Genomic DNA, 131,137 nt, shown 5'->3' with positions numbered 1-131,137 from the left:
CATTAGACAGCTTTGTGGGGGACAGCATTGTGAGCTTTGTGGGGGACAGCTTTGTGGGGGACAGCTTTGCGGGGGACAGCTTTGTGGGGGACAGCTTTGCGTGGGACAGCTTTGTGAGCTTTGTGGGGGACAGCTTTGTGGGGGACAGCTTTGCGGGGGACAGCTTTGTGGGGGACAGCTTTGTGGGGGACAGCTTTGTGGGGGACAGCTTTGCGGGGGACAGCTTTGTGGGGGACAGCTTTGTGGGGGACAGCTTTGTGGGGGACAGCTTTGTGGGGGACAGCTTTGTGGGGGACAGCTTTGTGGGGGACAGCTTTGCGGGGGACAGCTTTGTGAGCTTTGTGGGGGACAGCTTTGTTGGGGACAGCTTTGCGGGGGACAGCTTTGTGAGCTTTGTGGGGGACAGCTTTGTTGTGGACAGCTTTGTGCGGGACAGCTTTGTGGGGGATAGCTTTGTTGGGGACAGCTTTGTGGGGGACAGCTTTGTGGGGGACAGCTTTGTGGGGGACAGCTTTGTGGGGGACAGCTTTGTGGGGGACAGCTTTGTGGGGGACAGCTTTGTGGGGGACAGCTTTGCGGGGGAGGGACAGCTTTTTGAGCTTTGTGGGGGACAGCTTTGTTGGGGACAGCTTTGCGGGGGACAGCTTTGTGGGGGACAGCTTTGTGGTGGACAGCTTTGTGGGGGCAGCTTTGTGGGGGATAGCTTTGTGAGCTTTGTGGGGGACAGCTTTGTGAGTTTTGTGGGGGACAGCTTTGCGGGGGACAGCTTTGCGGGGACAGCTTTGTGGGGGACAGCTTTGTGGGGGACAGCTTTGTGGGGGACAGCTTTGTGGGGGACAGTTTTGTGGGGGCAGCTTTGTGGGGGACAGCTTTGTGAGGGGGGACAGCTTTGTGGGGGACAGCTTTGTGGGGGACAGCTTTGTGGGGGACAGCTTTGCGGGGGACAGCTTTGTGGGGGACAGCTTTGTGGGGGACAGCTTTGTGTGGTACAGCTTTGTGGGGGACAGCTTTGTGGGGGACAGCTTTGTGGGGGACAGCTTTGTGGTGGACAGCTTTGTGGGGGACAGCTTTGTGAGGGGGGACAGCTTTGTGGGGGACAGCATTGTGGGGGACAGCTTTGTGGGGGACAGCTTTGCGGGGGACAGCTTTGTGTGAGACAGCTTTGTGGGGGACAGCTTTTTGAGCTTTGTGGGGGACAGCTTTGTGGGGGACAGCTTTGTGGGGGACAGCTTTGTGGGGGCAGCTTTGTGGTGGACAGCTTTGTGGTGGACAGCTTTGTGGGGGACAGCTTTGTGAGCTTTGTGGGGGACAGCTTTGTGGGGGCAGCTTTGTGGTGGACAGCTTTGTGGTGGACAGCTTTGTGGGGGACAGCTTTGTGTGGGACAGCTTTGTGGGGGACAGCTTTGTGAGCTTTGTGGGGGACAGCTTTGTGGGGGACAGCTTTGTGGGGGACAGCTTTGTGGGGGACAGCTTTGTTGGGGACAGCTTTGTGGGGGACAGCTTTGTGGGGGACAGCTTTGCGGGGGACAGTTTTACGTGCTTAATTAGCACTACAAAATTATCACCGGTTGCTAATTACGCCGACTGTAAATTCTAACATTCATTAGACAGCTTTGTGGGGGACAGCTTTGTGAGCTTTGTGGGGGACAGCTTTGTGGGGGACAGCTTTGCGGGGGACAGCTTTGTGGGGGACAGCTTTGCGTGGGACAGCTTTGTGAGCTTTGTGGGGGACAGCTTTGTGGGGGACAGCTTTGCGGGGGACAGCTTTGTGGGGGACAGCTTTGTGGGGGACAGCTTTGTGGGGGACAGCTTTGCGGGGGACAGCTTTGTGGGGGACAGCTTTGCGGGGGACAGCTTTGTGGGGGACAGCTTTGTGGGGGACAACTTTGTGGGGGCAGCTTTGTGGGGGATAGCTTTGTGAGTGGGGACAGCTTTGTGGGGGACAGCTTTGTGGGGGACAGCTTTGTGGGGGACAGCTTTGTGGGGGCAGCTTTGTGGGGGACAGCTTTGTGAGGGGGGACAGCTTTGTGGGGGACAGCTTTGTGGGGGACAGCTTTGTGAGCTTTGTGGGGGACAGCTTTGTGGGGGACAGCTTTGCGGGGGACAGCTTTGTGGGGGACAGCTTTGTGGGGGACAGCTTTGTGGGGGCAGCTTTGCGGGGGACAGCTTTGTGGGGGACAGCTTTGTGGGGGACAGCTTTGTGGGGGCAGCTTTGTGGGGGATAGCTTTGTGAGCTTTGTGGGGGACAGCTTTGCGGGGGACAGCTTTGTGGGGGACAGCTTTGCGGGGGACAGCTTTGTTGGGGACAGCTTTGCGGGGGACAGCTTTGTGGGGGACAGCTTTGTGGGGGACAGCTTTGTGGGGGCAGCTTTGTGGGGGATAGCTTTGTGAGCTTTGTGGGGGACAGTTTTGTGAGTTTTGTGGGGGACAGCTTTGCGGGGGACAGCTTTGCGGGGGACAGCTTTGTGGGGGACAGCTTTGTGGGGGACAGCTTTGTGGGGGACAGCTTTGTGGGGGACAGTTTTGTGGGGGCAGCTTTGTGGGGGACAGCTTTGTGAGGGGGGACAGCTTTGTGGGGGACAGCTTTGTGGGGGACAGCTTTGTGGGGGACAGCTTTGCGGGGGACAGCTTTGTGGGGGACAGCTTTGTGGGGGACAGCTTTGTGTGGTACAGCTTTGTGGGGGACAGCTTTGTGGGGGACAGCTTTGTGGGGGACAGCTTTGTGGTGGACAGCTTTGTGGGGGACAGCTTTGTGAGGGGGGACAGCTTTGTGGGGGACAGCATTGTGGGGGACAGCTTTGTGGGGGACAGCTTTGCGGGGGACAGCTTTGTGTGAGACAGCTTTGTGGGGGACAGCTTTTTGAGCTTTGTGGGGGACAGCTTTGTGGGGGACAGCTTTGTGGGGGACAGCTTTGTGGGGGCAGATTTGTGGTGGACAGCTTTGTGGTGGACAGCTTTGTGGGGGACAGCTTTGTGAGCTTTGTGGGGGACAGCTTTGTGGGGGCAGCTTTGTGGTGGACAGCTTTGTGGTGGACAGCTTTGTGGGGGACAGCTTTGTGTGGGACAGCTTTGTGGGGGACAGCTTTGTGAGCTTTGTGGGGGACAGCTTTGTGGGGGACAGCTTTGTGGGGGACAGCTTTGTGGGGGACAGCTTTGTTGGGGACAGCTTTGTGGGGGACAGCTTTGTGGGGGACAGCTTTGCGGGGGACAGTTTTACGTGCTTAATTAGCACTACAAAATTATCACCGGTTGCTAATTACGCCGACTGTAAATTCTAACATTCATTAGACAGCTTTGTGGGGGACAGCTTTGTGAGCTTTGTGGGGGACAGCTTTGTGGGGGACAGCTTTGCGGGGGACAGCTTTGTGGGGGACAGCTTTGCGTGGGACAGCTTTGTGAGCTTTGTGGGGGACAGCTTTGTGGGGGACAGCTTTGCGGGGGACAGCTTTGTGGGGGACAGCTTTGTGGGGGACAGCTTTGTGGGGGACAGCTTTGCGGGGGACAGCTTTGTGGGGGACAGCTTTGCGGGGGACAGCTTTGTGGGGGACAGCTTTGTGGGGGACAACTTTGTGGGGGCAGCTTTGTGGGGGATAGCTTTGTGAGTGGGGACAGCTTTGTGGGGGATAGCTTTGTGAGTGGGGACAGCTTTGTGGGGGACAGCTTTGTGGGGGACAGCTTTGTGGGGGACAGCTTTGTGGGGGCAGCTTTGTGGGGGACAGCTTTGTGAGGGGGGACAGCTTTGTGGGGGACAGCTTTGTGGGGGACAGCTTTGTGAGCTTTGTGGGGGACAGCTTTGTGGGGGACAGCTTTGCGGGGGACAGCTTTGTGGGGGACAGCTTTGTGGGGGACAGCTTTGTGGGGGCAGCTTTGTGGTGGACAGCTTTGTGGTGGACAGCTTTGTGGGGGACAGCTTTGTGAGCTTTGTGGGGGACAGCTTTGTGTGGGACAGCTTTGTGGGGGACAGCTTTGTGAGCTTTGTGGGGGACAGCTTTGTGGGGGACAGCTTTGTGGGGGACAGCTTTGTGGGGGACAGCTTTGTTGGGGACAGCTTTGTGGGGGACAGCTTTGTGGGGGACAGCTTTGCGGGGGACAGTGTTACGTGCTTAATTAGCACAACAAAATTATCACCGGTTGCTAATTACGCCGACTGTAAATTCTAACATTCATTAGACAGCTTTGTGGGGGACAGCTTTGTGGGGGACAGCATTGTGAGCTTTGTGGGGGACAGCTTTGTGGGGGACAGCTTTGCGGGGGACAGCTTTGTGGGGGACAGCTTTGCGTGGGACAGCTTTGTGAGCTTTGTGGGGGACAGCTTTGTGGGGGACAGCTTTGCGGGGGACAGCTTTGTGGGGGACAGCTTTGTGGGGGACAGCTTTGTGGGGGACAGCTTTGCGGGGGACAGCTTTGTGGGGGACAGCTTTGTGGGGGACAGCTTTGTGGGGGCAGCTTTGCGGGGGACAGCTTTGTGAGCTTTGTGGGGGACAGCTTTGTTGTGGACAGCTTTGTGCGGGACAGCTTTGTGGGGGATAGCTTTGTTGGGGACAGCTTTGTGGGGGACAGCTTTGTGGGGGACAGCTTTGTGGGGGACAGCTTTGTTGTGGACAGCTTTGTGCGGGACAGCTTTGTGGGGGATAGCTTTGTTGGGGACAGCTTTGTGGGGGACAGCTTTGTGGGGGACAGCTTTGTGGGGGACAGCTTTGTGGGGGACAGCTTTGTGGGGGACAGCTTTGCGGGGGACAGCTTTGTGAGCTTTGTGGGGGACAGCTTTGTGGGGGACAGCTTTGTGGGGGCAGCTTTGTGGGGGATAGCTTTGTGAGCTTTGTGGGGGACAGCTTTGTGAGTTTTGTGGGGGACAGCTTTGCGGGGGACAGCTTTGCGGGGGACAGCTTTGTGGGGGACAGCTTTGTGGGGGACAGCTTTGTGGGGGACAGCTTTGTGGGGGACAGTTTTGTGGGGGCAGCTTTGTGGGGGACAGCTTTGTGAGGGGGGACAGCTTTGTGGGGGACAGCTTTGTGGGGGACAGCTTTGCGGGGGACAGCTTTGTGGGGGACAGCTTTGTGGGGGACAGCTTTGTGTGGTACAGCTTTGTGGGGGACAGCTTTGTGGGGGACAGCTTTGTGGGGGACAGCTTTGTGGTGGACAGCTTTGTGGGGGACAGCTTTGTGAGGGGGGACAGCTTTGTGGGGGACAGCATTGTGGGGGACAGCTTTGTGGGGGACAGCTTTGCGTGGGACAGCTTTGTGTGGGACAGCTTTGTGGGGGACAGCTTTTTGAGCTTTGTGGGGGACAGCTTTGTGGGGGACAGCTTTGTGGGGGACAGCTTTGTGGGGGCAGCTTTGTGGTGGACAGCTTTGTGGTGGACAGCTTTGTGGGGGACAGCTTTGTGAGCTTTTAGGGGGACAGCTTTGTGGGGGCAGCTTTGTGGTGGACAGCTTTGTGGTGGACAGCTTTGTGGGGGACAGCTTTGTGAGCTTTGTGGGGGACAGCTTTGTGTGGGACAGCTTTGTGGGGGACAGCTTTGTGAGCTTTGTGGGGGACAGCTTTGTGGGGGACAGCTTTGTGGGGGACAGCTTTGTGGGGGACAGCTTTGTTGGGGACAGCTTTGTGGGGGACAGCTTTGTGGGGGACAGCTTTGCGGGGGACAGTTTTACGTGCTTAATTAGCACTACAAAATTATCACCGGTTGCTAATTACGCCGACTGTAAATTCTAACATTCATTAGACAGCTTTGTGGGGGACAGCTTTGTGGGGGACAGCTTTGTGAGCTTTGTGGGGGACAGCTTTGTGGGGGACAGCTTTGCGGGGGACAGCTTTGTGGGGGACAGCTTTGCGTGGGACAGCTTTGTGAGCTTTGTGGGGGACAGCTTTGTGGGGGACAGCTTTGCGGGGGACAGCTTTGTGGGGGACAGCTTTGTGGGGGACAGCTTTGTGGGGGACAGCTTTGCGGGGGACAGCTTTGTGGGGGACAGCTTTGTGGGGGACAGCTTTGTGGGGGCAGCTTTGCGGGGGACAGCTTTGTGAGATTTGTGGGGGACAGCTTTGTTGTGGACAGCTTTGTGGGGGACAGCTTTGTGGGGGATAGCTTTGTTGGGGACAGCTTTGTGGGGGACAGCTTTGTGGGGGACAGCTTTGTGGGGGACAGCTTTGTGGGGGACAGCTTTGTGGGGGACAGCTTTGTTGGGGTCAGCTTTGTGAGGGACAGCTTTGTGGGGGACAGCTTTGCGGGGGACAGCTTTGTGAGCTTTGTGGGGACAGCTTTGTGGGGGACAGCTTTGCGGGGGACAGCTTTGTGGGGGACAGCTTTGTGGGGGACAGCTTTGAGGGGGCAGCTTTGTGGGGGACAGCTTTTTGAGCTTTGTGGGGGACAGCTTTGTGAGTTTTGTGGGGGACAGCTTTGCGGGGGACAGCTTTGCGGGGGACAGCTTTGTGGGGGACAGCTTTGTGGTGGAGAGCTTTGTGGGGGACAGCTTTGTGGTGGACAGCTTTGTTGTGGACAGCTTTGTGGGGGACAGCTTTGTGGGGGACAGCTTTGTGAGCTTTGTGGGGGACAGCTTTGCGGGGGACAGCTTTGTGAGCTTTGTGGGGGACAGCTTTGTGGGGGACAGCTTTGCGGGGGACAGCTTTGTGGTGGACAGCTTTGTGGGGGACAGGTTTGTGAGCTTTGTGGGGGACAGCTTTGTGGGGGACAGCTTTGCGGGGGACAGCTTTGTGGTGGACAGCTTTGTTGGGGACAGCTTTGTGGTGGACAGCTTACCCCGCCATGACGTCACCTTTAGGTTTTTGTTCGAGTTGCACTCGAGGGGCTTTCCCACCAGCGACACGTGGTTATTCAGCGAAAAAAATGTGACGTCATCAGTCGTGAACGTCCTGCAACGTCATCAATTACGTCTAGAAATTTGTGGCGTAATAACAATTGTTTGTTCGCATTTCAAATAACAATACTTTTTGTTTTCAGTTAAAACTCGTGTTTATGTAAACTGTTTTTTATGTAAACTTTCGAAATTCTGAGTGATAATTTGATTAGCATAACAAACAAAGCATAAGATTTTGAAAGGAAACTGTTTTACAAATAGAATCGGTAAAAATCAAACGCTATTTTAAAAAAAAATTCAAAGTCAAGTATGTTAAAAATAGTAGCCCAAGCCACTACAACACTAGTGTGGTTCGTGTTAAATATGTAAAAAGCTATATCTACCTGTTGAAATAAATCATGCGCGTCACCACCTTTTCTATCCGGTGGTCCGGTGGTTAATTTTAAAATTTGTAGAAACTCGTTGCGCGCTTTGTCGCCACCCGGCGGCACAGCGATGCCGGGATTTATCGGGAAGAGAGCCGTGAGATTTTCGATCACGTCCGGGTCGTTAGAAATGTCCTGGAAATAAGTAGAATAAAAATGTGATCACGTGACAGAATCCGCCGCTAAAGATGGAAAAATCATTTGGAACTTTAAATACGAATTTACCCGAAACGGCTTGTCAGTGGTTGCTTGCGTTTTTGCCGCACAACTTTCTTACAATTGTGGTATAAATATTGCTTAACACCCAACATTTTCTTAAATTAAGTTTTACTATTTCCTACTGTTTCAAGATGGTTCAACAATTAAAGCTTTTTAGTCGTTACAAATAAAGTTAACGTGAAAACACAATTCGCGTCATACGATGCTTTTTGACAATTCTAAAAAGTTTCAAAATTCACAATTTTTTTGGTCTTACAGAAACATTGCAACATATTGTATTGTCTGAGCTTACCTTAGCACACTTCCACCCTCACCTCCGGTTAGTCATAAAAACATTTTTTCCCCAAAAATACACTCTTGTCACTTTTCCACACTTTTCAACATATTTTTTATTTTACTTTCCCGCACAATTTCACTTTTTTCACACAGTTCACTCTTTTTAACCCAATGCACTATAGTGATTTACCTACGGAAAAATCTTGTAGGGGTGCCGCAATCTATTAATTATTCCTGAGGGATGCCGTTAGCCTTATAAGGTTGAAACACTGGTGAACAGTGTGATTATTAGCGGGTAACCAAGTAACAAAATGAGGCTCTTGGTATCTGATTGGTTGGCCACCCCTGCTATAGCACATGATTATAAAAATTGAATGTGGCAATCAACATACCCCCAGAAAAGTTACGGATTGCGTGAGATCTTCGTCCGAGCCATAAATGCTAAAAATATACTTATTTAAATGGCATTTTACTTTTGCTTAAACGTTTGCACAAGGCTACGTGTCACTAAATTGAAATTTCAAATCATTTAATGTGCTTTTGTGCTTCACGCGGTGATCGAAAGGCGTTAGGCCTGCACTGTAAAAGAAACTGCTCGTCCCTATTTCTGTCGTGAGATCTTCGTAAGAGGCATAATTAATGCAAACATATTTTTGTAAATATCGTATCAAATTTGCTTATGACTAAACGTTAGCACTGCGTGTCACTAAATTGAAATTTCAAATCATGTGATGTGTTTCAAATCATGTCATATCGTGTGTCCAAAAACTAATGACACCACCACAGCATGTGTGAAAGCGGGATGGCGTGTTTAATTTTGTGACTTATCTGCGTGGCTCTAAACATCTAATTCTTTGTCACCGTTAATTCCCAATATTTTAGCTTTTGGCAAGAATAGTTTGTTGCGATATTTTGAACTGCTGGTTTGTAATTGCAACGTTATTATCTTTTGACCGAAGGTTTCTTTTTTTCAATTTAGAAAATATAGGACATTCTTATAGTTAGAGTGAAAATTTTTTTCCTAAATATTTACGATAAATATGTTTAATTTGGCGTGACATTTGTGCGCTGACCCCTGTGTGTTGGCTAGCTTTTAGTGTCAAAGAGCGTTAGATTTAAAAACCAAACATTTTACTTGAAGCCTCTCATCGATGCGGAAATACTCAATCACGCAAATTTAATTGATCCTGAGGGTAAATACCTTAAGTGTGTTTTTGTCACACAAACCTGCTCAGATAGAGTAAAATTTCAGCAAACCACAGATTTAAAGCAACAGAAAAAATTGAGTTTTAATCGGTGGATTAAAAGTAACCGGTAGATGGTGCTAGAGAAATCACCTAACTTGATAAATCGCCACATTTAAGCAAATTATTCAAACAATTATGTTTGCAGGCGATCAGAATTTTCAATTTAATAAGTTTTTGATTCCAATCGAAGCTTAACAACAGTTTTAATTCGTTTGTTTTTCATTTGACGAGAATCGGAAAAAAAAGAACATTTTAAGCAAAAAACCCTGTCAGCGAGGATTTTAGAAGAAGGGAATATTTGAAAATACCTGATCTGTAGTTCTACGGTGATGAGTTATGAGTATAAAAAGTTATGTTCAGGTTTGCCCAAGCAGCTGCAACCGTTAAGCAAAGCTTAAAGCTGCTTTGTAACTTCTCAAGTAAACCGCTCATTAATCACGTCCCACTTCCTGTTATGACGTTACACAGCGTCTCTCGCGTAATAAACGTCTCAATAATCCTGCGTGACGTCACAGGGAACCGAACGCCAGTCTCACATTTGCTTTTATTCCGTCACAAGCGAGGTTATTTACAAAACAATGCAAGGATTTAAAAACACGCGAAAAATCTTGGGTAACTTTACGGACTCAGTAAAAGTTGTTTAAACCCAGTTTGTGCAAATTATTGATCAAAAAAAAAATAGTAAATTACGTCATTAGGGATGTCTGATAATATCGGAGCCGATGCACGATACCAAGTGGTAGTATCGGTACTCGTCCGATAATATCGGAGCCGATACACGATACCAAGTGGTAGTATCGGTACTCGTCCGATAATATCGGAGCCGATACACGATACCAAGTGGTAGTATCGGTACTAGTCCGATAATATCGGAGCCGATACACGATCCAAGTGGTAGTATCGGTACTCGTCCGATAGTATCGGTACTCGTCCGATAGTATCGGTACTCGTCCGATAGTATCGGTACTCGTCCGATAGTATCGGTACTCGTCCGATAGTATCGGTACTCGTCCGATAGTATCGGTGCTCGTCCGATAGTATCGGTACTCGTCCGATAGTATCGGTACTCGTCCGATACTAGGGTGGCATTGGTGCCGATACGATGCCAGTTGACATATTCCGCCGCAGGTATGAGATCAAACGTGGCGGTTTTAACTTTTTACTTCTGAGAAAATATATTTTATTAAAAATTAAATAACACAAAACCAAATATTGGCCTAGTAACCTTGAAATCATTTACATTGCGGTTGCGATTATAAACCATCGCAATGACGTCAGTTTAGAATCAGACCGCGATACTTTTTTTGCGGAATATCGGAATAAAATATCGAGTATCGGACATTGCTTTGTAACAAAAAAAATAAAAAATAACATTTCAGTTTTCGAAGAAATTCTGCAATTATTACAAAAAGGCAAAAGTTGTTTAATTTCAACCAGACCAAAGTAAAGGTACAAGAGAAATAAAGCAATATTTTGATACAGCGGTTTGAAATATCGAAAAAAGAACAAATATCAGTTTGTGTTAATGGCAGCATTTTTTCTATAAACAGCGAAAACACTTTTTTTCAGAACAGCGGTTAAAAGTTTAGGCTTTCTACTTACGCACTTCTTGCTTTATAATTTGTTGTATTTTATGTACTGAAGATGCTCATATAAGTGAAATATATTCAAAAAATAGCAAACTGATTTACGTTTTTCCCGGTTTGATCCTAATTAGCGATCAAAGCATAAAATGCTTTTACATTTCATTTTCAGGGCCCAAGAACTTTTTCACAAAAGTCCAAAATATCGTGGAACAATTCTTGTCCCGAGTTATTACCGTTAAAAGTGAGAAAAATAAAAACTTTTAACAAAACCTGCTGTGAGCCTAATGGAATTGGGGTGATTGTTTTTAATGATGACGTCCCAAGCTACGTCATAACGTAACGTCACGAATGTTCGTCTAAACGTGACGTGATAAAGATGAAATCTAAAAATAACTACAGTTAACTTTGGTAGGCATTTGGAAAAGCTATAAAAGCTAAATAACAAAGATTTTATCGATTAGTTTTTTTATCGAAAAATAAACTTCTATTTTTTGTTAAATTTACCAAAAATTTCTATTTTTTGCGATGAGACGAGAACTTTTGGGCGAGCGGTAAAATTAATTAAATGAATTTTCTTTAGTTGTAGTTACTTTGTGACGCCTTGCTTTCAAAGCACTTAAAAAATGAGTAAAAATTCCCATATAATACAAAAGTTGATGTTCGTTGTGACGTAATTTTGTTTTTGAATGACGTCACGATTGACAATGACGTCACTAGATGTGCGTCATCTGCTTGAGCTCGATGTTTTGCGCCCTCTGGTGGTCCTCGCTGTCGAAGTTGGCCAGGAGTCGACCTCGTGGCGTTTGAAGGTCACCGCGCTGCGCCTGAAGGTCATTGCTGGCGTGGAAGAGCTTCACGCTTGAGTGAACAGTGTGGTGGCCGCTTGAGGCGTCAGAGAACTAAACAAATTAAAAAAAATGTATTAAGGGAAAAAAAATGGAGGTGAGAGAAAAGTAACCTCCCAATTACTTGAAATTATTGCATTTTCAGTGTTTTTTTGTTTTTGTGTTTTTTTTGTTAACAATTTCATATCTTTGGGGCCTAAGTCTTTCAAACTGGCACCAGATATTGCAATTTTTTCCGGTCATTTAAGTATGACGTCATAAATACGTCACAGCGTGACGTCAAGCCAAAATCTCGCGCGAATGTGCAATTTAAAACCTTGCTAAATGTATTTCAGTTGACGAATTAAGAAGCAGGATTTTGGTAGCGACGTATGTGACGTCATATAAAGCGAATGTAATTTTTTTTCCCAAGAACTTCATATTATATTAACGTGAGGGTAAATAAATTATCGTTCGACAAAAAAACATAATTTCACCAAAAGTGGAAACAAAGTGGATCATGACGTCACACACCTTTGTTCCATTCGCGGTGTAGCTCTTTCCGCTAGTGGGCGCTCTGGTGCGCGTGTTTCCGGTGTAGTTGAAACCATTGAAGCGTGACCTCCTGTTACGCCTGAACGAGCTCGCCGCTGTGCTTAGACGTCGGTAGAAACGCGATCCTGAAGGTCAAATGTGGAAGGTCAAGGTCAAACGTGGACGGTGAAAATCAAATATGGAAGGTGAAGGTCAAATATGGCAGGTCAAGGTCAAACGTGGACGGTGAAGGTCAAATATGGACGGTGAAGGTTAAATATGGCAGGTCAAGGTCAAATGTGGACGGTGAAGGTCAAATATGGACGGTGAAGGTCAAATATGGCAGGTAAAGGTCAAACGTGGACGGTGAAGGTCAAATATGGATGATTAAGGACAAATATTATTGTTAATGGTCATTTATAATTGTTGTTTGTTTGCCATTGTTGAAATATAAACAAATGATTTGTGTCGTCAGAAACCCAAAAGTGCACGGGTTGTTGTTACTATTACGTCACACTCACCAAGAAAGGTGTAGAATATCGGGTTGAGCATGGAGTTGGAGTAAGCGAGCAGCGAAGTGACGTCAGTGATGACGTTGCACGTGTGCATCCCGTAGGGGATTCCCCGAAGTTTTGCGAGCAGAGTTGCGTGAAACGGAAGCCAGCAAGTGATGAACATCACCACCAGCGAGATCTGCAGCAATTACGTCATCAACGCGCGGAAATAGCAGTGATCGTGCTGCTTCCGCGAATATCAAAGTAGATTAAGTTTTGATTTTGAAACTTTCAAATGAAAGTTATTTGATATTGGTGCAAAAAGCCGCCGAATTTACCTTGTTTAAGCAATATTTTAAATAAGACTTTGAGTGATAATGATTAAATTGCGATCAAACACGATATCAACGTTAAAAGCCACATTTATCAAAACACTAGTTTAACAACTGGAGGTGGCTGAACCTCTTCATAACTTGAAATTACCAGCAGTTTTGTTGGTTTTTGGTCAAATCGCGATAGTTTTTTTCTAAAATATCGAAAACCGGTCTCGGAATGAAGCGTCCACTAGTAGAATAAATATCGAGATGAAAATATCGGTATCGGAATATTAATCGGGTATCGTACAGAAGTATCGCTTATCTAAATAAAATATCGTTTTTTTGGAATAAATATCGTTTATCGGAACCAAAGTATCGTTTATCGTGAACCTCACCACGATACTTGTGACTCTCTGCTTCTGACTGAGAGCTTTTGGCGGCTTCCCTGTGGACCCGGATGAACTGGTGGAAGAGAGTCTCAGGCTGCTCAGGATCGAGCTTCTACCGCGTGGTGGCGCGTCCGAGCTCTTACGTCGGCCGGCGTTACGGTTCGATGATTTTATGGCGGGATGCAAAACCCTCCAGAGAATAAAACTAAAAAAAATATCGACGGTGAATGTTAAATGTGGATGTTGAAGGTCAAATGTGATGTTGAAGGTCAAATATCACCATCAAAGGTCAAAGAACGACATTCGAATATTATGGCTAGACGTTATTTAGCGAAAAAACGTCATTCACAATAAGGTGATTGCTGCAGCGAGCATGACAATGGAATCGCGCGAAGTATTTAGGCGGTAAAATCCTCCAGAGAATAAAGCTGGAATTTTTTTTTACAAATTGCTGTTCTTTGATTTCCGATACTTTTATTCCGATAACAGATCGTTTTACCAAAAATATCGCAGAACCGATACCGAGTGACGTCATTACTACGCTCAACAAACAAATTTATAATTTTTTCCCAATTATTTGGCCGAAACTTGCTGAAGCGTTGAAAGTTGAGTTACCTTCAGCTGTTAATTTAATATTTTTAAGTCAAATTTATTTCTTAAGGTAAAATCATTGCGGTGGATCAAAAATGCACAAATTAACTCGGTATCGGGTATCGGTCCTGATCCGATATTTATCGGACATCCCAGATATGGAAATGTTAACACAACATTTTAAAATCCAGCAATCATCAAATGTCTAAATCATTTTTTTAGGATATTTGCCAACAATCAATTGTTTTTGAAGATATACTTGTGCTTGTGTGAAGAAGTTTTGTTAACTTCAGTTGTTATCGTAATATTTTAAAATAAACCAACATTTCAAAATAGAAATCACTGCGTTATCGTGGCTGAAATTATTCTTTTACCTTATTATCGGATCGGAGTATCGATACCATTACTTTACAGCGGATATCGGCTCCGTGCGTTTATTCTGTATACTTTGGAAAGTTTCCGCTTTGAAATTATAAGTGGCGCATTACAAACATGAACGAAATTATCATATAATAAGAATATCAAAACCTTTATAGAAGTAGGTATCATCTTGAACGTTTCGAATAACTCTTTATTCATATTTAACATCATTGATAATATTATTGATGTTGAAAATGAATAAAGAGTTATTCGAAACGTTCAAAATGCTACCTACTTCTGTATGGGCTTTGATATTCTTATTACGTCTTACTACAACCTCCAACCATTATGCTCCGAAATTATCATACTTCATGAAATATCGTCATTTAAATGTTTTTTTTATTCATATTTATATTATTTTATTTATTATTATTATTTTTTTTTCTCCACAAAAAATAAACATAAGCGGAAATCTAATACTTCTTGAAATATCGTCATTTCCAATTTAACAGGAAAGAGGTTTGGCGCGCCCAAGTATGTACGGCATTTCGAGCGAAATAGATTTTCTTAAACGAACATTTTCTTTGAAAATTCGCGCAAAATATAAAAAACATGTATTTACATCAACGACAATCACTTATCCCCTGGCGTGCTGCCCCCCACTCACCTGTAACACACAGACATGATTGCCACAGGGATTATAAAGCCGATGGTAAAGTTGCTGTAGACCCAGATCACGTACGACTGGTAGTTGTGGCTGTGACATGAAGCCTAAAAAAATTTGTTTACCAAATAAGGTTAGGGATGTGTTATTAGGAAGCAAGCCATGTCCGATAATGATAGTATCGATACACGTCCGATACTTTGGTGGTATCGGCGCCGATCCCATACTAAATTGATTTAAGCTTCTGTTGTAGTCTATAGCATTTAAAAATTAAATTTATCAATCATCTTGGCTCAAAAACTAAACAAACTAAATTTCTAAAACAAAGCAAATTTTTGGGCAAAAAACTGAAAAAAAAATACTTAAGGGCTTTTTAATTTCGTTTATTTGGGCTAATTAATCATAGTAATGACCTACATCCTTATCAGAGGATTATCTTGAAAAAATATTTAAAGTCTTTTGACTTATTTGGATTTTTTGAATGGCTCTTTCTTATCCTTATATAGCCCGGTAAAATGCAATAATAAGGATACCAAGGACCTCATTTGTTACTTGGTTGACCGCAAAAAGCCACACCTTACACAAATGGAACGAAATGATTGGCTCCACTTCTTACTTACTCCCACAAAGCGATGGCACGAAGCGAGGAAAAAGTGCCGCTGTTTCGTTAAATAGACAAAAATTTAAATTAAAAGAAGACGCGACACATTTTGGCCAACAACTTGTGGGGTCATTGATCCATAGCTTTATGGCTGCACATAAATCCAATAAATGCTTTAGCGAAGTGCAAAAAGTTTTGCGTTTATCTGGCTTCGAAAGTGTTACAACAATACAATGACCTTAAGGCAAACAGTCTGAGTTGGAACCGGCAATAATTCAAAACTTAACCAAACGAAATCGAAACATTCTAAAAAATCACAAGTGCAACATAAGCGTAAGATCCGCTATAACTGGGCAAAGAGCCGCGTGTCGCCTCCCCTGGATATTTCCACATAAATGGAGATTAATATTAATTAATCTGCTCTTTCTATGATGCTTAATAATAATGGACTATGACGTAACAATCTTACCATGTCTTCTGGAGTATTTCCATCTGAAAACAAACGAACAAATAATCTTCAGTATTTAGCGCGGATTTTACAACAAAAATTTGGCCCTTTAGGTAGCTAAGCTAATCGGCCAAACTTTAACTGAGGGTTCCTCAACCCAAAGGACCGGACTCAAAATTTCATTTTTTACCATTTGCTCAAGAATACAGTGGTACGTGGGTCACGACTCACAACTTAGTCAATGTTTAATTTGGTTTGGGTGACCGAAGTACTTCAAAGAGAGACATGGCTTACATCGATTAGATTTGCACTGTAATGATATCAAAGCTAATTCCCTATGTTTTGCTGTTCGTTTACAACAGTGGTTCTCAAACATGGGTCGCGACCCAAAAATGGGTCGATGGTCATTCAATCCTGCGCAAACGAACTTTTTTTATTACATTTTTTAAATATTTTCAATTCAATCATAACTGAATTATTGCATGATAAGCTTTTAAAGCGACTTTAAATCTTGCATCATAAGTGGTTTTATGAATATTTTGATGGCAGTCAGCTACAGTAGCTGCTAAGACTGGTGTAAGCTTTTAGTCACCAAACAAGCCACGCTGATATTATAAAGGGAAAAATTCAGTTTCACCAATCACACTAAAAGAAATCAATCATTGTTTCATAGAACTGTGTACTACATCTGGTTTTCTGTGTCTTTTTCTATTTCATGCATATCAGAAAAAGTACATTTTTTTGGTGTTTAAGGCTTGGGTCGTGAGATGCTCATAAAACTCAGATTCGGATCGCGCTCAAAAAAGTTTGAGAACCACTGTTTTACAACATTTTAGTGGAAAGAAACTGGTTTTCGATGATATGCTTACACTTGGTGTTTGGGTCACGAAAAAAAATGATTTTTTTTTGCGGAAAAAGGTCAAGACACCTACAACACTGCGTTAACTAACAAACATAAGATGAAACAAGCTAAAGTCCGAATGATATTTACCCGAATAATCACAATTTCTTATTTACCTGCATAAATGTAGGTCCCCTGTAAAAAAAAGAAGTTGATAAAATTGTGATATTGTCAAAAAAAGCGTTAAAAATTTAGTTTAACACAACTTAAATAGACGTAACAATAATAGAATTATTTACAGATGTAATTGTAGTTGATAAACGTGGTATGTTTTGAGAAAATACCTTGAAATTTCGTGTTATTATCAGCAAAACTGCTCGTACACGTTTATAATTTGATAATTATCCGAATAGTTTTATGTTGGTTGTTTTTTGTCAAGTTTTTCTTAATTTTTATATATTTGTATAACGTTTAGGTCTGGTTAATTTCATTTTTTTATTAAATTATATTTTAATTGGTAAATAAAGTTAATTGAAAACTGCTCCCGAGAGTTTTTTTTTTTAATTCAATTTAATTTTTAAATTTATCAACAGAAACAAGAATTAACTGATCAGTGTCTCTTTATTGAACTCTGACCCAATTGTGAATATCATTCAATGGTATTGATATTATTGTTTCTTTTTTGTTATTCTTATATGTTGAATAGAACGTTTAGATGTCGTTAAATTCAATCTTTTTACTAAATTTTATTTTAATTGCAAAATCAAATTAATTAAAAACTGCTCCCTATGGTTTTTTTTGGTTTTTTTTTTTAATTTATCAACAAAAATAAGAAAAAACTAAAAAGAAGCTTTTGCGGCAGCTTCTTATATATTTAATAAAATAACTCAAATTATTGCCTGTTGTGTAAATAATGCTATGAAACACCGCCCCGATAGTGAATATTATCGTTTAGAAGCAATAACAGTGACGTCATAATCAAGGCGATTGTCTTACGTTCTCGTCCAAGTAGTTGTCTTCATCGCCGACCCAAAACTCCTCCTGGTATTCTGAAAAAATAAAACATCACTTTCAAGAATTTGAGTTTATACAGACGCAAGTTCCGAGGGTTATTAGTTCGAGCCCCGGCTTCGCATCACACTCGTCCGATAATATCGGATCGGAGCCGATACCCGATACCAAGTGGTAGTATCGGTACTCGTCCGATAATATCGCCTAGTCATAACAGTTTAATATTGAAAATCCTGATATTGAGCATTTTTGAAACTAAATATCAAGCATTGTGGAAGTTAAAACGTCCAAATTGTCTGACCGGTGTTGTAACAAATCAAGTCCAAGTCATCAGTTTCCCAAGTCAAGTCTAATTAGAACAAGTCCACTTCAAGTCAAGTCATAAGAGATGAAACGTTAATTTAAAAAAAATTATAAACTCGTCCGGCGACAAATCAAGTAAAAAATACCAAACAAACAACATTTAGCATTCTGATTTTTTCACAAAAAGTTGAGATAATTTTTCCAAATTGTATTAAAAAACGGCATTCTAATCGACTTAAATTTAGTACCAATCATTTTAAAACAGAGACTTAAATGCACTTATGCTTCAATTAACGTCAAATTATTAAAATTGATAAACCGTCCGCTTATGAGCAATAACTCATGTAAAACAAAACAGGTTTAGCATTCTGAATTTTCCACAAAATAGTTTAGATAATTTCCCTAATTTTATTAAAAAACTTGTTAATGAAACCACTTAATTTTATTTTAAGTTATATGACAAAATAGTCAATTTAATCAATTTTAAAACAGACTTAAATCCACTTATGCTTTAATTATCTTTAAAAAATGCACATTAAACGAAAATTGTTATCTCCGTCTTTACGCAAACTGCAAATTTATATTACCTAAAAAATAACTCAAGGAGGAGGAAAAAGTCTATACAACTTAACGACTGACTGACGTAACAATCTGATTACTCGATCATGTGATGACGTCATGACGTTTGTGCCCGTTTTTAAAAAAATGGTCACATCTTTACAAAGTGCATTGCAAGAAGCACTAATTTCTTGAAAATAAAGTCTGATTTAATAAAAAATAGGTAATTTGAATTAGTAATAGCTAAAATAAATGGCCGCCAATTTGTAGGTTAAACATTTGGATTAACTTTAAAGTTAAAAACACTGATTGGCTTTTTTGTATATAAGTGAAAATATAATTGAAACTCCAAGTGAAAATTTGAGTAATTCTAGACACAAGGTTTTCACTGTGATTACTTTTCAACCAAACCCTAATAAAGGTCACAAATCAATGAATCCTCACCGTTTTCGTTTTTCAGTTGGTTCATGACAGAAGCGTTCATCCCGTGATGTTGCTGGAATTCCTCGTCGGTGAAAGGGAACTTGTAATTACAGACGCACTCCACTTGCGCGAATATCCACAACGGGGATGAAATAAGGATCGAAAGAACCCACACCTAAGCGTACAACACATGTCACTAGGGGATGATGACGTAGCAGTGACGTCACACTCACCACTATCGTGATGATCACAGCGTTGCCATGGGTGCGGAAGCGTCTCCACTGAGCCGAGACTGGATGAACAATCGCAGCGTAACGATCAAAGCTCATCACCTACAATAACAATAACAATAACAATAACAATAACAATAACAATAACAATAACAATAACAATAACAATAACAATAACAATAACAATAACAATAACAATAACAATAACAATAACAATAACAATAACAATAACATTAACAATGACAATGACAATAACAATAACAATAACAATAACAATCGAAGCTCATCGCCTATAACAACAATAACAACAACAATAACAACAACGATAATAACAATAATAACAACAACAACAACAATAACAAACACAATAATAACGAAGGTCAAATGTGATGTTGAAGGTCAAATATCACCGTCAAAGGTCAAAGAACGACATTCGAATATTATGGCCAGACGTTATTTAGCCAAAAAACGTCATTCACAATAAGGTGATTGTTGCAGCGAGCATGACAATGGAATCGCGCGAAGTATTTAGGCGGTAAAATCCTCCAGAGAATAAAGCTGGAATTTTTTTTTACAAATTGCTGTTTGTTGATTTCCGATACTTTTATTCCGATAACAGATCGTTTTACCAAAAATATCGCAGAACCGATACCGAGTGACGTCATTACTACGCTCAACAAACAAATTTATAATTTTTTCCCGATTATTTGGCCGAAACTTGCTGAAGCGTTGAAAGTTGAGTTACCTTCAGCTGTTAATTTAATAATTTTAAGTCAAATTTATTTCTTGAGGTAAAATCATTGCGGTGGATCAAAAATGCACAAATTAACTCGGTATCGGGTATCGGTCCAGATCCGATATTTATCGGACATCCCAGATATGGAAATGTTAACACAACATTTTAAAATCCAGCAATCATCAAATGTCTAAATCATTTTTTTTTTTTTTTTTAAATCAGTCACAAAAACAACAAAAACAAAATAAACAAGAAGAAAATCAGTCACAGAAACAACAAGAACAAAATAAACAAGAAAAAATCAGTCACAAAACAACAAGAACAAAATAAACAAGAAAAAAATCAGTCACAAAAACAGCAAGAACAAAATAAACAAGAAGAAAATCAGTCACAAAACAACAAGAACAAAATAAACAAGAAGAAAATGAGTCACAGAAACAACAAGAACAAAATAAACAAGAAGAAAATCAGTCACAAAAACAACAAGAACAAAATAAACAAGAAAAAATCAGTCACAAAAACAACAAGAACAAAATCAGTCACAGAAGCAACAAGAACAAAATAAACAAGAAGAAAATCAGTCACAAAAACAACAAGAACAAAATAAACAAGAAGAAAATCAGTCACAAAAACAAAAAGAACAAAATAAACAAGAAGAAAATCAGTCACAAAAACAACAAGAACAAAATAAACAAGAAGAAATTGAGTCACAAAAACAACAAGAACAAAATAAACAAGAAGAAAATCAGTCACAAAAACAACAAGAACAAAATAAACAAGAAGAAAATCAGTCACAAAAACAACAAGAACAAAATAAACAAGAAGAAAATCTGTCCCAGAAACAACAAGAACAAAATAAACATGAAGAAAATCAGTCGCAAAAACAACAAGAACAAAATAAACAAGAATAAAATGAGTAACAGAAACAACAAGAACAAAATAAACAAGAAGAAAATCAGTCACAGAAACAACAAGAATAAAATAAACAAGAATAAAATGAGTAACAGAAACAAAAGGACAACGACTCACTGTTAGGAAGAATATTCCTGAGTAGTAATTGATCATGAATACGCCCTGGTAAGCTTTGCACAAACCCTCGCCCATCACCCACCGACCACTGATCCGCTGCGCCATCTTAAGCGGGAGTAAGGCAAGGAACAGAGAGTCCGCTATGGCCAGCTGCAGTACATACCTACACACAGAACACATGTTAGTACAAACACACAGTACATACCTGTAAATACATTAAACTGTCCCAGTAAAAAGATTTTAACCAACCTAGGCTAACAAAGGTTAACTTGTCGGCAAATTTTTCTAGTGGCGGGCACCAACCGAACTCAGAAAGGTCTCTGCGGGTCGCACAAAATGTTAACTAAGAATTGTGTTATTAAAATGTTAGAACAGCTTTTAATCAGACGGACCTCGTATATTTTTTGCACTTAACGTGTTTAATTACATTTAAAGGCGAAGTAAAGTGTTGGCGCAAATCGCGAAAAAAACTGGTTTGTTTGGTGTAAAATTCGAGTCCAAACGTCGTCCCCCATACTACTAATGAAAAGTGTAATAAAACTACTTTGAGGCGGCGAGCTTATGTGGGTTGCGGCAAATTACTTAAACCCATTCGCCGTCGGCCAACAGTTGCACCACTTTGTTACGTCGCAAATAAGAACAATGCCTGTGGAATGCCGCTTGGGAGTCGCTCGATGCAGATGCTTCGTTCGTATATAGCCAATAGATACGTATATAGACACGAAGTGGTATCGTTGCTAAAATGCTGGCATATTTCGCTCGCGTCGAATCTTGCAATAATCCCGAAAAAAAACACCCGTATTAATGCTGGGCAATATGCCGACGCGTCTACATCGAGCGGCTCCAAAGCGGCATTCCACGGGCATTGTTCTATTTGTGACGTCACAAAGGACCATAGTCTTCCCACGTGTTATCGCCGGGGTTTACCCTACAACGAAACCGCAGCGAAACGGGGAATAACCTGAAACAAAGTGTGCGTCTTGTGGGTTTTCCCTGAATAGAAATTCTTCCAGAATTCTAGAAGGACATAGCAGGAAAGAATCGTAAAATAATATGAAAAATAAATGCATTTTACAAACTAGTCGATTGGTGATGAGGCGCGGAGGAGCCTGGGAAGCAAGAGGTGGAGGTTTTTAATAGGGCTCATGTGGGTTACGTCATGAGGCAAGTTACGTCATAGGATGTGTTACGTTACAAGTTTTGTTACGTCACCATGTGTTACTTCACGATGTGTTACGTCACACTGACCAGTGCGAGATGCTTTTGTTGAAGTCCTTGAGGACGATTATGACGAAGATCGCGATCGAGTTGAAGATAAGTCCGATGACCGAGATGAACAATCCAATGACAGGAACCCAAAGGTCCGAAGAATCCGGAACCATTTCGTCACACATGATTTGAGACACTACGTCACAATAAACAAGGGTTAGGGGGTCATTTTATTCCAATACCCGATACCGAGTGACGTCATAACTATGCACAACAATTAAAAATCAAATTTAAACGTTTAAAGATATTTTTAGGTTGTTTGGCCGGAATTATTCCTATTTTTTAGCGGATCGGCAGCGATACTACCACTTGGTATCGTGTATCGGCTCCTATATTATCGGACGAGTACCGATACTACCACTTGGTATCGGGTATCGGCACCTATATTATCGGACGAGTACCGATACTACCACTTGGTATCGGGTATCGGCACCTATATTATCGGACGAGTACCGATACTACCACTTGGTATCGTGTATCGGCTCCTATATTATCGGACGAGTACCGATACTACCACTTGGTATCGGGTATCGGCACCTATATTATCGGACGAGTACCGATACTACCACTTGGTATCGGGTATCGGCACCTATATTATCGGACGAGTACCGATACTACCACTTGGTATCGTGTATCGGCTCCGATATTATCGGACGAGTACCGATACTACCACTTGGTATCGTGTATCGGCTCCGATATTATCGGACGAGTACCGATACTACCACTTGGTATCGTGTATCGGCTCCGATATTATCGGACGAGTACCGATACTACCACTTGGTATCGGGTATCGGCACCTATATTATCGGACGAGTACCGATACTACCACTTGGTATCGGGTATCGGCACCTATATTATCGGACGAGTACCGATACTACCACTTGGTATCGTGTATCGGCTCCGATATTATCGGACGAGTACCGATACTACCACTTGGTATCGTGTATCGGCTCCGATATTATCGGACGAGTACCGATACTACCACTTGGTATCGTGTATCGGCTCCGATATTATCGGACGAGCACCGATACTACCACTTGGTATCGTGTATCGGCTCCTATATTATCGGACGAGTACCGATACTACCACTTGGTATCGTGTATCGGCTCCTATATTATCGGACGAGTACCGATACTACCACTTGGTATCGGGTATCGGCACCTATATTATCGGACGAGTACCGATACTACCACTTGGTATCGGGTATCGGCACCTATATTATCGGACGAGTACCGATACTACCACTTGGTATCGTGTATCGGCTCCGATATTATCGGACGAGTACCGATACTACCACTTGGTATCGTGTATCGGCTCCGATATTATCGGACGAGTACCGATACTACCACTTGGTATCGTGTATCGGCTCCGATATTATCGGACGAGTACCGATACTACCACTTGGTATCGTGTATCGGCTCCGATATTATCGGACGAGTACCGATACTACCACTTGGTATCGTGTATCGGCTCTGATATTATCGGACGAGTACCGATACTACCACTTGGTATCGTGTATCGGCTCCGATATTATCGGACGAGTACCGATACTACCACTTGGTATCGTGTATCGGCTCCGATATTATCGGACGAGTACCGATACTACCACTTGGTATCGTGTATCGGCTCCGATATTATCGGACGAGTACCGATACTACCACTTGGTATCGTGTATCGACTCCGATATTATCGGACGAGTACCGATACTACCACTTGGTATCGTGTATCGGCTCCGATATTATCGGACGAGTACCGATACTACCACTTGGTATCGTGTATCGACTCCGATATTATCGGACGAGTACCGATACTACCACTTGGTATCGTGTATCGACTCCTATATTATCGGACGAGTACCGATACTACCACTTGGTATCGTGTATCGACTCCTATATTATCGGACGAGTACCGATACGGCCACTTAGTATCGTGTATCGGCATCGATATTATCGGACGAGTACCGATACTACCACTTGGTATCGTGTATCGACTCCGATATTATCGGACGAGTACCGATACTACAACTTGGTATCGTGTATCGACTCCGATATTATCGGACGAGTACCGATACGGCCACTTAGTATCGTGTATCGGCATCGATATTATCGGACGACTACCGATACTACCACTTGGTATCGTGTATCGACTCCGATATTATCGGACGAGTACCGATATTACCACTTGGTATCGTGTATCGACTCCTATATTATCGGACGAGTACCGATACTACCACTTGGTATCGTGTATCGACTCCTATATTATCGGACGAGTACCGATACTACCACTTGGTATCGTGTATCGACTCCGATATGATATTATCGTACATTTCCACAAATGTTATTCAAGTCGCGAGCGTTTTTTTTGATAATTGGATAATTTCGTGAGTATGTGTTTAAACTTCGAACAATAGAATTACCAGAGGGCTATTTTAAACAAATCGTCCAACATTAAACCTGTGTTGAAGCTTAGCACTTTAACGCAGCATTAAAAAGTATTTTTTAGAAAATGTTTCTTTTGACTTAGGCATTAATTAGCAAGTTGAAAACCTTCTCACTACTTTCCGCCAAATATTTATATTTTCAAGGCGGTGATTATGTACCAAGGCGACAGCACTTAGGCGAGGTGCGCAACTCATGCTCAATAAACACAGTAATCAGGTCCCAGTAATATGTGAAAAGGTTTGTTGGTGTAAAAAAGTCATTTTGAAAAGGCTTGAGACTAAATAAAGTCTTTTAAAAAATAACAAAAAAAATGTCAAGTCAATACTGATGTTAAAATAAAACGTTAAATCAGTAAATTTGATCAACTTGTTGTATTTAGAATGGTAAGTCAACTAAAATCTAAAAGCAAGGCAGCAATTTGACCGTTTTATGCGCATATTTATTCAGGAAGTGCTGTGAGCGTCTAACATTTTTCACACTCGAGAATAACAAAAAACATCGCGATCTGACGCCTAATGACGTCATTGATGGGTTGAAATCAGCGAAAATTTTATTGAAAGGTGGTGAAAATAGCCTAGCTCTGGCGCAAGTGGAGATTATTAGCAGTTAGTACCTAGATGGAATATTTGCGACATTTTTAACTTTAGCCGAAACTTTATCAAATGCTCATGTTATTTACTGAAGCAGTGGTCGGCAAATGTGGGCCGCAGATTCTTTTTAGTGGGCCGCGAGTTGCTTTTGAATAGGTTAGTGTTATCATGTAGTTGTTGGCCGCGTGATAGCCGGACATTCATTGCACTTTGTTTTAAAAGTCGGTGTGGTTGGGAAGTTTTATATTGTCAGCATGGTTCAGGCATACATGGTAAATGTGGCCCTGAAAGTGCCTTTCAAACCATATTTAAACGCAAGACTTTTCGCGCTTCGCTCGCATATTATTCGTTTTTTGGTATGGTTTACAACATTATGAGACGTTAGTGTTTTCGGCATAAGGGCGCGGTGGAATATTACACTTTTTCTTGGTGTCAACGCTGTGTGAGCTTGGACTCCCTGCAAAATGCAATTTCTACCAAAATATTTCTAGTTAACGCAATGTTAATATGTCTAGTTATAGTAGTTAATTTAATTCTATGTAACTTTATAATGTGACTATTGTAATATGAGTAACATTTATCCAAATTTTAAAACAAGATTAACGTAACGTATTCCTTCTATGCGCCATTCAGCTGTGGAGATGATATAATGTTAATCTTTTATGCATTAAGAACACGCCTGAGATAAACTATTCGCCATTAAAACCAAATAAACGCGCGTTTTTTGCGTTTTACGCGATAAACTTGCTTTCGTTGCATGATACCACACCGATTTGTTCGAGAACGACATGATTCTTGAATTACTTGAACTTTACCACGTTGCTTGTGAAGTCTAATAGGACGATTTTTATGTAGCGTACCGGTGGCCCGGTACTTGAGTTTTATACCTAAATATCTATTTTACGATTTTTTGTGACTCTTAACTGTACCGCCCAATTTCTGCTAAAATCTACTATAAATGTCGTTATTTTGAGCAATATTGGAATCCTTTGATGAGCCAAATGCTCCACGTATCATTTTAACTGAAGCCTTTAAAACCAATCAACCCATTTTCTTCATTTATTTATATTTTTTTTATACGCGCAATTAAACTGTTATTTTAGCTTCATATTTGCGCGCGGGTTCCTTTGAGAACAACAAGGTTTTCACAGAACAATTGTTCAATGACGTAACTTTGTGACGTCATTCGAATGCCTTCGACTCAAAAGAAATATCCTAAATTCGCCACTGTTTTTGTATTGGTTTTAGGAAGTGGGCCTTCGATAAGTCTAAAAAGCGAACTTTGGGCCGCAACAAAAAAGTTTGCCGACCACTGTACCACGGTCAGTTAATTGTTAACTGGGATTTTTGGTGTCTAAAGCAAACAAATTGTAATTTTCACGTTTTTTGAATTATTTTTCCTGTAAATTTAAATGCATGAGCCCCTTTTAGCGAGTGGGGTTTACTACAGTTTTTACCCTAGAATAACCAACATAATTACCCAGAAAACAAGTCAGCATAAAAAACAAAGAAATATTGCAATCTGTTACAAATTAGTATCACGCGATTTTATGTGTGTTTTTATGTGGAAATGAAAACCAAGCAGAAAGCCAACTGAAAGTTAACACTTCTGGATATTTAAGCTGGAAAGCGTCAAAGTTTTTCCCATTCATCGGGCACATTATTGTGTTCGTGACAAAAATCCAACTTTGTTTCGTGGCGGGAACGTGTGGGAACAATGTTTCCATAACATATTATTTCATATACCCCTTGATGACCTCCCAATAATTCTACATTGTTACGTCACTTCCAACTGACGACTTGCACTCGTCACCCCCAGTTTTTCTTTTAGTTAAAGAATGTAAAACAACATAGGTACACTATGCACGGATCTGAAATGTAGGTTGCCAAACACAAAAGGAAAACCGATAACACCCGAATTGCTTTTCCACCTTTTTTAAGTGAGATTGAATAGATTTTAGTTTTCTGTTGGGTTGGTGCGAATTTGAATATAAAGCACCTTTATAAAGAAGTATCGATACGCACTTGTATCGTGTATGTCACTCAAACTTTTTTCTACCTTACTTATGAAAGATAAGGCGCAGTTCCTATCTTTCTGTGTTTCTTCGATATTAAACAGGTACAGCGGTGCTGCCAATGATCAATTTAGGAGTATGGTTTCGAACCACGGTTTAACTTATATAAGGGTACAAGCGCGTAACGAAACGTATTATTAAAAATGATGTCAATTTACGCAGTAATATCCATTACAAAGTAATATATAAATCGAGGCCTAAACCGGTCGTAATATGTCAAATTTATTGGAAGAAGGCCTCAATAACTGCTGAAACTGTAAGGAGAGGTTATGGACGGGGGCCATCGGTCTGGCATCGGCTGCTTTGGTGCCAAGGTTTGGGCGCCCTAGTCTGACCGGCGCCGTCAGGGTGCCGTTGTTTTGGAACCGGATTTTTGGTCCTGCTTGGGGTTATTGGTGGGTAATGGGTGGGGTTAGAAAATGGGTTAGTGTTGAAATTATTAGGGGAGTTAGTGATGCACTTAGTGGTGGGGTTTGGGGTTAGATAAATGTTGTACACGCCTGATTGTGACAATTTAGATCTTATTCCGATGGATTAAGGACTTGATTTTAGACGTTATTACACTATTAGGAATTATTGTTATTTTGTTCTTATTCCGTGCCGTGTTTTATTCCGACGTTGAGGTTGTTCTAATTTCGATCTTATGGCCGGAGTCCGAGGTCCAGTTAGCATTGTTTCAATTTAGTCCAGGTTGGAAAGTTTGTAATTTCGAGAAATTGCCGTGAGTTCACTCAGTCGCGCAATTAAAGGCTAAGTTTGCTCTTTTGGTAAAAAAATTGTTTAGCTTGAAAAATCACGTCATGACGTCACTTTGAGGTGTTACTCTGAAAAAAGTTGTTTACAGGAGTTGTTCTTGTGCGCAGGTAACCGCGTAGTTTAAAATTTGTTAATCGTAAAATTGTAATCTTTGACAAAGCCGTGTTTGTCTAAAACTCTAAATCTGCAATCAGAAATGCACCAAATCGAATCTAAATACAAGAAGCCGCTAAACCTTTTTCAATAAAGCTCCTTTCTTTCAATTGATTTTTTTAAATTAAACACCAAGATTTTAATTAAGCTGCATTGTCCCCCTTAAAATTAGTTCACGGACCCCTCAAAGGGATCCAGGACCGCTGTTTAAGTACCCCTGCTGCAGGAAATAAAATGACGTTTTTCAAGGTTTTTGTTTCAGAACCATCGCTTCTTAGCTTTCATACAACCGATGTAGAAATATATAAGTAACTTACAAATAACAAACTGTAACTGAGCAACGATATTACAACCGCGCAATATCTGGAGTTTCCAATCTAGTATAAGTAACACAAGGTTTACAGCAATTATACTTAAAAAACAGTTGGGATATTATTTTGACAACAATAACGTAGGTAATGTGAGACATAACCCGACTTAAATATCACTTTCCAGTGTATTCTATGTAAAAGTACATCACAAAAAACTTAAGGTATTCCAATCACTGAACATATGCAGAAACTATTAAGTACAGCGCAAATTTTATTTACGTAACGTGATTACAGCAATTTTAAGCTGCATAAACAATTCCAAGCGCAATATCCAAAGTTTCCGATTTTACAGTGAGCAGAGCGATTCATAGAAAAGTTGTAAGTATTTCCTTTAAGGCAGTGCTTCCCAACCTTTTGTTATCGCCACCCGCTTTTAATTTTTTACCAGCCCCCAATTTTTTTTGGCTAAATTACACATTAATGTTCACATTTCCAGAAAAACTTTATCAAATTTGGCAAGAAGTCGTAGAAAGAATTATTCCACCTTAAGGAAGTGCTTCCCAACCTTTTTGCCGACCCCTTTCAATGTTCATCCCTTTGTCGCTTTTTTTAGTAGATTACACATCAATGTCTACATTTCCAGAAAAACTTACTCAAAATTCGGAAATAATGTTCAGATTAAACCCAGAACATGCAACAATAACTAAAGTTACGCTTTGAGGTTTAAATCTTATTTGCGTCATTGCGAATTTCATCCCCAAAATTTACAGGGAAAATTTACGTAAGGTGATTACAGCAATTTTTAAACTGCTTAAACAGTTTCAGCGAATATCCAAGTTTTCACTGCGGCCTTTATCCCCCAAAATTATCACGGCCTGCTAACTGAAGTAAAAGTTATTTAAACAAGGGGTGCTTATTCCTTCTACACTGCTAATGTTTCTTTTGCAACTTAACGCCCTTTAAGAAAATATGCGAAATCTCTGCACCTGGCATTACACGTTAGGTCTCGCCCAACAGCATTGGATGGACACTTAATAATCAGGCGACTGAAAAATTATTGCTCGCCTGAAAAAAACACTAACGTCACGGTATTAGGCTGCACAAAGCGGATTGTTTCGCCGCAGCGATAGGTGGCTTGAATCTTGCCAATCGCAGATTTACGACTAGGCACAACTTGATGAAACGAACAAATCTCATCGGTTTCACTTACCCGATATAAAACGGCAGAATTGGATTCAAAATAAAAAAGATAAAAATTTAAGTTAACTGACAAATTTTAAAAATAATGACCCCGCTAGAGAGTTATACCGGTGGCCCCCCAATCTCCACGGCAAACAACAACAAAGGCATTCCGATGTATTGGGAAACAAAATATTTTCTACCAGCTTTGTTTTAATATTTTTCACTGTACACCAACCAGCTGATATACGGAAAAGCGCGCGTAGACCATTGTGACGTAACCAAGCAAAGCTCTTAATTATGCGATAAGAAAGAAAAAGTGCGAATGCTGCAAGAAAAAGTTCCGAGCAATTTAATTGCAGTTCTGATAAAAGCAGCCACAAACCGCCTATGCTTTAAACGCTATCAAGCATATTTCGCACAGCCGACACGAACATGCTTTTAATCTGCATGCCAATGCCCATCGCTTGGTAATTGTTCAATACACAATAGAAAAATAGCATTTAACTTGGAACACACAATAAGACCTACAAAGCAACAATATCTAAAGCAGGAAAAGCTAACCGTAGTATTGAGATCAACGACATATTAAACTCAAACACGCAGTAGTATCCACGACAGAATAAGATCAAAATCATTTAAATAAGTCCTTAATTCAATCAGAATAGGGCTTAAATGGCCAAAATAACGCCCGAGCCTGTGGAAAGAGTGTATGGGACGATCGGGGCCCATGGGTCTGGCATCGGCCGTTATGGTGTCAATGTTTGGACGCCCTAGTCTGACCGGCGCCATCAGGACGCCGCTGTTTCGGCACTGGATTTTTGGTCAAATGGCCAAAATAACTGATTCACTTCAACATTCTGAAAGGGTTAGTGAAGTTAGGCTCAAATGGCCAAAATAACGTCTGAAACTGTTGGTAGAGGGTATGGGACGATCGGGGGCCGTTTTGGTGTCGACGTTGGACGCCCTAGTTTGAATGGCGCCGTCAGGACGCTCTTGTTTCGGCACCGGATTTTTGGTCCTGTTTAGGGTTATTGGTTCTAATTGATAAGGTTAAAACTAGGTTAGGGTGGAAATAATTAGGGGAGTTTGTATAATTAGTGAAAGTTTGGGGTTAGGTATACTGTTGTATATGTTGAATCTGGCCATATACGTCTTAATTCGATTTTGGTATTACCACTATTAAGCATTGGCCGTATTTAGATCTTACTCAACGGGTTTGAACGTTGTTACGACTAATAGGTATTCGTGTTATTTTGGTCTTATTCCGAAGTGTGTTTTATTGCGACGTTGTGTTGTTCTAATTCCGTTGTCGTGGCTTGAGTTCATTTAAAGCAACAACGAGGTTTTCTGTGTGAAAATATTAGTTAAAAAGTTGTACAGGCCTGATTTTGATCATTAAGATCTTATTTAACATGTTTAGGCCTTGTCCCGATTTAGACCCTATTGCGACTAATGTATACTAGTGCTATTTTGCTCTTATTCCGACGTTGATGTAATTCTAATAGGTCAAAATTTTGTCAGAATAATATATTTTTAGGTCGAAATTTCTCATTTTTTAGCTAAAAAAAAATCGCCCTAATTATTTGGCATAAGGTCTGTTTTCGTTTTACTTCGGAATGTGTTGGATGCCGACGTTGATGTTGTTCTTATCTCAGTCTTATTGCTGGATTCCATTTAAAAACAAAAGGGAACCTTAAAGTGATTTCTGCTTAAAATATTTGATTATTCTCACCAGATCTGCCTTCATATTGCCATTCCGATTCCATATTTCCTCGTTTCGGGTTTCAAACAATTGAACAATGGGCTTCTCGCCTCGTGGGAAGAACTCGCTATTATGACTAAACAATGGCTGCGCGGGAAGTCTTAATGTTTGATTGACTTGCGAAATAAAAACTTGAAGCTTGCGGTAATTAATAAGCGCCAATAGATCAATCTTGTCTGGCTGGAGCTAATTAAAGCTTAACTGCTTCAACTTTAAGATCAAACCTTCAAGGCTTACTCAAGAAATATTTTTAAACTGGAAAAACCTTCGTTTTGTAGAGAATGCATAATTTAAGGCTAAATTCGCATGATGAATTTAAAATTTCGAAAACTTTTGTTGTCTCTTAAAATTTTCTCACTGAGCAAATGTCAGTGGAAGTGATGATTATTATTTTACGGCTGAATTCGTAGCGTTTGTAATTACAAATTTAAAATTTTGTAAATTTCTTATAATTTTTTCCCAAATTATGAACAAATACACATTTAATTCACATAAGTTTCCCTTTTTTGTGTGTTTTTTCCAATATTTATTCACTTTAACCTGTTTTTTTTTGCTGAAACTTATAATAAATTTTACCCTGCAAGTTCGCGACACGCAATTTCACTTTCAGTGATTAATTTTCAGAGTGAAACGTGTAAAATTATTTTCCAGCTCGTAAACTCCTACTTTCACTGCGTTAAAATCTCTCGCGCATATATCAGTCTAATCCACATTGAATGGAACCGCGACTGGTTCTAACGCCCGGTTCCATTGTACCGAAACAAACACGATTGTTGCGTCGTGTTTTCACTGAAGCCTTCCAACCCGCTTCGTAATTTCTCGGCAAAATTTGTCAAATGGGAAGCAAAACGTTGTTGCTTCCGCTGGCCGAGCTGTCAATCAAACTGCTTGTACCGCACATGCGTTACATGCATTACATGCATTACATGCATTGCACGCTTGTGCATTAACCCGCGTGTGCAATATGCGAGGGGTTCTGGAGGGGGTCCAGGTCTTTTAAATACTAAGTTGTCTTAATTTACTCAATACCACATCAAAGATGACGTCACAAAGTTTAAAAGCGCCCTTATTCTATTTAGGTCGAAAAGTTTCTTTTTCGAGGCTGCGATCAGAATGTGTGCATTACATGCATTAGATGCATTACAATTAGACGCGTGTGCATTAACCCGCGTGTGCATTATGCGAGGGGTATTGGAGGGGGTCCAGGTCTTTCAAATTCCAAGTTGTCTTAGCGCTAATTGTGTTTAATATAATGTACTTGTTTTTGTATTTTCTGTTAGGCTTGTATTTACGAATAGTTCTTTTCGTTATGTATCATAATAAGGATACCAAAGCCCGTACAAAAGTATAGGGATCATGTTCTTACTACAACCTCCAATGCTCCAAAGTAATGTATCTCGTTTCGTATATTTTTCCTTTTATATGAAATATAACGAACTTGAATTGAATCACAGCCAGGGAGCAGCTGATGAGATGACTTAACAGTCTTTCGCCGCCCCCTGGAAACTACGGACGCTTTCTTTTTGATTCCTTATTTTGCATGCATATACCAGTACCGTTGTTCCGAAATAAATTTAAATCTATTTATCTCTCTTAATTTACTTAAGAACACATCAGAGATGACGTCACCTTAATATTTTGGAGAATAATGATTCGAGGTTGTAGTAAGACGTAGTAAGAATATCAAAGTCCATACAAAAGTAGGAATCATTTTGGACGTTTCGAATAAATCTTAATTTCTAATATCTTAAAAGAATTTTAAAATATCGAGCCAATACATTAATAAAAGCAAAACTTGAATTCTCGCGGAAAACTTATTTTTGTCGCATTTACGGTTAAAGAAGGCGATAAAGTTTTGGGGGGGTATAGCCTCCCTCTCTAAATCTATCCCTGGTATGTTGGGGTTAAGTTAGGCGCGACAACATCCAAAACAAACAAGTTTCGCGCGGTTAATAACTTAAAAGGAAGTGCATTGTTTACCTATTATGCGTCACAATGCAAGGTTTGTTGTGTAACACAGACTACGCAGACATGTTGTTAAAAATATTTATCATTTATCTGATGGAAGTTGGCCTCATGCTAATTTAAAAAAAGCGTCTGTTTTCTTAATATTGTGCTTACACTAAAAGTAAAAATTCGTGCGAAGCCGAGAAAAATGCAGATTTTTCCAAAATCTATTAAAACATACAAATAAGTCAAAATAAGATTCAAACAAAATGTTTATTTTATGTTGCTAAATTAGGTAAAGATATAGTTAGGGGCGCGGCCATTCCTTAACCCACGCCCTGGTTTATTCCAACAGCGCTATACAACAACATTTTTTTATCAGTGTTTTATCTGCGGGTTCAAAGTGATGTTTAAATTTCGATATTTGGCGGAAACTCAAGTCGTTTTGGCAAAATCTACCTCTGCTTTCAAATTCGGAAGAAAATTTGTTTTTATCCTCCTAAAATATATTGCTGTGCATCAAAAAAGCGGCAAAAAAACAGGAAATGAGCATTTGTGCTTTTAAATCCGCAAAAATCCATTCTTACTGCAAACCGCAAAAATGTTTCGTTGTGGGCTTAAATCCGGAAAAACAAATTTTTTACAAATTCCCAAACAAGTGCAACAACAGCGAGACTTTAAGTTGCTTCAGTAAAGACAAAATAATCATATAATCCCAACATTAGAACGGGCCTGTGTAAATATCCTAACATTTCAAACAGGGCGCCGCGCATTTGTATAAACCAGGGTTTCTCAACCGTGGCTCTCGGCCCCCTGGGGGGGGCCACGGAGCGGTAATTGGGGGCCACGGGCATATACGTAGCCAGGGGAGCACAGAGCCATGTCTCAAAAAGAGGCATAATAAATTTTAGTCTTAATAAATTTTTGTATTTATGAGCTGTACACAACTGTCGATCACAGGCATGCCACGCCTTTTTTTTGTCATACACTGTTACGTCACAAACGATGTTTGTTGTATAGCTTTTAGTCATTTTTTTTCTCTTTGAAAGGATTTTAAGCATTGCTCGACCAGTTGCTGCGCGAAACAGTTTGCTAGCATATTTATTTGCGTTTGATACGGCAGTTTGTAACGAGCCTCGCTGGTGGGAAGCGACTAATGGACTTTTGGGGCCACGAAGCATAAGAGGTTGAGAACCACTGGTATAAACAAACACCTATGGACAGATCTGGAATCCCGGTATTATGGTTGAAACAATATGGAAGTGACTATTTGCCCGGCTCGCTCGGGTTCACATACACACATTAGTGAATATATATCGATGTAACTTTGCTAGCCGGGTAAATAGCGTCAGAAAGTCCTTATTGGTTATTTGCCCGGCTCGCTCGGGTACACATACACACATTAGTGAATATATATCGATGTAACTTTGCTAGCCGGGTAAATAGCGTCAGAAAGTCCTTATTGGTTATTTGCCCGGCTCGCTCGGGTACACATACGCCCGTTAGTGATTGTGCATCAATTGGGTTTGGGTTGGATTTGGGTGGCGGTCTTATTCTCCAAGTTTTGCTTATTTTCTATGTTTTTTTTGTAAATCAATTACATTACTTTGTTGATAGCCTCATGAAGCGTCATAAATTGGCTATCCACCCGGCTCGGGTACACATACACACATTAGTGACTTTATATCGATTTATCTACTTTGTTAGCCGGGTAAATAGCCCCTTCCAAAAATGCCAGGATTTAACAAAAACAATATGAACACGTGCTTAGGTTACCAAATAAAGTTTATTGTAAGATTTACAGGATTTATTATATCCTTATAGTTTTAAGACATTTACAACTGTTGTATAGTAACTATTACAGAGTGTATTCTCTAACATGCCTAAAGTTCATCAAACCAATTCTTAATGAAGCTACATTCCCAGGGGTGATTAACCATTAAGTAATATACTTAAATAATTCAGAAGCGAATTGTAATGAAGCGACATTACCAGAACCTAATTACTAAGTAATTTAATCACATGCTTGACGCATCAAGGAATTAGGAAACTTCATATTGTAAGAAATACGTTCGATTTTTAGCCCCGATTAATGTGCAAATTCGACTAGAGGGATCTAAACTTTGCAGTTTATTTATGTTTAAATAATATATACAAATATACACACACAAGGCACTTAAACCTTACAAGTGCTTAGGGAACTTAAAAATTGAATTCTAGCGAAAAAGAAAATTGAAATGTTTAAAAAAAAGGTTTATGTTTAAAATCCAAAGCGCCAATATAATTTCAACTTCGGCAATTTGCTGCACAGAATACTTTGTTATTCCTGCAAGCGATTGTTTTACAACAATGACAACTAGTTCCGCATTATGACGTCACTTCCTGTATCGCGCTGTTTGCACAATCGTGATTTGTTCCTTTGTTGCGTAACAAACAGACTCGTTTCACTTTGTTTACTATTTATTATTACAAGGTTCATTTAGAGTTTACCATTGATATGTTTGTGGCGTAACATTGGAGTAAAGTTATCTACTGTATGACGTAACAGAGATTATGTTGAAGTGTGATGAAATATTATTTCGTGCGCCAAAAATTTAATTTTTTTAGGAAATTATTTGGTCTATATGTAGAGCAGTGGCAAAAGTTTTTGTTGTGGCTTAAAATGTCCTTTTAAGTGCAATTTAAGGCCCATTTTATAAAACGAATGACGTTATAAAGTTACGTCATAAAACACTTAAATCTACAAAAATGCGTTTATAGTCTCATTTGATAAAACAATACCTTTATAGCATTTAAAAGTCACACGGCGCAACATTCTATAGTATGCATAGCGTGTTTGGACTTTAAAATACAGCACAGTGAACGTACGTTTATAACACGGCCAACAACTACATGATATAAATGATATATTAAAAATAGCTCGTGGCTCAATAAAAATGACTGAAAGGCCACAGTTTGCCGACCACTGGTGTAGTGGCGGGTAAAAAGTTAACTACAAAGTTTGATTCCCCCAAATTTGCACATTATTTGTGGCTAAAAAAATAACCTGCAATTTGACCATTCCTTAATATTCTAAACAAGCGATTGTATATTCCCTAATACAGTGAACTCAAACAGCGCCTTGTTAGATTGCTATGTATGACCTAAAGCTTGTAATTTTGCAAAATATGTTATTTGTGCATTGCAAATAAGCATACACTAGCATTTCAGACTTTATACGCACTTTTTCATAATAAAATGCTAATATTAAATGGTTTGTTGTGTGTTGCGATTGTAAACTACATGACATAAATAATATATTAAAAAACAGCTAACGGCCAACTAAAAATGACTGAAAGGCCACATTTGAACCGCGACACACAGTTTGCCGACCACTGGTGCGCTATGTATAATGTCGGATTAAAGCTTTACATACGCAAAAAAAATATTTGACAACCTACTATAGACAATTATAAGTGATTTAAAATATAAGCTGCAAAGTTTGGTACCCAATAATTGGCACATTATTTGCGGGTAAAAATACAGCGTATGTCCTGCAATATACATCGCCTAATTTCCCATGCACGTCATTATATTACCTAATGCACTTAATTGTTAGTTGGTGCTTTAGTGGTGAAAATAGCGGGCCAGATAGACGTAAAAAGCGACATGCTTTATTGTTCAAACGTTTCGGCAAATGCTCATTTCATCATCAGTGCATTGTTCCGTTATTTTCACCATTAAACTTATGAACAGATCCGTATATAGTGTTCCAAAGTTAGTGCTTTGTTACGTGGTTTTGGTAAGTTTGAGATCCACTGGTTTATTGATAAGCTTTATTATAAATCGCTTCTGAAATGTTATTTGTGATCTAAACATAGAAGGGCGGAAAAAATTACAAACAAAGCATGTTGCATTTATTTGTTTAAATTCATCCGCCTTCGATTGACATGACGTCATAAAGCAATAGTGACATAATCATATAATCATATGTTGCCCTGTTGAGGTTGTGACGTCACAATGCATTAATATTAGCAAAAGACTCACCTTTTCGTGACTTTCGTTTCAAATAATCCTTTTGTGACGTCAAAATTGTGTAAAATACGTCACGATGTGTGATGTCACACTCAGGAAATAATAATTTATCGAATTTATTTAAAAACCTAAACAAACAGTTTTAATCACAAGGTTAACGAGGATATTTTACAACTTTTATCGTTATATTAAATATTGCTTTAAAAAGTTTTTTAAAATCACATTTTTACAAACACGATTAAAAGTTAATCTTGTCAAATGAAAGCAGATTTCCTAATTTAGACAAGCAATCACCTATTAAACTATAATTTATTTTTTACCATAATTCTTGTGTCTTTTCAATGAAAATTTCACTCCGTGTTGCAATAATTTCACTTTTATTAACTTTTCTTACCTTTAATTTTATTCAAACTAACAAGAAACCACAAGTTTACTCAAATACTCATTTTAAAGATATAATCGATAATTACATTATATCAGATAACGATAATAATGGAAAACCCGAGATTTAAACCAATAAAACAAAATATTCAATTTTTTAAATATTTCTCGGATCAAAAAATTTGGTTTCAGTTTCATTATTAAATCGTAAATTAATGACGTCATGATGACGACATAACCTTCTGAGTGACGTAATGCTCTTTACATCTGACACCGATATCGTGGCGATAAGCGATATTATCGGACAAAGCAGCTGTGCTGAGTCCAGCTAACTACGGACTGACGATCACTTCGAGGTTTTGAGTAAAAATAGAAGATTGATCGACATCTCGCGTCCCATTGTTACGTAGGAGGGGAAACAGTGGGAGCACTTTCCTTCCTTTGTGGGAGGTTTCCTTCGTCGAATAAAAAGTTTCCAATTTATCCGAGCAGCCCACTCTGTATAGCGCTAGTGTTTATGGGGCCGGCGATGTTTCGCTGGTTCGTTTGAAGTGCGTAAGACATAATATACTGAGGAGAATGACGGCTGGAACCTACAATCAATATTTACGCCCGTCGCCCATACATATTGCTCGAAATGATAAAGAGTTATTCGAATTTCTACGTCTAACTACATTCTACGTCTAACTACAACCTCCATCCATTATCTTAAGAGTAATTAGAAACGTTTTGAGTGGGCTTTTATATTCTTACTACGTATGAGCAAAACAAGTTGCCTTTTTTAGCGTTTTTAGCGACCAATGCCGTTAATAGTTCTTTATTGGCAAACTGATTTAGCTCTATCGCTACTCGATCTTGTGCCACAAGCAATAAGGTTCTTAATGGGTGAAATTACAATTACTTCCGGCAAAAATTCAAATATTAACCCTTTGTCAGAACTTATATTACATACACAAGTTACAAATATCCACCAAAGTGTTTGAGGCTTGAAAGAATCGCCTTTTATCAGGTGAACATGTCAAAAAGGCGTACAGTGACTGACCAGCCGATAAATTATAAGTTTAAGCCCTGCAACTGCACCTCGTACCTCATACATTAACAGTTATAGCAGAACAAATCTCGCAACGGGACAGAAAACGATTTTTAGAGCTGACGTCACAAAATTACGTCATAAGTGAAACAAAATTACGTCATAACTGAACGCATAAAGCAAGGAACCTTAGGTTACCTAAGGCCATTCGGTTTATAAAAATGTGCAGCTGTCTTACATATACGCAGGGTTGCCATTGACATGGACCCCAAAATAAGGACAACCGAAAAATTTGATTAGCATCTAAAAAACGTTTTTGAACATGCATTGTATTTGTACGAGCTGTGCCATATCACATTCCATACTTTTTGCCAGAAACTATCGGCTCCAGCAATTTATTTAAGGGTCATGGTTTGTTTTTCGGTTTATATTCCTGTTAATGTTGCTTGAAGAACGCTATATTAAAAATTCGACACGCGATCCACCAGGTGAAATGTGGTCGATCACGATCGAAGTGTTGCAACCATTTCCCCATTACCAACCACTACGCAAAAAATGCTGCCTTCGCCGCACCCTATTCTGCTGTAGGGATGACTTGGTAAAAAGTATTTAGATCTTTTTTAGCCGAATAGCAAACCTTTAAAACTTCATGTTCACCTTTTTTAATCCCGGCTCACTTTAACCCTTGCTTTATATTCCTGACCATTCAACTCGCCTCTGTGCAACAAACCTTTCATATTTGCCTCACACATGCGTTTACCTTCCATATGCTTTACTTAACATATTTATGTACTTTACCTGCTTCTATCTTCGCTTGTCTCAATATTTTCACAACACCTTCTGCCCTCCCGCCCACTTCCCGTAACGTGGGGTCGCCGCCAGTGCAGCGGTACAACGCATCGAAAACAACACAATAAAGGCGACCGATAATATCGGATCAAAGCCGATACACGATACCAAATTAATATAAATATTTCAGGTTTGATTTGCAACTTAAAGCAGTAAATTTTTCAAGAAATAACAGGTTTGCAACTAAAAGTAAACCCATTTCTTAAAGCTGAAACAAACTTTGGCCTAACAATATTTTGGTCAAACAATATTTTGGTCAAATAATAAAACCTTTGATGTAACAATTTCATTTACTTTGCTGCTTTAAGCGCAATAATAATGACGTCAATTTGATTACTTTTGGCCAAAATTTCAAATCTATCGTAATAAAATGTCCAGTGCACCCCTGTGCACACAGACACACAGATCCACCTCAGCTGGAGGCTTGTGGGACGAACTGACTGACCCCAGACCTGCTCAGGTTATTATTTCCTCTCCTGATTATTTTGTTTGTGGGCGTACTTTGTGAAAAGCTTTCTTGGCGCAACTCTGCAGCTGTTTGCTTCCAATGCAGATGCGTATTAAGGCTGCAAAATTACTGTACGATACTTTTGTTACGATGCACGATATTTTTGACAAAAATATCGCGATCCACCCGATATCAAAAAAAAAAAAACATTACGGTGCTGAAATAAAAACTTAAAGTACCAAGACGAAATAAATTCACCAAAGCGAGATATTCCACCTCAGCACCCTGTAGGTCCGGAAATAATATTCTCTTGCAATTCGATCTCACAAACTCGCGACAATCGATTCGAAACTCAAGCGCTTTCAGACAATCCCATTGTTCGCAGATCGCGCGGCGCATTATGACGTGTGAAACGTGAAACTTTGGTGAATGAAGCGATTGACAGGAGAATAACAGATTCGTGAAATGACATTTTTTATTTGGTTTTAATCGCCTAAACATTAGTTTGTTGCTCTCAAGAGAAAAAACAAATTAGAACAATTTAAGAGTTCCGATAATATCGGATCGGGGCCGATACCCGTTGCCCAGTGTTCATCGGTACTTGTCCGATACTAGGGCGTATCGGCGCCAATTCCAAATAAATTTGTACACTACAGATGCATAAAATACATTCAATCTCAACTTTACTAGTCTAGGAAATTGGCGAATAACAAAATTATATTTTTTTATTTTTTACCTAATTTTTTCAGCTTTCGTATGGTTTTGACTTTTTATTAATTGTATTATTATTTTGCTCTGTAAATGTATTTTACTTTACTTATAGGAACTGACGATGACAGTATCAGATTGTTGCTCAAATGGTAATTGTCCTTCATGTGTGGAGTTGGTTTGATCTTCAGTTTGGTTCGAAGTAATTGTATGTTTGGCATCAAACAATCATTGAAAGCTTTGTCAGTTAAAAACAAAGGTTCAACCAAATCACGTGCGATTACGTAATCCCAGTGATGCGTGACTTGCTACAATTGGTTCAAAACATGAACGAAATTGAAGCAAACGCACGAGTTGAGGAACGTTACAGTAGAATACTTAGTAGGGCAGCCGCAATCTATTCATAAATATTGAGGAACCAAAAATAGGCATGATCATTTCTTTAGTCGGCCCTTAACACTTAAGACTTTGATTTCCTAAATGTGTCATTCAAAGCATAAACCCAGCACACCACAAGATATTATCCATCGAAGCATAGAGAGGTTTAAGAATATGCTTTAAAAGGAAACTGAGCAAAACAGAATCCCAACCGGGCCGTGAAAGTTTATGTGTTGTCCCCTTCCCTTGGTGCCTTAAGCATGTGTGTTAATGTTGTTTGATCGTTAATTAGTCCTGTTCTTAGAGCCATGTTTCGTGCAACGCTGAAAATGAAACAAAATAAAACCTTAACTATGTTATTTGAAGTTAAACTGATTCATCCAGAACCTGATCATAGTTCAGCGGAAACAATCATTTCCGCCGTAAATTATGGTTTATTTTGCGTCAGTAATTCAGTGCTTTATATAAGTCTGTTGAGCAACATATGTATTGTTTGTTGTAGGAACTTATGTTCGTTACAAAATGTACGTGTTTGATCGTTTCTCAAAGATCGAAAAAGTTTGTTTCTTTTGTGTTTTTAAGATGTTTTTAGATTCTTTAAATCTATGTGCTAACATTTTTATTATTTTTATTTACCTCGGTCGGTTAAAATGCTTTAAAAACAGCTTGTTTTGTAAAATCCAATAAGTGAAATGGATAAAAAGTGTAGAGAAGATCCAAGTGATTTTTCCAAAACGACTGACTTGCCGTCAACTGTGAACACACATTGCAGCTCACATGTGAGTTGTATTACTTGAAAGGTTTTAGTTCTCATTTTTAGCAATATTTATAAAAACCTTAACATTGTAATTATTTAGACCAGCGCTTTTTAACCGGTGCGCCGTGGAAGGCTACCAGGTGCGCCGCGAGCAAAAAGAAGAAAAATTAACATGTTTAACATATATATATATATTTTTTACTTTCCCATTAAGCTTAGCTCATTGATTTCACTGTACTTCCAAGTAGAAACGTAATAAAACCTACAAAGTAGCAATATCTTAATTAGATAATCTATAACACCATAGTGTTAAGACCACCGACATCATAACGCCAAATTCGCAGTAATCACGACAGAACAAGATCTAAAATAGTCTAGATAAGGCCTAAACATGTCGAAATAAGTCCAAAATTAATCTGAATAAGATTTAAATAGACAGAATAATGCTAAGACTGTAGGGAAAGGGTATGGGATGATTGGGGACACTTGTCTGGCATTGGCCGTTTGTTGTCGCCATTTGGGCGCCGCTATTTTGCCCTTGTTTTGGCTTGGGCGGGTAGTTGGTGTTGCTAGGAATTGGGTTAGGGTTGAAAATATCAGGGGAGTTAGTGATAATTATGGATGGGGCTTGGGGTTAGATAAAAGGTTATATAGGCCTTATTTTGGCCATTTTGATCTGATTTTGATTTCGTCATTATTACGACTATTAGTAGGTATTAGTCCTATTTACGCCTTATTCCTAACTGTATTTTGTTCCGAAGTTGATGTTGTTCCAATTTTGGTCTCAAGGCTGGAGATATGCAACTATAAAACTTATATAATGAAAATTGACACCAATTAAAAACAAATACCGGTACACCTCAAAAATTTCGCACTCGCTTCGCTCGCGAGCTGCGCCGCCAGGTTTTCATATATCTCTAGGCGCGGCCCAAGTGAAAAAGGTTGAGAAACACTGATTTAGTAAATAACATATTTTCGAAAATAAGTCTTTTAATAAGGCGGGAACTTTTTTTGCAAATTTTATAAAAAATAAATCTAGATTGAAATTAAATCTAAACTAGACCGAAAAAGTGAAAATAGCCTAAAACAGTAAAAAAAAACGCGTGTGCGTATATTCCACAAAACTAAATAAAAGCTGTGTTTACTATATTAAAGTAGATTGCAGAACTTTACAAAAGAAGCCGCATTTCTTTATTAACGAAGAAATAGCTGCGGCCCTGTTGTTTTATCAACAGCGAAAAAATATTGAACAAAATATAAAGTTCAGCTACTTTAAGTTGTTGATTTTTGCATGAATTTGACTTTTAACTTGAAATCTACATTTGATCGCAAACGTGGCTGAATTTTTAGTAGCAACAAATATTAATCTAATATCGGATCGGCACCGATACGAACCTAGTATCGGTCTAGTACCGATACTACCACTTGGTATCGTGTGTCGGCTCCGATATTATCGGACGAGTACCGATACTACCACTTGGTATCGGGTATCGGCTCCGATCCGATATTATCGGACATTTCTAGTGTTTTTTTTGTCGTTGCAACGAAACATGTTTTCTAGGACTTCGTGATAAAAGAAGATTCGAGCATCAAGTTCAAAGTCAAGGTCGTCCTGGTTTTCTTCCTCGTGGTGGCTCTGATCGGTCTGAACGTTTTCTTTGGTTTGGCGACAGTGAAGTGCAAAGAAAGTAAAGAAGCGATGACACGCGGTTGCAAGGAACAATATGTGAGTGCTTAGTGAACTTATCGTTACAGACCAATATATATAAATGTACTTACACTTAAGGGAAATTGCAAGTCTACTTAAAGTTAGTCTATTGGTTAACTTAAGTGCAACATGTGAGTGCCCTTGTACTTAAGTACAACATGTGAGTGCCCTTGTACCTAAGTACAACATGTGAGTGCCCTTGTACCTAAGTACAACATGTGAGTGCCCTTGTACCTAAGTACAACATGTGAGTGCCCTTGTACCTAAGTACAACATGTGAGTGCCCTTGTACCTAAGTACAACATGTGAGTGCCCTTGTACCTAAGTACAACATGTGAGTGCCCTTGTACTTAAGTGCAACATGTGAGTGCCCTTGTACCTAAGTACAACATGTGAGTGCCCTTGTACCTAAGTACAACATGTGAGTGCCCTTGTACCTAAGTACAACATATGAGTGCCCTTGTACTTAAGTGCAATATGTGAGTGCCCTTGTACCTAAGTACAACATGTGAGTGCCCTTGTACCTAAGTACAACATGTGAGTGCCCTTGTACCTAAGTACAACATGTGAGTGCCCTTGTACTTAAGTGCAATATTTGAGTGCCCTTGTACCTAAGTACAACATGTGAGTGCCCTTGTACTTAAGTGCAATATGTGAGTGCCCTTGTACCTAAGTACAACATGTGAGTGCCCTTGTACCTAAGTACAACATGTGAGTGCCCTTGTACCTAAGTACAACATGTGAGTGCCCTTGTACTTAAGTGCAATATGTGAGTGCCCTTGTACCTAAGTACAACATGTGAGTGCCCTTGTACCTAAGTACAACATGTGAGTGCCCTTGTACCTAAGTACAACATGTGAGTGCCCTTGTACTTAAGTGCAATATGTGAGTGCCCTTGTACCTAAGTACAACATGTGAGTGCCCTTGTACTTAAGTGCAATATGTGAGTGCCCTTGTACCTAAGTACAACATGTGAGTGCCCTTGTACCTAAGTACAACATGTGAGTGCCCTTGTACCTAAGTACAACATGTGAGTGCCCTTGTACTTAAGTGCAATATGTGAGTGCCCTTGTACCTAAGTACAACATGTGAGTGCCCTTGTACCTAAGTACAACATGTGAGTGCCCTTGTACCTAAGTACAACATGTGAGTGCCCTTGTACTTAAGTGCAATATTTGAGTGCCCTTGTACCTAAGTACAACATGTGAGTGCCCTTGTACTTAAGTGCAATATGTGAGTGCCCTTGTACCTAAGTACAACATGTGAGTGCCCTTGTACTTAAGTGCAATATTTGAGTGCCCTTGTACCTAAGTACAACATGTGAGTGCCCTTGTACTTAAGTGCAATATGTGAAAGAGTTGTTTGCAACGTTTAAGTGAGTAACATTACAAGGAGACAGTGAACTACTTCCAGTTACAAAATGTCTTTTTTTGGTTTCGCAAACTTAAATCTCTGTTAATTTTTAGGACGACGATTTATTTCTTCGTGAAAAACAGAAGTTGGTCGATAAATTCACAGCAAAGCAATCGGGTCAAGGTTTCGATTTGGTGAGTTTGAAAATTCATTTTTTAATCGCTTCAACAACAAACTGGAAGAATGTTTAGCATTTTTAAAAATATGTTGAAAATAGTCTAATTGTCGTAAAATAGAGTTATGCCCACACAAAATGTCGAAACTTATCAATTGTGATAAACAACCCGGAAAAAAATCAGGGATGACGTCACAATGTTCCGTTATTTTCAAAATCTTTGTTAAAAACGAATTTTTAGCTTGTTTCATTTCAGGGGAATTCCCTTCTTGTTTCTCGCAGGGGGAAGTCCCGCTTAAGTTTTGGTCTGACGTAGCACGTGACATTGAAACGTGCGTGGTTGCCATGGATAAGGTTGACGTCATGAGCAACGGAACCCACGAGTCGGTGCATGACGTCATCGCCTTCACGGTCGATCCCGATTGTTTGAGGAAGAAGGGCATTGTGACGCAAGAAATGGTGAACAAAGCGAGACAAAGCAACGCTGTTGTGAAGGGAGGTTATCAAGGATTCGCCCCGATCCCCTTCGAAACACGTGGATGACGTCATAATTTCGTCATCGTGACGTCACAGCCACTCAATTATTTACTGCTCTCGGTAAAAATTATTCCACAAAATACTTCACCAATCAAACGTCAAATTACTTTAAAAACAAAAATAAATATTTTGAAATACCAGTGACAGTGAAACGTCATAACCGTGACGTCACAGCGTCGCAGCAGTGACGTCATAACAAGGTGGCTAAAATTTTATTTGTTTTGGGCAAGTGGCGATAAGTAAAGGAAAGAAAGTTTTTTTGTGGGTTTTAAAGGTTTATTTATGCCGTAAGTGGTTGACTACCGCATTCTCATAAATATACAGCTTGGTGTGAAGTTGCAATAGTCAGCTCACCGACGCACTCCTAGATGCAGAATACGGGAACAAACGTTGGCTAAAAAAAATTAAGATAAAAATTGGAACGCCGCAGCAGTGACGTCATAAAAATGGTGGTGATTTAATTGTTTTTGGCAAGTAACGATAAATTTACTCCAAAGTTAAGAATTTCACGGTTTATTTGTAGGTTTTAAAATGAAAGTTTTTAGATGCTGTACATTTAAGGCGATGGATATCCAAAAACAAATCAAGCAAGGCTGGAAAGTTGTAGCGGGAATTTATCTCACAACTCCGGACAGTGGCTTTAACATTGTTTAATATTATTTTTCATAACTTGATGCGAACGAACGCTTCATTTTTAACAACACTTTATTTGGTCAAAACTTTAGTTGAAAACAAATAGAAATAATCCTATTTCATAGGTTTAATAAGACTTTCTTTAAATCCACTTATTTGTTTATTTGTTTTTGAGTCTTGACTTAATCTCATAAACCCAGAGTCTTTGAAAAAGTGAGATTGTATTTTTTCAAATTCAAAAGTAAACAAACGATTCAATGACGTAACAATAAAATCGAACAGGTGTAATATGACGAATAATAGAGTTAAATGACTTCAAAAGAATTATTTCATTTCAAGGTAAAAACGAAAGTTTCATCTCGAAAGATTAAGGTAATCTTTATCAAATTAAAAGAAAAAGGTAAAATCAAGCTGCGATAGCTTATCTAGTTATTAGCACCATCATCATTATTGTACAAAAACACACAAAGTACGGGTTAGTTGAACTATAAATATCAAACAATCGTAAAAACGTAGGTCTTGTTCACCGCAAGGCTCTTTGTAGTGAAAACATTTGATTGCACAAAGAATCAATTGCAAAATTATGGCTGCTGGTGATATTATCAATGTACAGATGACAACAATGCATAAGGTTATATTGGAAGGCATCAAGCGTTTCAATCAGGTTCTTCTTTTCCGATCGAGTTAGATTATGTCTCTCAATAATTCTCGCCGAGTATAAAGTTTCAAAGTTATTTTGCTAGTTTTCAAAAACAACTCATTGAAAGGTCACCAGGTGTTTTAAAGGTTCGATATTATTTTAGAATGACTGCTTTTGTTAACGATTTATGAGCGCCAGAGTTTGGGAACTACTGGTTAAGGAATGACCGATAGCATCGTATCGAAGCTCCACATAAATTTGACAACACATAAAGACTTGGGTTTTGGAAGTTTTGCAAATTACCTTAAAAAACATTTCATTTCATTTAAATGTTAATAGTGATAAATGTTTTTCAAAGTGCTTTGGACAGAATCGCTGAGCATTCAGCAGGTGGTGCGTAACTTTATCACCATTCATCGAAAACTAATTTTGCGCGTCGAGTCGATTTGTGTGATGTTCCCACCAGGTGATTTTTTTAACTTTGTGACATCGGCTTGGTGAAGTTCTGGGGGAAAACCCCCATAGTGGAAGTGGAGCCGGTGTCGTTCCAGGAAACTTGAAGGATCCCCATTTGCCAACCTTCGTCCTAAAAACGTATCACAATTACAAAATAAACAAGTTAAAATAATTGAAAGAATGTATATGATAATATTTAGAAAATAAATGCCGGCCAGAAATTTAATTTTAGGCGTTGAACAAGATAGAAATCGCACACACCTGTTCTTCTGGGTCGGGAAACTCGACGACGTAAATCACATCGTTTTTCTCGAACGACAATTCGTCCTCGTCAGCTCCGTGGTAAGGGTACATCGCCTGCACCTATAGAAATCATACAACTCACATCATATAGAAATCATACAACACACAATAAAAAAAACTATAGAAATCATACACATTATATTAGAAATACAAACATAAAAATAACACAAGCGAAATCAGGAAACGAATGGACTTACCGTGTACAAATAGTGGGGGGGCAAAATCACCGTGCCGTCATCTTTGGGGGGGACCTCGTCGTAAATTTCTGAAATACAGAATTGTTGGTGACTCTAGTAAAAACAACTGTGCTTATTATAGCAATATGAATTTCAGAGAAATAACACTTGAGTTTTCTTGTTTTCAGAGACAGCACATTAACAAGAAAGGCAAATAGTTGAACACAGCATTTTGAAAGTACAACAAACACTGTTAAAGCTTCTATCCAAAAAAAAACACCCAAAATGGCAAACAGTTGAAAATCGAAAAAAAGTAAATCACAAGTACAAAGTTGTCATTGTTGTGTCATACTGACCTGCTGTGACGTCACGAGGGGCTTCTGGGGGTAGATCGTAAATAGGGGAACCACCGTTTAGTTGGGGGTCTTCTTCAGGTATCTGAACAAAAAAGTTGGTGAGAAATCTTGAACAAACAATTATTTAAAAAGAATGAAAATCAATTGTCAAACTGCTTCAAGGTTAATAGAAACATGCAGCGCTTCGTGCAAAAACACTTTCGCACAAGATTGTAAATCAACACAACACGCTTTCAAATAAGAACAAGGTCCAATTTTGCAATTAAACATTCAACATTTACTAATCAGTAAATATCAAAGAACTCAAAAAAACCGAAAGAAATTATTTTGATGCCCTTTTTCTGGTTTATTTGAGTGATTTGGGGGAATTCAATTTTCTTCATCATTAATTAGAACAAACCGTCAATAATCTCTTGCACATAAATTTCAATCATAGTTTTTTTGTCCAACAAACATCACAACATTTAATGCTTTTATTTCTACAAATAAAGAAATTATGAATCAAATTACTAAATATTATAATAAAGTTTCTGTATAGTCAATTCAAACCAGACACAACAATAGGTAACAATGACAAAACAATAGGTTAAGTATATTAAAAGAATTACTGAAGCCATCTGAAAATGCAATTACGATCTGATAATCTGAATAAATTAAACTTTAAATCCTGAGGATCTGTAAAAACAATTTGTTTATTTTAAGATTGCTCCAATTATAACATTTCAAAGATCAGTATTTAAAAACTCAATCACAACACTTTATTTGCAACAAAAATAAAAACAATAATTATCGATTAATAAAACTGCATTTTAGATCGATAGCTGTAAGATTAACTACAATCAAAAATGACTTGCTTGCGGCAATTGATTCCTAAATCAACAAAATTGAATCAAATCTTGGTGTTCAAAAGTTAAAAGTTTACCAATTAAAACCAGAGAGGGGATTCCCCAATCAATTCTCTGTCGATGTTTCAATTACAAAAAGTAAAAATGCAACAAATTCTGGCCGCACGACAAGAATTACAAAACAATCTGTTTCTAACTACAAATTAACCTGAGTTTGATTTTCACTAAATGATACCTTTGCTGACTCATCACTCTGCAGCACTTTTGCTGAGTCACTGCCAGAAAGTCCACTTTTTGCAAAAACTTTTACGTTAAAGTCGGAATTTGTGTCTTTGCTGGGATTGCCAACTTTGATGACGTCATCAGTGACATCATCGGCCACATCGTATATATTTTCGTCTTCGGGGGTATTTTTATCACCACTAGAGGCAGTATAGTCCACTGCGAAGTCATAAAAATCCTCAGGAGCAGAACCAGGTGGAATGATGACCTCTTGGCCAGAACCAGGCTGTGTCATCGAAGGATTTAGAGCTGCGTTTATCACATCACTTAAATTGGAAGTTTTTTTGACGTCATTACTTTCAGCGGCATGTTCATCAACTTTTGTGACATCATCACCAGGGTTGTGATTAGCACCACCTAGTGGTAGGACCGAAGGAGCGACCAAAGTTTTGCGAAACGATTCGTCGTCCGACACAAAAATAGACGACTGAGAAGAAACACTGGAACTTCCGTCAAGCCTAATGACGTCATGGTTGCTAGGGGAGACTTTATCATGGTTGCTAGGTGAAACATCATCATCATGGTTGCTAGGTGAAACATCATCATCACGGTTGCTAGGGGGGACGTCATCATGGTTACTAGGGAACATATCATCATGGTTGCCAGGGAACATATCACCATGGTTGCCAGGGAACATATCATCATGGTTGCTAGGGGAGACGTCATCATCACGGTTGCTAGGGGAGACGTCATCATGGTTACTAGGGAACATATCATCATGGTTGCCAGGGAACATATCATCATGGTTGCCAGGGAACATATCATCATGGTTGCTAGGAGAGACGCCGTCATCACGGTTGCTAGGAGAGGCGCCGTCATCATGGTTGCTAGGGGCGGCGTCATCATCATGGTTGCTAGGGAACATATCCTCATTGTCGTCAGAATAACTTGGTCGTTTGTTGCCGAACTCCACATTTTCATAATTATGTTTTTCATCGGAATTGACCGATTCAACTTCAACCTGATCCCTGTAAGCTGGAGTCATCCGCAAGTATCTTTCATCATCTTCATCATGTGAATCAATTTCATCATGTGAATCATAAAGTCCATCATGTGAATTATGAAGTCCATCATGTGAATTATGAACTCCATCATGTGAATCGTGATCTTCATTATGTGATTGGTCGTGATCATGAACAGCGTCCACTTTATCTTCATGATGTTCATCATGATGCTGCTCATATGATTCATGAGCTCTATCATTTGAGTTACGAACAGCGTCAAGATCTTGATTAGTATGCTGTTCATATGATTCATGAGATGTATCATGAGCAGCATCCAATTTATCTGCATGATCCATATCATGATGCTGCTCATATGAATCACCGTGATGCAATTCAAGATCATCTTTCACCTCTTCATTTGTTTCATGCTCACATGAATCGTGATCCAACTTTTCAAAAGTATGAAAACCGTCGTTGTCATGGCGACCGTCATCAGAAGCTGCCCGGTTACCAAGGTTACCATGACTACCAGTATCGCTGTTGGATCTTTGTATTTCGTCGCTACGGTAATCTGGAGAGTGCATTCTCTGGAAGTGAGGATTCGCTGACGCGGCACTTTTATCCTCGGGACTTTTTGTCGAGTCATCGTTCTTCGGAGCTCGTGAAAAAAATTTGTCGAGTCCGGTGAAAAAAAGAAGAGACCTCCGCTTCTTGGTCGACTGAAAAAGCGGCGATTAGGTCGGTTAAGCGGCATTTTAGTCGAACGCAAATGTGGTGTTAGTAGCTGAACACATGGGGGCAGCAAACCAACCTCTGGCTTGTTTCGCTCCAAAGTTTGCGACTTTTTCTTGTCGGCGACATTCTGCGGTTCCGATCCGGCCTCGGGGAGGGTCATGGTTCGCGGTCTGGCCTGTGGCGCCGTGGCAGGTGGCAGCTCGGCACTGGCACCCGCCTCAGTTGCCACGTTGCCAGTGTCAAGCGTCAGGCGCGGCGATGGTTTTGGTTTGTCGGGTTCCTGCTGTGGAGTGGCATGCACCGACGACATGCGGTTAGTGACAACTACCCACACACACACACACACCCACACACATACAGAGCACAGAGGGGCAAAACATTGTGCAATAAACAAGCTTTACAAACACATCTACATTAAAACAATCTAAATCAGTGGCTCTCAAACTTTTCACTTGGCAACCTTTTTGTTTCCTTGACTTCATTTTTTAAAACCGGATAAATTTTTAAATCACCTTTCAATATTCTTTAACATTTTTAGTCGCAACTTATTCAAAACTATTTATTGTAGGTAAGCTGACAAATGATTTATTTATTGATATTAAAACACAAAAAGGATGCGCCCAGTCTAATATATTTTAAAAGTGAAAGAATTAAAAAGATTTTTTCAGATGTTTGAGAACCACTGATTTAAATTACAACAGCTGTCTGTTTTTATAATAATAAATACAAATCTCGGTTTAAGTTTATTTTTGTCATATTAATTCAACACATCTCACCCTGGTTAAAACTCCAATTGTAGAAGTATAAGGTAATGCGCATCATAATAAGGTTTAACAGTGATTGAAATTTACCCTAAACAATTTAAATGTAATGTTTATGAAAGACAAAGCTCTAAGTTTGTTGTTATTATTGTTCTGATAAATTAGTTTAGTAAGGTGCAGATAATTCTGGGGCACTTAGAATTTGTCCAAACATGTCACGAAAGACACCAAACCATGTAAAGTCAACTCTAGAGTCGTGTATTTTACGCAATACTTGAACCACACACAGGGATTGGAATGAATGCTGGAGCTGCAGTTGGAGATGTTTATTGTGATATCGGATATTTCGAACAAAAGTATCGCGATTCGATAATGACGGCATTACGGTGCTCAAGCAAGCGAAATAGATGGAAAGAAACGTTTAAAAGCATTTTCTTGGGTCAATTGGCAATTTTGCTTTTTTCATTTTGCTATTTTTTTGATAAAATTAATTTTAATTAAAAATTTTAAACTTTACTTGGGATTTTCAAAGCCTGGTTAAAAATCCTCTGACAATTTGGTGACGAAGAACGATAGCACGACTTGACATCGGGTACAATCCGATGTCAACATACACCCTAGCTGCACTAACAGCAATCATTCCAACCTGTGTGATCAAACAACGAAAACCTTATGACGTCACAACCGTGGTTACCTCTTTGATGTCCTCTGGTGCTTGGGTGATCTTCGGAGCTTCTGATTGGTCGGTTCCGTTGGTCACGTGACCCAACTGCTGCCCGATCTGGATGTTGACGTATTGATGCGAACTTGAAAAACAAACATTGAAAGGTTGAAATATATTCATTAGGTCAGTTTCAACCTTTTATGGATTACGCACCCCTAAAAAATAATAAAAAGATTTTCGGCACCCCGACTGGAATTTTCGTTGAGTATTTTGCTAAAATGTCGCTATAAATGGAACTTTAACAAGACAATCAACTTAGAACATGTAGGAAAATGTCATTTGATATAATGGTCTCTAATCGCACACAAATAGTTGACCTATCCCTATCGGCATCCTTAAGCATTAGAAATGGCACACCAGGGCGCCCCGGTTGAGAACCACTTCACTGAGTGGTGGTAGCTTGGTAGCATTTTCAAATTACGGCTTTTTGATACAAACTTGTATCATCATCAGTTGATGGGTTGGATGATGTCGATTTACTCGACCTTTTTGGGTTTGAGATTCATTTTCAAGCTACATTACAGATGCGAGCGTAGTTTAACAGAGGGAATAAAACTTGCAACAATATTGCCTCGTTTTGCTAAACACCACAACATACTCGAAAGGTTTCGCAGGCCTGGTTAAGAACCACTACTGTAAAGGACAATGGGCAAAATGTGTCGTGCGGTAACTTTGCAACAAACGATGCAAATCACGGTTGACAATAAAAACAGAGTTTGGCTTACTCGGGCTCGGAGTGGTTCGAACTTCGCTTCCTTCTTTCTTCATTCTTTCCGCTCCTTCAAACAATAACACACTGTGACGTCACATACTACACGTCCGATACTAGGCTGGTACCGATTGCAAATTACTTTTGAAGTGTTAGCCATGATTTGAGTTTTATTTCAAAGAAAAAAAATTTTCAAAGGTTTTTTTTTTCAATTGACAACTGATAGCATTTAAACTTCTTTAATGCCATTTTTGGGCAAAATTACCAGAAAAAAATTGCCCTTGAAAAATTTAGTTTGCTTACTTGATTATAATAACATTGCATTTTGATATAATGCGGTAGCTTCGTCCGATCTGTCACAAACATCTTTATCGACAAATATACCTTGAGTTTTTGTTCGAAGTTGACCCGCTGAGCCTTCGGTCACCAGATGACCTTTCCGAGTGACCCCGTGACCTTTGACCCTCATCGGCCGGCAAGGTCGCCGGTTCCGGAACCTTCGGTGCCGTTTCCACCCGCCTGGAAATATACCAGGGGATTAGAAAAATCAAGCCCCTGATATAGAGACTCGCACAAAATTGATCTAATGCAGGCAATTTACTGAGAAGGGTTCCAGGTGTTGTGCGTAGTTTAAAAAAATTAAAAATAACTTTTTTTACAGCTGTCGTAAAATTTCTCCCTCTGTTAAATTAATTGTTTTTGGGGTTGGCTTTAATAAACTTAAGTAAATTTAAGCAGAATGGTTTATTTTCAAAATCGAGGGAAAAAGCTACTAAGTGTAAAAAAAGATTGAAAACAACCGGGCAAAAAAAATAAACTTCTTACACTTCAAAATTGCTACTTTATTTTACAAGCTTCAATAGCTTGCTTTGCTTCTCAAATTATTTATTGCAAACAAATGCATTTTAAATGAAACAAAATACTTGAAATCCATGCCACAATGTTCATTGGAATTTAACCAGTCATTTTTAAAACAATGCGTCAATGGAAAAAAAGGTGAAATACAAAATCAACTCCCTTTTAACATTGTTGCTATTTAAAAATTAAAAAATCTGGTACAGACAGCCGATAGAAACACCAGGGCGGTATTTCAGCAATTGTTTGCAATCCAACAGTTTTCTTCTCAAAAGGTTAACTTTTGGAAAAACATTCCTTACAGGAATAGAATAAGTAGTACCGGACATTACTACTGTAGTTACTTTGAGGGAAGACTATGCAAGCCACTTAAAAAATTTTCTTAATGAATTTTTATAAAACATAGTAATGTATTTACATTGGTGAGTGGATAAAGGAGGTACTTTTAAAACCGCTCGTAAAACATTAAAATATTTTTATAGCATTTACATTGGTGAGTGGAGTCGTTGGATCTTATATTCCCCGTTGTTGAAAGTGTCTTTGATATTTGCCACGACATCGAGCAGCTTCGTTCGAACCTGAACAATATTCAGGCTGATAGAAACACAACGATAGAAAATTGGATCGCTTGACAGGTTTTTAATGCAATTTGAAAACAAAACAGAAACTTTACAAATAAAATGGTCAACACTACAATCGTTGAAAATTACTACCAAACTGTCTAATCTTTAAACGTTATAATTTCATAGACTTTGTATAACATTTATATAATGTCATTTGCTATCAGATCAGGTCACAAAACTTTCTATCCAAAATAACAGGCATCAAGATAAAATGTTGACTATCAGAAATGCCTAATTAAAAGCAATGCGCAAATTTTTGATTAGCTTTTCAAATTGTTTCGAAACACAAAACGATGTTTGCTATTAAAGGTATATTGCAAACTTTATTGAAATCATAGTTGCAGGCTTGTGTTTTTTTAAGGTGTCAAATTTCTTCAGCGGTTTCCCAAATTTTGGACTTGCAACTTTTTGGTATTTAAATGAAGCACTTGCGATCACCCAAACCAAACCTTAAAAAAACCCTGCTCCCTTGAATGTTTCAATTGCATTACTATCAATAAAATGGCATTTTCAAATTATCAAACTATAGTGTGAAAACTTATATTGAAGATTTTTTGAAACCTTTTTACCCAAGTGAGTCTTAAACTGCTAGCAGTTTTTTACAAGGGATTCATTTTGGCATATCTGAGTACTGTTAGATCAATTGAGGCCAAAATAAGTAAAAAACATGATGAAAAATACAGGTTTTCAACTAATTTTTCGATTTGCCTGCAGACCTGGTAACATTCCATGGAGCAACAAGTGTTGTTTTAATTACTTTTGACTGATAAATTACAAGCCAGAGAACACCCATTTCATTAAAAGCAATCACTCTAGTGATTCTTTAAATGTTATATACCAACCCACTGTGACGCAACAACCGCTCCAGGTCGGACTGCCTGCTTGCTGTTGTTGCTCAACAACATTAACGTCCGACTTAAACCGCTCGCTCAATTAGCTGCGCATTTCGCCTTCGCCTTAGCAACGCTCGCTAACCACCCCACGCCACCGCCTTGTTTCTTTTAACATATGACGAAGTAATCCTGAACAATTAAATCAAGCTGTGTCCTTCTCTATCGCTTGCCCCAACCGAGCCCCTTTTTCACAAACGAAATTGCGCCGCCCCTCCGCCGCTGCACTTCCAATCGAGACGGAACGCCGCCCAGCACAATTCGAACCCGAATTGGAACCGAGCGCCAATTTACGCCTTCGGTACTTTCCCCGCCCTCTTTTAAATTCATTGTCAACAATTAGCTTTAAATTGTGCCAAAGTAAATTCTTTTTCAAACAAGTTTTGATTTTTTCTTGTGCTTATTGCAGTAGAAAGTTAAATAAAGCTTTCTGAGAACAAAAGTAGTCATTTCTCACTTGTGGGGGCTAGCTTCACCCTACAGATATTTTTTTTACACATTTTCTTTTCCTCATTCAAGGTTTACTGTAACATTACAACATCTAAATAAATCTAGCCAATTGAAAACTACTGCATGTGCTGAGAAACACACCACCCACCCATTTTGCCAAGTAGAATTATTTACTATACAAATACAAGTAGATCTTGAGCCAAGTCTTCTACCAGTTGACTGACAACTCAATTTGACTAACAGACGGATCTTGGTGACTTTTAACCTTGATACTATTGTCCAGCGGCGTTGCTAAAGCGGATCATCACACTTACAAATACGCCTTTTATTTGGTTCAAAGATTAGTTGAAAAACAAGAGAAATAACCCCATTTCATAGGTTCAATAAGACTTTCTTTAAATCTACTGTTTTTGTTTATTTGTTTTTGAGTCTTGACTTAATCTCGTAAACCAAGAGTCTTTGAAAAAGTGAGATTGTATTTTTCAAATTCAAAAGTAAACAAACGATTCAATGACGTAACAATAAAATCGAACAGGTGTAATATGACGAATAATAGAGTTAAATGACTTCAAAAGAATTATTTCATTTCAAGGTAAAAACGAAAGTTTCATCTCGAAAGATTAAGGTAATCTTTATCAAATTAAAAGAAAAAGGTAAAATCAAGCTGCGATAGCTTATCTAGTTATTAGCACCATCATCATTATTGTACAAAAACACACAAAGTACGGGTTAGTTGAACTATAAATATCAAACAATCGTAAAAACGTAGGTCTTGTTCACCGCAAGGCTCTTTGTAGTGAAAACATTTGATTGCACAAAGAATCAATTGCAAAATTATGGCTGCTGGTGAAATTATCAATGTACAGATGACAACAATGCATAAGGTTATATTGGAAGGCATCAAGCGTTTCAATCAGGTTCTTCTTTTCCGATCGAGTTAGATTATGTCTCTCAATAATTCTCGCCGAGTATAAAGTTTCAAAGTTTTTTTGCTAGTTTTCAAAAACAACTCATTGAAAGGTCACCAGGTGTTTTAAAGGTTCGATATTATTTTAGAATGACTGCTTTTGTTAACGATTTATGAGCGCCAGAGTTTGGGAACTACTGGTTAAGGAATGACCGATAGCATCGTATCGAAGCTCCACATAAATTTGACAACACATAAAGACTTGGGTTTTGGAAGTTTTGCAAATTACCTTAAAAACCATTTCATTTCATTTAAATGTTAATAGTGATAAATGTTTTTCAAAGTGCTTTGGACAGAATCGCTGAGCATTCAGCAGTTGGTGCGGAACTTTATCACCATTCATCGAAAACTAATTTTGCGCGTCGAGTCGATTTGTGTGATGTTCCCACCAGGTGATTTTTTTAACTTTGTGACATCGGCTTGGTGAAGTTCTGGGGGAAAACCCCCATAGTGGAAGTGGAGCCGGTGTCGTTCCAGGAAACTTGAAGGATCCCCATTTGCCAACCTTCGTCCTAAAAACGTATCACAATTACAAAATAAACAAGTTAAAATAATTGAAAGAATGTATATGATAATATTTAGAAAATAAATGCCGGCCAGAAATTTAATTTTAGGCGTTGAACAAGATAGAAATCGCACACACCTGTTCTTCTGGGTCGGGAAACTCGACGACGTAAATCACATCGTTTTTCTCGAACGACAATTCGTCCTCGTCAGCTCCGTGGTAAGGGTACATCGCCTGCACCTATAGAAATCATACAACTCACATCATATAGAAATCATACAACACACAATAAAAAAACTATAGAAATCATACACATTATATTAGAAATACAAATATAAAAATAACACAAGCGAAATCAGGAAACGAATGGACTTACCGTGTACAAATAGTGGGGGGGCAAAATCACCGTGCCGTCATCTTTGGGGGGGACCTCGTCGTAAATTTCTGAAATACAGAATTGTTGGTGACTCTAGTAAAAACAACTCGGCTGATTATAGCAATATGAATTTCAGAGAAATAACACTTGAGTTTTCTTGTTTTCAGAGACAGCACATTAACAAGAAAGGCAAATAGTTGAACACAGCATTTTTAAAGTACAACAAACACTGTTAAAGCTTCTATCCAAAAAAAACACCCAAAATGGCAAACAGTTGTATATCGAAAAAAAGTAAATCACAAGTACAAAGTTGTCATTGTTGTGTCATACTGACCTGCTGTGACATCACGAGGGGCTTCTGGGGGTAGATCGTAAATAGGGGAACCACCGTTTAGTTGGGGGTCTTCTTCAGGTATCTGAACAAAAAAGTTGGTGAGAAATCTTGAACAAACAAGGATTTAAAAAGAATGAAAATCAATTGTCAAACTGCTTCAAGGTTAATAGAAACATGCAGCGCTTCGTGCAAAAACACTTTCGCACAAGATTGTAAATCAACACAACACGCTTTCAAATAAGAACAAGGTTCAATTTTGCAATTAAACATTCAACATTTATTAATCAGTAAATATCAAAGAACTCAAAAAAAACGAAATAAATTATTTTGATGCCCTTTTTCTGGTTTATTTGAGTGATTTGGGGGAATTCAATTTTCTTCATTATTAATTAGAACAAACCGTCAATAATCTCTTGCACATAAATTTCAATCATAGTTTTTTGTCCAGCAAACATCACAACATTTAATGCTTTTATTTCTACAAATAAAGAAATTATGAATCAAATTACTAAATATTATAATAAAGTTTCTGTATAAACCAGACACAACAATAGGTAACAATGACAAAACAATAGGTTAAGTATATTAAAAGAATTACTGAAGCCATCTGAAAATGGAATTACGATCTGATAATCTGAATAAATTAAACTTTAAATCCTGAAGATCTGTAAAAACAATTTGTTTATTTTAAGATTGCTCCAATTATAACATTTCAAAGATCAGTATTTAAAAACTCAATCACAACACTTTATTTGCAACAAAAATAAAAACAATAATTATCGATTAATAAAACTGCATTTTAGATCGATAGCTGTAAGATTAACTACAATCAAAAATGAGTTGCTTGCGGCAATTGATTCCTAAATCAACAAAATTGAATCAAATCTTGGTGTTCAAAAGTTAAAAGTTTACCGAATAAAAACCAGAGAGGGGATTCCCCAATCAATTCTCTGTCGATGTTTCAATTACAAAAAGTAAAAATGCAACAAATTCCGGCCGCACGACAAGAATTACAAAACAATCTGTTTCTAACTACAAATTAACCTGAGTTTGATTTTCACTAAATGATACCTTTGCTGACTCATCACTCTGCAGCACTTTTGCTGAGTCACTGCCAGAAAGTCCACTTTTTGCAAAAACTTTTACGTTAAAGTCGGAATTTGTGTCTTTGCTGGGATTGCCAACTTTGATGACGTCATCAGTGACATCATCGGCCACATCGTATATATTTTCGTCTTCGGGGGTATTTTTATCACCACTAGAGGCAGTATAGTCCACTGCGAAGTCATAAAAATCCTCAGGAGCAGAACCAGGTGGAATGATGACTTCTTGGCCAGAACCAGGCTGTGTCATCGAAGGATTTAGAGCTGCGTTTATGACATCACTTAAATTGGAAGTTTTTTTGACGTCGTTACTTTCAGCGGCATGTTCATCAACTTTTGTGACATCATCACCAGGGTTGTGATTAGCACCACCTAGTGGTAGGACCGAAGGAGCGACCAAAGTTTTGCGAAACGATTCGTCGTCCGACACAAAAATAGACGACTGAGAAGAAACACTGGAACTTCCGTCAAGACTAATGACGTCATGGTTGCTAGGGGAGACTTTATCATGGTTGCTAGGTGAAACATCATCATCACGGTTGCTAGGGGAGACGTCATCATCACGCTTGCTAGGGGAGACGTCATCATGGTTACTAGGGAACATATCATCATGGCTGCCAGGGAACATATCATCATGGTTGCCAGGGAACATATCATCATGGTTGCTAGGAGAGGCGCCGTCATCATGGTTGCTAGGGGCGGCGTCATCATCATGGTTGCTAGGGAACATATCCTCATTGTCGTCAGAATAACTTGGTCGTTTGTTGCCGAACTCCACATTTTCATAATTATGTTTTTCATCGGAATTGACCGATTCAACTTCAACCTGGTCTCTGTAAGCTGGAGTCATCCGCAAGTATCTTTCATCATCTTCATCATGTGAAACGTGAACTCCATCATGTGAATCATGAAGTCCTTCATGTGAATTATGAAGTCCATCATGTGAATTATGAACTCCATCATATGAATCGTGATCTTCAATATGTGATTGGTCGTGATCATGAACATCATGATGCTGCTCATATGATTCATGAGCTCTATCATTTGAGTTACGGACAGCGTCAAGATCTTGATTAGTATGCTGTTCATATGATTCATGAGATGTATCACGAGCAGCATCCAATTTATCTGCATGATCCATATCATGATGCTGCTCATATGAATCACCGTGATGCAATTCAAGATCATCTTTCACCTCTTCATTTGTGTCATGCTCACATGAATCGTGATCCAACTTTTCAAAAGTATGAAAACCGTCGTTGTCATGGCGACCGTCATCAGAAGCTGCCCGATTACCAAGGTTACCATGACTACCAGTATCGCTGTTGGATCTTTGTATTTCGTCGCTACGGTAATCTGGAGAGTGCATTCTCTGGAAGTGAGGATTCGCTGACGCGTCACTTTTATCCTCGGGACTTTTTGTCGAGTCATCGTTCTTCGGAGCTCGTGAAAAAAATTTGTCGAGTCCGGTGAAAAAAAGAAGAGACCTCCGCTTCTTGGTCGACTGAAAAAGCGGCGATTATGTCGGTTAAGCGGCATTTTAGTCGAACGCAAATGTGGTGTTAGTAGCTGAACACAAGGGGGCAGCAAACCAACCTCTGGCTTGTTTCGCTCCAAAGTTTGCGACTTTTTCTTGTCGGCGACATTCTGCGGTTCCGATCCGGCCTCGGGGAGGGTCATGGTTCGCGGTCTGGCCTGTGGCGCCGTGGCAGGTGGCAGCTCGGCACTGGGCCCCGCCTCAGTTGCCACCTTGCCACTGGTACCCGCCTCAGTTGCCACCTTGCCACTGGCACCCGCCTCAGTTGCCACGTTGCCAGTGTCAAGCGTCAGGCGCGGCGATGGTTTTGGTTTGTCGGGTTCCTGCTGTGGAGTGGCATGCACCGACGACATGCGGTTAGTGACAACTACCCACACACACACACACACACACCCACACACATACAGAGCACAGAGGGGCAAAACATTGTGCAATAAACAAGCTTTACAAACACATCTACATTAAAACAATCTAAATCAGTGGCTCTCGAACTTTTCACTTGGCAACATTTTGTTTCCTTGACTTCATTTTTTAAAACCGGATAAATTTTTAAATCACCTTTCAATATTCTTTAACATTTTTAGTCGCAACTTATTCAAAACTATTTATTGTAGGTAAGCTGACAAATGATTTATTTATTGATATTAAAACACAAAAAGGATGCGCCCAGTCTAATATATTTTAAAAGTGAAAGAATTAAAAAGATTTTTTCAGATGTTTGAGAACCACTGATTTAAATTACAACAGCTGTCTGTTTTTATAATAATAAATACAAATCTCGGTTTAAGTTTATTTTTGTCATATTAATTCAACACATCTCACCCTGGTTAAAACTCCAATTGTAGAAGTATAAGGTAATGCGCATCATAATAAGGTTTAACAGTGATTGAAATTTACCCTAAACAATTTAAATGTAATGTTTATGAAAGACAAAGCTCTAAGTTTGTTGTTATTATTGTTCTGATAAATTAGTTTAGTAAGGTGCAGATAATTCTGGGGCACTTAGAATTTGTCCAAACATGTCACGAAAGACACCAAACCATGTAAAGTCAACTCTAGAGTCGTGTATTTTACGCAATACTTGAACCACACACAGGGATTGGAATGAATGCTGGAGCTGTAGTTGGAGATGTTTATTGTGATATCGGATATTTTGAACAAAAGTGTCGCGATTCGATAATGACGGCATTACGGTGCTCAAGCAAGCGAAATAGATGGAAAGAAACGTTTAAAAGCATTTTCTTGGCTCAATTGGCAATTTTGCTTTTTTCATTTTACTATTTTTTTTGATAAAATTAATTTTAATTAAAAATTTTAAACTTTACTTGGGATTTTCAAAGCCTGGTTAAAAATCCTCTGACAATTTGGTGACGAAGAACGATAGCACGACTTGACATCGGGTACAATCCGATGTCACCATACACCCTAGCTGCACTAACGGCAATCATTCCAACCTGTGTGATCAAACAACGAAAACCTTATGACGTCACAACCGTGGTTACCTCTTTGATGTCCTCTGGTGCTTGGGTGATCTTCGGAGCTTCTGATTGGTCGGTTCCGTTGGTCACGTGACCCAACTGCTGCCCGATCTGGATGTTGACGTATTGATGCGAACTTGAAAAACAAACATTGAAAGGTTGAAATATATTCATTAGGTCAGTTTCAACCTTTTATGGATTACGCACCCCTAAAAAATAATAAAAAGATTTTCGGCACCCCGACTGGAATTTTCGTTGAGTATTTTGCTAAAATGTCGCTATAAATGGAACTTTAACAAGACAATCAACTTAGAACATGTAGGAAAATGTCATTTGATATAATGGTCTCTAATCGCACACAAATAGTTGACCTATCCCTATCGGCATCCTTAAGCATTAGAAATGGCACACCAGGGCGCCCCGGTTGAGAACCACTTCACTGAGTGGTGGTAGCTTGGTAGCATTTTCAAATTACGGCTTTTTGATACAAACTTGTATCATCATCAGTTGATGGGTTGGATGATGTCGATTTACTCGACCTTTTTGGGTTTGAGATTCATTTTCAAGCTACATTACAGATGCGAGCGTAGTTTAACAGAGGGAATAAAACTTTGCAACAAAATTGCGTCATTTTGCTAAACACCACAACATACTCGAAAGGTTTCGCAGGCCTGGTTAAGAACCACTACTGTAAAGGACAATGGGCAAAATGTGTCGTGCGGTAACTTTGCAACAAACGATGCAAATCACGGTTGACAATAAAAACAAAGTTTGGCTTACTCGGACTCGGAGTGGTTCGAACTTCGCTTCCTTCTTTCTTCATTCTTTCCGCTCCTTCAAACAATAACACACTGTGACGTCACATACTACACGTCCGATACTAGGCTGGTACCGATTGCAAATTACTTTTGAAGTGTTAGCCATGATTTGAGTTTTATTTCAAAGAAAAAAAATTTTCAAAGGTTTTTTTTTTCAATTGACAACTGATAGCATTTAAACTTCTTTAATGCCATTTTTGGGCAAAATTACCAGAAAAAAATTGCCCTTGAAAAATTTAGTTTGCTTACTTGATTATAATAACATTGCATTTTGATATAATGCGGTAGCTTCGTCCGATCTGTCACAAACATCTTTATCGACAAATATACCTTGAGTTTTTGTTCGAAGTTGACGCGCTGAGCCTTCGGTCACCAGATGACCTTTCCGAGTGACCCCGTGACCTTTGACCCTCATCGGCCGGCAAGGTCGCCGGTTCCGGAACCTTCGGTGCCGTTTCCACCCGCCTGGAAATATACCAGGGGATTAGAAAAATCAAGCTCCTGATATAGAGACTCGCACAAAATTGATCTAATGCAGGCAATTTACTGAGAAGGGTTCCAGGTGTTGTGCGTAGTTTAAAAAAATTAAAAATAACTTTTTTTACAGCTGTCGTAAAATTTCTCCCTCTGTTAAATTAATTGTTTTTGGGGTTGGCTTTAATAAACTTAAGTAAATTTAAGCAGAATGGTTTCTTTTCAAAATCGAGGGAAAAAGCTACTAAGTGTAAAAAAGATTGAAAACAACCGGGCAAAAAAAATAAACTTCTTACACTTCAAAATTGCTACTTTATTTTACAAGCTTCAATAGCTTGCTTTGCTTCTCAAATTATTTATTTCAAACAAATGCATTTTAAATGAAACAAAATACTTGAAATCCATGCCACAATGTTCATTCGAATTTAACCAGTCATTTTCAAAAACCATGCGTCAAATGGAAAAAAGGTGAAATACAAAATCAACTCCCTTTTAACATTGTTGCTATTTAAAAATTAAAAAATCTGGTACAGACAGCCGATAGAAACACCAGGGCGGTATTTCAGCAATTGTTTGCAATTCAACAGTTTTCTTCTCAAAAGGTTAACTTTTGGAAAAACATTCCTTACAGGAATAGAATAAGTAGTACTGGACATTACTGCTGTAGTTACTTTGAGGGAAGACTATGCAAGCCACTTAAAAAAGTTTTGTTAATGAATTTTTATAAAACATAGTAATGTATTTACATTGGTGAGTGGATAAAGGAGGTACTTTTAAAACCGCTCGTAAAACATTAAAATATTTTTATAGCATTTACATTGGTGAGTGGAGTCGTTGGATCTTATATTCCCCGTTGTTGAAAGTGTCTTTGATATTTGCCACGACATCGAGCAGCTTCGTTCGAACCTGAACAATATTCAGGCTGATAGAAACACAACGATAGAAACTTGGATCGCTTGACAGGTTTTAAATGCAATTTGAAAACAAAACAGAAACTTTACAAATAAAATGGTCAACACTACAATCGTTGAAAATTACTACCAAACTGTCTAATCTTTAAACGTTATAATTTCATAGACTTTGTATAACATTTATATAATGTCATTTGCTATCAGATCAGGTCACAAAACTTTCTATCCAAAATAACAGGCGTCAAGATAAAATGTTGACTATCAGAAATGCCTAATTAAAAGCAATGCGCAAATTTTTGATTAGCTTTTCAAATTGTTTCGAAACACAAAACGATGTTTGCTATTAAAGGTATATTGCAAACTTTATTGAAATCATAGTTGCAGGCTTGTGTTTTTTTAAGGTGTCAAATTTCTTCAGCGGTTTCCCAAATTTTGGACTTGCAACTTTTTGGTATTTAAATGAAGCACTTGCGATCACCCAAACCAAACCTTAAAAAAACCCTGCTCCCTTGAATGTTTCAATTGCATTACTATCAATAAAATGGCATTTTCAAATTATCAAACTATAGTGTGAAAACTTATATTGAAGATTTTTTGAAACCTTTTTACCCAAGTGAGTCTTAAACTGCTAGCAGTTTTTTACAAGGGATTCATTTTGGCATATCTGAGTACTGTTAGATCAATTGAGGCCAAAATAAGTAAAAAACATGATGAAAAATACAGGTTTTCAACTAATTTTTCGATTTGCCTGCAGACCTGGTAACATTCCATGGAGCAACAAGTGTTGTTTTAATTACTTTTGACTGATAAATTACAAGCCAGAGAACACCCATTTCATTAAAAGCAATCACTCTAGTGATTCTTTAAATGTTATATACCAACCCACTGTGACGCAACAACCGCTCCAGGTCGGACTGCCTGCTTGCTGTTGTTGCTCAACAACATTAACGTCCGACTTAAACCGCTCGCTCAATTAGCTGCGCATTTCGCCTTCGCCTTAGCAACGCTCGCTAACCACCCCACGCCACCGCCTTGTTTCTTTTAACATATGACGAAGTAATCCTGAACAATTAAATCAAGCTGTGTCCTTCTCTATCGCTTGCCCCAACCGAGCCCCTTTTTCACAAACGAAATTGCGCCGCCCCTCCGCCGCTGCACTTCCAATCGAGACGGAACGCCGCCCAGCACAATTCGAACCCGAATTGGAACCGAGCGCCAATTTACGCCTTCGGTACTTTCCCCGCCCTCTTTTAAATTCATTGTCAACAATTAGCTTTAAATTGTGCCAAAGTAAATTCTTTTTCAAACAAGTTTTGATTTTTTCTTGTGCTTATTGCAGTAGAAAGTTAAATAAAGCTTTCTGAGAACAAAAGTAGTCATTTCTCACTTGTGGGGGCTAGCTTCACCCTACAGATATTTTTTTTACACATTTTCTTTTCCTCATTCAAGGTTTACTGTAACATTACAACATCTAAATAAATCTAGCCAATTGAAAACTACTGCATGTGCTGAGAAACACACCACCCACCCATTTTGCCAAGTAGAATTATTTACTATACAAATACAAGTAGATCTTGAGCCAAGTCTTCTACCAGTTGACTGACAACTCAATTTGACTAACAGACGGATCTTGGTGACTTTTAACCTTGATACTATTGTCCAGCGGCGTTGCTAAAGCGGATCATCACACTTACAAATACGCCTTTTATTTGGTTCAAAGATTAGTTGAAAAACAAGAGAAATAACCCCATTTCATAGGTTCAATAAGACTTTCTTTAAATCTACTGTTTTTGTTTATTTGTTTTTGAGTCTTGACTTAATCTCGTAAACCAAGAGTCTTTGAAAAAGTGAGATTGTATTTTTCAAATTCAAAAGTAAACAAACGATTCAATGACGTAACAATAAAATCGAACAGGTGTAATATGACGAATAATAGAGTTAAATGACTTCAAAAGAATTATTTCATTTCAAGGTAAAAACGAAAGTTTCATCTCGAAAGATTAAGGTAATCTTTATCAAATTAAAAGAAAAAGGTAAAATCAAGCTGCGATAGCTTATCTAGTTATTAGCACCATCATCATTATTGTACAAAAACACACAAAGTACGGGTTAGTTGAACTATAAATATCAAACAATCGTAAAAACGTAGGTCTTGTTCACCGCAAGGCTCTTTGTAGTGAAAACATTTGATTGCACAAAGAATCAATTGCAAAATTATGGCTGCTGGTGAAATTATCAATGTACAGATGACAACAATGCATAAGGTTATATTGGAAGGCATCAAGCGTTTCAATCAGGTTCTTCTTTTCCGATCGAGTTAGATTATGTCTCTCAATAATTCTCGCCGAGTATAAAGTTTCAAAGTTTTTTTGCTAGTTTTCAAAAACAACTCATTGAAAGGTCACCAGGTGTTTTAAAGGTTCGATATTATTTTAGAATGACTGCTTTTGTTAACGATTTATGAGCGCCAGAGTTTGGGAACTACTGGTTAAGGAATGACCGATAGCATCGTATCGAAGCTCCACATAAATTTGACAACACATAAAGACTTGGGTTTTGGAAGTTTTGCAAATTACCTTAAAAACCATTTCATTTCATTTAAATGTTAATAGTGATAAATGTTTTTCAAAGTGCTTTGGACAGAATCGCTGAGCATTCAGCAGTTGGTGCGGAACTTTATCACCATTCATCGAAAACTAATTTTGCGCGTCGAGTCGATTTGTGTGATGTTCCCACCAGGTGATTTTTTTAACTTTGTGACATCGGCTTGGTGAAGTTCTGGGGGAAAACCCCCATAGTGGAAGTGGAGCCGGTGTCGTTCCAGGAAACTTGAAGGATCCCCATTTGCCAACCTTCGTCCTAAAAACGTATCACAATTACAAAATAAACAAGTTAAAATAATTGAAAGAATGTATATGATAATATTTAGAAAATAAATGCCGGCCAGAAATTTAATTTTAGGCGTTGAACAAGATAGAAATCGCACACACCTGTTCTTCTGGGTCGGGAAACTCGACGACGTAAATCACATCGTTTTTCTCGAACGACAATTCGTCCTCGTCAGCTCCGTGGTAAGGGTACATCGCCTGCACCTATAGAAATCATACAACTCACATCATATAGAAATCATACAACACACAATAAAAAAACTATAGAAATCATACACATTATATTAGAAATACAAATATAAAAATAACACAAGCGAAATCAGGAAACGAATGGACTTACCGTGTACAAATAGTGGGGGGGCAAAATCACCGTGCCGTCATCTTTGGGGGGGACCTCGTCGTAAATTTCTGAAATACAGAATTGTTGGTGACTCTAGTAAAAACAACTCGGCTGATTATAGCAATATGAATTTCAGAGAAATAACACTTGAGTTTTCTTGTTTTCAGAGACAGCACATTAACAAGAAAGGCAAATAGTTGAACACAGCATTTTTAAAGTACAACAAACACTGTTAAAGCTTCTATCCAAAAAAAACACCCAAAATGGCAAACAGTTGTATATCGAAAAAAAGTAAATCACAAGTACAAAGTTGTCATTGTTGTGTCATACTGACCTGCTGTGACATCACGAGGGGCTTCTGGGGGTAGATCGTAAATAGGGGAACCACCGTTTAGTTGGGGGTCTTCTTCAGGTATCTGAACAAAAAAGTTGGTGAGAAATCTTGAACAAACAAGGATTTAAAAAGAATGAAAATCAATTGTCAAACTGCTTCAAGGTTAATAGAAACATGCAGCGCTTCGTGCAAAAACACTTTCGCACAAGATTGTAAATCAACACAACACGCTTTCAAATAAGAACAAGGTTCAATTTTGCAATTAAACATTCAACATTTATTAATCAGTAAATATCAAAGAACTCAAAAAAAACGAAATAAATTATTTTGATGCCCTTTTTCTGGTTTATTTGAGTGATTTGGGGGAATTCAATTTTCTTCATTATTAATTAGAACAAACCGTCAATAATCTCTTGCACATAAATTTCAATCATAGTTTTTTGTCCAGCAAACATCACAACATTTAATGCTTTTATTTCTACAAATAAAGAAATTATGAATCAAATTACTAAATATTATAATAAAGTTTCTGTATAAACCAGACACAACAATAGGTAACAATGACAAAACAATAGGTTAAGTATATTAAAAGAATTACTGAAGCCATCTGAAAATGGAATTACGATCTGATAATCTGAATAAATTAAACTTTAAATCCTGAAGATCTGTAAAAACAATTTGTTTATTTTAAGATTGCTCCAATTATAACATTTCAAAGATCAGTATTTAAAAACTCAATCACAACACTTTATTTGCAACAAAAATAAAAACAATAATTATCGATTAATAAAACTGCATTTTAGATCGATAGCTGTAAGATTAACTACAATCAAAAATGAGTTGCTTGCGGCAATTGATTCCTAAATCAACAAAATTGAATCAAATCTTGGTGTTCAAAAGTTAAAAGTTTACCGAATAAAAACCAGAGAGGGGATTCCCCAATCAATTCTCTGTCGATGTTTCAATTACAAAAAGTAAAAATGCAACAAATTCCGGCCGCACGACAAGAATTACAAAACAATCTGTTTCTAACTACAAATTAACCTGAGTTTGATTTTCACTAAATGATACCTTTGCTGACTCATCACTCTGCAGCACTTTTGCTGAGTCACTGCCAGAAAGTCCACTTTTTGCAAAAACTTTTACGTTAAAGTCGGAATTTGTGTCTTTGCTGGGATTGCCAACTTTGATGACGTCATCAGTGACATCATCGGCCACATCGTATATATTTTCGTCTTCGGGGGTATTTTTATCACCACTAGAGGCAGTATAGTCCACTGCGAAGTCATAAAAATCCTCAGGAGCAGAACCAGGTGGAATGATGACTTCTTGGCCAGAACCAGGCTGTGTCATCGAAGGATTTAGAGCTGCGTTTATGACATCACTTAAATTGGAAGTTTTTTTGACGTCGTTACTTTCAGCGGCATGTTCATCAACTTTTGTGACATCATCACCAGGGTTGTGATTAGCACCACCTAGTGGTAGGACCGAAGGAGCGACCAAAGTTTTGCGAAACGATTCGTCGTCCGACACAAAAATAGACGACTGAGAAGAAACACTGGAACTTCCGTCAAGACTAATGACGTCATGGTTGCTAGGGGAGACTTTATCATGGTTGCTAGGTGAAACATCATCATCACGGTTGCTAGGGGAGACGTCATCATCACGCTTGCTAGGGGAGACGTCATCATGGTTACTAGGGAACATATCATCATGGCTGCCAGGGAACATATCATCATGGTTGCCAGGGAACATATCATCATGGTTGCTAGGAGAGGCGCCGTCATCATGGTTGCTAGGGGCGGCGTCATCATCATGGTTGCTAGGGAACATATCCTCATTGTCGTCAGAATAACTTGGTCGTTTGTTGCCGAACTCCACATTTTCATAATTATGTTTTTCATCGGAATTGACCGATTCAACTTCAACCTGGTCTCTGTAAGCTGGAGTCATCCGCAAGTATCTTTCATCATCTTCATCATGTGAAACGTGAACTCCATCATGTGAATCATGAAGTCCTTCATGTGAATTATGAAGTCCATCATGTGAATTATGAACTCCATCATATGAATCGTGATCTTCAATATGTGATTGGTCGTGATCATGAACATCATGATGCTGCTCATATGATTCATGAGCTCTATCATTTGAGTTACGGACAGCGTCAAGATCTTGATTAGTATGCTGTTCATATGATTCATGAGATGTATCACGAGCAGCATCCAATTTATCTGCATGATCCATATCATGATGCTGCTCATATGAATCACCGTGATGCAATTCAAGATCATCTTTCACCTCTTCATTTGTGTCATGCTCACATGAATCGTGATCCAACTTTTCAAAAGTATGAAAACCGTCGTTGTCATGGCGACCGTCATCAGAAGCTGCCCGATTACCAAGGTTACCATGACTACCAGTATCGCTGTTGGATCTTTGTATTTCGTCGCTACGGTAATCTGGAGAGTGCATTCTCTGGAAGTGAGGATTCGCTGACGCGTCACTTTTATCCTCGGGACTTTTTGTCGAGTCATCGTTCTTCGGAGCTCGTGAAAAAAATTTGTCGAGTCCGGTGAAAAAAAGAAGAGACCTCCGCTTCTTGGTCGACTGAAAAAGCGGCGATTATGTCGGTTAAGCGGCATTTTAGTCGAACGCAAATGTGGTGTTAGTAGCTGAACACAAGGGGGCAGCAAACCAACCTCTGGCTTGTTTCGCTCCAAAGTTTGCGACTTTTTCTTGTCGGCGACATTCTGCGGTTCCGATCCGGCCTCGGGGAGGGTCATGGTTCGCGGTCTGGCCTGTGGCGCCGTGGCAGGTGGCAGCTCGGCACTGGGCCCCGCCTCAGTTGCCACCTTGCCACTGGTACCCGCCTCAGTTGCCACCTTGCCACTGGCACCCGCCTCAGTTGCCACGTTGCCAGTGTCAAGCGTCAGGCGCGGCGATGGTTTTGGTTTGTCGGGTTCCTGCTGTGGAGTGGCATGCACCGACGACATGCGGTTAGTGACAACTACCCACACACACACACACACACACCCACACACATACAGAGCACAGAGGGGCAAAACATTGTGCAATAAACAAGCTTTACAAACACATCTACATTAAAACAATCTAAATCAGTGGCTCTCGAACTTTTCACTTGGCAACATTTTGTTTCCTTGACTTCATTTTTTAAAACCGGATAAATTTTTAAATCACCTTTCAATATTCTTTAACATTTTTAGTCGCAACTTATTCAAAACTATTTATTGTAGGTAAGCTGACAAATGATTTATTTATTGATATTAAAACACAAAAAGGATGCGCCCAGTCTAATATATTTTAAAAGTGAAAGAATTAAAAAGATTTTTTCAGATGTTTGAGAACCACTGATTTAAATTACAACAGCTGTCTGTTTTTATAATAATAAATACAAATCTCGGTTTAAGTTTATTTTTGTCATATTAATTCAACACATCTCACCCTGGTTAAAACTCCAATTGTAGAAGTATAAGGTAATGCGCATCATAATAAGGTTTAACAGTGATTGAAATTTACCCTAAACAATTTAAATGTAATGTTTATGAAAGACAAAGCTCTAAGTTTGTTGTTATTATTGTTCTGATAAATTAGTTTAGTAAGGTGCAGATAATTCTGGGGCACTTAGAATTTGTCCAAACATGTCACGAAAGACACCAAACCATGTAAAGTCAACTCTAGAGTCGTGTATTTTACGCAATACTTGAACCACACACAGGGATTGGAATGAATGCTGGAGCTGTAGTTGGAGATGTTTATTGTGATATCGGATATTTTGAACAAAAGTGTCGCGATTCGATAATGACGGCATTACGGTGCTCAAGCAAGCGAAATAGATGGAAAGAAACGTTTAAAAGCATTTTCTTGGCTCAATTGGCAATTTTGCTTTTTTCATTTTACTATTTTTTTTGATAAAATTAATTTTAATTAAAAATTTTAAACTTTACTTGGGATTTTCAAAGCCTGGTTAAAAATCCTCTGACAATTTGGTGACGAAGAACGATAGCACGACTTGACATCGGGTACAATCCGATGTCACCATACACCCTAGCTGCACTAACGGCAATCATTCCAACCTGTGTGATCAAACAACGAAAACCTTATGACGTCACAACCGTGGTTACCTCTTTGATGTCCTCTGGTGCTTGGGTGATCTTCGGAGCTTCTGATTGGTCGGTTCCGTTGGTCACGTGACCCAACTGCTGCCCGATCTGGATGTTGACGTATTGATGCGAACTTGAAAAACAAACATTGAAAGGTTGAAATATATTCATTAGGTCAGTTTCAACCTTTTATGGATTACGCACCCCTAAAAAATAATAAAAAGATTTTCGGCACCCCGACTGGAATTTTCGTTGAGTATTTTGCTAAAATGTCGCTATAAATGGAACTTTAACAAGACAATCAACTTAGAACATGTAGGAAAATGTCATTTGATATAATGGTCTCTAATCGCACACAAATAGTTGACCTATCCCTATCGGCATCCTTAAGCATTAGAAATGGCACACCAGGGCGCCCCGGTTGAGAACCACTTCACTGAGTGGTGGTAGCTTGGTAGCATTTTCAAATTACGGCTTTTTGATACAAACTTGTATCATCATCAGTTGATGGGTTGGATGATGTCGATTTACTCGACCTTTTTGGGTTTGAGATTCATTTTCAAGCTACATTACAGATGCGAGCGTAGTTTAACAGAGGGAATAAAACTTTGCAACAAAATTGCGTCATTTTGCTAAACACCACAACATACTCGAAAGGTTTCGCAGGCCTGGTTAAGAACCACTACTGTAAAGGACAATGGGCAAAATGTGTCGTGCGGTAACTTTGCAACAAACGATGCAAATCACGGTTGACAATAAAAACAAAGTTTGGCTTACTCGGACTCGGAGTGGTTCGAACTTCGCTTCCTTCTTTCTTCATTCTTTCCGCTCCTTCAAACAATAACACACTGTGACGTCACATACTACACGTCCGATACTAGGCTGGTACCGATTGCAAATTACTTTTGAAGTGTTAGCCATGATTTGAGTTTTATTTCAAAGAAAAAAAATTTTCAAAGGTTTTTTTTTTCAATTGACAACTGATAGCATTTAAACTTCTTTAATGCCATTTTTGGGCAAAATTACCAGAAAAAAATTGCCCTTGAAAAATTTAGTTTGCTTACTTGATTATAATAACATTGCATTTTGATATAATGCGGTAGCTTCGTCCGATCTGTCACAAACATCTTTATCGACAAATATACCTTGAGTTTTTGTTCGAAGTTGACGCGCTGAGCCTTCGGTCACCAGATGACCTTTCCGAGTGACCCCGTGACCTTTGACCCTCATCGGCCGGCAAGGTCGCCGGTTCCGGAACCTTCGGTGCCGTTTCCACCCGCCTGGAAATATACCAGGGGATTAGAAAAATCAAGCTCCTGATATAGAGACTCGCACAAAATTGATCTAATGCAGGCAATTTACTGAGAAGGGTTCCAGGTGTTGTGCGTAGTTTAAAAAAATTAAAAATAACTTTTTTTACAGCTGTCGTAAAATTTCTCCCTCTGTTAAATTAATTGTTTTTGGGGTTGGCTTTAATAAACTTAAGTAAATTTAAGCAGAATGGTTTCTTTTCAAAATCGAGGGAAAAAGCTACTAAGTGTAAAAAAGATTGAAAACAACCGGGCAAAAAAAATAAACTTCTTACACTTCAAAATTGCTACTTTATTTTACAAGCTTCAATAGCTTGCTTTGCTTCTCAAATTATTTATTTCAAACAAATGCATTTTAAATGAAACAAAATACTTGAAATCCATGCCACAATGTTCATTCGAATTTAACCAGTCATTTTCAAAAACCATGCGTCAAATGGAAAAAAGGTGAAATACAAAATCAACTCCCTTTTAACATTGTTGCTATTTAAAAATTAAAAAATCTGGTACAGACAGCCGATAGAAACACCAGGGCGGTATTTCAGCAATTGTTTGCAATTCAACAGTTTTCTTCTCAAAAGGTTAACTTTTGGAAAAACATTCCTTACAGGAATAGAATAAGTAGTACTGGACATTACTGCTGTAGTTACTTTGAGGGAAGACTATGCAAGCCACTTAAAAAAGTTTTGTTAATGAATTTTTATAAAACATAGTAATGTATTTACATTGGTGAGTGGATAAAGGAGGTACTTTTAAAACCGCTCGTAAAACATTAAAATATTTTTATAGCATTTACATTGGTGAGTGGAGTCGTTGGATCTTATATTCCCCGTTGTTGAAAGTGTCTTTGATATTTGCCACGACATCGAGCAGCTTCGTTCGAACCTGAACAATATTCAGGCTGATAGAAACACAACGATAGAAACTTGGATCGCTTGACAGGTTTTAAATGCAATTTGAAAACAAAACAGAAACTTTACAAATAAAATGGTCAACACTACAATCGTTGAAAATTACTACCAAACTGTCTAATCTTTAAACGTTATAATTTCATAGACTTTGTATAACATTTATATAATGTCATTTGCTATCAGATCAGGTCACAAAACTTTCTATCCAAAATAACAGGCGTCAAGATAAAATGTTGACTATCAGAAATGCCTAATTAAAAGCAATGCGCAAATTTTTGATTAGCTTTTCAAATTGTTTCGAAACACAAAACGATGTTTGCTATTAAAGGTATATTGCAAACTTTATTGAAATCATAGTTGCAGGCTTGTGTTTTTTTAAGGTGTCAAATTTCTTCAGCGGTTTCCCAAATTTTGGACTTGCAACTTTTTGGTATTTAAATGAAGCACTTGCGATCACCCAAACCAAACCTTAAAAAAACCCTGCTCCCTTGAATGTTTCAATTGCATTACTATCAATAAAATGGCATTTTCAAATTATCAAACTATAGTGTGAAAACTTATATTGAAGATTTTTTGAAACCTTTTTACCCAAGTGAGTCTTAAACTGCTAGCAGTTTTTTACAAGGGATTCATTTTGGCATATCTGAGTACTGTTAGATCAATTGAGGCCAAAATAAGTAAAAAACATGATGAAAAATACAGGTTTTCAACTAATTTTTCGATTTGCCTGCAGACCTGGTAACATTCCATGGAGCAACAAGTGTTGTTTTAATTACTTTTGACTGATAAATTACAAGCCAGAGAACACCCATTTCATTAAAAGCAATCACTCTAGTGATTCTTTAAATGTTATATACCAACCCACTGTGACGCAACAACCGCTCCAGGTCGGACTGCCTGCTTGCTGTTGTTGCTCAACAACATTAACGTCCGACTTAAACCGCTCGCTCAATTAGCTGCGCATTTCGCCTTCGCCTTAGCAACGCTCGCTAACCACCCCACGCCACCGCCTTGTTTCTTTTAACATATGACGAAGTAATCCTGAACAATTAAATCAAGCTGTGTCCTTCTCTATCGCTTGCCCCAACCGAGCCCCTTTTTCACAAACGAAATTGCGCCGCCCCTCCGCCGCTGCACTTCCAATCGAGACGGAACGCCGCCCAGCACAATTCGAACCCGAATTGGAACCGAGCGCCAATTTACGCCTTCGGTACTTTCCCCGCCCTCTTTTAAATTCATTGTCAACAATTAGCTTTAAATTGTGCCAAAGTAAATTCTTTTTCAAACAAGTTTTGATTTTTTCTTGTGCTTATTGCAGTAGAAAGTTAAATAAAGCTTTCTGAGAACAAAAGTAGTCATTTCTCACTTGTGGGGGCTAGCTTCACCCTACAGATATTTTTTTTACACATTTTCTTTTCCTCATTCAAGGTTTACTGTAACATTACAACATCTAAATAAATCTAGCCAATTGAAAACTACTGCATGTGCTGAGAAACACACCACCCACCCATTTTGCCAAGTAGAATTATTTACTATACAAATACAAGTAGATCTTGAGCCAAGTCTTCTACCAGTTGACTGACAACTCAATTTGACTAACAGACGGATCTTGGTGACTTTTAACCTTGATACTATTGTCCAGCGGCGTTGCTAAAGCGGATCATCACACTTACAAATACGCCTTTTATTTGGTTCAAAGATTAGTTGAAAAACAAGAGAAATAACCCCATTTCATAGGTTCAATAAGACTTTCTTTAAATCTACTGTTTTTGTTTATTTGTTTTTGAGTCTTGACTTAATCTCGTAAACCAAGAGTCTTTGAAAAAGTGAGATTGTATTTTTCAAATTCAAAAGTAAACAAACGATTCAATGACGTAACAATAAAATCGAACAGGTGTAATATGACGAATAATAGAGTTAAATGACTTCAAAAGAATTATTTCATTTCAAGGTAAAAACGAAAGTTTCATCTCGAAAGATTAAGGTAATCTTTATCAAATTAAAAGAAAAAGGTAAAATCAAGCTGCGATAGCTTATCTAGTTATTAGCACCATCATCATTATTGTACAAAAACACACAAAGTACGGGTTAGTTGAACTATAAATATCAAACAATCGTAAAAACGTAGGTCTTGTTCACCGCAAGGCTCTTTGTAGTGAAAACATTTGATTGCACAAAGAATCAATTGCAAAATTATGGCTGCTGGTGAAATTATCAATGTACAGATGACAACAATGCATAAGGTTATATTGGAAGGCATCAAGCGTTTCAATCAGGTTCTTCTTTTCCGATCGAGTTAGATTATGTCTCTCAATAATTCTCGCCGAGTATAAAGTTTCAAAGTTTTTTTGCTAGTTTTCAAAAACAACTCATTGAAAGGTCACCAGGTGTTTTAAAGGTTCGATATTATTTTAGAATGACTGCTTTTGTTAACGATTTATGAGCGCCAGAGTTTGGGAACTACTGGTTAAGGAATGACCGATAGCATCGTATCGAAGCTCCACATAAATTTGACAACACATAAAGACTTGGGTTTTGGAAGTTTTGCAAATTACCTTAAAAACCATTTCATTTCATTTAAATGTTAATAGTGATAAATGTTTTTCAAAGTGCTTTGGACAGAATCGCTGAGCATTCAGCAGTTGGTGCGGAACTTTATCACCATTCATCGAAAACTAATTTTGCGCGTCGAGTCGATTTGTGTGATGTTCCCACCAGGTGATTTTTTTAACTTTGTGACATCGGCTTGGTGAAGTTCTGGGGGAAAACCCCCATAGTGGAAGTGGAGCCGGTGTCGTTCCAGGAAACTTGAAGGATCCCCATTTGCCAACCTTCGTCCTAAAAACGTATCACAATTACAAAATAAACAAGTTAAAATAATTGAAAGAATGTATATGATAATATTTAGAAAATAAATGCCGGCCAGAAATTTAATTTTAGGCGTTGAACAAGATAGAAATCGCACACACCTGTTCTTCTGGGTCGGGAAACTCGACGACGTAAATCACATCGTTTTTCTCGAACGACAATTCGTCCTCGTCAGCTCCGTGGTAAGGGTACATCGCCTGCACCTATAGAAATCATACAACTCACATCATATAGAAATCATACAACACACAATAAAAAAACTATAGAAATCATACACATTATATTAGAAATACAAATATAAAAATAACACAAGCGAAATCAGGAAACGAATGGACTTACCGTGTACAAATAGTGGGGGGGCAAAATCACCGTGCCGTCATCTTTGGGGGGGACCTCGTCGTAAATTTCTGAAATACAGAATTGTTGGTGACTCTAGTAAAAACAACTGGGCTGATTATAGCAATATGAATTTCAGAGAAATAACACTTGAGTTTTCTTGTTTTCAGAGACAGCACATTAACAAGAAAGGCAAATAGTTGAACACAGCATTTTTAAAGTACAACAAACACTGTTAAAGCTTCTATCCAAAAAAAAACACCCAAAATGGCAAACAGTTGAATATCGAAAAAAAGTAAATCACAAGTACAAAGTTGTCATTGTTGTGTCATACTGACCTGCTGTGACATCACGAGGGGCTTCTGGGGGTAGATCGTAAATAGGGGAACCACCGTTTAGTTGGGGGTCTTCTTCAGGTATCTGAACAAAAAAGTTGGTGAGAAATCTTGAACAAACAAGTATTTAAAAAGAATGAAAATCAATTGTCAAACTGCTTCAAGGTTAATAGGAACATGCAGCGCTTCGTGCAAAAACACTTTCGCACAAGATTGTAAATCAACACAACACGCTTTCAAATAAGAACAAGGTTCAATTTTGCAATTAAACATTCAACATTTACTAATCAGTAAATATCAAAGAACTCAAAAAAACCGAAAGAAATTATTTTGATGCCCTTTTTCTGGTTTATTTGAGTGATTTGGGGGAATTCAATTTTCTTCATCATTAATTAGAACAAACCGTCAATAATCTCTTGCACATAAATTTCAATCATAGTTTTTTTGTCCAACAAACATCACAACATTTAATGCTTTTATTTTTACAAATAAAGAAATTATGAATCAAATTACTAAATATTATAATAAAGTTTCTGTACAGTCAATTCAAACCAGACACAACAATAGGTAACAATGACAAAACAATAGGTTAAGTATATTAAAAGAATTACTGAAGCCATCTGAAAATGCAATTACGATTTGATAATCTGAATAAATTAAACTTTAAATCCTGAAGATCTGTAAAAACAATTTGTTTATTTTAAGATTGCTCCAATTATAACATTCAAAGATCAGTATTTAAAAACTCAATCACAGCACTTTATTTGCAACAAAAATAAAAACAATAATTATCGATTAATAAAACTGCATTTTAGATCGATAGCTGTAAGATTAACTACAATCAAAAATGACTTGCTTGCGGCAATTGATTCCTAAATCAACAAAATTGAATCAAATCTTGGTGTTCAAAAGTTAAAAGTTTACCGAATAAAAACCAGAGAGGGGATTCCCCAATCAATTCTCTGTCGATGTTTCAATTACAAAAAGTAAAAATGCAACAAATTCTGGCCGAACGACAAGAATTACAAAACAATCTGTTTCTAACTACAAATTAACCTGAGTTTGATTTTCACTAAATGATACCTTTGCTGACTCATCACTCTGCAGCACTTTTGCTGAGTCACTGCCAGAAAGTCCACTTTTTGCAAAAACTTTTACGTTAAAGTCGGAATTTGTGTCTTTGCTGGGATTGCCAACTTTGATGACGTCATCAGTGACATCATCGGCCACATCGTATATATTTTCGTCTTCGGGGGTATTTTTATCACCACTAGAGGCAGTATAGTCCACTGCGAAGTCATAAAAATCCTCAGGAGCAGAACCAGGTGGAATGATGACCTCTTGGCCAGAACCAGGCTGTGTCATCGAAGGATTTAGAGCTGCGTTTATGACATCACTTAAATTGGAAGTTTTTTTGACGTCATTACTTTCAGCGGCATGTTCATCAACTTTTGTGACATCATCACCAGGGTTGTGATTAGCACCACCTAGTGGTAGGACCAAAGGAGCGACCAAAGTTTTGCGAAACGATTCGTCGTCCGACACAAAAATAGACGACTGAGAAGAAACACTGGAACTTCCGTCAAGACTAATGACGTCATGGTTGCTAGGGGAGACTTTATCATGGTTGCTAGGTGAAACATCATCATCATGGTTGCTAGGTGAAACATCATCATCACGGTTGCTAGGGGGGACGTCATCATGGTTACTAGGGAACATATCATCATGGTTGCCAGGGAACATATCACCATGGTTGCCAGGGAACATATCATCATGGTTGCTAGGGGAGACGTCATCATCACGGTTGCTAGGGGAGACGTCATCATGGTTACTAGGGAACATATCATCATGGTTGCCAGGGAACATATCATCATGGTTGCCAGGGAACATATCATCATGGTTGCTAGGAGAGACGCCGTCATCACGGTTGCTAGGAGAGGCGCCGTCATCATGGTTGCTAGGGGCGGCGTCATCATCATGGTTGCTAGGTAACATATCCTCATTGTCGTCAGAATAACTTGGTCGTTTGTTGCCGAACTCCACATTTTCATAATTATGTTTTTCATCGGAATTGACCGATTCAACTTCAACCTGATCCCTGTAAGCTGGAGTCATCCGCAAGTATCTTTCATCATGTGAATCAATTTCATCACGTGAATCATAAAGTCCATCATGTGAATTATGAAGTCCATCATGTGAATTATGAACTCCATCATGTGAATCGTGATCTTCATTATGTGATTGGTCGTGATCATGAACAGCGTCCACTTTATCTTCATGATGTTCATCATGATGCTGCTCATATGATTCATGAGCTCTATCATTTGAGTTACGAACAGCGTCAAGATCTTGATTAGTATGCTGTTCATATGATTCATGAGATGTATCATGAGCAGCATCCAATTTATCTGCATGATCCATATCATGATGCTGCTCATATGAATCACCGTGATGCAATTCAAGATCATCTTTCACCTCTTCATTTGTTTCATGCTCACATGAATCGTGATCCAACTTTTCAAAAGTATGAAAACCGTCGTTGTCATGGCGACCGTCATCAGAAGCTGCCCGGTTACCAAGGTTACCAAGACTACCAGTATCGCTGTTGGATCTTTGTATTTCGTCGCTACGGTAATCTGGAGAGTGCATTCTCTGGAAGTGAGGATTCGCTGACGCGGCACTTTTATCCTCGGGACTTTTTGTCGAGTCATCGTTCTTCGGAGCTCGTGAAAAAAATTTGTCGAGTCCGGTGAAAAAAAGAAGAGACCTCCGCTTCTTGGTCGACTGAAAAAGCGGCGATTATATCGGTTAAGCGGCATTTTAGTCGAACGCAAATGTGGTGTTAGTACCTGAACACAAGGGGGCAGCAAACCAACCTCTGGCTTGTTTCGTTCCAAAGTTTGCGACTTTTTCTTGTCGGCGACATTCTGCGGTTCCGATCCGGCCTCGGGGAGGGTCATGGTTCGCGGTCTGGCCTGTGGCGCCGTGGCAGGTGACAGCTCGGCACTGGCACCCGCCTCAGTTGCCACCTTGCCACTGGCACCCGCCTCAGTTGCCACCTTGCCACTGGCACCCGCCTCAGTTGCCACGTTGCCAGTGTCAAGCGTCAGGCGCGGCGATGGTTTTGGTTTGTCGGGTTCCTGCTGTGGAGTGGCATGCACCGACGACATGCGGTTAGTGACAACTACCCACACACACACACACATACACCCACACACACATACAAAGCACAGAGGGGCAAAACATTGTGCAATAAACAAGCTTTACAAACACATCTACATTAAAACAATCTAAATCAGTGGCTCTCAAACTTTTCACTTGGCAACATTTTGTTTCCTTGACTTCATTTTTTAAAACCGGATAAATTTTTAAATCACCTTTCAATATTCTTTAACATTTTTAGTCGCAACTTATTCAAAACTATTTATTGTAGGTAAGCTGACAAATGATTTATTTATTGATATTAAAACACAAAAAGGATGCGCCCAGTCTAATATATTTTAAAAGTGAAAGAATTAAAAAGATTTTTTCAGATGTTTGAGAACCACTGATTTAAATTACAACAGCTGTCTGTTTTTATAATAATAAATACAAATCTCGGTTTAAGTTTATTTTTGTCATATTAATTCAACACATCTCACCCTGGTTAAAACTCCAAGTGTAGAAATATAAGGTAATGCGCATCATAATAAGGTTTAACAGTGATTGAAAGTTACCCTAAACAATTTAAATGTAATGTTTATGAAAGACAAAGCTAGTTTGTTGTTATTATTGTTCTGATAAATTAGTTTAGTAAGGTGCAGATAATTCTGGGGCACTTAGAATTTGTCCAAACATGTCACGAAAGACACCAAACCATGTAAAGTCAACTCTAGAGTCGTGTATTTTACGCAATACTTGAACCACACACAGGGATTGGAATGAATGCTGGAGCTGTAGTTGGAGATGTTTATTGTGATATCGGATATTTCGAACAAAAGTGTCGCGATTCGATAATGACGGCATTACGGTGCTCAAGCAAGCGAAATAGATGGAAAGAAACGTTTAAAAGCATTTTCTTGGCTCAATTGGCAATTTTGCTTTTTTCATTTTACTATTTTTTTTGATAAAATTAATTTTAATTAAAAATTTTAAACTTTACTTGGGATTTTCAAAGCCTGGTTAAAAATCCTCTGACAATTTGGTGACGAAGAACGATAGCACGACTTGACATCGGGTACAATCCGATATCACCATACACCCTAGCTGCACTAACAGCAATCATTCCAACCTGTGTGATCAAACAACGAAAACCTTATGACGTCACAACCGTGGTTACCTCTTTGATGTCCTCTGGTGCTTGGGTGATCTTCGGAGCTTCTGATTGGTCGGTTCCGTTGGTCACGTGACCCAACTGCTGCCCGATCTGGATGTTGACGTATTGATGCGAACTTGAAAAACAAACATTGAAAGGTTGAAATATATTCATTAGGTCAGTTTCAACCTTTTATGGATTACGCACCCCTAAAAAATAATAAAAAGATTTTCGGCACCCCGACTGAATTTTCGTTGAGTATTTTGCTAAAATGTCGCTATAAATGGAACTTTAACAAGACAATCAACTTAGAACATGTAGGAAAATGTCATTTGATATAATGGTCTCTAATCGCACACAAATAGTTGACCTATCCCTATCGGCATCCTTAAGCATTAGAAATGGCACACCAGGGCGCCCCGGTTGAGAACCACTTCACTGAGTGGTGGTAGCATGGTAGCATTTTCAAATTACGGCTTTTTGATACAAACTTGTATCATCATCAGTTGATGGGTTGGATGATGTCGATTTCCCGACCTTTTTGGGTTTGAGATTCGTTTTTAAGCTACATTACAGATGCGAGCGTAGTTTAACAGAGGGAATAAAACTTGCAACAATATTGCCTCGTTTTGCTAAACACCACAACATACTCGAAAGGTTTCGCAGGCCTGGTTAAGAACCACTACTGTAAAGGACAATGGGCAAAATGTGTCGTGCGGTAACTTTGCAACAAACGATGCAAATTACGGTTGACAATAAAAACAGAGTTTGGCTTACTCGGGCTCGGAGTGGTTCGAACTTCGCTTCCTTCTTTCTTCATTCTTTCCGCTCCTTCAAACAATAACACACTGTGACGTCACATACTACACGTCCGATACTAGGCTGGTACCGATTGCAAATTACTTTTGAAGTGTTAGCCATGATTTGAGTTTTATTTCAAAGAAAAAAAATTTTCAAAGGTTTTTTTTTCAATTGACAACTGATAGCATTTAAACTTCTTTAATGCCATTTTTGGGCAAAATTACCAGAAAAAAATTGCCCTTGAAAAATTTAGTTTGCTTACTTGATTATAATAACATTAATAACATTGCATTTTGATATAATGCGGTAGCTTCGTCCGATCTGTCACAAACATCTTTATCGACAAATATACCTTGAGTTTTTGTTCGAAGTTGACCCGCTGAGCCTTCGGTCACCAGATGACCTTTCCGAGTGACCCCGTGACCTTTGACCCTCATCGGCCGGCAAGGTCGCCGGTTCCGGAACCTTCGGTGCCGTTTCCACCCGCCTGGAAATATACCAGGGGATTAGAAAAATCAAGCCCCTGATATAGAGACTCGCACAAAATTGATCTAATGCAGGCAATTTACTGAGAAGGGTTCCAGGTGTTGTGCGTAGTTTAAAAAAATTAAAAATAACTTTTTTTACAGCTGTCGTAAAATTTCTCCCTCTGTTAAATTAATTGTTTTTGGGGTTGGCTTTAATAAACTTAAGTAAATTTAAGCAGAATGGTTTCTTTTCAAAATCGAGGGAAAAAGCTACTAAGTGTAAAAAAGATTGAAAACAACCGGGCAAAAAAAATAAACTTCTTACACTTCAAAATTGCTACTTTATTTTACAAGCTTCAATAGCTTGCTTTGCTTCTCAAATTATTTATTTCAAACAAATGCATTTTAAATGAAACAAAATACTTAAAATCCATGCCACAATGTTCATTGGAATTTAACCAGTCATTTTTAAAACAATGCGTCAATGGAAAAAAAGGTGAAATACAAAATCAACTCCCTTTTAACATTGTTGCTATTTAAAAATTAAAAAATCTGGTACAGACAGCCGATAGAAACACCAGGGCGGTATTTCAGCAATTGTTTGCAATCCAACAGTTTTCTTCTCAAAAGGTTAACTTTTGGAAAAATATTCCTTACAGGAATAGAATAAGTAGTACCGGACATTACTGCTGTAGTTACTTTGAGGGAAGACTATGCAAGCCACTTAAAAAAATTTTGTTAATGAATTTTTATAAAACATAGTAATGTATTTACATTGGTGAGTGGATAAAGGAGGTACTTTTAAAACCGCTCGTAAAACATTAAAATATTTTTATAGCATTTACATTGGTGAGTGGAGTCGTTGGATCTTATATTCCCCGTTGTTGAAAGTGTCTTTGATATTTGCCACGACATCGAGCAGCTTCGTTCGAACCTGAACAATATTCAGGCTGATAGAAACACAACGATAGAAAATTGGATCGCTTGACAGGTTTTAAATGCAATTTGAAAACAAAACAGTAACTTTACAAATAAAATGGTCAACACTACAATCGTTGAAAATTACTACAAAACTTTCTAAACACATAACTTCAGCTTCACATCAAATTAACTCAAATACAAAGTGGCTACACTGAATTCTAAATCATTTTTTCACAAGAGTTTTAAAAACAACCTTAATTGCTCTTTGATACTGAAATCAGTTAATTGTGACAGTTTTTATCTTCAAACGTTATTAAAAATATCAAACATATTTTAACGGAATCATTGCGATGGCCTTGTAGAATAAAACGACGGACAGAGAACTCTACTTTACGTAATTGTTTTCTAACGTAAAAACCTCAATACGTCTATGTTAGAATGAGCCTTAATATAGGTGCAGGATAAAATTGCTTGATTGAATTCATTAAGCAAATGACTTATCTCGCACCCTCATATTACAAGGTTTTGAAACCAAAAGTATTTAAATCACATAAGTTCACCTCGGAAAGTTCGTTGTAGAAAGCTTTCTCAGCAGTTGCGATGTTCGTAACAATGTCGGCGCACAGGACGACCCGCGAGTCGAAAAGGTCGGGAAGTTCTTCGTGAAGTTGTGAGTTCAGCGTCTCGTAAGTATCATGGGCCTCTGTCACGTGATCCTGGGCCTATCACGTGAATATCATGTTCAAAAGATAATTCACAATAAAACATAAAGTATATGCGGAATGCAAGTTTATTCAAAATCTACTTTTTAAACAGATTGATTTTGGTTACCTTTTGAAGATCTCCATTTTGTCCAAATATGTAAAAATAAGCATAGTTGCTAAAATTAAAAATTGTTGATTGTTGGCATTTTATAAAACAAGTAGAAATAAACTTTAAACGACCATCTTCCAAGGCATACTACTAATACTCTGCAGTAAATACATAAGGAGGCCGTATAAGTTGATAGACCGACTCAGCACTTTAAACCTAAATGCAGTGCCTTGAAACTGCAACCTGTAAGTACACAGTAAATATCTGTAAATTTAAATCAGTCAGAATGGCTCTATATGTGGTATACTTGTTCAACAAACATCTTATTCTTTGGAGTATAACGGCTGGAGGTTTTAATTAGACAAAAAATGAATTTTAAAACCCATAAAAAAGCAGGTAGCATTTTAAAGTAACAAAAAGAATGCTTTCTATGTATATATGGGCTTAAAATTTATTCTTGTATAACAAATCTTAATAAGATACGTCGAAAAACATTGTCGGCCCATATAATGTGACAACTAGTGGTCATTGTCACATAGAAATCTCACCCTAGATAATTTTGTTTCCTCGAGTTTTTTTGCTCCCTGTAAGCTTGCGAGATTTCGTCGTGCCGCGTCAAAATCCACCAACTTCCGACCTCGCTTGTTCACTTTGACCTTCATCTCATTGCACTAAAAAAATAAGCTTTGAAAACAACTATTCAGTTTATTGCAGGGGCCTTCAACTTTTATATTACCACAAAATTTTGTATCTCAAATGCGATCCCAATTCTTATTCGGCCATTTGATAAAAGTTTTGTAAAACGTCGTTTCTGAAACACTCAATTTATTCGAACCTGAGTGAGATGATCTTGTAGGACAGATATAACCTCTGTGTTCAGTCGGGCGTGAAGGTCACTGTGCAGAAGATTCGTCGTCTGTAAAAAATAAAAGTTAAATTGGGTTGGAAGTATGATGTTAGATATTAAGTGACCCAAGCTGCTATCCGATAACAGTTTAATTAAAAAATCCATGATTTGTGGCAAATATATCGAAAATATAAAGTTAATAACTAAAGCTATGTAAAGTAAAAATAACGCCAATTAGAGCAAAATACAAAGTTATCTTTAAAGGTTATAATTTCATAGACTTTGTATAACATTTATATAATGTCATTTGCTATCAGATCAGGTCACAAAACTTTCTATCCAAAATAACAGGCGTCAAGATAAAATGTTGAGTATTAGAAATGCCTAATTAAAAGCAATGTGCAAATTTTTGATTAGCTTGTCAAATTGTTTCGAAACACAAAACGATGTTTGCTATTAAAGGTATATTGCAAACTTTATTTAAATCATAGTTGCAGGTGCCATTGCAACAATATAAATGTGCAATCTGTTCAGTTTTGTAAATAAACCACTTAACAATGCAAAAGACCGACCTACAATTAATACAATCTGCCTTTAATGACGATTTTACAGGAAGCGTTTTTAATCAAATTTATCGCGGTTCTGTACAATCCAAACTTCTGTAGTTATACTTCATTGCATTATATTACTTTAAGAAGCTTGAAACAAGAAATGGTAAAACAAGTTTTTAAAATATATTTGTGAATTTTAGGAAAAATAAAAAAAGTTCGCCCAGGTTAAGTGGATTGTGGCACAAGCTAGCATCTGATAAGTATTTCATTCTACTCACAACTTTATTTCAATTAACACTTACTTTTGAGAGTGTTGCGACCATATCTTTTCCCATCCAACCGTCTTCGTAAACCTCTCCCAGCGATGCATAGAAATCATTGGCTGCCGACTGCATTGCTAAAATTAAAAAAAGTAAGCAACCTGAAAAAGCTAAAACACTTTTGGTTTTAAAGAATCTCATGCAAACAACTTAATTTTTTTTTTCAGACAATATATTTTTACAGAAACTGATGATGCTTGTTGTTATGCGACGGAATATATATTTTTGTCAATTTTGAGAAACAATTTAGGCTTTGCATATGTTTTTAAAATCAACAGTTTAAATATTTAGCTTTATAAAGCAAAAAAAGAAAATGTAACAACTATAATCCTCAAAATATCTTGTTAAAAAAATCAAAACTAATGAATCAGTAGAAATTTCAAAAATATGAACTTTACCGATTATGGATTGAAGGTATCTTTTCATATCTTGCTGGAACTTTGTAAACTGAACCTGAAAAATAAAGTAAATATTTAGAAAAAGTGATTTTTCAACCCATGGGCAGCGAACTAAAACTTTGTCGCCATTTGATCTGGTCGGGTAAAGACTAAAGTAATTCACATGCTTAGATTTATTGAGGTTGCTTCAAGCAAGATTTCTACAAAATTTAAAAAATTTGGGGAAACCATGAGTGAATTGAGGAAGCAATACAAAGACATCTGACTTGTTAATACTAATTATATGGGCCGAAAATTTATTTTCGGGACATATCTTGTTTTTGCCGCTATTCTTTTTTGGTTTCCTATGGTATGTTTCAGACCGAGTTTTGTCCGAAGCTTTATAGAAAAAGTAGACATCGTAGAACCTTCAAATTTTCAGACATGGCGTAGAGTGGTATGTAGGTGCTTTGTAAAAGTTTATGAGGCTGCACTCCCAGGGGCCTTTGCTTGGGGGGTAAAAACCTGAAATATTGCGTTTTAGCACTTTGTAGCTAACGACAGCCATCTAGCAGCAGAAAAACTTTCATACAGAATTCGTTCATATTCGCTTGCTTTGTCCAGCTCGCGTCGCGACGAGGCGGCTGCTGGCATCCCTGCTGCGCCCTATTGTCCCGCGCGTGCAACATTTGTGTTGGAAGTGGCTTGCCTAGTAAAACTATGCACATGCGACTTGCCTTTCATAAAGAGGCCTCTCTAAGTAAAAAAACCTATTGCTCTTACAACACAAAATATTTTACCACCGCAAATTTAAATGCGAATCCTACAGGCAGTGTACACATCTCTGTTAGCACATGTTGTAATTGTTGCACCATTCAAACATATCAACACCAGGTCTAAGCAAATATAATTATACAAGGGCCGCAACAACAAAAAGCTTAAGTTTAACGCATTCTTAACGACGACGTTACAAAGCTACGTCATAACATGGCGTCATAAATAAATAAATCTTGCGTTTATTGGATTTAAATTGGCAAAACTTTCAATATAAAACGTGGCTTATTAGGCACATAAACGTGTTTGCATATTGCTAAAAACTACAGAATTAAACTCTGTTTCAACAGTGATTGCTCAGACCAAGGCATGGTAAAAATTTACACAGTAAAAGTTGGAAAAAGTATAGCAAACCATAGACGTTAAATCATTTAGAGAGAATGAAAAAATTGACTTTTTAAACATGCTAGCTGACCAAAATGTAATAACATGGCCGTAAGCATTATCTACGTAAATTTTTATTGATCAAATGTATGTTTCGATCATTTGCCAAAATCTACGCCATATTTGAACCCCCTTCGCTTCAAAGCCATAAGTTATTATATTATTATACACAACTTATAATTGTGTGTAGATATGTTGGATTGGAGTAACATACAGAACAGGTGCAAATAGCAAATATTCTCCAAATACGATGTTTCCAATATTCTCCAAATCGTATTTCATCGTGTTGTCGCGGTAATACACAAAGAGGTAAGGCCGTGAATAAAGTTTCACCCACCGTACAATTAACGGAGGGAAGCATTTCGAGTAGGGATGTTCAAGGCAGAATATCGGCGACACATTTATAATGCTTGCTTTAAATGCGGCGTCAGCATTTTTTGGGGCGACCAATTACTTCGCGATAAGCTTCGCCTAATAATTAAGTGTCAATAGGGTGTATTTACCGCCGCAAGTTTAAATGCGAAATCTTAAGGCAGTCTACGCCTCTCTGTTAGCACCTGTTGTGCATCTTGCTCCAACCAGCATACCAACATCAGGCCTAAACTTATCTAGCAAAACTTTCGATTTAATAGTTTGCGTATTAGGCACGTAATAGTGTTTTTCATATTGTTTGAAACGACAGATTTAAAGCCTGTTTTAACAGTGATTGCTCGGACCAAGCTATGGTAAAAAATTACCTAGTGAAAGTTTGCAAAAGTATAGCAAACCATAGGCGTTAAACCATTTTTAGTCTTTAAGAGAATGATAATATTTGATTTTCAAACACGTAAGCTGGTCAAAATTTAATAAAATAGCCATATGCATTATCTAAGTAAATTCTATTTATCAAATATATGTTTCGATCATTCCCCAAATTCTACGCCATATTTGAACCCCTTTCGCATCAAAGGCATATTTTAAGTGGGGAAGTTTTCGGCCCATATCTGTTTTTGCTTGCAGAAACAAGTTAAGGAAAATGAAAAACAAAATATATAATATAAAGTACACAATACAAAATATTAAAAAAAAAATTAAAAAAAAAAAAATTAAAATAAAGTAAAAATTGAAAATAAACACTAAGCCCTGAAAATATATCCCCTGACAAAATATACAACAACCGCACCCCCTTCTAGTTTATTATGTTTTTCCCTTAAAAATGTTCAGCGGGTAGAATTAGGTCGGCAAAGCTTTGCTGGTATAGCTCAGTGTTTGGGACGCTGTGAAAAAAGTTAAGAAACACTAATATTCTAAGAATACAGTTAAAGTGTGAAAATTTATATTGAAGATTTTTTGAAACATTTTTACCCAAGGGAGTCTTAAACTGCTTGCAATTTTTTACAAGGGATTCATTTTTGCATATCTGAGTACTGTTAGATCAATTGAGGCCAAAATAAATAAAAAACATGATGAAAAATACAGGTTTTCAACTAATTTTTCGATTTGCCTGCAGACCTGGTAACATTCCATGGAGCAACAAGTGTTGTTTTAATTACTTTTGACTGATAAATTACAAGCCAGAGAACACCCATTTCATTAAAAGCAATCACTCTAGTGATTCTTTAAATGTTATATACTTGTTTAAAACATGATGAGGTCTTATGTTTTTCAAAAAACCAACAGGATTGAAACAGTTTTATAATGAATGCTTTCAATAATCTTTGTTAATATTCACTGTGTGGCAGTGAAATAACAAATAATTCAAACTGTTGACACTAGTCTTTGGAGCAATACATTTCATACAATACATTAGGTTTCATTGAAATGAATTTGTGGCTAATTATGTAAAGAAAGCTTAACTGTTGACAAAACACTTCAAACATAATCAATTCTTTATCAAAACACTGAAATCTAGACTCTAAAAGTATTAATATTAATAAACAAGCATTAATGCAATACAGCTAGAAGCATTTAATTTACAAAAACAAAGACAACAATTTAACTAATATATATCAAACTGTTGAAGCCACTGTAATAGCACTAGCATAATTCAGCAAAGATAATGTCATAACAAGGTGTGGGTTATTTATTAATGCCTTTGCTGGTTTTTAGTTTTATATTTTAGTGTTTTATTAAAATTATAAATGTTGCCTTGGTGTCCTTCAGATATGTTAAAATTTTTATTCAATTAAGCTCGTTGGATATGTATTTGAGTTTATTAACCTATTGGTTAAGTTTTATTTTGCATTACATTAAGTTTGAATTTTTGAAAGCAAGAACACTCATTTTAAATTCTTATGTTTTTTAAAAAATTATAAAAAACAGATTTCAAACTATCCACAAAAAGCTACAAGAAATGGAGATTGAAGTGCCACAGGTTTTGGATGACGACTTAATTAACCAAATCTCACTTTCGAACAACAACAACAGTTTGAAACATGAGCTGCTGACAACACACACCACTGTGACATCATAATAGTAACACTTGAGAACACTTCAATAATAGCTAGAGTGAAAAGTAAGGGACTTACGTTTCGCTATTTTTAATTTCCTTTACTACATTTTATTCGTTTTATCTTCACTTTATTTCCACAGTTAATGATGGCATGAGTTATTGCTAAAAGTTGGAAAATATAAAATCTGTTGATTGCATTGAATGTTATGACATTTAAGTTGTAATAGAAACTACTATCTCTTGCAATATACTGTTTTTAAAATTCTAAACTCTTTTCAACATTTTTCCAGTAGATTAGAATTCCCAATCTAGAAATTACCTAAAATCATAAGGAATTGCAATTTGTTTCCTGAGAAATGTGAATGACAAAATTCTTAAATCAAAGGCAATTTTTAGGCTGTATTTTCAATTGCAGTTCAGATATTTGTTTTAAATGAGAAACTTAAAAACGCCATTGTACATTTTAAGTAGTTTGGGTCAAAATGGAAATTACATTAGAACTAGAATTTAAACATACAAGGAATCCCTAAATAACATTAGAATTAACTACAAACTGATCCAATTGATCGCAATAAAAACTATAGCTATCTAGTTATTAGCAAACGTGTTTCATGGAATAACAACACTATGATGTAATGCTTTGGAATGTGTTTGTAAAGTGGAGATATCTTGAGGTAATCATTAATCGAAATGCAGCAGCGGCTGGAAGTAGGCCACCACAGGTAAATGCAAGCATTTGCAAGCACATATCTCCACCAAATAACACTACTCATAACTTACAACATAAGTAACTCAAATTAAGTATTTTGAGGAATAAGAGTGATTTGCTGCTGTGCCAATCTCAGCAAGAAATCAAAATTCAAATACTTTTCAAAAGCTTGTAACTTGAAACTCAATTCATGTTTGCTAATTTGACAATTAAGGCCATTTGCCGGGATTTAAATTTTAATTTGTGAAATGACTGTTGTGACAGTGATTTCTAAACTCTAGTTTTTATTTTCACCTAAAATGTCTATAGTCCAAAAGCATTCTGAGTTTCTCGTTTGAAAAAAGTTTTTGGCCATGAAGCTGAAATGTTAGACCTAAAAATTGCCAATCTTGGTCCAAACATTTCAAATGCGACATAAATTCAAAACTTTTCAAAGAAAAAATTTTAGTTTTTTGAAAAACCTAAATTGGATCGCTCAATAGTTTTTGAATAGAATTCTAAAACAAAAGAGTTTAGATGCCGAGCTTAACACAACAGCAAATATAGTTGAAAATTTGGAAAGAAATGATAATTTAAGCTGACTGACAAAATTCAAAGACAACCAAATACTTGTGGCAACTCTTATTAGCGATAATATTAACAAATCATTTATAATCTGGTAATCTTAACTTATCATGATATGCTATATGACAGTTTAATAAAATTACAAATTATTTACCAAAGATAGTTTTAAGGAAAGCGATATTAACACTGGATAAATGACAATACATTTATTACTATCTAAAAAAAAAAATACTATTGCTGTGCGCTTAAATTTGTCTAAATTCATTTGCTAAAAGTTTCTACTTTGACCTGATAAAGCAGCTTGTGCAAAAGCTTGTCGAGGATTTAATACAATTTGTCGTTTTAAATTGACACCTGATTATCCTATTTAGAATCAGACAAATATGGACATTTACAAAGAATCAAATGTGAAAATAATTGCAGATATTTATTCGCTTTCTTTTTCTGATTGAATGGAAACAACAGAATCCCTATAGGAACTTCCTTTCGGCATATTTCAAGTGTTAGTGAAAATATTAGGTTAAGCAAAATGTAAGTTTACCAAGAACATAATTATGTATTTAGCTGAAGTGCAACTTTTCAAAATATAAGTTTACCAATTCGCTACAAATCTGGTTTTAAACATTTAGGAGACAAAAGTGCAGGAAGTGACTCGTGGTTGTTATTTAATCAAGATTCACCTGTTGCTTAGTAACAAGGTGAACGTAATTGTCGATGATTTCATCCTTGGTTTCATCGCCGCGCCCGAGCGAACGCAGCATCTGCAAAACACAAAACACGATAACATATGACAAACGCAGAGAATGACTCGTACAAGTGAAAACAAATCCATATGGTTCATTACAAATACTACTGTAGGAAAAAAGCATAAAATTTAAATCAAACAGGAACACTTAAAAACATTATTTTCTCAAGGAATGGTGAGATTTTTGCAAGTTACAGTAACCATAGCGACTTCATTTCAAAAGAAATATTCAAAGAAACTATATTCAAGATTGAATCTCTAAGTCAAAAGTTTTATTCCGATTAAAATTTCTCTTTTTTAAATGTGTAAAGTGTGTAAAGTATAGTTGGTAAGATAACTATAAAATCCTAGTTAATCTGACAAAGTTTCCGCTTTCAAATAATCATGACTTACTTATAAAACGGAACAAACAATTGGGTTCATTGCAAATGTTCTATTATAAAAATTCAAATCCACTAAAAATTAAAAAACTCAAGTATAAGACTAGGGATGTTTAAAGTAGAATATTGAACCTTGAATTCTAACAAGCTGGACATGTACTACAGTTTCCAAATTGCTGGAAATAGTAGTTGTTAAGAATGTTAACATTTGTTAGAATATATTTTTGATTACAATATACACAGGTTAACACTGTGGGCCTTGTGGGTTGTATGAGCAATAAGCCCTCCTTCAACAGGGTTGGACCTAAGCACTCGCCCGCTCGCCAATGCGAGTGCAAATCCCGACTGGCGAGTGGCTATTGCCAGGAAATTTCAACTTGTGTTAAGCACCACTACTAAGCGAAATATTACTTAGCGCCAGTTATTTCCTTAAACACTAAGGCGCAAATACCTTAAACACTACACAAATAATAAGGTTAATCGAAGTCACGTTCGAAGCTCGTATTAAAGATTCTTTGTCCGTGGTAAGATCGCAATAAAGACTCTTTGTCCCGTTTTAAAAAATCGTTTACCGGCAAACAATCAAAGACGCTATTGCTGCAGTGGTAAATAGTTATGAGATTTATTGTTAAACTTAAAGGTTAATTTTTTTAAGTTTAACCCGGTCGTTGATGCTCATGGAAAAGTTTATTGGACTTGCGATGTACCCAGCGATAAGAATTTTACTTTTCTGTATTTATTGAATTGTTTGCATAAGAAAATTATAAGCAATTACTGGAGTTTTTGGTAACAATAAGTTCGAATGTAAATGTCTTATATTATTTGTAGGCAGTGTATTTTAAGACGTTTAAGAGACCGAAACGGCCCACTGAACACTACGGTATTTTAAAAACCATACAGCTGAGAATTACCAATTAGTTTACGTAGGTATGTCGTTGCGCTCTCTTAAGTTCATAGCCCTGCACAGAAACTCTAGTGCATACAGTTGTTTACTATGTGAAAGAATGGTGTAGTTGTAAATTTACAATTATTTTGTGATTATTTGCTGTTTAACCAGCTACTATACTGTTAGGCGAAGTTTTGCGTTTTGTTTCTAGCGCGAAGCAACCAGCGGTGAAACGTCCTTCAAGCATAGAAAAACCAGAATACGAAAAAAAAAGTGCGAGCATTTAAAAAAAAATGATAAACGAACAGGCCGTGGCTACTAAATTGTCAGCGTTATTTTTTTCACTGAAGACTGTAACAAATGTTCACTGCTTAATGGGTCAATAATTTGTTGAACCATGCATGGAAATAAATGACCAGACTCTTAAAAAACAAATGTTTCGCATAGAAACCACAAGACAGGTTAACGATAACCCAAGAAATGGCAATTTGCAGACGGCGTGCCAACGAATTTGGCTATTGTTATTCGGTCTGGGCGAGTGCTGATGGATAGCTGCTCGCCTTGCTGGCGAGTGTAAATTTTTTCTTAGGAACAACCCTGTTCAAACAAAATCAGGGTTAAATAATTCAATAAAAATATACTAGGATTCAATATTCTGGATTCGTTGTTCTAAATTCGAAATCCAAAGTTCTAGAATCTCATGGGATTCCACTTTAAACATTCAAGACACATTCAGACTATTAAATAAATAAAAAATTCTGCCTAAAAAGGTCATTTTTTTCAATTACTGTAACTGTAAAAAAAATAAATACAACACAAAGTAAATAACTCAAACACAATGGAATCCTGCTTTAGAAAATCATGACCGAGTCTGCATTTGATTAAACCTTTCGACAAGATCTTGGGTGTGGAGCTTAAGTTTGCAGGTTAACTTTTTTATGCACACCGGAGGTGCAGAATCTTAACACAACTCAGCCTTTTTATAAAACCTGTCTGCATTCTGTGGCAGGTGCACACCCAACCTTTTTATAAAGCAATTTGTGTGTACACTATAATTTTATTGAAAATTTAGCAAGGTTTGGTGATATTAGGTGTTTTTTCAGCAGACGCTTGGATAAAACAAAGTATGAAGACTCTAATCTGAAACTCACAAGATGAACCAAAACAGATGCTAGAGAATACATTATTTTCTGAAATAAAAAATTTACACATAAATTTTGAAAAAAAGTTGAAATGTGGTTGAATCTGGAACGTTGTTGTGCATAAAATCATGATTACACAAATGCACACCTCAAAATTTGGCTCTGCACACCTGATGTCCTCAAAAAGTGTAATCAAGTGCAGACTAGCACACAGTTAGTAAATTGACGCAGCCAACATTTGATACTGACCTTTTCCCGACCTCTGAACGCCATTTTCGTGACGTTACGCTTCAACCGAGCGCTACTTTCCCTTCTATTTCCAGAGTCCGACATTTTGTCGCAAATTTATGAAACAAATTGAAATTTAAAGCACAACTGAATTTTGATTTTATACTTTATGTCCTAATACAAAACATATGTTCGACCAAATTTTAGTTTTGCAGCCTGTTTGGAAATGGTAAATTGATGTTAAAACCGAAAAATTATAAAAAAATATTGCTAATGGTTACGTAAAATTCTTAAAAACCTGCGGTCTAAATGTCAACTGGAAAGCTTATTAAACTGAAACTTTCAACCCATGATCTTGTAAGACCCAAGATTGCATTCTGTAATTTGTGGCCGTAAATAATTTAAACCAAAAAATACTTGCATAAATCTTTTTTTCAAATTCGGCCTCAGTCTAGAATCTTACAAATTTGTTTTTAAGTAACCAAAAGAGTTGTCCAAATTGAAACTGCAATAAAAAAATAAATAAAGTGGTAAATACTTCGATAAACCCAAACACTTACTCGCAACCTAAACCAAATAATGTTAGCAATATAAACCCCCGGACAAAAATGTGCTTCAGTTACAGTATTTAATTCCCAGTTTGCAATTTCAATTTTGACGACTGGTTTCATAATTGTTTTTCATCATTGTACAAAAAGGTGGCAGAATTCTTAGCCTGTGTCCCAAATTCGGCGCTCTTTCACTATTGTACGTAAAAATTAATTAAAAAAACAACTTTCTTCAAATGCCGCATACCACAAGACATATTGTTTGGGTTAGGGTGCGGGTTAGCGTTTGGTTGAGGGTGGGTCAAGTTATTATTAATAATAAACATAATATTACTTGACCCACCCTCACCCAAACGCTAACCCGTACCCTAACCCAAACAATATGCGTTGTGGTATGCGGTATTACTTTGTTTTGTTTTTTGCATAACTTTTCACGTACATAAGTGAAAGAGCGCCGGATTCTAGACCAGCGCACTTAGCCAGAGCCTAAATAATGTGCGTTGATTTAATAATGGTTTTGTTCATTTACAGTTTGAACGCTGTGGTAGAATTGTAGACCAGCGCCCAATTTTTCGCCTTTTGTATTGCTGCATTTCGTAATAGTTTTTTAACTGTACAATATTAAAAAGTTTGACGAAAACTTTTGCAAATGTTTTTAATTTGCTGCAAAATTTTTACTTCGCCCTTTTCATAGAATACTTAAACACAGTGTAACTTCGAGTCAAAATCAACACTGACCTCTAAACTGCAACCGATTCCCGTCAAATGAAAAAACAAACGAATTAAAACTGTTGTTAAGCTTCGATTGGAATCAAAAACTTTCTAAATTGACAATTTAAATTGCCTGCAAACATAGTTGTCTGAATAATTTGCTTAAATGTGGCGATTTATCAAGTAAGGTGATTTCTCTAGCACCATCTACCGGTTACTTTTAATCCACCGATAAAAACTCAATTTTTTCTGTTGCTTTAAATCTGTGGTTTGCTGAAATTTTACTCTATCTGAGCAGGTTTGTGTAACAAAAACACACTTAGGTTATTTACCCTCAGGATCAATTAAATCTGCGTGATTGAGTATTTCCGCATCGATGAGAGGCTTCAAGTAAAATGTTTGGCTTTTAAATCTAACGCTCTTCGACACCAAAACCTAGCCAACACACAGGGGTCAGCGCACAAATGTCACGCCAAATTAAACATATTTATCGTAAATATTTAATAAAAAAATTTTCACTCTCACTATAAGAATGTCCTATATTTTCAAAATTAAAAAAAAATATTAATATTCAATATTAAAAAAAAATATCAATATTCAATATCATATTGAGCATTTAATATGCGTATTATCGCGAATTTTCATACCAACAACAACCGACCAAAATAGAGCCAAATATCAATTAACACACCGAGAGACCAAATAATTCGTGTAGCGCTTGATCATACCTTTCCAACGATGCCAAACATGACCTGGTGAAATTTGAGGATATCGGCTTTTATCGTAGATAACCGATATTAATATTTATGGCGATAGCGGTCATTTTAAACGTCTGTCACTTGCCCATTTAATTCGCAATCGAGCGAAATTTTACCAAGACACTTCTACAAATCACATTGAACTGACAAATTCTCCTCAACCGCGAATTAATGTTTATTTAAGTTTTTAATATTTTTTTTAATTAAGAAAATATAGGGCATTCTTATAGATGCTGTGAAATTTTTTTCCTAAAATATTTAAGATAAATATGTTTAATTTGCCGTTTCATTTTTGTGCTGACCCTGTGTGTTGGCTAGCTTTTGGCAAGAATAGTTTGTTGCGATATTTTGAACTGCTGGTTTGTAATTGCAACGTTATTATCTTTTGACCGAAGGTTTCTAAGAATATACCTTCTTCAAAACTAAAATGTAGCAAAAACATTGCTATTTTGTGTAGGGTAAGGTTGCCCGTGATGGGACATTTTTGTTTCATATCATTGTAGCTTTAAACTATAACAATAAATTCAAACTATTTTTGGTCGAACTGTTAGTTCCGTCATCCCTGCTTGTTTAACACTTTCAAGTTTTCCTCCAGCATTTCAACTTTTTTGGTAAATGGTGATTTAAAAATCGTATTTTTGTCCCGTCTCATGAAACTTTGGACAGCATGAGCCGCGAGATGGGACACATGCAAACTATATTATATTTCTTAACATTCTTGATATACTTATTTTACAACGCTTAATGTATACCATAAAGATACAAAAGCTTTCAATTTACCTACGAGAAAACATGAATTTCAAAATAATTATTTAAAAAACAGACATTTCCATTTATTTTTAAATTTATTAAAAACAACGAATATTAGAAGTTTAAAACTGACAATCATGAGCTTATGTACATAAATCACATAAAAAGAGTGGTCCTTCTGGGTCAGCACATTTCTCAAGTGCCCATATTGGCTGCATTGTATCCAGTCTTCTGTGGAGGTCAAATAGCTTTCACCACACACAACGCAGGACCAATCTTTTTTGGGTGAGGTTCCTTTTCCATTTTGTGGTCTATTTTTTCGGAATAAATTTTGTTTTGTTTGCATTGTTTTGTTTTGTTTTTTGTACTATAGTGTAATTCTGTTGTTTCCAATTCCCTTTTCCTTCAAAGTCTTTTTATACGGTGATTCTGTTAGTAAAGTAGATGACTGCGCCCTTCCACTTCTTTTTTGGTTAGTGGCGACTGGTGGAGGGCTGACGTCATAAACCGAGATGGATTCTAAACCCTCAATATTAACGTTTTTATCTTGCATAGAAAAAGCTTCTTGAGAAATGTCGGACCTTTGTTCAACAGTTATTGATTCAATTGCAGTTGACGAACCAGGAACATGAATGTTCTGAAAATCCTCCTCAGGAATGTCTGATGTTGCAGAAGCCGCAAATTCATGTTCTTCGAATGTATCTTCGTTAATCGGCCAGACTCCACATTTTCTAAATGCATTTACAGATAGTGATACAGTTGCAGATTTCCCAAACGATTGAGAAACAGCTTCGGCGATTTGAAACTGTGTAAATGCTCTTCCTGGATGCTCACGCAACCAACGTTCAATTGCTTGGTCGTAGTCAGTGTTGTAATGACTTAAGTCATTGACTTGACTTAAGTTACTGTTTTCAAATGACTTGACTTGACGTAAATCATTTTGTCAAATAACTTGGGAGTAAATTAAGTTTTTTTCATTTAAATTTATCTCAAGTTGTTGTGTTCTCAGATTAACTGAGTGCGTTTACTTTCGAGTACCAGTCTAACAAGTAGCAAGTTGAAGCGAGCACGTTTTTAGATAGCGCCACGAATGCAAAACAAGAATCAATGGCGCGATAACACGTAATCACTGAAGCGTAAAAGTACGTGGTAAACGACGATAAATAATAATACATAACACCTCCCCCTTTACTCTTTAAAAAGAGTAAAACATATTATTGACACTGGGGAGTCTCTTTGGGGTTGCGAAGGTAATACCCCTTTGGAGCACGTATGGGCTCCAACGCACCTCGACGAACATCATCGGTATCCGATGAAAACCTTGGCTGAAGTTGATCCAAATGCCGTCTCTATGTAGGACCGCTGGGGATGACCTTGACATTGAAACTTCTTTCGCCGAAAACCTTAACAACAACAGCAGGTACCCATTTAGGTTCCTGTGTGTGCCGAGGCCCAACGCAAAGTGCGTAACACTGGGTTCCAACTTTAAACGTAATAAAGCCGGGGCGTCGGTCTCTGTTGTTGCTCTTGGTTTGCCTTCCCTGAGCCACATGTGCTGGAGAAGGTAGAAGAACATCAATCCTGGTACGGATAAGACGTCCTGTCAGCAATTCGCTGGGTGAATAACCACTTGCCAGTGGCGTTCGCCTATATTGCATTAAGAACTCTTGCAGTGCCGCTCGTGGTGGCAAGTCGGATTTCTTTAATGCCTGCTTGAAACTTTGTACAAGCCGTTCTGCTGCTCCGTTTGTTGCTGGGTGGTAGGGAGCTCCTGTGAGGTGAATGATCCCTCTCTCTCTACACCAACTTTGAAATTCCTCCGATTTGAATGAAGTGGCGTTGTCAGACACGATGGTATGAGGATAACCAAAGTGCGCGAAATCTTGTTCTAAAAGCTCTGTAGTACTACGTGTTGAAACTGAGCTTGTTAGATGAATACATGGATATTTAGAATAAGCATCCACTAGCACTAACCAATTACTACCCAAAAAATTAATAGCATGATCTATATGGACTCTGCTCCAGGGCTTTTCTGGAAGCATCCAAGGGTGATTTGTCATTTTCTGTGGTTTATTTTGAAACACACGACAAGTATGACAATTATGACATGTTTCCATAATATCATTATCAATTCTGGGCCAATATACAGCTGTGCGAGCCAACTGTTTCATTCTTTGAATCCCAAAGTGACCCAAATGTAACAACTTTAGAACAGGCGTTTGTATACTGTGCGGGATTACCAATCTAGCTCCGTAGAGTAGACACCCATTACATGTTGAAAGCGAAGATAATATTTTTCTAAAGCTTTCCACAGTATAACTACTATTTTTACCTGATCCTGGAACTACCTTCTCAGGCCATCCTTCTCTTGTATATCTCATCACTGTGGATATAACAGGATCTTTTGATGATTCTCTCACCAAAACGCCGGGATCTGTAGGGTTCAGTTGCATGCTGACCACTTTAATTGCATTTACCACATGGGTATTCTCCTCTTCTTTGTCAAAGTCCAGATCCGGTCCAACAGGCATCCTACTGAGTGCATCAGCGTTTCCATGATGACCTGTTTTACGATATTCAATAGAATAATTATATTGACCAAGTAATAATGCCCACCTGGCCAAACGATTGGCTGCTAAAGCTGGAGTAGCTTTAGTCGGTCCAAAAATAGCTAATAGAGGTTTGTGATCAGTTACCAATATAAATTTCCTTCCATAGAGGAATTGGTGAAACTTTTGCAGCCCAAAAACAATGGAGAGTGCCTCTTTTTGGATTTGGCTGTAGTTCCTCTGTGTCTTTGTCAGCGTCTTAGATGCGGTCACGATGGGACGTTCGCTGCTATCTGGGAATCTGTGGAACAAAACTGCACCGATCCCTACGTTAGATGCATCACAAGAAACCCCTATTTTTAATGAAGGGTCAAAATGTGCCAGAACAGTATCTGCACATAACATTTCTTTCAAATTGTTGAAAGCAGCCTCTTGGCTTTTACCCCAATCCCACTTAGTTCCTTTACGGGTAAGCCTGTAAAGAGGTTCAGACACAGTAGCTAAGTTTGGCAAAAACTTGTTATAAAACTGAACACAACCAAGAAAAGAACGTAGAGTAGCTAAGTCTTTTGGTGCAGGCATTTTCAATACTGCACTCACCTTTTGTCCTTTTCTAATTCCTACTTGTGACAACGTATGTCCAAGATATTCAACACTGGGTTGCGCAAACACACACTTTTGTTGTTTGCATTTCAATCCTCTGTCTTGAAGTCGCTGCAAAAGTGCACGGAGGTTTTGCAGGTGTTCTTCAGCAGTTGACCCACTTACCAAAATATCATCTAAATAAACAGCTACACCTGTTAAGTCAGAGGTTAGCTGTCCCATAATTTCTTGAAAATATCCAGGCGCAGAACTTATTCCAAAAGGAAGTCGCTTTTGAAGTAATACCCCTTTATGCGTACTTAATGCAAGCCTTTTTTGGCTCCGTGGACTAAATAAAATCTGGTTATAGGCATCGGCCAAATCAATTTTACTAAAACCATGTCCACCCCCAAGTTGGCGCATTAAATCTTCAGGTAAGGGAAGTGGTTGCCGATGGATTTCTAATTGTGGATTTACAGTAACAGAATAATCCCCACAAACACGAATAGGTCGATTTTCCTGTCCCGGTAATCGCTTTTTCCACACAGGCACCACAGGAGTCCCATAATCATTAAATTGAGATTTCTCCCAAACACCTTTTGCTATACCTGCCTCATAGGCTTGTGCCAGATGTTCTTGTAATGCAAAGGGCACTGGTCGAGGTTTACAAAAAATAGGCTTTGCATTAGTTTTAAACCTAATATCAAGTTCAAAATCTTTCAAACAACCCAATCCAGGTGTAAATAAATTCGGAAATTCATTACAGAGCTGTTCACATGCAAGTTGTAAAGATTTATGTGAACCACTGATACTAACTGGCGTAACATTACTAATTTTAGATTTACAGCCATTCAGTTGCATCAGCGCATCAATAGATATCCCTAATTTAGAAATTCCACTCCGACCCAAAAGATTAAGATTAGAAATATGGGTGACGATAAATTTAACTGGAACATCAATTACCTTGCTATTAGCACTTACTTGCCTTGGTTCGAATACACCAAGTGTAGGTAACTTGTGTCCAGATGCAGACTCAAAAAACAAGTTGCTTTGATATAGTGTGGGTTTGCCAAGCTCTTGCCATCTTTCTTTGGAAATAAAATTCTCACCAGCTCCAGTGTCAACTTCAAATCTAAATGTACGACCATCAATATTGACTTCTTGTTGCAGTTTGCCAGTTGAATTAATAGCTTTGACGGTTTGCAAAACACTGCGCTTGGTGATGGATTTCACTTGGCTCTTCTTCTTTTTGAAACAGACAGATTCAAGATGTCCTTTATTTTTACAAAAATGACATATAGAGTTTTTGTGAAAGCAGGTTGTACCTGAATGACCCTTTCGGCCACATCTACCACATGGTGGACCTTTGAAAAAATTACGAGAGGTCTTCACTTCCACATTTTTCTTTTCCCTTACAACATTTGCTTCAACGGAAGGGGTAAATATGTTGCCCATAGCGGTCTCTTTTGCCACTTTGGCTGCATCTTCAGTCTCAAGAGCTATTTGTATTGCCTTGGAAAATGTCAGCCCTTGTTGCACCTTGAAAATAGCCTTTAAAACTGCTTCATTTTTTATTGAACAGATAAACCTTGTACACATGGCATCATCTTGTGGATTCTTAATTGAAGCAAAATCGCATGTAATAGCATCTTGGCGAATTCTTGCTGCCAATTCATTTACACTTTCGCCGGGTTTCCGATGCATTTCACTCCAGAACTTGAACCGTTCTCTAACAACAAACCTTTTTGGGTCAAATTGCTCTGCCATAAAGGTTATGATATTATCCATAGTGAGCTCATTGATATCTTTTGATGGTTGTTGTTGGGTTGCAAGATTCTGTAGAAGCTTATACACAACTGCAGACTGGTTAGTCAAAAACACTTGTGGTATTTTATTACCAGGAACAGAATGTGCACCTACAAATGTCAAAAACCGGTTGTAATAATCTGTCCACAGTTCCATGGTTGGTTCAAACTGGGCAAAATTTGGCACCGTGCTGATTGGAAATGAAGCTTCAGGCTGGGAAACACTTTTGCCAGCTGCAAATTTTTGGAGAGTTTCCATAAAGCTTGCCATTTGCTCGTTGTTTCTGGAATATTGTTCATCCAGTTCTTTTCTGTGACGTGCCTTTTGTTCCTCCATGTGTCTACTTATGTGTATCTTCTGCTCTTCGAGCTGAGCAGAAGAATGTGCCTTTTGTTCCTCCAATTGAGCAGCTTGCCTACTTATGTGTTTCTTCTGCTCTTCGAGCTGGTGCTTGAACAGTTCCACTAGTTCTTTAGTAGCCATTTTCTTTTGTACTCTTTTTCTTCAGTAAACTATTATTTTGATCGCGGAGATTAAAATAAATATGCAGATCGCATGGATCCCATCCTCGTCGCCAATTTGTTGTGTTCTCAGATTAACTGAGTGCGTTTACTTTCGAGTACAAGTCTAACAAGTAGCAAGTTGAAGCGAGCACGTTTTTAGATAGCGCCACGAATGCACAACAAGAATCAATGGCGCGATAACACGTAATCACTGAAGCGTAAAAGTACGTGGTAAACGACGATAAATAATAATACATAACACAAGTTTTGCACATTAAACACTTTTATTGCTGTATATTGCGTTTGTGTGTTTTTTAGTTAAATTGTTGCTTGTAATCGGACGAGTTTGCCAATTTTAATAGTTTAACAATTTACTTTTATGTCAATGACATGACTTGAAATTGACTTACTCTCATAATGACTTGGACTGGGACTTAATGTTATTTCACAAATGACTTGACTTGGACTTAAGTTATTTTTCAAATGACTTGACTTGGACTTAAGTTTTTTTCCAAATGACTTGACTTGGACTTAAGTTATTTTAAAATGACTTGTTTACAACACTGGTCGTAGTAGACGCGAAAAGGTTTAGAGAAGGACACATAAAGTGGTTGTAATTTATGAGTGGTATGTGTAGGTAAGCTGACCATCACTATTCCATTATCAGAAGCGTAATCCAACACTACGAGACTCTTAGTATGCGAAGAATGGCCATCTAATACCAGTAAAATTGTTTTTTCCTTCTGGCAACTTTTTCCCTAATTTGTCGCACCAGGTTTTTAAAGTGAACTATTTCAGACACAAAACACAAAGCTGCTTTTAGGTGATATGTTAATTTTTCTTTTTATACTCGGTTTTACCCAAATACAAAATATTGGGAATTAACGGTGACCAAGAATTAGATCTTTAGAGCCACGCAGATAAGTCACATAATTAAACCCGCCATTGCATTATTGCCGCGTTCACACAAGCTGTGGGGTGTTACTCTGATTGTGGGGAAGCATTAGGTTAACCGATTTCAGACACACTTAACGTCAAACAGATTAGGGACGAGCAGCGCCTTTGCTTTTTACAGTTTACGCCTAACGCCTTTCGATCACCGCGTGAAGCATAAAAACACATCTCATGATTTAAAATTTATATTTAGTGACACGCAGTTCAAACGGTAAGGCATAAGTAAAATGGCATTTAAATAAGTATTTTCAGTATTTATGCCCCTGTTGGGTATGTGTCCGATTAATGAGTCTTCATTTATATAATTGCCAAGATGAATCGACCACACTCCTACAAGATTTGAGATGGCCTGTCTTCGTGAGGCCATTCAGGTCCAATTCTTTCCTTTAGTTCAGATACATGAACAGTCAATTTTTGCTGTCTTCAGTCAAAGCTGTAAAAGCCTCTCTTTGGTTCAGTCACAAAAGCACTCAAGTTTGCTGTCTGAGTAGAAGCTATAAAAGCCTCTATCTCTCTCTCTCTCTCTCTCTCTCTTTTTTTATATTGATTGAACACGCTATTTATAGACGAGAATCAGTTAAGAAAATTTCTGCGATAAAGAAAGATTTACGTCATTAATTCTTATAATACTTAACAAAATATCACGTGATAACAAGGCGTGGTCTAAACCTTTTTCTCTCGACTCTTATAGACGGAAATAATATTTTTGTCCAAATATGGCTTGAACAAAAGCGCTTCGATCTACATTGCGACGTAACTGGCGTTCGATTCTAAAAATAATGGATTGTTGACAATAAGGCGAATTTCAAAACAAAGCGCTCACATTAAACGGATATACGTCACATCACATACAGCTCTGACGCATAAAAATTGGTGTAACAAGGCATTCGTTGCAAACTCTAGCAAGAGATATCGGCAATGGAATTTAAACAAAAACTTTCATGACGCAACATTAAGGCGATAAAACAAAGAATTAATTTGATGTGCTGACGTGTTGCGACAAATACTCCCTTTGCAAAGGTTTTGCAGTCATTTCGAATATATAGGAATGACATTCTTTTCCAATTGTTTTCGTGTGTTGTGTTTCAGCTGTTGTGAAATGCTTATGGAGCATTGGACGCGAAATTGTCCGATCATTTAACGCATTTGCGCAATTGTTTTTGGTTCGATTCCTGATTCCTCGAGAAAATTTTCGTTTGTGCCTGAACTGGCAACGAGGATTTTGATGTCAGCGTTCGCTGGTTGCTTGAAATGTGTTTCATCGACACGCCAGAGCAGTTTGCTGTGGCTTTTTTTGCTTTTCAGGAAATCTGTGCGGCTTGCAGGTGAAAATCCCTGCGCGGTGCGTTGCAATTCTGACGTCACCAGGAAGCCGTTGTTTTGCGCGTTGCATCTCGATCTATCGCTTTGTCCAACGCTTGTTGTGTTTGTTTTCTGAAATTTCAAAATATTTTTCCGGCAGATGTGTGTTCGAAATTATCTGTAGCAACATTCAGTATTCAAGTTATTTATATTTTGGTTATAGACACACATATTTTCTATACTTATATATATACATAGGCGCGACAGGTTACACTTAAAGTTTGAGACAATTAATTACTGGAATATATATTTACTCACGTTACACATCTTTTGCAATTCAATACAATTTTAAATTCTATTGATTTTTAACATTGAGCAACATTTCCTTAAAAATTTGCATTTTTTTTTAGTTTGCACAATTCGTTCAATGTAAGTTTTAAAATAACGACGCATCACAAGAAAATACGCTTTGAAGTTGCTGCTTATTCACTATTGCTTTCAACAAAAGGCAGGAAATGGGGTGTTCCTAAAGTTGTGATTTGAAAGCTAATGTTTCGCGTGTGGATAAATCATTATGCTTGATACGAGATGTTTAAACTCGTGTGTAAACGCGGCTGCGTGATGAGAGAAAAACAGACAAAAACCCAAAACGTACCAAATGTTTAAAAGAATTCGGAAATTTAACACGAAATTATTTCGTGCACAACAAAATTAAGTCGTGATTCACAAGTTTAACGCGTTGATTTCAAACTATTGAGCTCCAAGCACAAAAATTAAGCTCTTTTAACATTTATCAAAAGATCGTGCGATCGACGTTTAAGCTTAGACTTCATAGATATAGACTATACATAATTTGCGAAATGCGATACATAATGGTTTAATAGAAAGTCGCATTAAAACAATTTACAGACCTTTCAGTCGATATTTTTACTTATTATATATATAATTTTGTTTTTATTTTAAAAGATAATAGATTTTTCACCTGATAAACTAGGCAGAATTAGTTATAGTGAAATCCATGTGCAATTGCGTTTTCCATGATTCCAAACGGTGGTGATGTCTTTATCGGCAACGCTTGTTTGTATTTCGTGTTTCGAATTCCAAGCAAATGCTTTGCTGACGCTATGGAGCGTCTCTTCACGTATCTTTCGATGAGATTATTTTCTTCTAAAGCTGGCTTCTTGCAAGTTCCAAACATGACAGTTTTTAGGCGGTCGTTTGTAGGTGGTCCATACAGATTAAGGCACATATTTTTTCTTTGAGCTTCGTTTCTTCAGTCTTCTTGGGAAAGTAGTTTGCAGGTGGTTCGTTCCTCACACGCGGGCATCAATTTGTTGGGTATGTGTCCGATTAATGAGTCTTCATTTATATAATTGCCAAGATGAATCGACCACACTCCTACAAGATTTGAGATGGCCTGTCTTCGTGAGGCCATTCAGGTCCAATTCTTTCCTTTAGTTCAGATACATGAACAGTCAATTTTTGCTGTCTTCAGTCAAAGCTGTAAAAGCCTCTCTTTGGTTCAGTCACAAAAGCACTCAAGTTTGCTGTCTGAGTAGAAGCTATAAAAGCCTCTATCTCTCTCTCTCTCTCTCTCTCTCTTTTTTTATATTGATTGAACACGCTATTTATAGACGAGAATCAGTTAAGAAAATTTCTGCGATAAAGAAAGATTTACGTCATTAATTCTTATAATACTTAACAAAATATCACGTGATAACAAGGCGTGGTCTAAACCTTTTTCTCTCGACTCTTATAGACGGAAATAATATTTTTGTCCAAATATGGCTTGAACAAAAGCGCTTCGATCTACATTGCGACGTAACTGGCGTTCGATTCTAAAAATAATGGATTGTTGACAATAAGGCGAATTTCAAAACAAAGCGCTCACATTAAACGGATATACGTCACATCACATACAGCTCTGACGCATAAAAATTGGTGTAACAAGGCATTCGTTGCAAACTCTAGCAAGAGATATCGGCAATGGAATTTAAACAAAAACTTTCATGACGCAACATTAAGGCGATAAAACAAAGAATTAATTTGATGTGCTGACGTGTTGCGACACCCCTGACGAAGGTCTTACGCTATCCGTAACAATACTTTTTTGGGGGTATGTTGATTGCCACATTTATTTTTTATAATCATGTGCTATAGCAGGGGGGGGGGGCAACCAATCAGATACCAAGATCCACATTTTGTTACTTGGTTAACCGCTAATAATCACACCGTTCACCAGTGTTTCAACCTTATAAGGCTGACGGCACCCCTCAGGAATAATTAATAGATTGCGACACCCTTACAAGATTTTTCCGTAGGTAATTCACTAGAATGTCACAATAAACGGAACTGAAACAACACACATCAACTCTACACAACTTACGAAGTTTTAATTGGATTTATCCCACTCTAATCTTACACAAAAAGTTGTAGCAAAAAAAAATCAGATTCTTGAAGATTGCCAAATATGTCGCGGCACCCTTGAGGATTAGAAATGGCACACTAAGGTGCCCCGGCACCCTGGTTAAGAAACACTGCTTTACACACATGGAACAAAGTGAATAACCAATCACTCCATTTCTTACTCACTCCCACAAAGCGATCGGGCGAAGCGCGAAAAAAGTGCCTTTATTTCGTTAAAATTTTAATTTAGGAGACGCTACGCTTTGAATAAAAATACACATTTCTCGATATAATGTCCTATATACATATTACTTGGGCATATTTTTTGCGTAACTTATCTTGTTTGAAAAGTGTTACTAAAAATACAATGGCCTGAGGAAAACAGTCGGAGTCGGAACCGACAATAACTTTACTAAAATTTTTTTCGAAAAAAATGAAACTATACCAAAAATAAGAAGACCAGTAGCACCTAATGACTTCAGGCCATAGCTGTTACGTGTATTTTTGAAAAAGTAATGCACAATCAACTTCTTAATTTTTTGCAAAACATGAAACTATCAGTAAACATCAACACGGATAAGAAATATCACTCAACCTCACTTGCCGCAACAGAATTATAAAAAAAGAAAAAAAAACAAGAAAAACATAGATATAGCTGTGTAGTTTTCCTTGATTTAGCCAAGGCCTTTGATGCCATAGACAACCAAATATTACTTAAAAACTAAATCATTATGGTATCATAGACTCACCCTTGAAACTAATAGAAACTTTTTTAAGGCAGAGAAAGCATAGTACAAAAGTATGAAGAATTCTTTCTAATCCGTCGATGCCTGTATGCGGTGTCCCACAAGGTCGTATATTAGCACCTCTCCAGTTTCAAATCTACATTAATGACTTACCAATAAACTCAAATATAAATTGTAGTTTATACGCAGATGATACTGTTATTTATATCTCCCATAATGACATAAAACTGCTTCAAAAAATAATTAAATAAATATAGAAAAAATTGAGCACTGGTTTCGGGATGACAAACTATCAGTTAATCATTCTAAAACACATTACTTGGTAACCAATTCAAATTTGGAAATAGAAAATCAATTCAGTATTAAAATAAGGGATAATAAAGTAAACAGGTAAATTCCGCTAAATAATAGGCCTCATCATAGATGATAAAATGTCATGGATACCTCAATTAAAATGATCGAACAAATAAATTCTATGGGAATTGGACTTTTATCAAAAATGAAATACTATTTAGACCAGGGAGCCGAACCGTTTGGCTTTTCCGGTTCAGGTTCGGTTCGGGTTCAAGGATTTTGTCTGATCCGGTTCAGTTCCGATTTCGAGCATATTAAAGGTTCCGGTTCAGCTCCGGTTCGACTACATTTATTTTCAAAACCGGTTTATAAAGTTCCGGTTCGGTGCAATATGAGATGAAAATGTGGGTCAATAAATGTGGAGTTACGTGACGTAAACATGCAGCTCGTTATTAAAATATCTAAAAAATAAAAACAATGTAATCAGTATTCACTTTTTTATAAAATTTCGAACATGGCAAAACTCGACTATGTAAAATAGAGGTTGTGACGTCATGCTGGAGTGAACCGCTTTTGTTGACAGGTTCGGTTAAGGTTCAGGTTCTTTTAAAATATAGGGTTCAGTTCCGGTTCGGCTACTTACAATTTTACATAAAACGGTTCAGGTTCGGAAAAATTTGGAGTAAAACCGGTTCATAAAGTTCCGGTTCGACTCCCTGATTTAGACAAGCGGTTCTCAACCTGTGGGCCATAAGTACTTTTCAGGTGGGCCACAGACCAATTTAAAAAAAAGCTAGATTTATGGAAGAATTTAGTTTCATTTGTGTCATTATACCTAAGTTCACAGGAATAATGGCTTGGGGAGGAGTTGAAGGAATGTAAATAAAACGTAAATTAATTGTTCAGAAGCAAGTACCTCACTAATGCACGGTTGAATAAATAATCTGTTTGATACAAAAAACTATTGGGCCACAGATTTTTAGTGCAACGAAAATGGGCCACGAAAGAAAAAAGATTGAGAACCACTGATTTAGACTCTCATGCACTTCGCCTTTTATATTGTAGCCTAATCAATACTCATCTTCGATATTGTGTTGTAACCTGGGTAGAGCTTATCCGACTAAATTAAAACATCTTGAAGTATTACAGAACAGGGCAATCCACATTTTAAGCGGCTCCCCTCCCAAAACAAGATTGCTTCCATTTATACCGTAATCACTCAATATTAAAATTACTCGACCTAACCAAATTGGAAATATTGCAAATAGCGCATAACTTCAAAAACAACCAATTACCAGAAACATTGGCAAATTTGATGGCTCCTCTAGAAAACTTACATTCCCATTATACAAAGTTGCGGGGTAAACAAAACTATTTCCAAGTCGGCGCCTCCACCAACTCAGGAAGAAAAACCATAGGATTTTAAGGCCAAAATATTGGGCGAATTTAGAGATAAATATTAAACTATTACCATACAAGTGATTTGTTAAGGAAGTTAAACTAATGTTGTTGAACTCTTACCACGAGGGAACGTAAACACAAAATCAAAACAAACCCAAGGCTATTGAAAAGGTAAAATTGGCTAATCTGCGAAACATGCGAAATAATGAAGTATTTTACACAAGATAAAAAAAATAGTTAAAATTTTAGGTACAAAAACACTGCGTGCAATCAGTTCTGCATCAATAGTTGTTATAAATCATACCATTTATTTCTCAGACAACTCTGGATTTTACGTAAAAAAACGTTACGAAAATCAAACTGAATAAAATAAAACAATGCACTGAACTTTAATGTTGACAAGGCAATTACAAACAATAGTAAAGTATAAAAATATCGACTTTGCAAGAACAAACAAGACGCTAAAATGCGTGGGCAGCAAAGTACCGGGGCGGCACTTATTACAAGGCAACGAGCAAAACGGCAAAGCGCTTTGGGGAGACGAGCGCTCGCTCAAATAAACACGGCTGTGGTTTTGGGAAAGGTCGGCCAAACATGAACAAAACAAAAGTAACAGCGGTCAATAAAGAGGAATGACGTCACATCTAAACGCCCATAAGAACACACATTTCGTTTATACATGTTTTAGGTTGAGAAGTGTTAGTTTTAAAACAAAAGCTACATTAAAAGGATGTTATAGAAAAAAATCCTTTATGTATTGTTTAAGTTGCGATGAGACGCAAAGATGCCTTTCAACTAAAACCATTTTATCAAAATGGAACATACTACAACCCCAATGAAAAAAATAGAAATTACGCACAATAGGTAAATAATAAAAGGCGTGGCGTGTTGCCCCACCCCCTGGAACCGCCCCTGCCCCTCAGTTCGCTTCCATCAACAGGAAAGCTGATAAATGTTTCGAATCACGGAGGGACGATTGTTGGTCGCTCGAAGCAATCCAAGATCAGTCGAACTTCATTAGCGAAAACGCACTCTGTTCTCCTGCAAAACACAAGATGAAAATTTGAAAGCTGATAAACGTGTTTTTAACTGAAAGAAGAATTCCAACCGTCACATCTGTTTACAACAATTGTAATCTCGCCCATCTGATGTTGTTGTATTTACATCGGGGGTAAATTAAAGAAGTGTTGTTAAACTGGGTCCGTAGGTAAGTTGAGAACCAACCAGTCACATCTGCCCCCCACAGTTTATCAAGAGTTTCAATAATAATAACAACTGTTTTGTAACTGACCTTAAATTAGCGCAAACTAACTACTTAACTAATTTTCCTTGCTGAAAATGTTACTTCTCATACATTAAGGCTATTATGTCACACTGTTCGTATTTGTGGTTTAAAAAAAATAATTACAATATTAAAGAACATGTAAAAAAGTGACAACATTTTAAATATTTTTTTAAGTTAAAATCGTATTTCACGGTCGTAGAAAGCTTGTACAAAACATTAATTTAGTTGCAGGGTTGCCAAATTAGACATAAAAATGTAGTATGTAAAATCATTTAAAGATGCATGGTTAGAGAATGAAAATTGAACAATAGGTAAGAAGAGGCACTTTGCATAATAACATCCATTATGTAATGTATACGGAGCTAAATAATGTACATATGTAATGAGTGATGTTACTTTTCACAACTTACATTAGGAAGGAGACAAACGAGAAATAATTTAGGATAATATAATAAATAAAAAAAAGAAGTCGCGAAGTAACGGTGATAAGAACTGCAACGGAAAAATACACCCGCAAGTCGAAAGTAGTGAGGTCAATGGGAAGCAACAGATACACGCAAGAAGGAATTAGTAATAAAAATAAAATGAAAAAGAACTCGACGATGGAAATGCGCGAATATACCATTTATGTATTAAACAAATACAAGGGGACTGAGAGCGTGTCCACGTTGAGAGCGGGTTTGTTTATACAGCAGCACAAGCCCGCTCTCAACGTGGACACGGTAAGGGGCAAATGATCATAAGCGCAATAATATTGCGACTGGGCAAAAAATATATAGTAGTCAAACAATAAATAAGAACACAATGGAACAGGGTTTACAAGACGGGACAAGAAAATCAAGCTGAACCCGATATCATTTTGTCAATATATTACACACAGCGTATTAATACAGAATTCCCATTAGTAAAGTTGGTTGCTATGTTTTAAAAAAAAAGAAATTATGAAATATACAAACTACTTTTTTTAAGTGGCTTAAATGCAATTTAGTTATCACAGGGTTTTAAAAGCAAATAGAATTGCTGTTTAACTATGAAATAATTTTAAAAAGATCGGTTATATCCAGTCCTCATAAAAAAACATTTGAAAGTGTAATAATATTTACAAATGATCAAATATTACATAGTTTTGTTTTCAGATAAATTTAAATTAAAAAAGTTTAATAATATTTACAAACAATTTCACACCTTAATATTACAAGGTTTTAAACCAAACAAACTTAAATCACAAAATCACCACTGAAAATTTGTATTACATAAATATATTTTTATTGGAAAAAGTTTGATAATGTTTACTACAAAATCAAATATTACAGCCTAATCCACATATTAGGGTTTTTAAACAAGAACAAATCAAATCACATAAGTTCACCTCGGAAAGTTCGTTGTAGAAAGCTTTCTCAGCAGTTGCGATGTTCGTAACAATGTCGGCGCACAGGACGACCCGCGAGTCGAAAAGGTCGGGAAGTTCTTCGTGAAGTTGTGAGTTCAGCGTCTCATAAGTATCATAGGCCTCTGTCACGTGATCCTGGGCCTATCACGTGAATATCGTGTTCAAAAGATAATTCGCAATAAAACATAAAGTATATGCGGAATACAAGTTTATTCAAAGTCTACTTTTTTAATAGTTTGATTTTGGTTACCACTCAAAAGTTTTGAGATCTCCATTTTGTCCAAATATGTAAAAATAAGCATAGTTGCTGAACGTTTGTTGATTGTTGGCATTTTATAAAACAAATGTAGAAATAAACTTTAAAAGGCCTACTTACAAAGGCAAACTGCTAGTTCTGTGCTGCAAATACATAAGTAGGCCATAAGTTAAGACCAACTCAGTACAACCTAATATTTAAATGAAACGCCTTGAAAAACAACTTTTTTTAAGTACACAGTAAATATATGTGAAATTAAATCTATTGTCAAAATGGCTCTATATGTTCAATGAAACAGATGTACACACATATGTTTCATTGAATAAATGATATGGTACTGTGGATCCCCTTCTATGAGGTTGCTTGTACTAACAAATTGAGCAAGCATTGGCGTATGGTTGTTTCTCGACTCGCTCGCCTCTGAGCCTGCATAGCTCAGTTGGTAGAGCGACGGTCCCGGCTTGACCGAGGTCGTGAGTTCGAACCTCACCACAGACTAGTTTTACAAACAGGATGCAGCAGGCAACGGTGATATGGTTGTTTCTCGACTCGTTCCCCTCTGAGCCTGCATAGCTCAGTTGGTAGAGCGACGGCCCCGGCTTGACCGAGGTCGTGAGTTCGAACCTCACCACAGACCAAAGTTTTATGAACAGGATGCAGCAGGCAACGGTGCTATGGGTGTTTCTCGACTCGTTCCCCTCTGAGCCTGCATAGCTCAGTTGGTAGAGCGACGGCCCCGGCTTGACCGAGGTCGTGAGTTCGAACCTCACCACAGACTAGTTTTACGAACAGGATGCAGCAGGCAACGGTGATATGGTTGTTTCTCGACTCGTTCCCCTCTGAGCCTGCATAGCTCAGTTGGCAGAGCGACGTTCCCGGCTTGACCGGAGGTCGTTAGTTCGAACCTCACTGTTGTTTTTCTAGTCTGCCCTGCTTGCATCATTGATCGACAGATTCGGCGAGTCTGCAATGGCTCTCAGTGTACTGGCTCTTTATGTGTTATGCTTGTTATGCTAGGCAGCATTTTGAAAATTCCAATGAATCTTTAAGGTAATGGTTTGAAGTTGAAGTTAGATTTAATAGAGATATCAAAGTCCATACAGAAGTTTCGAACAAAATTTTAACATAATAGTTGGAGGTTGTAGTTGGACGTAGAATGAATATCAAAGTCCATATCGAAGAAGGTAGAATTTTGTGAACGTTTTGAATATATCTTAAGATAATGGCTGGAGGTTGTAGTTAGACATAGTAAGAATACCAAAGCCCAAACAGAAGTAGGTTGCATTTTAAAGTAACAAAAATAATGCTCCCTATTTATGCATGGGCTTAAAATTCATTCTTGTATAACAAATATTAACAAAATATGCCTAAAAAATTGTCGGCCCATATAATGTGACAACTAGTGGCCGTTGTAACATAGAAATCTCACCCTAGATAATTTTGATTCCTCCATTTTTTGCTCCCTGTAAACTTGCGAGATTTTGTCGTGCCGCGTCAAAATCCACCAACTTCCGACCTCGCTTGTTCAATTTGACCTTCATCTCATTGCACTAAAAAAAATAAACATTGAAAACAACTATTCAGTTTATTGCAGGGGCCTTCAACTTTTTTCCGCAGACCTCTCAAAAAATTATTTTGCTTTGCGTGGATCACTGTAGGAAAGAAATGTTTAGAGATGACGCCACAAACTTACGACACAAATAAACTTTAGAAGTCTGCTGTTTTCAGACAAAAAAATGTGAAAGTGAAAAGTATTAATAGATTCAGTGCAAAATTTTTATTGTTAATTGAAGTCCTTTCTTTAAAAAAATTTGATGTAATGCAAACTAACATTCCAATTAGGTCTTGGACCCCCTAAAACTAGCCCCCATACTCCCAAGGGGCGCATGGACCCCAGTTTAGGAACCCCTGGTTTATTGCAACAAATTGATGCCAGCAAGTTCAGGCTTGTTTTATCCCAGAATCGCTTTAGTTCATCACAGTTGCGTAAAATCTTGTCAAGATATAATGCGATTTGTCGTTAAACAGTGCCACGTGATTTAGAATTATCCAAATGCGACTATTAACAATGATAGTTTGCAAGGGTCAATAACGTTGTCAAACTTGGTGAAGCCTCGCAACCACTTTTAAATTCAATTTCCCAAAACTTATATGATCTGGGCGGACTCCAGCCATAAGCTCGAAATAAGAACAACATCAGGCCTTATTTCGATGAATTTAGGACTTTTTATCGATCAGTTTTATTTCTTATTCCGACAAGTTTAGATCTTATTCTGTCGCTCATTATACTGGGTTTGGCTTTATTATGTCGTTGGTCTTAATACTATGGTTTTATAAATTTTTCTGCAATAGGTCTAATTGCATTTCAGGTCTTATTGTGTGTTTCCATTTGGGCATATCCTTTCTTTATGTTTTAATGTTTATAAACCATTTTGACAGGTAAGTGGCTTGTACTGATTTCAATTTTAGTATGAAGATTAGAAGGTAAAAAGAAATAAAACATCATTGATTAAACGTTTTTAAAAACAACTGAGAATAAATATATTTTAAGAGCTTCGACATCAATTTCAAGTTATTGCGATTGCATTTATTTAATATAAGCCTATAAAAGAGGGGCCATATTTTGTTCCACATTTTCTAAATTTATTTCCTGATGAATTATATTTCCACAAAAGTTTGTATCTCGCTGCGATCGTCAATTCTTATCAGGCCATTTGTAATAAAAGCATCGTGAGGGCAACAGTTTTACTTAAGTGTTTAAATTTTTCTAAAATAACCAGGGTCTTGCTTTTCTTTGGCATTTTTATAGTTGTTTGTCTTTGTGAAATGACAAAAATCTAAAAGCATTTTCAAGAGTTTTGCACAAACACGAAAAAATAACGGCAGTCAGTAAAACATCTAAAACATTTTGTCCACTCAGCCAAGGCCCTAGTAATGCAGTACTTCATGTTGTTTAAATCAATGTTTTTTGAATAGGTTGACACGGTAAGGGGCAAATCAAATGTTTTTTCGAAATAAATTTTTTTGGTCAAAAAGTAATCGCCCTAATCATGTGTAAAACACTTAATTTATTCAAACCTGAGTAAGATGATCTTGTAGGACAGATATGACCTCTGTGTTCAGTCAGGCATGAAGGTCATTGTGCAGAAGATTCGTCGTCTGAAAAATAAAAATATTAAATTGGGTTGGGAGTATGATGTCCATACCTCATCCCGATAACAGTTTGATTAAAAATTTCAGGCAGCATTTGTGATTGAATGCAGCAATGATACAGGGTGCGGCAGAAAAACCTACCACATTTTAAATTGTCACTGTACCAAAGCTGTAGCAGTCTGACAGGAGGTTGAATTGAAACTTTGCAGCAAATGACTTACCATTTGTGTTTCAGATGTTAGTTTTTATAAGTAAATGATGTTTTGTGCAAATTTAAAAAAATTTGTATCTGTATGCAAAATGGCCTGGACTGGCGAACACTGTGCATTTATTGTGGAAGATTTCGTTAAAAATGGGGAATCTGCGACTCGAGGGCGCCATCTACAGGATGTAATCTTAAAACATAAATACATCAAATGGTAACCTTGTGACTTTGAGATGAGACAATAAATGGTTTGATTGCTTATAAATTTTGTATCTTTTCCTAGTTTGAAATGCGGTAGGTTTTTCTGCCGCACCCTTCGCCCGTCCAGGCCATTTTACAAACAGATACGAAATTTAAAAAATTTACACAATACATTACAGGTATCTGTACGAACCAAAGGTACATACTTCATTGCATTACTTCACCAAAAGTGTAGAAGCATAAAACAAGAAATGTTTTGAAAAAAGTTCGCCCAGGTTAAGTGGATTGTGGCACAAGCTGGCATCTGATCAGTATTTCATTCTACTCACAACTTTATTTCAATTAACACTTACTTTTGAGAGTGTTGCAACCATATCTTTTCCCATCCAACCGTCTTCGTAAACCTCTCCCAGCGATGCATAGAAATCATTGGCTGCCGACTGCATTGCTAAAATTAAAAAAAAAAGTAAGCAACCTGAAAAAGCTAAAGTACTTTTGGTTTTAAAGAATCTCATGCAAACAATTTAATTTTTTTTTTCAGAAAATATATTTTTTACAGAAACTGATAATGCTTGTTGTTATGCGACGGAATATTTATTTTTGTGAATTTTAATAAATTATTTAGGCTTTGTATATGTTTTTAAAATCAACAGTTTAACTTTAAAAAGCGAAAAAAAGAAAATGTAACAACTATAATTCTCAAAATATTTTGTTAAAAAAAATCAAAACGAGAAACAAATCAGTAGAAATTTAAAAAATATGAACTTTACCGATTATGGATTGAAGGTATCTTTTCATATCTTGCTGGAACTTTGTCAACTGAACCTGAAAAATCAAGTAAATATTTAGAAAAAATGATTTTTCAACCCATAGGTAGCGAACTAAAACTTTGTCGCCATTTGATCTGGTCGGGTAAAGACCAAAGTAATTCACATGCTTAGATTTATTGAGGTTGCTTCAAGCAAGATTTCAACAAAATTTAAAAAAATTGGGGAAATCATGAGTGAATTGAGGAAGCAATACAAAGACATCTGACTTGTTAATACTAATTTATTATGTTTTTTCCCTTAAAAATGTTTAGCGGGTAAAATTAGGTCGACAAAGCTTTGCTGGTATAGCTCAGTGTTTGGGACGCTGTGAAAAAAATAAAGAAACACTAATATTCTAAGAATACAGTTAAAGTGTGAAAACTTATATTGAAGATTTTTTGAAACATTTTTACTCAAGGGAGTCTTAAACTGCTTGTAATTTTTTTTACAAGGGATTCATTTTTGCATATCTGACTGTTAGATCAATTGAGGCCAAAATAAATAAAAACATGATAAAAAATATACGGTAAGTTTTATAAATTAGATTTGTTTTTGACTGCAGACCTGGCATCATTCTATGGAGCATCGGTGAAGAAGTGCTGTTTAAATGCATCATCCGACTAATAAATTATAAGCCAGATAAGACCTATTTCTCTGAAATTACTGTAATTATTCTTTAAATTTTATATACTTGTTTAACTGTGATGAGGTCTTAAGATTTTCAAAAAACCAACAGGATTGAAACAGTTTTATAATGAATGCTTTCAATAATCTTTGTTAATATTCACTGTGTGGCGGTGAAATAACAAATAATTCAAACTGTTAACACTAGTCTTTGGAAGAATACATTTCATACAATACATTAGGTTTCATTGAAATGAATTTGTGGCTAATTATGTAAAGAAAGCTTAACTGTTGACAAAACACTTCAAACATAATCAATTATTTATCAACACACTGAAATCTAGACTTTAAAAGCATTAATAGTAATAAACAAGCATTAATGCAATACAACTAGAAGCATTTAATTCACAAAAACAAAGATAACAACAATTTAACTAATATATATCAAACTGTTGAAGCCACTGTAATAGCACTAGCATAATTCAGCAAAGATAATGTCATAACAAGGTGTGGGTTATTTATTAATGCCTTTGCTGGTTTTTAGTTTTATATTTTAGTGTATTATTAAAATTATAAATGTTGCCTTGGTGTCCTTCAGATATGTTGAAATATTTATTCAATTAAGCTCGTTGAATATGTATTTGAGTTTATTAACCTATTGGTTAAGTTTCATTTTGCATTACACAAAGTTTGAATTTTTGAAAGCAAGAACACTCATTTTAAATTCTTATGTTTTTCAACAAATTATATAAAACATATTTCAAACTATCCACGAAAAGCTACAAGAAATAGAGATTGAAGTGGCAACAGGTTTTGGATGACGACTTAATTAACCGAATCTCACTTTCGAACAACAACAACAGTTTGAAACATGAGCTGCTGACAATACACACTACTGTGACATCATAATAGTAACACTTGAGAACACTTCAATAATAGCTAGAGTGAAAAGTAAGGGACTTAATAGACTGCTTTTGTAGCAAATATGTTTCGCTATTTTTAATTTCCTTTACTACATTTTATTCGTTTTATCTTCACTTTATTTCCTTGTAATTTGATTAAGTACTGTTTTTCTAAAATCTTGACTCTTTAAAATTTTTTTCAAACTAGATTAGAATTCTCAAAACTAGAAATTACCTAAAATCATAAGGAATTGCAATTTGTTTCCTGAGAAATGTGAATGACAAAAATCTTAAATCAAAGGCAATTTTTAGGCTGTATTTTCAATTGCAGTTCAGATATTTGTTTTAAATGAGAAACTTAAAAACGCCATTGTACATTTTAAGTAGTTTGGGTCAAAATGTAAATTACATTAGAACTAGAATTTAAACATACAAGGAATCCCTAAATAACATTAGAATTAACTACAAACTGATCCAATTGATCGCAATAAAAACTATAGCTATCTAGTTATTAGCAAACGTGTTTCATGGAATAACAACACTATGATGTAATGCTTTGGAATGTGTTTGTAAAGTGGACATATCTTCAGGTAATCATTAATCGAAATGCAGCAGCGGCTGGAAGTAGGTCACCGCAGGGAAATGCAAGCATTTGCAAGCACATATCTCCACCAAATATCACTACTCATAACTTACAACATAAGTAACTCAAATTAAGTATTTTGAGGAATAAGAGTGATTTGCTGCTGTGCCAATCTCAGTAAGAAATTCAAATTCAAATACTTTTCAAAAGCTTGTAACTTAAACTTAATTCATGTTTGCTAATTTGACGATTAAGGCCATTTGCCACTATTTAAATTTTAATTTGTGAAATGACTGTTGTGACAGTGATTTCTAAACTCTAGTTTTTATTTTCACCTAAAATGTCTATTGTCCAAAAGCATTCTGAGTTTCTCATTTGAAAAAAGTTTTTGGCCATGAAGCTGAAATGTTAGACCTAAAAATTGCCAATCTTGGTCCAAACATTTCAAATGCGACATAAATTCAAAACTTTTCAAAGAAAAAATTTTAGTTTTTTGAAAAACCTAAATTGGATCGCTCATTAGTTTTTGAATATAATTCTAAAACAAAAGAGTTTAGATGCCGAGTTTAACACAACAGCAAATATAGTTGAAAATTTGGAAAGAAATGATAATTTAAGCTGAATGACAAAATTCAAAGACAACCAAATACTTGTGGCAACTCTTATTAGCGCTAATATTAACAAATCATTTATAATCTGGTAATCTTAACTTATCATGATATGCTACATGACAGTTTAATAAAATTACAAATTATTTACCAAAGATAGTTTTAAGGAAAGCGCTATTAACACTGGATAAATGACAATACATTTATTACTATCTAAAAAAAAAATACTATTGCTGTGCGCTTAAATTTGTCTAAATTCATTTGCTAAAAGTTTCTACTTTGACCTGATAAAGCAGCTTGTGCAAAAGCTTGTCGAGGATTTAATACAATTTGTTGTTTTAAATTGACACCTGATTATCCTATTTAGAATCAGACAAATATGGACATTTACAAAGAATCAAATGTAAAAATAATTGCAGATATTTATTCGCTTTCTTTTTCTGATTGAATGGAAACAACAGAATCCCTATAGGAACTTCCTTTCGGCATATTTCAAGTGTTAGTGGAAAAACAATATTAGGTTAAGCAATATGTAAGTTTACCAAGAACATAATTATGTATGTAGCTGATGTGCAACTTTTCAAAATATAAATTTACCAATTCGCTACAAATCTGGTTTTAAACATTTTGGAGACAAAAGTGCAGGAAGTGACTCGTGGTTGTTATTTAATCAAGATTTACCTGTTGCTTAGTAACAAGGTGAACGTAATTGTCGATGATTTCATCCTTGGTTTCATCGCCGCGCCCGAGCGAACGCAGCATCTGCAAAACACAAAACACGATAACATATGACAAACGCAGAGAATGACTCGTACAAGTAAAAACAAATCCATATGGTTCATTACAAATACTACTGTAGGAAAAAAGCATAAAATTTAAATCAAACAGGAACACTTAAAAACATTATTTTCTCAAGGAATGGTGAGATTTTTGCAAGTTATAGTAACCATAGCGACTTCATTTCAAAAGAAATATTCAAAGAAACTATATTCAAGATTGAATCTCTAAGTCAAAAGTTTTATTCCGATTAAAATTTCTCTTTTTTAAATGTGTAAAGTGTGTAAAGTATAGTTGGTAAGATAACTATAAAATCCTAGTTAATCTGACAAAGTTTCCGCTTTCAAATAATCATGACTTACTTAAAAAACGGAACAAACAATTGGGTTCATTGCAAATGTTCTATTATAAAAATTCAAATCCACTAAAAATTAAAAAACTCAAGTATAAGACTAGGGATGTTTAAAGTAGAATATTGAACCTTGGATTCCAACAAGCTGGACATGTACTACAGTTTCCAAACTGCTTGAAATAGTAGTTGTTAAGAATGTTAACATTTGTTAGAATATATTTTTGATTACAATATACACAGGTTAACACTGTGGGCCTTGTGGGTTGTATGAGCAATGAGCCCTCCTTCAACAGGGTTGGACCTAAGCACTCGCCCGCTCGCCAATGCGAGTGCAAATCCTGACTGGCGAGTGGCTATTGCCAGGAAATATTAACTTGTGTTAAGCACCACTACTAAGCGAAATATTACTTAGAGCCAGTTATTTCCTCAAACACCAAGGCGCAAATACATTCAACACTACACAAATAACAAGTTTAATCAAAGTCACGTTCGAAGCTCGTATTAAAGATTCTTTGTCCGTGGTAAGATCGTAATAAAGACTCTTTGTCCCGTTTTAAAAAATCGTTTACCGGCAAACAATCAAAGACGCTATTGCTGCAGTGGCAAATAGTTATGAGATTTATTGTTTAACTTAAGAGTTAATTTTTAAAAGTTTAACCCGGTCGTTGATGCTCATGGAAAAGTTTATTGGACTTGCGATGTACCCAGCGATAAGAATTTTACTTTTCTGAATTTATTAAATTGTTTGCATAAGAAAATTATAAGCAATTACTGGAGTTTTTGGTAACAATAAGTTTGAATGTAAATGTCTTATATTATTTGTAGGCAGTGTTTTTTAAGACGTTTAAGAGACCAAAACGGCCCACTGAACACTACGGTATTTTAAAAACCATACAGCTGAGAATTACCAACTAGTTTACGTAAGTATGTTGTTGCGCTTTCTTAAGTTCATAGCCCCGCACAGAAACTCTAGTGCATACAGTTGTTAACTATGTGAAAGAATGGTGTAGTTGTAAATTTACAATTATTTTGTGATTATTTGCTGTTTAACCAGCTACTATACTGTTAGGCGAAGTTTTGTGTTTTGTTTCTAGCGCGAAGCAACCAGCGGTGAAACGTCCTTCAAGCATAGAAAAACCAGAATACGAAAAAAAAAGTGCGAGCATTTAAAAAAAAATGATAAACGAACAGGCCGTGGCTACTAAATTGTCAGTGTTATTTTTTTCACTGAAGACTGTAAAAAATGTTCACTGCTTAATGGGTCAATAATTTGTTGAACCATGCATGGAAATAAACGACCAGACTCTTAAAAAAGAAATGTTTCGCATAGAAACCACAAGACAGGTTAACGATAACCCAAGAAATGGCAATTTGCAGACGGCGTGCCAACCAATTTGGCTATTGTTATTCCGTCTAGGCGAGTGCTGATGGATAGCTGCTCGCCTTGCTGGCGAGTGTAAATTTTTTACAATATACACAGGTTAACACTGTGGGCCTTGTGGGTTGTATGAGCAATGAGTCCTCCTCCAAACAAAATCGTGGTTGAATAATTTAATAAAGATATACTAGGATTCAATATTCTGGATTCGTTGTTCTAAATTCGAAATCCAAAGTTCTAGAATCTCATGGGATTCCACTTTGAACATTCCCCATATAAGACACATTCAGACTAAATTGTTAAAAAAAATTCCAAAAGGTCAATTTTTTTAATTATGGTAACAGTAAAATACATACAATGCAAAGTTACTAACTCAAACACAATGGAATCCTGCTTTAAAAAATCATGACCGAGTCTGCATTTGATTGAACCTTTCGACAAGATCTTGGGAGTGCAGCTTAAGTTTGCAGGTTAACTTTTTCATGCACACTGGAGGTGCAGAATCTTAACAAAACTCAGCCTTTTTATAAAACCTGTCTGCATTCTGTGGCAGGTGCACACCCAACCTTTTTATAAAGCAATTTGTGTGTACACTACAATTTTATTGAAAATTTAGCGAGGTTTGGTGATTTTAGGTGTTTTTTCAGCAGACGCTTGGATAAAACAAAGTATGAAGACTCTAATCTGAAACTCACAAGATGAACCAAAACAGATGCTAGAGAATACATTATTTTCTGAAATAAAAAATTTACACATAAATTTTGAAAAAAAGTTGAAATGTGGTTGAATCTGGAACGTCGTTGTGCATAAAATCATGATTACACAATTGCACACCTGAAAATTTGGCTCTGCACACCTGATGTCCTCAAAAAGTGTAATGCAGTGCAGACTAGCACACAGTTAGTAAATTGACGCAGCCAACATTTGATACTGACCTTTTCCCGACCTCTGAACGCCATTTTCGTGACGTTACGCTTCAACCGAGCGCTACTTTCCCTTCTATTTCCAGAGTCCGACATTTTGTCGCAAATTTATGAAACAATTTGAAATTTAAAGCACAACTGAATTCTTTGATTTTATACTTTATGTCGTAATACAAAACAAATGTTCGACCGAATTTTAGTTTTGCAGCCTGTTTGGAAATGGTAAATTGATGTTAAAACTGAAAAATTATAAAAAAATATTGCTAATGGTACGTAAAATTCTTAAAAACCTGTGGTCTAAATGTTAACTGGAAAGCTTATTAAACTGAAACTTTCAACCCATGATCTTGTAAAACCCAAGATTGCATTCTGTAATTTGTGGCCGTAAATAATTTAAACCAAAAAATACTTGCATAAATCTTTTTTTCAAATTCGGCATAAGTCTAGAATCTTACAAATTTTTTTTTAAGTAACCAAAAGAGTTGTCCAAATTGAAACTGCAATAAATAAATAAATAAAGTGGTAAATACTTCGATAAACCCAAACACTTACTCGCAACCTAAACCAAATAATGTTAGCAATATAAACCCCCGGACAAAAATGTGCTTCAGTTACCGTATTTAACTCCCAGTTTGCAATTTCAATTTTGACGACTGGTTTCATAATTGTTTTTCATTATTGTACAAAAAGGTGGCAGAATTCTTAACCTGTGTCCCAAATTGTGCCATATAGTAGAAAAGGCGTTTTTTATTTTAAATTCACTATATTCCAGATTGAAAACTTTAGATTTTGCACTGAGGAGACGATTTTGCAGCCTAAAATTGCGCGTCTGAACAACGGTATTTGTAAAAGTTGCGCAGCTGTTAATGAAGTACTATACTGAAAACCGTGCGACGAAGCGTTTGAGGGATTTATCACAGCAGACGGCATTTTACAGCAATGTGCGGCTTATGGGCACTTAATTTATCCCCACGCCTTATTTTCCAACCTTGACTATATTGTTGAGAATTTACACCAAATGACGTCACTGGGAAGTTTTGGAAATGTCAAAGTTATTTGGCAAAAAGGGGGCGCTGTTCTACAATCATACCACATTTATTTCAACACTAACAAAACAAATTTTGAAAGTTGAAATTGCAAGGAAGGCATAAATACGTAATACGTAAGAATGAATATAACAATAATACTTGACCCACCCAAACACTATCTTTCACCCTAACCCAAATATTGTTAGCAATATAAACCCCAGGACGAAAATGTGGTAGGATTCTAGACCAGCGCACTTAGCCTGAATTATTATTAATAATAAACATAATATTACTTGACCCACCCTCACCCAAACGCTAACCCGCACCCTAACCCAAACAATATGCGTTGTGGTATGCGGTATTATTTTGTTTTGTTTTTTGCATAACTTTTCACGTACATAAGTGAAAGAGCGCCGGATTCTAGACCAGCGCACTTAGCCAGAGCCTAAATAATGTGCGTTGATTTAATAATGGTTTTGTTTATTTACAGTTTGAACGCTGTGGTAGAATTGTAGACCAGCGCCCAATTTTTTCGCCTTTTGTATTGCTGCATTCCGACATAGTTTTTTAACTGTACAATATTAAAAAGTTTGACGAAAACTTTTGCAAATGTTTTTATTTTGCTGCAAAATTTTTGCTTCGCCCTTTTCATAGAATACTTAAACACAGAGTAACTTCGAGACCAAATCAACACTGACCTCTAAACTACAACCGATTCCCGTCAAATTAAAAAACAAACGAATTAAAACTGTTGTTAAGCTTCGATTGGAATCACAAACTTTCTAAATTGACAATTTAAATTGCCTGCAAACATAGTTGTTTGAATAATTTGCTTAAATGTGGCGATTTATCAAGTTAGGTGATTTCTTTAGCACCATCTACCGGTTACTTTTAATCCACCGATAAAAACTCAATTTTTTCTGTTGCTTTAAATCTGTGGTTTGCTGAAATTTTACTCTATCTGAGCAGGTTTGTGTGACAAAAACACACTTAAGGTATTTACCCTCAGGATCAATTAAATCTACGTGATTGAGGATTTCCGCATCGATGAGAGGCTTCAAGTAAAATGTTTGGTTTTTAAATCTAACGCTCTTTGACACTAAAACCTAGCCAACACACAGGGGTCAGCGCACAAATGTCACGCCAAATTAAACATATTTATCGTAAATATTTAAGAAAAACATTTCACCACAACTATAAGAATGTCCTATATTTTCAAAATTAAAAAAAATATTAAAATATTAATATTCAATATTTAAAAAAAATATCAATATTCAATATCTTATTCAGCATTAAATATGCGTATTTCCGCGAATTTTCATACCAACAACAACCGACCAAAATAGACCCAAATATCAATTAACACACCGAGAGACCAAATAATTTGTGTAGTGCTTGATCATACCTTTCCAACGATGCCAAATATGACCTGGTGAAATTTGGGGATATCGGCTTTTATCGTAGATAACCGATATTAATATTTATGGCGATAGCGGTCATTTTTAAACGTCTGTCACTTGCCCATTTAATTCGCAATCGAGCGAAATTTTACCAAGACACTTCTACAAATCAAATTGATCTGACAAACTCTCCTCAACCGCGAATTAATGTTTATTTAAGTTTTTAATATTTTTTTTAACTAAGAAAATATAGGGCATTCTTATAGATGCTGTGAAATTTTTTTCCTAAAATATTTAAGATAAATATGTTTAATTTGCCGTTTCATTTTTGTGCTGACCCTGTGTGTTGGCTAGCTTTTGGCAAGAATAGTTTGTTGCGATATTTTGAACTGCTGGTTTGTAATTGCAACGTTATTATCTTTTGACCGAAGGTTTCTAAGAATATACCTTCTTCAAAACTAAAATGTAGCAAAAACATTGCTATTTTGTGTAGGGTAAGGTTGCCCGTGATGGGACATTTTTGTTTCATATCATTGTAGCTTTGAGGCATGTGTGTTTAATTGCAAGTCTCATTAAACTAATTTGCCTCGGCAATCAACCTCGCTATTGCTTCAATAAGTATTGCTGTTGTCTGATTACAATTCCACACAGTTTGTGTTGGTTATTATGGGCAAACCGGCTAATGCCGGCAAGCACAACCACTCACTGTATTGACTAGACAAGACTGGATTGGTTCAACAGCAGAACGACTTGTAAATTGATCCTGATTACTGGACATTTTATTTTTGTAAGCAATCCTTTTTATACACAAAACTTAGAAGAGAAATTTTCTGCGCGAGAAAAAGATTATGACGCAGCAATGACACGGCAATTGTTACATTATCTAATAGTAATTTCGTCACACGGGTGTTGGCTTATCGCCTTTCTTTCTCAACTTATCTCCTACAAGGAAGTTAGAATCTGTCCATATTAGTACACGAAAAGCGGCTTCTCTAACTGTAAACACAATTTCAATCATTGTTTTGAGATGCGGCTAATGTGCCAATTCTCAAAGCGGCGATTTTAAGGTCGAACATTCTAGTACAATATGAGGAAGGATATGTGGCAATTTTTTGCTATTTGTCATCTGTGAACAAGTGGCCGAACTGTTTCGCAAGGCACTGGCAATTTACCGGAAGTTTTCACTAAAAACGCACACAGTAGCAATTGTCAACATTACATTTTCGAGTTTAGACACATAAAGCTCTTTGATAAATAGATATATTATTACAATTTTGATAAATATACAACAGGATGTTTTTGGTAAGGATGCGTTATGACAATTTTGATAATTAGACAAGAAATAATAAAGGGGCGCATGTTTTAGTTGTTCGTTAATTACTTAAAACGATTAATTAAACATGTAAAAATGGCCACTGCCACCACAGCTTTAAACTATAACAATAAATTCAAACTATTTTTGGTCGAACTGTTAGTTCCGTCATCCCTGCTTGTTTAACACTTTCAAAGTTTTCCTTTGGCATTTGAACTTTTTTGGTAAATGGTGATTTAAAAATCGTACTTTTGTCCCGTCTCATGGAACTTTGGACAGCATGAGCCGCGAGATGGGACACATGCAAACTATATTATATTTCTTAACTTTCTTGATATACTTATTTTACAACGCTTAATGTATACCATAAAGATACAAAAGCTTTCAACTTACCTACGAGAAAACATGAATTTCAAAATAACCATTTAAAAGACAGACATTTCCATTTATTTTTAAATTTATTAAAAACAACGAATATTAGAAGTTTAAAACTGACAATCATGAGCTTATGTACATATATCACATATAAAGAGTGGTCCTTCTGGGTCAGCACATTTCTCAAGTGCCCATATTGGCTGCATTGTATCCAGTCTTCTGTGGAGGTCAAATAGCTTTCACCGCACACAACGCAGGACCAATCTTTTTTGGGTGAGGTTCCTTTTCCATTTTGTGGTCTATTTTTTCGGAATAAATTTTGTTTTGTTTGCATTGTTTTGTTATGTTTTGTTTTTTGTACTATAGTGTAATTCTGTTGTTTCCAATTCCCTTTTCCTTCAAAGTCTTTTTATATACCCTTCCACTTCTTTTTTGGTTAGTGGCGACTGGTGGAGGGCTGACGTCATAAACCGAGATGGATTCTAAACCCTCAATATTAACGTTTTTATCTTGCATAGAATTAAAAGCTTCTTGAGAAATGTCGGACCTTTGTTCAACAGTTATTGATTCAATTGCAGTTGACGAACCAGGAACATGAATGTTCCGAAAATCCTCCTCAGGAATGTCTGATGTTGCAGAAGCCGCAAGTTCATGTTCTTCGAATATATCTTCGTTAATCGGCCAGACTCCACATTTTCTAAATGCATTTACAGCTAGTGATAAAGTTGCAGCTTTCCCAAACGATTGAGGAACAGCTTCGGCGATTTGAAACTGTGTAAATGCTCTTCCTGGATGCTCACGCAACCAACGTCCAATTGCTTGGTCGTAGTCAGTGTTGTAATGACTTAAGTCATTGACTTGACTTAAGTTACTGTTTTCAAATGACTTGACTTGACGTAAATCATTTTGTTAAATAACTTGGGAGTAAATTAAGTTTTTTTCATTTAAATTTATCTCAAGTTTTGCACATTAAACACTCTTATTGCTGTATATTGCGTTTATGTTATTTTTTAAGTTAAATTGTTGCTTGTAATCGGACGAGTTTGCCAATTTTAATAGTTTAACAATTTACTTTTATGTCAATGACATGACTTGAAATTGACTTGCTCTCATTATGACTTGACTGGGACTTAATGTTGTTTTACAAATGACTTGACTTGGACTTATTTCATTTTGCAAATGACTTGGCTTGGACTTAATGTTATTTTACAAATGACTTGACTTGGACTTAATGTTATTTTACAAATGACTTGACTTGGACCTAATGTTATTTTACGAATGACTTGACTTGGACTTAAGTTATTTTACAAATGACTTGACTGGGACTTAATGTTGTTTTACAAATGACTTGACTTGGACTTATTTCATTTTGCAAATGACTTGACTTGGACTTAATGTTATTTTAAAATGACTTGACTTGGACTTAATGTTATTTTACAAATGACTTGACTTGGACTTAATGTTGTTTTACAAATGACTTGACTTGGACTTAATGTTATTTTACAAATGACTTGACTTGGACTTAAATTATTTTAAAATGACTTGACTTGGACTTAATGTTATTTTACAAATGACTTGACTTGGACTTAATGTTATTTTACAAATGACTTGACTGGGACTTAATGTTATTTTACAAATGACTTGACTTGGACTTAAATTATTTTAAAATGACTTGACTTGGACTTAATGTTGTTTTACAAATGACTTGACTTGGACTTAATGTTATTTTACAAATGACTTGACTTGGACTTAATGTTATTTTACAAATGACTTGACTTGGACTTAATGTTATTTCACGAATGACTTGACTTGGACTTAATGTTATTTTACGAATGACTTGACTTGGACTTGATGTTATTTTACAAATGACTTGACTTGGATTTAATGTTATTTTACAAATGACTTGACTTGGATTTAATGTTATTTTACAAATGACTTGACTTGGATTTAATGTTATTTTACAAATGACTTGACTTGGACTTAATGTTATTTTACGAATGACTTGACTGGGACTTAATGTTGTTTTACAAATGACTTGACTTGGACTTGATGTTATTTTACAAATGACTTGACTGGGACTTAATGTTATTTTACAAATGACTTGACTTGGACTTAATGTTATTTTACAAATGACTTGACTTGGACCTAATGTTATTTTACGAATGACTTGACTTGGACTTAAGTTATTTTACAAATGACTTGACTGGGACTTAATGTTGTTTTACAAATGACTTGACTTGGACTTATTTCATTTTGCAAATGACTTGACTTGGACTTAATGTTATTTTAAAATGACTTGACTTGGACTTAATGTTATTTTACAAATGACTTGACTTGGACTTAATGTTGTTTTACAAATGACTTGACTTGGACTTAATGTTATTTTACAAATGACTTGACTTGGACTTAATGTTATTTTACAAATGACTTGACTGGGACTTAATGTTATTTTACAAATGACTTGACTTGGACTTAAATTATTTTAAAATGACTTGACTTGGA

The 131,137-nt window shown here is 37.3% G+C and overlaps 7 protein-coding genes across 7 annotated transcripts; 1 reads left to right on the top strand and 6 right to left on the bottom strand.

Moving 5' to 3' along the window:
- Positions 1-9,592: 9,592 nt before the first annotated feature.
- On the bottom strand, positions 9,593-31,658 carry LOC146141384 (somatostatin receptor type 2-like). Its single transcript, XM_083389777.1, has 13 exons — positions 31,428-31,658; positions 22,167-22,323; positions 20,919-21,081; positions 19,157-19,255; positions 18,945-19,098; positions 17,625-17,677; positions 16,805-16,823; positions 15,809-15,831; positions 14,742-14,845; positions 13,130-13,328; positions 12,445-12,616; positions 11,924-12,069; positions 9,593-11,464 (listed from the first exon to the last, which is right to left on the bottom strand). Exons 1-13 carry the CDS (start codon positions 31,459-31,461, stop codon positions 11,279-11,281), a joined length of 1,509 nt encoding a protein of 502 aa, XP_083245903.1. The 5' UTR covers positions 31,462-31,658; the 3' UTR covers positions 9,593-11,278.
- Positions 31,659-40,048: 8,390 nt separating this feature from the next.
- Positions 40,049-45,748, top strand: LOC146141383 (uncharacterized). Its single transcript, XM_083390091.1, has 4 exons — positions 40,049-40,138; positions 43,531-43,695; positions 45,144-45,224; positions 45,488-45,748. Exons 1-4 carry the CDS (start codon positions 40,049-40,051, stop codon positions 45,746-45,748), a joined length of 597 nt encoding a protein of 198 aa, XP_083246217.1.
- An 840-nt stretch (positions 45,749-46,588) lies between these two features.
- Positions 46,589-54,735, bottom strand: LOC146141382 (amphiphysin-like). The gene is made up of 8 exons (XM_083390082.1): positions 54,651-54,735; positions 53,691-53,825; positions 53,323-53,376; positions 52,568-52,679; positions 48,307-48,388; positions 47,972-48,039; positions 47,733-47,834; positions 46,589-47,601 (listed from the first exon to the last, which is right to left on the bottom strand). Coding segments are annotated over exons 1-8 (666 nt in total). The 5' UTR covers positions 54,653-54,735; the 3' UTR covers positions 46,589-47,490.
- A 1,911-nt stretch (positions 54,736-56,646) lies between these two features.
- LOC146141381 (uncharacterized) lies at positions 56,647-65,460 on the bottom strand. Its single transcript, XM_083390081.1, has 10 exons — positions 65,425-65,460; positions 64,534-64,622; positions 63,573-63,707; positions 63,205-63,258; positions 62,449-62,560; positions 61,006-61,272; positions 58,307-58,388; positions 57,973-58,040; positions 57,735-57,836; positions 56,647-57,603 (listed from the first exon to the last, which is right to left on the bottom strand). Exons 1-10 carry the CDS (start codon positions 65,458-65,460, stop codon positions 57,493-57,495), a joined length of 1,056 nt encoding a protein of 351 aa, XP_083246207.1. The 3' UTR covers positions 56,647-57,492.
- Positions 65,461-66,529: 1,069 nt separating this feature from the next.
- On the bottom strand, positions 66,530-74,485 carry LOC146141380 (uncharacterized). Its single transcript, XM_083389995.1, has 9 exons — positions 74,417-74,485; positions 73,456-73,590; positions 73,088-73,141; positions 72,332-72,443; positions 70,889-71,155; positions 68,190-68,271; positions 67,856-67,923; positions 67,618-67,719; positions 66,530-67,486 (listed from the first exon to the last, which is right to left on the bottom strand). Coding segments are annotated over exons 1-9 (933 nt in total). The 5' UTR covers positions 74,419-74,485; the 3' UTR covers positions 66,530-67,375.
- A 1,927-nt stretch (positions 74,486-76,412) lies between these two features.
- LOC146141379 (myc box-dependent-interacting protein 1-like) lies at positions 76,413-95,974 on the bottom strand. Its single transcript, XM_083389657.1, has 15 exons — positions 95,786-95,974; positions 93,064-93,144; positions 87,483-87,537; positions 87,067-87,161; positions 86,202-86,282; positions 85,915-86,037; positions 85,114-85,275; positions 84,478-84,566; positions 83,518-83,652; positions 83,142-83,195; positions 82,389-82,500; positions 78,074-78,155; positions 77,739-77,806; positions 77,501-77,602; positions 76,413-77,369 (listed from the first exon to the last, which is right to left on the bottom strand). The coding sequence occupies exons 1-15, from the start codon at positions 95,867-95,869 to the stop codon at positions 77,259-77,261; spliced, it is 1,434 nt and encodes a 477-aa protein (XP_083245783.1). The 5' UTR covers positions 95,870-95,974; the 3' UTR covers positions 76,413-77,258.
- A 19,327-nt stretch (positions 95,975-115,301) lies between these two features.
- Positions 115,302-124,725, bottom strand: LOC146141378 (myc box-dependent-interacting protein 1-like). The gene is made up of 6 exons (XM_083389658.1): positions 124,533-124,725; positions 121,772-121,852; positions 118,335-118,389; positions 117,918-118,012; positions 117,084-117,164; positions 115,302-115,555 (listed from the first exon to the last, which is right to left on the bottom strand). The coding sequence occupies exons 1-5, from the start codon at positions 124,614-124,616 to the stop codon at positions 117,129-117,131; spliced, it is 351 nt and encodes a 116-aa protein (XP_083245784.1). The 5' UTR covers positions 124,617-124,725; the 3' UTR covers positions 115,302-115,555; positions 117,084-117,128.
- Between the last annotated feature and the right edge of the window lie 6,412 nt (positions 124,726-131,137).

This window comes from Ascidiella aspersa, chromosome 5 (genome assembly GCF_963924565.1).
Source record: "Ascidiella aspersa chromosome 5, kaAscAspe10.2, whole genome shotgun sequence".
Classification (NCBI taxonomy): Eukaryota; Metazoa; Chordata; class Ascidiacea; order Phlebobranchia; family Ascidiidae; genus Ascidiella; species Ascidiella aspersa.
The sequence above is the reverse complement of the archived record's forward strand: the minus strand, read 5'-3'. Positions and strand labels throughout refer to the sequence as shown.

Bases quoted from the DNA above. Each gene is read 5' to 3' on its own strand.
- LOC146141380 (XM_083389995.1), bottom strand. The intron at 73,142-73,455 runs GTATATTTGTCG...TATTGTTTGAAG, and splicing joins ACTTCGAACAAAAACTCAAG to GAGCGGAAAGAATGAAGAAA. The intron at 71,156-72,331 runs GTAACCACGGTT...GCCACTCCACAG, and splicing joins CACCAGAGGACATCAAAGAG to CAGGAACCCGACAAACCAAA.
- LOC146141381 (XM_083390081.1), bottom strand. From the start codon at position 65,460: ATGGGTGTTCTCTGGCTTGTAATTTATCAGTCAAAA. The intron at 62,561-63,204 runs GTAAGCCAAACT...TTGTTTTTCAAG, and splicing joins TCGAACCACTCCGAGTCCGA to TTCGCATCAATACGTCAACA. The intron at 61,273-62,448 runs GTAACCACGGTT...GCCACTCCACAG, and splicing joins CACCAGAGGACATCAAAGAG to CAGGAACCCGACAAACCAAA.
- LOC146141383 (XM_083390091.1), top strand. From the start codon at position 40,049: ATGTCCAGTGCACCCCTGTGCACACAGACACACAGATCCACCTCAGCT. The intron at 40,139-43,530 runs GTTATTATTTCC...CATGTTTTCTAG, and splicing joins CTGACCCCAGACCTGCTCAG to GACTTCGTGATAAAAGAAGA. The intron at 45,225-45,487 runs GTGAGTTTGAAA...TGTTTCTCGCAG, and splicing joins CGGGTCAAGGTTTCGATTTG to GGGGAAGTCCCGCTTAAGTT.
- LOC146141384 (XM_083389777.1), bottom strand. From the start codon at position 31,461: ATGGAATCGGAATGGCAATATGAAGGCAGATCTG. The intron at 19,256-20,918 runs GTGAGTCGTTGT...TTGTTATTGTAG, and splicing joins CAGGAATATTCTTCCTAACA to GTGATGAGCTTTGATCGTTA. The intron at 13,329-14,741 runs GTGAGTGGGGGG...TATTTTTTTTAG, and splicing joins ATCATGTCTGTGTGTTACAG to TTTTATTCTCTGGAGGGTTT.
- LOC146141378 (XM_083389658.1), bottom strand. From the start codon at position 124,616: ATGTCGGACTCTGGAAATAGAAGGGAAAGTAGCGCTCGGTTGAAGCGT. The intron at 118,390-121,771 runs GTAAATCTTGAT...TTGATTTTTCAG, and splicing joins ACCTTGTTACTAAGCAACAG to GTTCAGTTGACAAAGTTCCA. The intron at 117,165-117,917 runs GTAAGTGTTAAT...TTTATTTTTCAG, and splicing joins TGGTTGCAACACTCTCAAAA to ACGACGAATCTTCTGCACAA.
- LOC146141379 (XM_083389657.1), bottom strand. From the start codon at position 95,869: ATGTCGGACTCTGGAAATAGAAGGGAAAGTAGCGCTCGGTTGAAGCGT. The intron at 87,162-87,482 runs GTAAAGTTCATA...TTTTAATTTTAG, and splicing joins ATACCTTCAATCCATAATCG to CAATGCAGTCGGCAGCCAAT. The intron at 86,038-86,201 runs GTTCGAATAAAT...TTATTTTTTTAG, and splicing joins TACAAGATCATCTCACTCAG to TGCAATGAGATGAAGGTCAA.
- LOC146141382 (XM_083390082.1), bottom strand. The intron at 48,040-48,306 runs GTCAGTATGACA...TCTGTATTTCAG, and splicing joins CCCTCGTGACGTCACAGCAG to AAATTTACGACGAGGTCCCC. The intron at 47,835-47,971 runs GTAAGTCCATTC...TGATTTCTATAG, and splicing joins CCCCCCACTATTTGTACACG to GTGCAGGCGATGTACCCTTA.